At 38.8% G+C, this 144179-nt stretch overlaps 2 long non-coding RNA genes and 2 pseudogenes across 2 annotated transcripts; 1 reads left to right on the forward strand and 3 right to left on the reverse strand.

Moving 5' to 3' along the window:
* Window positions 1–5847: 5847 nt before the first annotated feature.
* LOC140593885 (uncharacterized) lies at window positions 5848–67811 on the reverse strand. The gene is made up of 4 exons (XR_011994252.1): window positions 67754–67811; window positions 57193–57259; window positions 51707–51738; window positions 5848–7724 (listed from the first exon to the last, which is right to left on the reverse strand). It is a non-coding gene; the product is annotated as an uncharacterized lncRNA (long non-coding RNA).
* On the forward strand, window positions 42953–43202 carry LOC140593884 (26S proteasome complex subunit SEM1 pseudogene; annotated as a pseudogene).
* A 10258-nt stretch (window positions 67812–78069) lies between the features above and the next one.
* On the reverse strand, window positions 78070–95324 carry LOC140593887 (uncharacterized). The gene is made up of 2 exons (XR_011994254.1): window positions 95145–95324; window positions 78070–81868 (listed from the first exon to the last, which is right to left on the reverse strand). It is a non-coding gene; the product is annotated as an uncharacterized lncRNA (long non-coding RNA).
* Window positions 93449–93573, reverse strand: LOC112918730 (U4 spliceosomal RNA; annotated as a pseudogene).
* Window positions 95325–144179: the final 48855 nt, after the last annotated feature.

Here is a 144179-nt window from a genome sequence, read left to right on the forward strand (position 1 = left end):
GCATAATATTCATTCATGAGAAAGAATAATGATAGTAAAAGCGAGCACTTTGAAATTGTTTACAGTGTCACCATGGCATGGCACTGTTCCAACAACGCTTTACATTAACAAACTGGTCACTGAGTTCCTTTGATCAATGAAACCATGTGAGGAAGGCCTTCACTTGTCTGCACTACATGGAGGAGGCCCATCACATTACCACCTGTGGAGTTACCTTGGTGGAAGATGACTACTGATGAGAGTTTCCATGAGGTTACTCCAAGTTTGTCTTCAAGATGTCTAAACAAATCCTGCCTGGAATGCTCTGACCCTGAGGTCTCATTCAAAGCAGCCGTATACATGTGGCTTTCAAAGCTTCACATGAGAACTACCAATGATGTTTCTCTTCCCCATAATATGACATCAAGGGCTTAGCTATACATATTTAGAAGCAAGATAACACTTGCCCTGTTATTAGCTGGAGAGAGGTGATTCGTTTTATTGATGTGCTTCATAATTTATATGTGTTAATTATCCTCATTTGTATGTATAAAAGAGTTCCTATAAAAGTAATAAGGCAACTATGTAGATCCAGGAGACATGACCTCAAACATTCCTTTCTTTCTTATTTGAGGGCAAAGGCATAAGAGCTCCAGAAAAATGACCTGCTTGTTCTGATTAATTTTATGTGTCAGCTTGACTGGGCTACGAGGCACCAACATTTGGTCAAACATTTTGATGTGTTTGAGTATGTTTCTAGATGAGATTAATATTTCAATTCACAGACCGAGTAAAGAAGATTGCTCTCCCCAGGTGAGTGGGTCCATCCAATCAAGGTCTGAATAGAACAGAAGGGCTGAGTAAAAGGCTTCTCATTCTATGTGACTGTTGAGTTTAGACATTGATCTTTTCCTGACTTTGGACTTACATGGAAACATGGATTCTTCTTAGGTCTTGAGTCTACTAGCCTTCAGAAGGCAACTATGCCATGAGCTCTCCAGATCTCCAGCTTGTTGTCTAAGATCTTGAGACTTAGCCTCCATAATCATGTGGAGCCAACTACTTATAATAAATCTAATCACACACACACACACACACACACACACACGCGCGCACGCACGCACGCACACCAGCTGGTTCTGTTTCTCTGAGGAACCCTGCTTAATATGCCTTCTTCCTCCCATTCCTCAAGGGAAGCTGACTTCTGAACATCCTCACATCCAGCATTCTGCAGATGTTCTGTTGCTCATACTTTTTTCTGCCCATGGATAACACATGTGGAACCTTCCCTTATAGTCCAAGCAGCTTTATTCTGCATAAGGGCACTCATAGCTATATGCTCATTCTGCTTCTCTCTTTCTCCTGAGATCACAGCCTGGCTAGAGCCCAAAGTCTTGCAGAGCCCAAGAGGGTAGGTTTTATAGCCTCAGCAGTGACTTGAAGGCTATGACAAAAATGGAACTAGAACTCCAGGATGGGCACAGAGCCCAGAGTGTGTGATTCTGGTACATGTGCAGCAATGTGTCTGTGCCCTGGGAAAGGGAAACCAAAGGGACTTGTGAACCACTTGATAATTTCTTCAGTAAAACCTTTTCTTTACAATTATAACAAAGGCATAAGGCATCAGGGGCCTAGGTATGCATAGATAGCAGTTAGATGACACACTTGTTATTAGCTGGGGGGGGGGGGGGATTCATCTTATTAATATGCTTCGCAGTATGTATGTGTTAGCTGTCCTCATTGGTGTATATTTGTATGCATCAGATTCTAAATAGGTATAATTAATATTAATGAAGCTTTAATGTCACATATGAGCTATATGTCAGACAGTGCCACTGGATTGACTGAACTTAAGTTCATGTAACCATGAATATAAACACTGGAATATACTGCATTCTGAAAGGTATATACTTAACAATTTATATTTTTATTATAGGTTTCCAAGCTAATTTTTTCACCTGGAATAAGGATTACCAACCAAACCCAATATATATTCCTTTTCATGGAATGTCAAGCACCACAGGGATGCGTTGGCAATACTTATTCTCTATCATCATCATCATCATCATCATCATCATCATCATCATCCATGATCAACATCATATTCAATATAACTGAGTGGTATAAACACAGAAATCGTACTTCCTGGGTTTGCATCCTGGCTCTGCCTCTTAAGGTTGACTGACAGTAAACTATGATTATACTTCATCTGAGTTTTCATATGTACAAAATGTGGGCATAAGTAATACCTCTGTCATAGGATGGTTGTGACAGGTAAACAGACACAGGATTTAAATGGATTAGCAGACTCTCTGGCATGTGATAAACATTTAATAAAGGGATCCCTGGGTGGCGCAGCGGTTTGGCGCCTGCCTTTGGCCCAGGGCGTGATCCTGGAGACCCGGGATCGAATCCCACATGGGGCTCCCGGTGCATGGAGCCTGCTTCTCCCTCTGCCTGTGTCTCTGCCTCTCTCTCTCTCTCTGTGTGACTATCATAAATAAATAAAAATTTTTAAAAAATTTAATAAATATTAGCTACTCTTTTCATCATTACTGAGTTTATATTTGCATAATGCTTCATAGTTTAATCCATTCACATTTAATGGTGTATTTAATTTCCATTTGTTCCATCTGCTCTTTGCTCTTCGGTTCCCTCTTTTCTGTCTTCTTTTGGGTATTTTTTAGTATTTTATTTTATCTCTTCTATTGAACTTCTAGATACAACTGTGTGCATTTGTTTGTTATTGTTTTTTCTAGGGACTACACTGTATAACATTAGCTTTTCACAGTCTATCTTCCAATACTCTATTTCACAAACAATGTAGAATCTCACAATAGTTTGATACCATTTTCTCTCTCCTGTCCTTGGTACTTTTTATTTTTCTTTGTTTACTTTTACATACACTCTAAAACTCAAGATACTTTATTTGTTTTACTATAAACTTTTAATAATCTCTTAAAAATACATGTCTGTATATATATGTGTGTGTGTGTGTGTGTGTGTGTGGTATGTGTATAAAGTTTTAAAAAGTTTTTAAAATTCTTACTTAACAACTTTCAAGCATTTTTTTCATGGTTTTCCTCATATTTACCATTTCTGATGTTCTGTATTTCTTCTGATAGATCTGTGTTTTCTTTTGGTGTCATTTTTCCTGTCCATAAAAACTTCTTTGGACATTTCTTCAGTGTAGTTTTATGGCAATGAATTTCTTATTTGTTTGTATGAGTGAAAATGTTTATTTTGACTCAGTTTTTAAATACAGTTTCATTGGATAAGGAATTCTTGGTTGCCAGGGTTTTTGTTTGGTTGGTTTTTAATTTCAGCATTTTAGAGATGCTCCACTGTCTTCAGGCCTCCACTGTTTTGAGAAATCAAGTTAAAATCTGATTTTTGGTCCTTTGAGGAGAATGATATTCTTTTTCTGACTGCTTTGAAGATATTTTCTTTATCTTTAATTCTCTGCATTTTAACTATAATGTGCCAAGGTGTGGTTTCCTTTTATTTGTCTTACTTTAGATTCACTGAACTTCTTGGATCTGTGGGTTTATGTCCCTTATCAGTATGGGGAAATTCTTGGCTATTTTCTCTTCAAAATTGTTTCATCCCATTTTCTCTCTCATCAACTTGTGGGACTCAAATTAATGTGTGATAGACCACGTGATATTGTCCCACATATCTCACATGCTCTATTCTTATTCTCTTATCTCTGTGTTTTGGTTTGAATTATTTTCATTCACCAAGTTACTAAAATTTACCTTTGCTCTACCAGTGTGTCATTAAGTCTGTAAAATTAATTCTACATTTATAATATACTTTTTTAGCATTTTTATTTAATACTTCCTCTCTGCTGAAATTACCTTCATTTCACTCAGCACGTTACCCTTTCCACTACATCTTATAACATTTTTGTTACAGTTATTTTGAGGTCCTGTCTGATAATAGCAACATATTGCCAATCTCTGAGTCTGCCTCTATTAACCATTTCCTCTCTTGACCACGGTTCACACTTTCTTTTTCTTTTTTATTTTTTCGGTTCACACTTTCTTGCTCCAATATGTGTCTTATATATATTTTTAAATTGTATATGGGACATTATTCATAATGCTTGTAAATGACATTTAGCCCCAGAAGAAGAGCAGGAAAAGTCCTGACATGTTACTAATGTGTAGTAAGAGGGATTCTGCAAGATCAATTTAATCTGTAGTTCAATTGGTTTTAGACTCTGCTGCAGCTGTAGTTGAATGTAATTTACCAAGCTTCAAATATTTTGAAGGCATAATCCAGACACTCTCTTCAGAAAGGCTTGCAATCTGAGTATTAGCCAGACTTTAGTAATCATTTTCTGCCCTCACAGCCCAAATTTCAGTTTTTTAAGCAGCTGGTAATTCTCTTTTCTCTCCTGCTCTCTGGACTTTGCAAAACCTTTCCTTGCTTTCTTGCTCTTGCCTTTAGAATGCCACTAAAGTATTCCTAATGAAGGTCTAGAATACCTGACAGGGCTTCTCTTTTGCCTTGCCCTTCCCTGAGCCTTTGACAAATACTCCCATTCACTCATTTTGAGTATGTGTGAAAACCCAATCTGTGGCTAGGGCTCCTTGGAATTTTAAACTTTATGCCATTTTGCATGCAGCCGTTAAAAGTTTGCTAAAGTCCCACCTGGCTTCTCTGTTTCTCTTTCTATGAGGATTCTTCTTTTTCTTGTCACTCTGCCAACATGGGAAGTAACCATGAATCTCTTTCCCTCTAGAGAAGTTTGTCACCTTACAGAATGTAGTTCATTTAGGTTTTTTTGTTTTTGTTTTTTCTTTTTATTATACTTAACTATCTGATTTTTTTTAGGTTCTGATTTTGTAAATAAACTGGCTCATTCTAGCTGCTCTCCTAATTTTTTAAATACCCACAATCTTCTTGTAGCTGTAAGGAGAATATTCCTCATATAAAAGACAAAGGCTTGCAATACTTTTTTGAATGAATGATGAATGAATGAATTAAATGAGTAAATAGATGAATTAAGTAAGGAGCACACTAGTTCCCCAAACTGAGAGTTTTAAAATAGAAGGTATGTTTCCATTGCAAGCTCTTCCTCTAAAATACAAGCAAAGTATTAAGCCTGCAAAGGTCACTCATCACTCTCTTACCCCACAGGACCGTCCTTCTGTCTGACTTGCCATTTTGTTTCTCCCAGATGCAAACTCTGAGCATGGAAGTATGCATTGGAAGGAAATATCTCAAATACAACATAAAAAATATTATGTAGTCAGCCCTAGGATATTTATGCATTAATTTAGTAAATGTGTGCTTGTGAACTAGGCTCATCTTTATACTTTTAATATACTCCAACAGCTCTATGATGTAGTGATTATTATCTCCACTCTATAAGGAGTAAAGTGGGATTTAGAGAGTTCACATAGCTAGTAAGATGCATAGCTGGGCTTTAAACCTTCGCTGTTTTTATTAAATCATGAATTCCAAGTTATTCTAAATTTATTTCCTTATATCTGGCTAATGCTGCCAGCATTTAAACAAGCACTGTCCAATTCAGCCTCATTGACAATCCTGTGAGATAGTTTAGAGCAGTATTAAGATTCTATCTTAGAGAAGAAGAGGCTAAGGTCACACTGATACTAAACAGTACATTCAGTCCAAGACCCTAGGAGTTCTGATCCAGAGTCAAGTCCTTCTAATATACCTCACTGCCCCTCATGTTCTCCTATTTAAGGCTTCGAATGATGACAGAGAGCTGGTAAATTTACCCTAACAAAAAATTCTGCTCTTTTTGATGAAGCAATGGAAGCTCTTTTAAGAAGCCAATTTTCATAGTCCAGAATCATTCTCCAATTAAAAATCTACACCATGATAAAAGTCGAATGGTCAAAATATAGTCTTTATTGTTATATTATTTAGCCAGAAGGAATCTCATTTTGTAGGGAGGGCAGCTTATTAACTTCAATGGTTTTTCTAAAAATTTGTTATTTTATCATGTGCAAGGTTGAAAAATGCCAAATGTCATATTAAGATAGCTGCAAGTATTTAGAATGCAAAGGTCACCATTCTTACTCAGATTTAGAGTGTGGTTCCAGCATTTTCCTCTTCTGTTTCACTGGGACTTTTATTCAGCACTGAAAAAGCCATTCATTTTGTAAAGGTTAATTCACAACTCTGGGTTTGATGAAGTGCTTTGCCTATATCATCTGCATTTTAACACTGCAAAGGTGTCAGTCAAACCCTCTTTCCTGATCAGAACTGGTCTCCCTGTGAGACAGGGAAAATCCACCTTTCCTTCCTTGGCTCTATCTTCCCACAGAATTTGACTAGGGATTATATCACATAGATTACATTCCTCTTTTTTTCCTAGTCAATGGGTAGACAGAACTGTTGCCTTTTATTTCATGAATTCACTTTTCCTTTTAGCATTTGCCTTTCAAAGTGTCACAAGTTAATGACTGATATAAAATAATTGTTAATCTTCTCTCTTCATATATCCTGGTGGACAAAAAAAAATCCATTTTCTTTCTTTCTCTTCTTTCTTTCCCTCCTTCCTTCCCTTCTTTCCTTTTCTTTTCTCTTCTTCTTTTGTCTTCTCTTCTCTTCTTCTCTTCTCTTCTCTTCTCTTCTCTTCTCTTCTCTTCTCTTTCTTCTGTTCCTCTTCTCTTTTCTCTTCTCTCTCCTCTCCCCTCTTCTTTCTTTCTTTCTTTCTTTCTTTCTTTCTTTCTTTCTTTTTCTTTCTTTTCTTTCTTCTCTCTTTCAACTGGACAATTTTAATTTGATTTCTCATACCAATAGGGAGCAGAAACATCTCAGGCATTGCAGGATCTCTCTTTTACTTAGTGTACCTATTTCTAAGTACCCAGGTTAGGACTTCAGTGGTGCTCATTCATGTACAAGGGTAGGGGAGACCCTGACTATTGCCACATTCCATTGCTGGCTTAGGTGTCTGCATTCTTATCCACTTCTCAGCAGTCTGTTGATGCAGGTCACTAGTGTTGCCTCCATGTCTCATTTTAAGGCCTCTCTATGGCCACCAGATCTTGGTGTCATATCCACGCTGTTTTTGGTTGTGCCAATAATGATGTTCCTCACTTCACATAAGGGTTTGTGTAGGGCCTTCAATATTGTCTCTGAGCTACTGGCCCAAGTTCAGCATGAAGATGTTTCTTCTGCCCTCGGGTTCATTGTCCAACAGCCTAGGGCTTACCATCTAAGTGGTATCATTTGAGCTGGGCTACCCCATCCCTAGCATGGGATAGAGAATATCTGCCATATTTTGCCTTTCTAGCATCTAAGCCTCTTTTGATTTGGGGAAAATCCTCCATTGCGTTCACCTCTGGAGAGCACTAATTCATTACTTTCCTTTACAGAAGATAAAAGAGTTAAGTAATCCCGCTCTATAGCTAACATAAGAGCACATGACACAACCTTTGTCATTTAAGTGTCCACCTTGTGGTTCCCACTGCCTTGTCTTTGCTGGTTTGGGCATGTAGATCTTTAAGTGTCCATTAATTCTATGAGCTACCTCTTTTTTCTGTTTGAATAACCAGAATCAGATTCTCTTTTTTTAGGGCAGGCTGAAAGATGCTTGCAGCCTGAGGTGCCCAAGCAGATGGACCAGAGACCGCCTCAGAGAGTTCTTGCATATGCGTGTTTGGGAAGCAGTAGAATATTTATGAAGCCAGACATTCTCAGCACAGGTTATTGGCATAAAGGGCCCTGATACTGGAACAGGGACCTGCCACCGTTGGTACCTGAAGATTAGACAAGAAAAAAGACCCATCAGAGGTTGGCAGTGTGTAGGTAGCAAGGACAACAGCTGCTAAGTAGACACTCCTCCCCATGTCTCATTATTATAGGCACCTTAGCACCTCATCCTCTAGATGCCAATCAAAAGGAAAAGCTTAATGAGTGATCTTGAAAGAATGTGGGCTTGAAATAGAAATTAAATTCGGTTATAACTTAATTAAGTTAAATTTCTTGTATAATGAACTTGGTACTAAATGACATATATACTAGAAAGAGTAAAGCCAACTCAATTCAGAGAAAAGAGAGGAGTTAGTTTATATACACTAATATACACTAACCTTTCGCCATTGCATTTATTTATAATTTCAGCCTGCCTACTTGCACAAGGGATTTGAGGCAGCTGAGCCTTGCTTGACATTCTAATGAGGAAGGAGCCCCATGAATCACCCCTGCCTGCCCACAGCACTGTTCATTAGAGGCTGAAGAGAGGCACTGGGGCTGCTCCAGGCAGAGAGAGGCTGACGCAACCATTAAGTAGCTCTGCAGTGACTCCCCCGACCCCGATCATTAGAGCCAGGCTGCAGCCACGGAAACAGAAACTGCTCACAACCTGGGAGTTTCATCTCCCAGGACCTTCTCTCCTCACGGCTTTATGTCAATAGAATGAAGTTCATTACCTTTCAAAAACACCGGCTTAGTCTGTTAGTGATAATAGGAGTTTTCAATCATCCAAGGGGGACGTGAAGGTACATCAAACAAGCTTTACATAAACAAAAGGATTTTACACAGGACTCCTTCCTATTATAGGGACTTCAGAACTCACTGGGAAAGGAAACCTGTTGGATGTGATATTGAGCGGTAGACCAAGATGGTATATGGTGTAGAAATGTATATGTGAACAGACTACTTTGTTTCAACAAACACAATAATAGTAATCATTTGTGGCTGACACTATACTAAAAACCTCACACTTGTCTCAGATGTCACATGGGCACTTAGTCTGCTTCTGAGCCTGCTTCTTCAGAACGGTAAGCCCCATGGCCTAAGTGTTGTCCACATCCTCCTAAGATTTTGGGAACTCATGTGGTATCATAGTCTCAGGGCCCCTATTGGATGTGGAGGAGTAAATAAATAGGTGGACAAGAACCTGACAGATACATGTTTTTAAATCCCATTTTGAGTCTTTTACAAAACAATACACCAAAGATGTTTAGATTTTCACTTTAAAAGTATCAGGAAGAGCTGATTTAAGAATAAGACAAAGATAAGCAATAAACATATACGTCTTAGGAGACAGGATCTGTGACAGTGGGTCACCCCAGGGATTCATGCAAGACATGTCATATTTTCCACTGCCATAAATGTTATGGAAGGAAAGCACACAGCAAAATCTTCAACCTTGCATTTGATGCTAATCCTTTAGGGTGAAATACTGAGTTCAAGGTAATGTCTAATAAAATCTCTCAAGGCTTTGAGAGGGCAAAAGCAAAACTTAAGTTGAAGTTACTTAGCAAAACATTTATTACTGAGCACCAGCACCAGCTGGGTGTGAAGTATCACTGTAATTGATTTGGGGCATTCCAAAATGAATGAGATGTGGTCTCTGGTCTCACAGAGAGTCTCAATCTGGGAATGGAAATAAATCTGAACATAAGGTATTCTGAGAATGAATGAAGAGTTAGGTAATGTTGTAGGGATCTAGAGAGGTTTGAGTGTAGACTGAGTTTAGAAAAAGCAAATATAAGGGTTCTGAAATGGGGTTTTAGTGCTGTAACCTGAAGGCACTGATTTAAGATCCTATCCTAGGTGGTCATTTCCTGAAAGAGAAGACTGTGGTAATAACCTACGTTTTTGGCTAACTTCCTAAGAAGTCCCTCTCATTCTTAGGAGCAACAGAAAGTTAAAAATTTTATTATGGTGATTTGCAATCTTGACATATATTATACTTACTTGGGTGTTAAAAAAATGGAGCATAGAACTTGGACCCATCTCCAGAGATTTTTATTTAATTGGCCTGAGGTGGGGCCTGCTTGGCACATAATATCTAATAATATTATAATAATTACACATTAATTCTAATGTCCTTCCCAAGTGAGTGTAAGAGTGAGGGATCAAGACCCCAGACTTTGGCTGATGACCAAGATATGAACTTGGTTTTGCCACCGAGAGGCTATGTGACCCTGGGAAATTGCCTCTCTGTGCTTCAGCTTCTTCCTCTGTAAAATGAAATAAAATGGTAATTAAATGTGTCTGACACCAAAACATATATCCCAAATTTGATCCTGCAAAAACATCAGACAGCCCAGGGCATGATTCTGGAGTCCCTGGATCAAGTCTTGCAGTCTTGCATCAGGCTCCTCACAGGGAACCTGCTTCTTCCTCTGCCTATGTCTCTGCTTCTCTCTCTGTCTCTCATGAATAAATAAATAAAATCTTTAAAAGAAAAAAAAAAATGGGGCAGCCAGGGTAGCTCAGCAGTTTAGCACTGCCTTTGGCTCAGGGCATGATCCTGGAGTCCAGGGATCGAGTCCCACGTCGGGCTCCCTGCAAGGAGCCTGCTTCTCCCTCTGCCTCTGTCTCTGCCTCTCTCTCTGTGCCTCTCATGGAAAAATAAATAAAATCTTAAAAAAACAACAACAGACAAATCCTACTAAATACCTGGTGTGCATTCTACATAAATGCCCATGGCATAAAATGAAAACACAAGATTTATAAAATATCCCAGGTTAAAGAGCGCTAAAAAGATTTGACAACTGAATGCAATACATGTTTTTGGATTTTCTTTTGCTTTAAAGACATGATTTTGGTAATTGGTGATGTCTAAGTAAGGTCCATATGCTAGGTACCAATATGTTAATCATGTTAATGTCATCATTTTGATCATTGTACTGTGGTTAAGTAACTGAGGATCTTGTTTTTGGGAAAGATATGTGAAAGAAGTTTAGTAGCCATGGCTCTTACAGTACTAAATGTTCTCTGAAGTCAGGAGTCTCAATCAAAATGATATCCCTTTAAGCTTAAAAAGTTTAGTTAAACTTTCCACGCTTCAGAATTCCCTCTTTTTGATGTGAGTATGACTGTGTGTGTGTGTGTGTGTGTGTGTGTCTGTGTCTGTGTGTATGTGTGTATTCAAGGAAAATTTAGAAATTACTATTTGAAAGCACAGACTTTGGGGCCAGACTATCAAAGTTTGAATCTTGGCTCTGGAGTGTACTAGGTGCATACTTTTCCCTCCATTTCCTTCTCCATAAAGCAGGCATAATAGCGCTTACCTTATGGGACAATTGTGAGCATTTGAGTTAATTTACATAAAGTCCTTAGAACAGTGTCTCACATGTACTAAATTCTTTAAAAATATTAACTCTAATACTCTCTACAGTGGTTATAGAGGTCAGACTTTGTTCTTGGGTTTCAGTATAGTAGAAAATGTGGTAATATAATATTGGATTTTGTTCTTTTAAAATTTTCATCCCAGTATAAAAAAACACACTGCTCACCCCCTTATTTTCAGAAAGTAGGGTTGGACAAAATCTTAGATAAGTCTGTGCAAAGAAGCCCTGCACCAGTAGGTATGTGTGTTTTGTTATTCTAGCAAGATAAAACACAAAACCTTTATTCTACCCACAAATTCACTATGACACATTCATTATTGAAGATATAATCCCCATTGGTTTATTGGAAACAAGTTATATGAGTTGTCATGCTTTGAGTACAAAGTAGGAGTTAATATGATACTGATTGGTGAGAATTTCTTTGACTTAACTCTCTTTTTCTATTTAGGATTATTTGCATTTCTTTGATTCTTCATTTCAAAGCAATATGGTGGCTTCTGATCATGTTTGTACTGATAAAAATATTTTCATCTGAAAGTTTATACAAAAGTGGAGATCCTGTGAGATCTCCAGAAAGCATAAGGCTCTTGTTGGCCAAGATGCCATTAGTGGAGGCCTGTGGAGAGAGTGGGCTTGCCCTCATTTTGGAGGGAGTTCTGCCCTCTGGTAGAACTCAACATGTGTTGAGCCCCTGAGAGAGAACTCAGAGAAATGATTATAAGAAGAAAGAAAAAAAAGAAAGGAAGAAAGAAAGGAAAAAAGAAAGAAGAAAGAAAGAAAGGAAGAAAGGAAGAAAGAAAGAAAGAAAGAAAGAAAGAAAGAAAGAAAGAAAGAAAGAAAGACTTTGAAAAAATTAAAAAAGAAAATGAGGATGAGATGGAGGGGGATTAAAAATCAGACAACAATGCACCCAGCTTTCCTTGGACAACAGGAGAGCTGAAAGAAGCAAGAGGAGGACGTGGATATTCAGCAGGAATATTTGGGAGACAGGAAGACACATGCAAAACTCTCAAAACAGAATGTGAGCCTCAGGAGGTCAAGTTTCTGTGCTTTGATGTGACCCTCTGTGGCCTCATCCATGATCTCTCTGTCTCTGGTGAGATTTCCGGCCCACCCTTGTAAATAGACTTTTTTTTAAAACTTAAGAAATATGGTAAATTTAAGTGAAATGTTTAAGGTGAGCCTTTGTTTTTCTTCCTAACATAAAAAATACATTTTATTGAAATCAAATGCAAATTTCACATAACCAAAAATACCTTTGATGGAATATTTTAATGAAGAAACCTTGGCAATTGCCTCTTTGCATGTATCAGCAGTGAATCTGAGTTGAAAATGTGTTTGCTAGGAAATGAGTTCTGTGAGCAGTCATCGCACATTAAAGTTGTTTCAGGATCAACAGTTTTCTTATAAAATGTCCTTAAATTTTATTCACCTCAAGGCAATTTAGACATCAAGCAGACTTGGGATCGAATCTTAGTTCCACCCCTTGTTGCCTGAGAAGGCTGTTAACCTCTCTAAGCCTCAGTTTACTTAACTATGTTAAAGGAACAGTAGTAACTTACAACATTATTAAAAGGATTTAGGGTAATTACCTGTGTAACATTTCTAGCACATAGTTGTGGTAAGTTTTAATTCTTGCACATGGTTACACAGTTACTTATGGATTGTGTAGTGTGGAGAAGGGGTACACATTTCAGGAGCTGAAATATTGAGAGAATGAATGCACAGAAATAATTCCTGGCACAATAGGCTAGAAATATCTGAGAAGAATGAACACTTTCTCTTTCCTCATTGAGTCAGAAGGGGGAGAGGCCTTCCTGGAGGAACATTGGACTCTCTGGTGTCACCTTGGGGAACCCATGATTCCACTGGGAGATAAGGAGGGATCTATTTAACTGAACAATTTACACCAAAAAGGGGGTTTTGTGTGGAGGGGGAGACAAGGAAGTAATGGAGTTCAGAGCTAAGCTGACTGAATAGTCAACACAAGGGTGAAGAATTTGGTTAGCTCAGGTTCAGATATGAATAATATCTGTTGAGGACCCCATGCAATCTGGAACTGAAGAGGAGGCTTTAGTGTGGCTCTTATGTAATTCTCCCATCTTGAAGTCATTGCCCAGTGTACTAATTAGAGAGTTGGGATCCAAACTTCACAGAAGAGAGAATATATTATTATTTTATTCATTTGCTCATTCAATCATACATTTACTCATTCTCAAAACATTCATAAGACAACTACTACTGTCACCAGGGACTGCCTAACAAGCCACAATAATCCCATTTTCTACCCCTGCTTCCGGGTGCAGCCTGCCTCCAGAATCTAAGGTGGGGTGTCAGAAGCCACAAGCTCCAAGTAAGCCTCTATGACCCACTTGTTGACAGGTTTGATCCAATTTGGACACCATGCTAACCCTCCAGATGACCTCAAGATCATTGCCATCTGACTATAATAAAACATACACCTACTAGCACCTTGACAGATCTGATCATGCATATTCATGAGAAGAAAAAGGTGGCACTCTGATTGCAGAAAGCCTCTTCCTCCGTCCCCATCAAAACTCCAAGTCTTCTTGCTTCTTGGCCCGTTAATTACCTTAACCCCATGAAACCGTGACCATGAGACCTAACTGGGGAGAAGGTACCTTTAGGGCAGGAGCTCCCTCTCCATTCCCTAGTCATTGAATAAATTACCTGCCTGCCATCAAATATTGTCTGTGGTTTGGCTGTTTGGTGAACAGTATTGAGTGGGAAAAGAACCTACTACTATGGTAACACTGCATGCTGAGCAAGTTGTTAAAGGGTGGGGCACAAGAATGTTCAGGACATTGTCCCTTCCCTCAAGGACCTACCATACAGGTAGAGGAGACCAACGCATATAACTATCTCAGTTTTCCATCATTCAAACTTGGGACTCTTTTGAGAAAATGTATCAGCTAGGCTGAAAGTTCACAAGTAAGCAAGTCAGAACCTTATTCCTCTTTCATGCAATAGTTGGAGGTAGACAATCCAGAGTTAAAATGACAGTTCCATTCTGTGAGTCCTCTAGAGAATGAGGATTCCTCTCTGTTGACATTCTACCATCACTTGAAGATTAAATTCTATCTACATTTTAAGCAGCAGGATGGACAAACAGGAAAGAAAATGCATATTGTTCTCCATCTAAGGACACATCTAGGAAGTTGTACACATTACTTATACTCACACCTCACTGACCATTGTTAATCCGAGGCTCATACCTGGCTACAAGTGAGGCTACAAAACATAGACACCATGTGCCCAACTACAGATCAGAGGTTCCATTATTGAACAAGAGAAAAGCAGCATCAGTCTCTTCAACTGGGAGTTGGTGGTGGTATGAATCCGGTTTTGACACCCTTCTAATTTGGATATCTCTACCCTTACCTTCCTCCATAACTTATTAGCACACTGTCTTCTGCCAGCCTTCTCTGAAGCTTTGGAGGAAAGACGACATATGGCAGCGAGTATGTTGAACTCCATGTTAAATCTGACTTTTCCTAAAGCCCAGTAAAAAATATCACCCAAGATTTTAAGCCCCTCCCTGGTTGGTTAAACATGCAACTTTTGATTTCAGGTCAGGTCATGATCTCAGGGTGATAAGATCAAGCCCTGAGATGGGCGTGGAACCTGCTAAAGAGGCATTAAAAAAAAAAAAAAGATTTTAAGCCCTTCTCAGATGCACTCCAGCTGCCAACCTTGTTCTACTGTCCCTGGAGTTCTCTCCTTACTCCATGAGGGCACTTGCCTTTACAAGCTTCTACAGAACAAATCATCTCCTGAACTTCTGGAAAGCCCTACTCCTTCATAAGAGTTGATTTGGTCATCTCATTGTCCTCCAGGCTTGTCACTCTCCCTTTACCTCCAGACAATGGAATACATTTTCTAATCTAAGAATCATATTTCTCCAAGTCTGAGTTATGGAGGTTGTAGATGAGGTGGTGCTCAAGACCTAGGATTGGAGTAGCCTTTGAAACACCTTGGGGGTACCCCTAACAAATTGAGTCTCCTGAGATCCACTGGTTTGCTCTCTTGCTCTCTCTTTCACTCTCTCTGTCCCTCTGTCTCTGTCTCTGCCCTTCCCCCTCCCACACACACTTCCTTCCAAGGGCAAACCTGAATTCTCAGAGATCAAACAGCTTAACCAGTAGATGCAAACTTGATTACTTCTTGAGGGAAGTACATGAATGAGTGAAGCATGTTAGATGGAGAATTTGGCCAAATGTGCCATATGTGCCCTGTCCTAATGAGGTGGCCCACATCTAGCTCCTAAGGATTCTGATCATATGGGTCAACATTTTCATCTCCTGTGTTTTGTTTTTGTTTTTGTACAAAGGACACTGGAAATCAACCTTTTTTTTTTTTTTTTCATATGACAATTCCAGGTTTTCAAAATCTTGGCACCGCATTAAAAAAATGTAACCATTGTATAACAGATCTACTGGGTTGGATCCCACTTAAATGCAACCAGGAGCCTCCAGTTTGAGACTTCTTTAGTGAGCACTGAAAGAAACATTTCCTTAGCTGGTTTTGGTAGCACCACAGATAGCATTCAAATTTTGGTGAGTGTCTAGCATTATCTTCCAGAGCAATGTGAGTTCCTTCTTTCATTTCTCTCTCTTTTCAAAATGTACCTACTTGAGCAAAACCAGTAATAAGGCAGGGAATAATTTCTAGCTATAGACTTATTATGACTATACCTTTAACTGCAAAGATCGTGGGAGAACTTGTGGACTTACCACCTGCAGGAGCCTGATTAAGTAAATGGACAGGATGTTACCCTACTCCTCAGTCTCTGTGTAGGAAGGGATCATTCTTTTTTCCCCTTTAGATCAGGTGATTACAATATGGTGTGGAAAACAGCTGGGGCAGCACTATCTCCACAGCCTTCTGTCTTGGTCCCTAGAAAACTCTTAGCTTCCCACTAGGACCTTCACCTTGCCTTTAACTTTGTGTTTTCTTTTTTTTCTTTCTTTTTTTTTTTTTGGATGTGCCTTAGAAGCCATGATACCCTATTCTGAGTTTGGCTTTATTCTAAGACAATAGGAAACAACATAAGATTTTTAAGTGGAGGAGTGATATAAACAAAAATGAATCTGGAAACTGTCTAAGTTGACCTGGGAAGGAGAGAAACTGGATTCAGGGAGACCAATTAGGAGTGCTTATAATAGGATTGGTGTTGAGACACTGAAGTGGATAAGTGGCAGTGGAAAAGGACAGAACAGAGCAGACGCAAAGATAATTTGGAGACAGAATCTAATTTTTTTGTAATCGTCTTTAGAAGTGAGACACAAATTTCAAGCCTGGGTGACTGGGAGGATGGCTGTCACAGAAACAAACCAAATTATTAGCAATATGTGTTTCTTGGCTTATTAAATTTTTATATTGATTTTTTCCTTTAAAAATAGCTTTCAGAACGATCAATTGATACTGACTCTATTTTCTATAGGTTTATAATTTTTGTTCTGCAGGATTCCAAGGACTTTATAAGCACTATCTCATTAATTCTCCTGAAAGCTTTGTGAGGTGGGTTACAAGACCCCATATACAGAAGATGGCTTTTTAAAAAAATTATTCTTGACTATCTCTCATTCTCACTATGATCTTTTAGAATCTCAATAGCAATGAGTAGAAATTATGCTTGGAGTATACTGTGTTCCCAATTATTATCAATAGAGTCTAATTGCAAACATGTGTTTATTTCAGCTGGGATTATTGTCTGGTTGATTACAATGGAGAATCTGAATGACAGCATCTGGCATAGTTCTTTTATATGACTCTTATATGAACATATTTTATATAACAGGAGAGTTATATGAGACCTCTCAGCCACATCATCCTTTATAACTACTTTTATTTAACACGTGACCCACTAGGATAGAAGGAAGTCTGTACCACAAATAGCAATGGCTCTAATATCTCTATGGGCTCATCAACACAAGCTGCATTGATAGTCAAACACCAGTTTCTTAAAGTAGCTAGCTAGTTCCAACTACCTATCTCTGTGTAACAAATCATCCCCAAATTTAGTGGTTTAAATTATTAATCTGCAATTTGGGCAGGGCTTAGACGGTATGGTTTGTATTTACTCCATGCAGTGTCAGCTGGGATGGCTTGGCTGTGGGTGGAGGATCCATTTTTAAAATGGCTCTCACACATGGCTGGCAAACAGGTTTTGACCGTCAGATGGAAGCTCAGCTGGGGCTCCTGGCTGAGGTCTTAGAGTCTCTTGGGTTTCCTTGAAATAAGAGCACTTGAGTCCAAAAGTAAAAATTCCAAGAGACAGAAAGTGGAAGCTGCCAGGACCTTGAGGCTTAGGCCTAGAAGTTGTCACTTGTCACTTCCCATTGTATTTTATTGGCCAAAGCAGTCATAGAGCCTGGTAAGACTCAAGGAAATGGGGCATAGGCTACACTTCTTCAAAGGAGGAGTGTCAAAGACTATGTGGCTAAATTTAATTTGCTGTAATGAAAATTACTTTAGACAGGTTGAATGAATGATAGTCTTGTTTGGCATCTCTGAATTCAAGGGTGATAAATTTCAATGGAGGCTAATAATTCTGTATTCCTATTTTTAAGATTTTATTTATTTATTTGAGAGAGAGAAAGCATGAGTCAGGGGCCACAGAAGGGCAGAGGAAGAGGGAGAAGCAGGCTTTCCACTGAGCAGGACCGGCTTGATCTCAGGACTCCAGGATCATGACCTGAGCCAAAGACAGACACTTAGCTGACTGAGCCACCCAGGTGCCCCTAATTCTGGATTCTAAGAATACACATTTTTTTTTCTTAGTCTCCATTCACCTTCTTCATATACTATCACTTATCTCTGGGTTCTTATATCTCCTCAAGTGCTTTTTTTTTTTTTTTTAACCTTTGGTTTATTGTATGTGCTTTCCCCACTTCTGCAGCCTAGCTACCAATTCTTCTGCAAAGTTCTCTTGAGTTTCCAAACTAAATGTCCCTTTCAGGTGCCTCCATAGTTTTTGGCTTCATCTTATCAACAGAATTATGATAGCACATTGGAGCCTCACTGGTGCTCTGGCTCCCTTATAGACTGTAGTTTTTCTGAGGGAAGGTGGTCCTTCTTGTTCATTCTGGTATCCCCAGCACAGAAGATTGTTCCTGGACAATAGATACTCAATACATATTTGCAGAATGGTTGATCCACATTCTGCCCTCAATATATGCATTCTTGGAATAATCTACAATTATCATGGACTTCGGCATGATATTTGATACTGTTAGAATTCACCCTCAACTTCCCCTTCTCTTAACTGGAGATACTAGGAGTTATGTGCTGTCAAATCTGAAAGAATGAAAGGAAATGTCATGTAAGTCCTATGAGAGGTGGTGATGAATGAAGCCAGATGAACAAAAGCACTATTATTTGTATTAAAGATTATTCTTTCCATGATGATTGTGTTAAGACTATATTTAGCAGGGTATTTCTCCACAGTTTTATATGTAAAGAGGAGCTATACAAAGCAGCAAGGACATTAACTATGCCTCATTCATCTCCATTGGCCCCTGGACAGTTTGAAGCAGGATATATACGCCACACTCCAAATTGATAACAGGTGTCTGATTCCAAATAAATGTCACCAGTCCTGCACTTAATGCATTGTAGCAGAACATGATGAAATATTAGCAGAGTGTAGTAGTGTGTATTGGAAAGCAGAATGAACATGGGATTTGGTAGCACTGTCTTAACAATTGAATATACAATGAATATTAATCTTGCTTATTAAGCACAGGAACAGATGAACCAATGAAATCTTGTATTAGAAGCTGTGGGTGAGGGGCACTTGGGTGGCTCAGTCAGATAAGCATCTGCCTTCAGTTCTGGTCATGATCTCAGGGCCCTAGGATCAAGCCCCAGGTCCCTGTTCAGCTGGGAGTCTTCTTCTCCCTCTCCTTATCCCCCTCCCTCCTTGATTGTACTCTCTCTCATGTGTGTGCATGCCTTCTCAAATAAATGAATGAAATCATAAATAAAAACAAAAACAAACAGAAACTGTGGATGTGGTATATTGTTTTCTATTTTAGACAGTTAAGAGTCATTGATCATTGATCACTCTGGGAGAGGCCCTTGCTCAGCAGTGAGAGAGCCTGACTGTGAAATTAGGCCTCTAGGGGATGATGATTTCATTTAACCTCAAAACACGCATTGAGCTGTAAAGATGCTAGTCAACTGTGCTAGGTGACACCTGGGCTACAAAGAAGAACACAACATTATGCCTCCCTTGAAGGATCTGTGGCCAGTGGACGGGTATGAAGGGAAGAGTCAAGAAAAAGGTGGAGAAAAGGAGTGTGGATAGCATCAGAGTCTGAAACAGGCGAGGTCTAGAAGCTGCATCTCTTTTCTCTAAGTTTTGGATGGGTTACTAAAACTCTGTGAGCCTCAGTTTCCTCATCTGTAAAAGGATGTTGATTACACAATACCTACTTCCAGAATATTATTACAAAACTGAAATAGAGAAGAGGAGTGAGGCAATAAACTGCATGAGTGTAGGAGCAAGAAACTCCCAGTCTGTTTCATTTTACCATTGTTATTTGCTGAACATATTACAGTGATTAGTGATTGTTTAGTCACTACACGTTGAATGAAAATGCTTAAGCACAGTTCTTGGCACATATTAAGAATTCAATAAATGTTCACCATTAAGCTAGATGGGAGTATTACATAGTCATGGTAACATAAGAGCTAAGTAATTGTAGCAGTGGTTGTTGCTGATAATAGTAATAACAATAGTGTCATTGGTCATGTTTAACTGTGGACACATAAAATGAATAGACAAATAGCAAGATATAAGGCTAAAATGATAAGTTAGCTATGTTCCTGGTGGGAGTGGAGGAGCTATAGTACCCCAGTGAGTAGTTAATCCTTCATTCACAAGGAAAGGCTACTTTTGAAAACTTCTAAGTAAGGAGGCACACTATGGCAACTGTGGGTAAGATGGACTACAGGGTGGAAATTTCACAGCTTGACTTGAGTTACAGAGGTCCAGGTAGGATTGGTGCTGCTAGACTAGAGGGAAGAGAGAGATGGAGAGGAGTGAAGAAGTAAGTGAGGGAATTCAGAGGTAGAATTGATAGCAGTGAGTTGTATAGAGGTACTATGAGAGAAGGAAGTACCAAATGACTTGAAACCTCAGGAACTGGAGTAGATACTCATATTGGGATGATTATTTTGGTTCAGCATATATTTGTGTTTGTACCACTGGTGGAATACCAAGTAAGAAAGGGGCCTTAGGCAATTGAAACTTCATCTGTAGAGCAGCAAAAGGAAGTTGGTATCAAAGTTGAAGAGTTGCTTTTTAAGGACAAGAGAACTAAAGTTCAGGTAGTAGATGAGGTTGCTATGAGAAAGAGGGTACCGGGGAGAGGATCACAGTGAAGACATCAGAGAAGAGCTAATCTGTGAATAAGGGAGGAACAGCTTGTGACGTAGAAGGAGGAGTGAGAGAGGTAGAAGAATGAAGAAGTCCATGACACCCCATTATGAGATAAGGTCTAGCCATTTTGGAAAATTGAGAACTGAAAGTTGTGTTCTGCACTGTAGAAGATGGCAAAGAGCAGTGATCTACTTTTAGAAACAAATGTCATCTCAACTGTGTTACTATTTGGTGGCCACCCTTTGAAGCTCTCTTGTTAATCCACAGCTTTTCCCAGCTCCACAGCTGACATCTCAGTGTAAATGTCCATTTCAATGCACTGAGTTACAAGTAAAAGAATATCACAATGAGAATGAATTAAATCATAAACCAATGAATTGCTTACTAAACAAGAAGCCCAGAGTTCCTGGTTCAGTAATGTTATCAGTGACTTTATCTTGCTGCCCTTCCATCCTCAGTGTGTCCTCTATGCTTCCCCTAGCCTCAAAATGTGCATTGTCTGTGCCTCCAAGAATCACATCCTCAAGCAGGAAAGAAAATTAAAGCACAAGAATTTTTTTAATGCCATTCATGCATCTTAATCAAAGAAGAAAAAACTTTCCTAAAAGCCCTAGCAGATTTTCCTTTACATTTTATTGTCCAGATCTAAGTCATATGGCAACCCCATACCAGCCTTTGGCAAGGGGAAAATAGATGGTCATGCCTGGCTGAGAGTTCAACCAATCACAATGGATTCTGGCCTGGGCACACTGTTGTCCAAATAGGATCAGGCCTGAATTAGTGAGGAAAAAGTGATATGAAAGTTGGACAGACACCAAACAGTGTCTATTTAAGAAGATGTAAAGTTAGAATTCCGTGTGTTGAGGAAAAAAAAGACATAGGTCTACCATGTATTGGAACCTGGCCAAATGCTCCATTCCAGCAGAAGATACTATAAACATAAAGATATACAAGGGTCTTTTGAAGACGACCTGGTTATATCTGAGAGGAAGAGCATTGCTTTATCTTTTATTAACATTATTCATTCTGCCTAATTAATAAGAATAATTTCCATATTTGCCTAACACTGCATATTACCCTCTTTCCAGCACTTAGAATCATATAACCTTAGCTTTGCCCCAGATAACTCCATGATGGGCATGCAGAAACCCAAATGAACACTATGACCTTACCAGTTCCACCTCCTGCACAAAGAACAGGACTTCCAAATCTATGGCATTGTTCACTCTATTTGGCTCTTTGCTCAGAATCAGAAAAGCATTACCTTTGTTCTATATGTCACCTTTGTTCTTCCCCCCCCCCCATCTTTCATCCTTCAGATTTTGCTTTGTCTAATACTAACAATATCAATTATTGGTATTGGCTCGTGGTTTTAAAATAGTAATAGGCAATACATCTAAATTGTCTCCCTATGGTTCCATCAAGCTTAAGAGATGCCAACCCACAGGTCACTGAGGTTGGTCTCTGGCCATAGACCTAATGTTTAAGTTTAGGTCCCAGTAGATCCAGATCCTGGCTTTGCCATAATGAAGCAGTGCTAGCAAGTATGGGACTATGTAGGCTGCCCCGCCCTAAGTTACAAGTGAAAAGAGAGTTAGAAATTAAAATGGAAAAAGAGAAACACATCTCCACAGATTTCAGCCCAGGTTATAGCTGAAGTCATTTATATAATGAATAACTGTTTTACAGTAATAAGAGTTAAAGCATGTTAAAACATAAGTAGCTGGGGAAAGCAGAATTTCACCCTTATTAGCCATTAATGCATTAGCATGAGTTAGTCTGTCAAATTATCAAGTTGATCATTTAGTTAGGGTAGAGAAAGAGAAGCTAAGAAAGAACAAAAGCTAATTCCATCATTTTACAGTTATGCCTGAGCATGTCCTTAGATTAGATTACACAGTGTTGGCAAAACCCCACTGAATTCTACCTTCCTGTGCTCTAGCCTAAAGATGTCCAAAGGTCATCCACCCCGAGGTCCAGATGAAAGGCCTCTTTACGATCACCTGTCCCCTCACTCAATACAGAAAATCTCTCTTCTGAAATTCCAGGAGACATTATTTACATCTTTCTCATGACATTTTTAACCATCTACTTTGCATGATGATTATTTGTTTATATTGTTTCTTTATATACATTATTATTTGCATATACAAACTATTATTTGTTTATATGTATTATGTGCTTGAGAGAATAACCACCACGAACAGAATCTGCATGTGATCCTTCTTCATCTTCATAATGTTTTGAACAGTCCCTTCATATGTGTGTGCTCAAAATACATTTATTGATTGACTAAATAAATTATATTTAGAGCTCTACTCACATGTCAATTTTAATTTCCTTGGCTTTATTCCTTTTATGATTTCTTTAGCAGTCCACTTTGAAGTCATACTCTAAAGGAGATTTAGATTGTGGGCAGGGCAAACAAAAAGATTATAAATTTTCTTTCCCATTCATTTCAAATTTTGATGTGTGAACACACATACACATTATGCAGTAAAAAAAAAAACCTTGAAAATGATCTTGGCTTCCTCTTCTTCATTTCTGAACACCTGTATTAATATCTATTCATGAAACAGAGGCAGCAGGTAGAAATTCATGTAGTGCCTCCCCCACCACACTGACTCACGGTGCAGATGCTGCGTGTTCCAAAGTCCCCATCTGTATTGCCTTTCAGGAAAAGCATATGTGGCTCTCCCTGTCATAAGACAGATGGTCTTTTTCCTTTCTTTCTATATTATAGTCTATGATTTCGGAACTGTAGAAGCTGATAAAATTCAGGAGGGGACTCTTCCGTTGAATGATAAGAATATTTCCTGTGTTAACTCAGAGACAAACCCCTCAAATCCTTTATGGGATTAAGATTTTAATTTCATTATTACACATGGGTTCTAAAGAATTTTATTCACTCTGGGTAGCATTCATTTTGCAATTCTGGTTCATCTTGAATTTGTTTTTAATGCGGTCTATGTCTCTCAGCCCTGTACTCTGAGGCAAACAGCAATGTCGTTTTGATGCTCCTCCAGGCCCTAATCCCTTCTGTGTAATGGGGCATTTGTTTCTCTTCAGTGAACAGTAAACCTGTAATTCCCTTTAATCCTGAGTGAGGTTGAGAGAGCAAGGATTTCAGTTATTCACTCTCCCACCTACTTCCATACGCGTTTCATTTTCACAGAAGACCCTTTAGAATTTTTACAAATCCCAGAGTATCGTCTAGTGTAGTCCCTAAAAAGATGCTACAAATGGAGTTCAAAGTCTAGGTCAATTGCATCATCTAGGAACTTCTGAACACATATTGGATTTGGCCTGGAATCTCTGATTGTCTGCTCCCTGCTCCCACTAGAGCCATTCCCAAAGCATTTAGTATTTGAAGTGATTAAATAAGTCTGAATACAATGAAATATATATAGATATGCATATAATGAATATATATGGAAGGAAAGCTTTTCTGGTAAAATGCCTTCCCCTCCTCTAAGCTGACGTAGAGGTCCTGATGTAATGAAATATGGAAATCTACCAACAGGTGAGATTGATTTTTTTTAGAATATCACAATAGTAGGGAAAAAAGAAGAAAAAGAAAGAAAACAAGTACTTAATGGTCCTTTGCACTTGGCAAACCTTATAAGCAAAATGTCACTCTGCTTTGAAATAGCATTTCTAGACCAAACACATTTTTAAAGTCTATTCCAAGAAAGTTTTAACTCAGGGCTAAGGAATTTTAATCCTAGAATAATCCAGTTTTCCATTCCTTGGCGGTCAAGAGACTTAGATATTTGAGAACCATGTGGTTTCCTTATCTAGTCAATCAAATAAAGACTTTTGTGTGACTTTTGATTTGGTCCCTGCACAAATTTGCCCTTCTGATGGTAATACTTGAGGAGCTAAATAATGTGTGAAATTTCCTCCCCAGTGATTTTATATTATAGATCTCAAATAATTCTTCCCTTGGGTTCTTTAATGCAGCAAGTGCTCCATTCTACTCAGAAGGTGATTCTTTGAAAGTAAAATTTTAGTCCAAAGTAATTCATTAGCAATGCCAGTGAAGGATTAAGAGGAAAATTTATTTTATCAATAATAAATTGCTCTCTTTTGCTTTTATAGATACGAATTAAATACTTATTGGTTGTAACTACTAAAATGTAATTTTAGCAAAGCACAATTCACAGATTGAGACAAGGAGTTATTAGAACTGGAGAAGATGACAGAGTTTGGTTTCAGACTGATCTTTCTAATTTCCTGCTCTAACCACTGATTGATTTCTCTTGGCACAGAACTAGACATGCAAGAGATTTCTACTTGGGTGTTAATTAGGATCTTTACCTTGAGTGTGCTTCTGACAGTGTTTGCATATAACCCTTTCCTAATAGAAAATATCTGGAAAATTTTAAGCACATAAAGGGGGGAAGGTAGGAAAGAGAGGATTTATGGACAAATGTCCAAGTGTAGGAGAAGGTATTATGGATAATTGGGAGGCAGGTGTTCTTGAATAGATCAAAAACAGTAGTTACGGTATAAAAGAAAAGAGAGGTCATTTCTAGTTCAAAATGAGAATCTGAACTTGTGATTTAATCACCCAGCTCTTACAAATGCCAACTGAAGTGCCAAAATAATAGAAGAGGAAAGAGGTGCAAATGACCCTGGCAACAATAAAAGAATGCCTCCCATACTCAGAGTCATTGAGAAATTTATTCAACATGTGGTGCAAGAAAGATGAAAGTGAGAGAAGGACCAATAGGCTGGCAATTTCATGCTTACAAGGGAATGACATGGGCATAGTGAAGGGAGTCTTACCCAAACTGTCCTAACAACTTTTGGTTGGAACAAAATGAGCTGGAGAGAAGAATGAACAAAGGAATAATATGAATTGGCACATATTGATCATAAAAGAGAAGACTGAGAAATGTGCTGGATGCTGAATCCCAACATGAAATTCAACAGCTATGTGTGGGGCACAGGTGTTAGTGTTTTATAGATATTAACTTAGTCATCACAACACATTTGCCATGTGAGTTTCTTAATTATCCACCTTTTAAGATTAGGAGAAACTGAGTCATAGGGATGTTAAATTATGATAGGTGAACAGGAGATGATATGATTGTCTTCCTGGACAAATAGTCAACCAAAGATTGTTAGAACTTAAGACAACTCTCAATATTAATGGATTGCCTATAATTAGCACCCTGTTAAAAAATATCACAGGAAAAGAGTTTCTTAACAATAAAAACTTAAATATAAAAGATGTAAGAATAAACTTAATAGGTAGGATGTATAATGAAATTATACAATTTTAGTGAAGCACATAAAGAAATTCATGAATGACTAGAGAAATAAAACATTCCTGAATAGAATCATCTAACATTGCAACAATATGTTTCTTATATCTAGTTAATCTACAAAATAAATTATTATTAATCAATATCTAATTAGGATTTTGAGGGGGAAGACAGTATATAATTAGAGTATTTATTTTGACTTTGTTTTTAACTACAGAAATAATGCATCAATATATAATCCCTTGGTTAAAAAAATCATTTTTTATAGAAGTTGGCATTACTCTTGGTCATCACAGTCACCCTCTTCTTGCCAAAGATAACCGTTAATGTATAGTGAATCCTTCCAGATCATTTTCTATGCTCATGAAGGTGATAGATGATAGATGATAGATAGATAGACAGACAGACAGATAGACAGATAGCTAGATAGATAGATAGACAGATAATAGATTTATGCTATGGATTTCCTCTCTTTTTCATAAATAATTTCTGCTGTACTTATTTATGATCACTTGATATTTTTACGTAATGTCTTTGAGAGGCTTCTACTTTGGTGTGTAAACCTCTCTTTCAATCTTTTTAATGTTTGTAATATATTCTATGGTAGGGATATAATGAGCTGTTTGGGGGATTTTTTTTGGTTTTGATCACTTCCCTATTGATAGGAGGTGATGATCAGAAATTGGATAATATTGAAAATAAGATTTTAGAGGTGCTACCATTATTGGTAATGATAAAATCTGGACTGTAGCCATGGAAATAGGTAGCTAAGTTAGAATGGAACACTAGGTGAGGGAAAATAAGACATTGAGAATCCAAAGCATAGATGGATTATCCCTATGGGTATTGAAATCTTCAAGAATGTGGAGAGGTAGAGTGACAGAAAGACAGTATTTGAGGTGCCAAAATCTTCACTGAATGAGGAAGAGTGGCTTGAGAATATTTGATGATTGTATCCAGGAAGTCATATAGGTAGGTGGTAGCATATGAATATATGGGCTTCCAAATTTCTGGGGTTTGTTCTAAGAAGGAGGTCTGAAAAAATGATTAAAAGTCTGCTGAAAGATTTGGAGTTATTTATCCCTAGCAGGAATGGAGGCTAGAGTATGGAAATATTATCCATATTTTATGCCATTTGGTGCTATTTGATTTCTTAACCATGTATTTCTGTTACTTGGATGAAAGTAAAATTAATTAAAATAAATTAAACATAAAAATAATAGCACTGGAGAAAAGATCCATTTGTCAACAAACAAAAGATCCAATTATGATAATGTTAGAATGAAAATACTCATGGATTATTCAGCGAATAGTGTTAGAATAAATGGCAAACCACTGAAGGAAACAAATTTAGATGTTTATTTCAGATCAACTTCCATAGATCATTTCACATTGACCAAAGATTTAAACAATAAACTAGAGGCAAATTTAGCTACATATTGACATGGTTTTGGAGTAAAAAAGGTCTTCTTCCACTTACTATAGGAAGGAACTCAAAAAAATAAAAATTGAAAAACAAATAATAAACTGAGGAAATCTCTTTGCAATACAGGACAGATAAATGCTATTCATAGTTTAAAAATTGTTATAAATTAACAAGAAAAATGAGAACAACTCCATTAAAAATGAGTAAAGCATATGAAAAGGCAATTCATATAGGCAGAAACAGCAATAACTAATAAGCTTATATTACAGGATTCAATTTCATTAGGATTCAAAGATATATCAATAAAAACTACTATATGATTTTCATCTATAAAATTTTCAGGTGTTTTCAAATAATATTTTTCTGTGCTGGTAAGTAAAAAATGGACATCTTGATATATTTCTGATCATAGTAATAGGCAGACTAAGAAAGGAATGGGCTATTTAGAGCCCATAACTACTATTTTTCAAGTACTTTTGCTCATTGGAAGAATGAATTAATTAAAGCATTTGTAAGGAATGTCTGAGGATAGAAATATTAATTTGAGTGTTATAAAAATTGATCTGTAACAAATCCATTGTATGAATGGGTATATAACATTCTGGATATATTTTGTGTAATCAATGTTATCAGAAGAGGATTTTCTTACCCTTTGGAATTCCTTTAAGGGAAAGTGTACTTTTAAAATTTTTATTTTATTTTGTTTTATTATATTCAAATACTAATATAACTTGCCATGAACTATGCTTACTAAATTCATCTGATGAGATATTCTCTCATTTTTAATTCTGAAGGGAACAACAAGCATAGAAACATGAGACAGAGATAAAGAAGAATTGGAAAGTGACCAGAGTCTGAGAGAGCTCTGCTAGTGTCAACCAAATTCATGGAATGATTAACATAAGAATATTTTTGTGCAAATAGGAAAATAACTGAGCTTCACATGAGGTGATACAAGAACACAGTATGTGGAAATGGGATCTGGAGGTGCAAGGATTGAAGACATGAGCTCCTGGTAATTCCCAGAAATTGTGGAAAGGAGTTTTGGATTTTAGAGTTTCTGGATGTCTATCCAGCTTTCCAAAGTCATCATAACTCAGATTGAGTTTTAGAATCCTAACATTTTTATTATTCCCATTTTTCTTTTGGGGTCCACTTTTATTTTGTATTAAGATAATACCTTTTATGTTAAAAAGTACAAGCCAAAAAGGGGAAAAAAGCCCCCCAGACAGCAATAAATCCTGCAGAACATTTTATATACTACTTCTATTACTAGATATATTTTTCGTTTTTCAATGTAAAATTTTAATTCAGCATCTTATGTTTACTTCCATTTCCTAGGATTTCTTACTATTTCACTGTATTTAATACTTGGCCTTTTGGTTCACTGGTAGTAGTGGTGGTTTGTTTTATTTTAACAAACTGAAGCCTAGGGGCTGCCTCTTAATACTTGCATTTGGGAGCCAAAGGTGGCCCCATAGCGTAGGGAGGAGTAGAGACTTTGCCTTTGACAAGCTGTATTTAGTTACCACCCCCACACCAATTGATTACTTCATGAGGATGTAAGCTCTGAGGTTAGATACCACTCACTTGGGAATAATTAACATTACAGACGATCAATTATCCATAACCTTCATTCATTGAGAGGATTTGAGAAACACCATTTGATTTCCCACAGGCTAATTCAGGCCCTTGATTCTTAAAATCCTTCATGGTTAGTTTGGAAATTAATCAGACTTTGAGGTCAGTTTCCATTTATCTTTGCTGATGCTATAGATTATTTGATTACTTGAAGATGATCAAACCTTAAAACACTTATGTATACAAGGGGAATAGAAGATGATTATAATGGCAATGAAGTTATAGTTTCTGCAGAAATAAAAAAAGGCACAGTCATACATTTTTGATAAGAAATTAAAATATTTTTTCTTAATTGAGAAAAAGAATGGCTATCAGAGAAAAATACTTAAAAGGAGCCAAGCCTGAATCAGCAGAGTAGTTTCTCAAGAAGACAATTGTTTACTTTATGTTTATAAAATAGAGTGTGCTCATCCCTTTTCTTTCAAGGCCATAGTCAATGCCTCTAAGATAAGGACCTTAAACTTCTGCACAGAATCACCAGCACCCAGGGACCTTTGTGTGTCTCTTTCCTTTTTGAGGCCAGAGTCCCTGTGAGCTCATAGAAGATGACAAGAAGTACCTGCCAAGAGAGCCTCGGGAGGTAGACCCTCACTCTTCATCTCACCTTTACCTGTTTGTAGGTGTGAAACCATAGTGGCAAGACAGTGTTTTATAAAATTTCACCTCAGGCTGTATTGATTATCTGAATAACATACATTGGCTTGATTATCTTTAAGTTATGGGTTTCAAGAGGTACATGAATTAACATGTATACTTGCATCTTACAGAGTGTAGATCTAGAAGCTGATGAACAAAGTATTGGAAATGGGACACAAATTGAACCAAACCTTGACTTCATTTTCTCTTTATACTGGCTTTTTTTTTTTTACTAGAATGATCCCTGATCCCTGTGTCCAAATAGGTCAAGAAAATTCTTCCTTCTGCTCCTTCAGATATAATCAAGCATGTCTGAATCTTAGGCATGAAGTCATTAACACTGTTATTTATGCATTTAGTTTTTTATTTGGTACTTCATGGCCTATTTATTGAGCACTTACTATGTGTGAGGCACCATGGAAGGTAACAGGAGACAAAGCTGAGATCAAAGAGGATAAGGTACTCACCCTGGCAGAGCTTACAGTTTGTGTAAGTGACAGACAGATAATTAAAAAGTGTGCAAATAAACAGGCAAAAATAATTAAGCTGTTAGTAAGAGAAAGGAAGGAAATAAAGAGTGTTCTAAGGTAAATAGCATTGTGGATAGGTGACAGGTCAGAAAAAGCCTCTTTGAAGAGATTACAGTAGAGCTGAAATCTGAAGGAAAAAAAAATAGCCACACTTTTCTAACAAATCTTAGCAGCAGAACCCTTTTTTTACAAATGAAATCATTAGTGGAATCTTTCTCAAAAGCAAGTAAACTAGACTTGCTCTGATAGAAGCTGTTGGGACCGCAGCTCTGCTCACTCAGCCTCTCTCCTAACCATCCTCCATCCCCAAAGGGACCTTCTCAAGCCTCCTCCTGGTACCAGGATCAGCCTTGCCTCAAAAAATGGTCCAAGGTTTTCTCTGTGGAACACAGTTTGAAAACCCACGCAGAGTGGAGCCAATAGGCAATTGCTTCATATTGTGTCACCCTATTAATCACACATAAAAATACACATCTTTTACTCATGGTTGAGCCTGTATTCAGTTCTCGCACATATTTCAACATTTTTTTCCAAGTTCTTTTTTCTGTTTATTTAAGTAATCTCTACATCCCATGTGGGGCTCAAACTCAGGACCCTGAGATTAAGAATCAAATGTTCCTCTCTCTGACTGAGCCAGCCAGGTGCCCCAGCTCTGACACGTATTTCAGATTCTCCTCTTTATGTCCCAAATTTCAGATACACAAATTTCAGTAAACTGTATGTCTGTTCTGTTCTTTGTCTAAAGCTTTGGTGATCTTTACCCTCGGTAGCAGGCTGTGCACACTTGAATTAACATTAGACCATTAATGATAATCATGAATGTCTCTTAGGTGTATTTAATGATAGTTAGCTTTGATTAAATACTGAGAGGCTAAGCATTCCACTTGGACATCTTATCTCAAGACGGCTTCCATTACCTCTGCCCTTGTCCATTCATTTCTATTCTGTACTGCATGGGATAAACATAGGCATTTTCTCCTTTTGAGTAGTCAACATATTTTTTTTTCTTATTTTAATTCTGTTGAAATAATTCAAAGAATAAGCTACTTCAAAAAAGCAAAGTACTTAATTAAGGTTGCTTGTAGTTGCTGTTGTTGTTAGTTATGTAGGGGTACCCAAGCATAATTGAGAAAATAATTTAATCAAATCGCTCCCACTATGGTGAGGGGAGCAGCATTTGCTTCTGTGAAATATCTAGCTGTTTATTATGCTATCATTTAAATAGTGACCTGCAGGACAAACTTCCAGATTTTTCTTATGGAATCCAGTCAAACTACATTTCATTTGTACTGAAAATTTTTGAAATTCATGAATGATTCAAGTCCATCAACTGCAAGATAACTAAGGATGCACAAATTTTCTCTTCAAGATCACTGGAATTTAAATAAGACAGAATACTTTGGTAAACCTATTATAGAAAGATCATAAAAGCATCATCTTTCAAATGTCATAAAGAGCTAATGTTCCCCTGGCGAAATCCAAATAAATGTAAGCTATTTCCAGTTTTGATCTGTGCTTTAATTTTACCAGAATTCCATTTTAACAGCCTGTGCCTAGCATTTTAAGGTCTAAGTTTCGAGTCACTATATCAAACATGCAGCATAAAAGAGAATGCAGTGAATTGAATACTATTCCACTTGATAAATACTCAAGGTCAGGTAGACTGGGGAAGGAAAATGAGGTTGGTAGAGAGCAATGGAAAAAAACATCCTACAGATTTTCAAGAAGCAGGAGATGCTAGGAATATAGATTTATCCCAGCTCATCTCTTGATTTATGTCATGTCTATCTCTAGTCAATTATATTCAGCAATTACAGAGAAGTAAGAGTGTCCAAGTTGCCATCCCGACTTATGGTTTGAAAGTTCTGTAACCTTGAGCAAATTTCCTTAATTCCTTTAAGCTTCAATTTTTATCAACCGTAAAATGGGAATTAGACAATATACTTCATACATTTCTGTGAGAATCAAATCACATAATTCTACAAATAGCATTTAACACCACAAATGGCTGGACTGGCAATATTCTCTTCCCTTTCAGATGGACTGCTGTATCTCGTAGCCTGAGTCTACTCTTCTCTAGACACATGTTCGTAGGAGTAGAACCTCACAGGAAGCAAGTTGAACACTTTCTCTTGACCTGGGTGTGGATTGATGTGGAAGACAAACTGACAGTTTTTCTCTTCTTCCTTTTTATATTCTCCTATTTCCTTCTAAAAAAGGTATTTCATAGGCTGAAATGGCCTTGGCCATTCTGGCAGTTATTACAGGATGGTTTTGAGCAGCTGGGGGGAATCTCCGAGTTTGGCTCACGCTTTACAGTGTAGAGTGAAAATTTCATGAAACACTTTCTCATAACATTCAGTAATTCTATATTACATATGATCAATGACCTGAATAGGTCCTAAGTCTAATTAATGTCATTCAAAACTTTTTTTGAATAAAAGAATACAATGTAAAAAAATTTTTTTAAAAAGGACCAAGTCTCCTTTTGGTCTTTTTACAACTTTCTGAAAAAGAGCCCATCCAATAAAGTTTTTCACTGCCTGGGCTATATTGTTGTCTCCTCTTAATAAATGATCCATAAAAAGAATTCAGATTAATTTTGATTGATTGTAGTTGGTGATTGTAGTTGGTGATTGTAGTTGGTGAAATGGAAGGTGATTGAGTGATGTCCAAAACTACTATCCTTTCCGTTGTATTATTATCCTGCCTTGTAAAACCCAGCAGTTCTGTGTATACTCTCCCAGGGGCTTCTGCTCTTCTGATCATTTCTGGCTATGACCTGGACTCCTGCAGGACATGGGAACTCACTCACACTTGACGTCTTGCAGCTTTCCCCTTTCTCTTTTTTATGCCAATGGAGACATGGAAATCCACCTTTTTCTTCTTTCCACTAACAAATTATTCACCCAACGTGAAGGGGATTAAGAGGTATAAATTTCCAGTTATTAAATAAATAAGTCACAGGAATGAAAAGTACAGCATAGGGAATATAGTCAATAATATTGTAATAACATTGTATGGTGACAGATGGTAACTACACTTATGGTGAGTACAGCATAATGTATAAGATTGTTGGGTCACTATGTTGTAAACCTAAAACTAAAATAACATTGTATATCAACTATACTTCCATAATAAAAAAAAGTTATTTTGTGTATAGCAGGTTTTACTAAAGATTTGGGCTGAAAATGTGGTTTGAGCTACAGAAATGTAACACACTAAAATTCCTGAATATAAGTCTTCTCTTTTTAAAATTATTTCTTGGCTCTTTAGAAAGAAATGGCCCCTAGACTGTGGCTATATTAGATCTCTCTCCTCCCTCCGCTCCCCCTCCTCTTTCTCTTCTCAGATCTCCTAAACCTAAAAAAAATAAGACTACTCATGCCACACATTATTCAGACAGATACCACTTTCTTAAGTCCTGTCAAGAACATAGTCTTTTGCCCTTTGTGTATTGAAGCCTCACTATTATGCTCTGCTAAACAACAGACTATACTGGGTAGGGAGAGGGCAATATGAAGATTTATTTCTCTTCTTATATGAAATATGTCACCCTCCCCTTTCAAAGTGGAAGCAGCTCTAGTCATCTTGAGTTTTTAATATTGCTTTTCCCCTTTTTAAAACAGTATTGAGTTGCTAATATTTTAATTTAATCTGAAACCTCAAAGAGTTAATTCATTTATAGATTTTATAATTGAGTGTCTATAGTATGGGATAGTTGAAAAAAAAAAAAACATGTGTCTATTCCCTAATAAGTATCATCTTAGTTCAGTGTTCTTTTTTTAGTAGACATACTAGAGCCAAATTCTAGATCCCCTACACACTGGATGTCTGACCTTGGATAAATTATCCTCCAGGAATTTTAGTTTCCTTATTAGTGATGAGGATGGCGATAGCCCACAGGGTGGTTTGAGGATTAAATGAAGTAACACAGCCAGGTGATATAGATGCTCAGCATATGAACAGATGAGGTACACACCTGTCTTCAGAGTTACGATCTAAATTATGCTGGTAGGGTAGCCTGGCTGCTAGCTCTTGATCTCTTTCAGTTTCCAAAACATCAATAGCTATACTAACAGCCTACATGTTAGCAAAAGAGCCTTAAGAGTCTTCTGGAAAATGACTCTCAGTCACTCAGCAAAGCTCACAAATCCCTTGTCCTAAAAAGAGATGCAATCATTAGTGGAACATTTAGTTCACTTCAGAGCAGCGTCCTTTTCAGAGATTTATGCTATCCCCAACCTTCAGAATATTTCTTATTAATTAGATTGCCTGAGAACCCCTCACATTGGCTCAATTCTTCAAAGGAACGAAACAAACAAAGACAAGGTTTCCCTGCCCTTCTTATCACATTCACCTCACTGGAGGGTGGAATGATCTTGTCTGAGGCACTATTCCTTTTTTGACCATTTTTCCCTGATTGCCAATCACCAGTGAGAAACCCATCACCCTCCTCATCAACCCCCAACTCAAATGTAGGTGGTATGTGTAATACTAAAGCTCCCTAAGGAACACTGGCAGGCTGGTCTTCAATACCCAGTGAGCATGTGTGGAGTGAGGACAGATATCCTATTAGGTCGAAGCTCAGAATCTAGCAAAACAGAATTACATAACCTTTCATTAATTTACTAGGAAAATGTATCAGCAGAGCTCATTAATTTCTAAAATTAAATTCACCAGGGAACAAATTTAAGTCACAGTTTTTCCATGAATTTCTAAATGCCCCTATTACTTATTTCAGCAGAGAAATTGGATCAGGTGGCAAGTAAGCATCTTTGTAGAAACAGCAGATTTGGCTATGGTTTTCTATTAAATTTAACTGGAAATCCCCAAGATAGAAAACTCCTAGAGCATAAGAAATGTCCCCCTTTATATTCCCTCTGTAGGAGGTTGACAAACACTTGACATATAACCTGCATACATGACTTTCCTTTTTTCATTTAAACAGTTCACATTTCTAAAGAAAAATATATCAGTCACACACTAGATGTAGAGAATCAGAAATATCTGACTTAGGTATGACTTTTTCATAATTCAGAATGTAAAGGGCTTGGATTTGAAAATGAAAGCTAAAGTCAAAGTTCTTGACCAGAAAGGGGTAAATGGTCAATGTGCTAAATTTCATCTCCAAGCATGAGAGGAAAATATACTTTCATTGCTTTGTGGGGACTTCAGTTAAATAAGTGAAATCATCGGGACTGTGAGGGTTTAAATGGGAAATTTGCAGAGTTCCCAAACTTGAGTGCCTTTTATTATAATATATTAGTAATTATCAATATCACTTGTTGAGCATTTACTATGCAATAAGTGCATAATGAAAACTATCTTTAATCCACACAATTGCCTTGCAAGATAGATCTGGCATTTGAACTATGAAATACTGTACCAGAGTTATAAAGCTCAATTTTTGAATCAAGTCTCTCTTGATTTCAAAATCCAAGATGTCTTTTAACTGGGGAACTCAGATCCTTAAAGCATATTCAGCACACTGACCTATCACATGTCTGTGGCTGAGAACTCTGACTTCAGTTTTCCTTTTGAAAAATGTTGAAGATAGGCATATGTTAGATTTTTTGCTTCTCTCTATTTAGTGCAATAGGTATTTTTTCTTTAAAATTCTGAATTGTTTAAATGAATAACAGAGAGTCATACAAATGAATCTTATGTCAAGAGTTTGTTAAACTCGTGCGAGAAGATCCAACCAGATCTTTCTAGACAAATTTTAAGCATTATCCTATTTTGCTATTATCCCTATATGTAAACAGAGAAACCACATGAACATTCTCATGTTCTCTTTCTCCTTCATCCTCTTAATTGTATTTAATTCATGACATTTTTGTGAGAATTAAATAGCTCAAGGATTCCTTTGTTGGAATGGCTTTTTTTGGAAGATGGCAAGTTGTGTCCCTGAACTTTGGCATTAGGTTCAGGAATGAGCTCCCCTGTGTAACAACTTAGAGTGTATTTACTCAGTGGGGAAGCAGTGGGAGTGAGGACAGACCAAACAGTCAGGAGACCAGAAAAAAGGCATGTTGACTGGGTCCTCTTGCCCTCAATCCCCAGATAAGTTCATTCATCAGCTTCTCTTGGATCTAGCTCCAGAATATATTCAGTCAGATCTAACTCTACTTATTCCATCAAAGTCAAAAGCAACATAAACAGTAGAAATAAAAAATAATAAAAGGTGACATGTCTCCAATAAGGGCCCAGAGGAAGAACAACAAAAGTTCCCTTCTAAAGGAATGACTACTAGAATTATAATGGGAACACCAGAGTGACCATTTATACAGTTGTACCCTGAATGATGACAAGCACTCATTCTCTGGGCTCCTGGCTGAACAGCCTCTGAGAAGGCATCCTTTCCCCTTTTATTCATATTTCTATACACTGTATTTCTACTTATCGGGAGACAGCCTGATGGTGCCTGTCTATGTCCTTTGTAACATGAAGGAACCCACTGAGTACGTGAATACTGTTCAGCTTTTCCAAGGCCCTGTTGCTATATAAATTATATTCAACGTCCCCAACAAAAAGTTGACAAAACATGAGCATATGTTATGACCCTCACTTATGACCATCATGCCTTGCAAAGCATGCAAGTGCATTCTTTAACTAAACAGAAACCCTCAAGGACACACACAAAGTGCAAAGGAAGAGGTAAAATTATTTTGTAGGTGATTGTTTGTTTTATCATTTTTGTTTTTGTGTGGTCACCTTTTGGTCCTTGCAGTCACCTTCAGATAGACCTGTGACCATCTTCTCTCTCTGGTCTCCCTTTGTTCTCCCTTAGCAGTGCTCTTGATCTTTCAAACTACTCTCCTGTTCTCAGGGCCCTAAATATTTGTGAACCAGTTCTTCTGAGTTTCCTAAAGGCCCTGGAAGGGCTCTGTTGTACTACTCAGGTCCCAAGAGTTGCTGGAAACCTACCAAAGAGAGATTTTTCTCCCATTGACACTTACTACTTACATGACACTGTATTATGCTAACAGGTCTCTTTTACCTCCTTTTGCCAATGACAGACAGGGGTGGGGTTAGAAAAGAAAGTGGAGAAAAAAATCCCATCCTGCCACACATATGTGAGAAGGCACTGCCATAATTACATTTTTTTCTAGGTCACAGTTAATAAACACTGACAAATTGCCTATGAGCATTTTATTCCTCTTATGTTGAGATATGAATATTGTATCTGAGTTTCTCCATTTTTAATGTTGGGAGGATTCTATATCCATCACAGGAGGCATAGAAGATGGAAACTGTGAATTAGAGGCATAGTGCCTATAATAGCTTACTCTGTAGGTTTAATAATGTATTTTTCCCCATACAGTATTTGTTTCCTGCACCTATACTAGACACCCAGAGAGTGACTATCTGACTTGCAAAATCTGTAGTGAAAGTGAATGGCACCTAAAAATTGGCAAGGTAGCCTAGACTCCAGAATTACCAGTAAAGTAAAAGGGCTTCACCAATATTTGTCATTACACATTGAGCCATCACTTCTGAGAAAGAATAAAATATCCAACACATTGTCATAATCACCAGAAGCAATTAACATTCTGTGAGGCTGTTTCTCTAACGCCTAAGTTCTCCTCGTTCACAAAGACCTCATTTGCTCTCTTCTAAAAAATCCTGCATTCTTTTTCAGGCCAGCTAATACAACTTGTACCTTTGTGCAGTGCCCTACAAAATCAGAGAGCAATAACCTACAGCCCCTGGGCTGGAAATAGAGCTCTTTAAACTGTAGATAATAAGTCTTAGTGGTTAGAGAGATGAGGAGAGATAGGACTGAACTTTAGCTGTGATTCTCCTGGTGTATTTTTGCAAAAGCTCTCTGGGGCCACTGTGTAAGGGTTTTATAGCAGCTGGAATTCACTGACATAGAAAGTTAGACCCTCAGAGCTTTCTATATTACCTTGTCCTTATGAAGTCATGCAAGGTACATGACAGTTAAACTACCCCTTTTTGAGAAGTTCAGAGTACCCCAGTGAAAGACCCTTACTTGTGAGTTATAGCCATTTTCTTATGCAAGTCCTTATAGGTCATTATGTTTGATGGTGTGTGACTCTGCCAAAGAAATGGATTGTACTCAGTTGGGTCCTTCACCACAAAACAAAATGTGTATACTGCAATTAGTCTGAATTCCGGAATATTATGATGTATCTACCCAACTGAATCTCCCTTGGATGATCTGAGGATGGTGGCTGGCCAACCTCATCATATCCTCTCTAAAGGGGTCTGAATGCAGAATGATAAAGAATGTAACAAAGAAAACAGATTTTTTAGACAAAGTAATATACACTGCTTTAATTTAAAAAATCCAACAACCTGGATCTCCTAAGCCAAGGACTTATTGGAAGGATAGAGAGCATCCCAGGATTGGTTGTAGGCAAGAGAACTGGGCTTGGAAAACAGGCAGGCAGGACCCAAGGATCTCTGAAAGACTGGACAGCAGGAGATGCAGAAGAGTCATACAACAGGAATGGAGAGTCTATGAGGCATTTGCTATAGCAACTATGAAATGGCCTCTAGTTATCACTTATATTTTTGAGTGGTTTGCTCTAAGATTCAAGGTCCCTAGCCTCAGGAACCGACTCTACGCCCAATGCTCACACTCTGGCTGCCTGAGTAGGGAGTTAGAAGGGGGCCCCAGTAGCCTTTGCAGTAGAAATTGACCACTACCTCCTTCAATGATCACTTGGAATGGAAGTAATGGAAGATTACTTCAAAAGGGAGATTGAGGTTTTCATTTGGAAGAGAGGATTAGAATACCAGTTATGTCAAATGTGGACTGCAGTCACTACTTTCTGCTGCCCAATATGTACATTCACACCCTTCTTCCCAAACCTATATAGAGATTAAAACACAAACAAATAAACAAAAAACACTGCTGCCTATATAATACCCACTATCCTCATATTTCAATAAATTTCTAATTTTTCCTTTAAGGGATCCCACTACATTCTCATGATTTACTGATTTTAGCTCAGACTTGAGGATCTCTGTCCATTTATTCACCCTTGAGAACCATCACAACCAACTCCATTATAATATTTACCTACATTTACTGTATCTAATAGGGTAAATGAAAAGTAAAGACAAGAGAAATTAGTTAAAATATGTAAATATATTCATTAAACATTGAGGAAGGGAGTATGGGTGGCAAATATTGTCCTCATTTCTGAAACTATTATGAGGTGTGCATATGACTTCCATCCTCCCCCACCATATTCACTTTGCATTTGACCAGAAACCCAGATGCCTCAAGGTTCTTTGAATTTTAAAATCCCAATTTAATTTCTGATGTATCTTGGCCTCAAATGGCCAAGAAGTATTCTCAACTTCTAATTCAAGAGTATTAATGCTGTTTCCTGGTTGAAGAATTCCTCATTTAGGTACAAAAACATCTAAACCAGTGAAGCCTAGTTTTTCATGCAGAGTAAAACTCAAAATGAGCTAGGCACTGTTGTTTTGAAAAATGGTATGTATTTGCAAAAGAGCAGAGCTTGTTCTAAAAGCACGGGTCTTCTACCATGATTTCTTTATGAAGGCCCACCATAGGCTCTACACATTATCACAATCTGGCACAAACACTTTAAATAACATTGAATCTAGTAGGTCACAAATGTTGAATATCATAGTCTAGACCAGCTCGGAATGTTATCTTGAAATTACTCACAGAGAAACTTATGTGTTAGCAGAAAATGGCTTGAGTATCAAACACAAATGTAGTTTATATTGCTTCTAAAATCCAAATAAGAAAAATAAAATAAAATAAAATAAAATAAAATCCAAATAAGTTGACCTAGTTTCTTGGTACGGAGCACAGGTTAGTTTTTTGAAGAGATTTTCCAAAATGTCCCAAGCTCTTAGAACACCACAAACTTCACTAAAAAAAAAAAAAAAAAAAAAATTGATCTTCTGCCTTATTGCCAAAGCACCTAGGAAACTAAAACTGTCTGCTTTCCAAGTCCTATTAGCATGGTGTCAACAAAATACTAGACTGGGAAGGCCAAGATTTCTATTGATTATATTGCAGAACTTAATTAGGAGGTTGAAATATCCCTGAGTTAAACATCTGTCAAATAAAAACAAACTTCTGTTGTTGCCTGCTTACTGGGACAAAAAAAATTTAAAAAGTATTATGATCAAAAGTTTATATCAAGTGTTCAACAAAGATGACACATTTGTGATGCCAGATCCATTGGAAGTATACCAGGGTAAGCTGTGCATTGTCATGCTGCAAGATCCCTCTATTTTGCACTATTAAAACTAGACAATTAAATGGAAATATGATTCTACATCACTGCATCTTTTTAATGTTTGATGATGCCCCTAATCTCTGTGATATCCTCAGGAATGTTGAAATGCTTTCTGGTTTACTATTTCAATAGAGATAGATAGCTCCAATGAACTTCCATTGGCCCTGTTGACAAAAGTCTTTAATCTTGGGTCAAGAGCCAATAAACTCACCTATCAATAATAAAAATACAAATGAGCCAATTAAAGAAACCTATATAAACATTTTCTCCATTGACAGTTATGCAAATGGTCAATAAGCACATGGGAAGATATTCAGCAACAGTAGTCATGAAGGAAATGCAAAACAAAACAAAAGGAAAAAACAATACACAATGAATGTTATTCTACTTCATACCTACTAACATGTCTTTATAATCAGAAAGATAGTCACAAACATTGGTAAGGCTGTGGAGAAATCAGAACCCTCATAGTAGTAGGTACAGCTACTTTAGAAGATCAAGTTTGACAGTTCCTTGAAAGTTAAACATACCATTTGACACAGTAATGTCACACATAGGAAGATATTTGAGTAATAAAACTAAATGTCAACACAAAACTTGTACACAAATGTTTATAGCAGTATTATTCATACTAGCCAAGAAGAAGAAACAACCTAGTGGTCATCAACTGATGATGGATAAGCAAATGTGGTGTATACACACAATGAAGTATTATTTGGCTGTAAAGAGGGGTGAATTACTAATAGATGCTACAGCATGAATGAACTTTGAAAATAATATGCCCTTAGCTTAAAGAAGCCAGACACAAAAGACCACATGTATGATTCAATTTATATGAAATGTCAATAGGCAGAAAGCAGATTAGTGGTTTCCTAGGGCTAGGGGTAATAGGAAGATTTGGGTATGAAAGATAAAAGGTATGGGCTCTTTTGGAGAGTGAGGAAGTGTTCTAAAATTGTGGTGATGGACACACAACTCTGTGAATATGAAAAACCATTGAATTATACAGTGTAAGTGAGTGAATTATATTTCCATAAAACTGTTCTTGGTAAGAATAAGCCAATGAGTCATCTTTTTGCTCCAGTTATGGGGGATAACTATATACTAGGTTGAAGAGTAATCACTGATAGGATTTGAAATCCCACTATGTTTTTCCCAAAGATTTTAGTTAAATTTTATCATGGCCCTATAAGCTCCACTTAGACAGGCAGCAAACAGTATGTTATGTTCTGGATCCCTGGAAATTAATATTTATTGACAATGCCCAAAGTTTCATATAATTTAAGATTTATCCCATTCTCTAGTGTATATATATATATATATATATATATATATATATATATATATTCCTTATATTCTTGTGGAAATCTAGAAGGAAAGTGTGATGTTGAGCAGATCAGAGTACCTTGCATGGTTATCACAAAGTCCTTGCTCAGAGGTACCGTCTCCCCTTCAGTTTAAAGATTTAATGTGTAAATTAATTCAGGTCAAGTTTTGCGTAAGAAGCTGTGAATCTCTGTTAGGGTGCTTCATTCAAGGATATTTTGTTTTTCCTTTTGTTTTACATATCAGGGAGAGCCTTAGAGGGCTAGCCATCTATGTCTCAGGGATCCCATGGTCAAGTAACCATCACCAAAACTCTTTTTGCCATCTCAGCTCTGCTGCCAATTATGGAAAACTTGAAGGTTGACTACAAAACCCCTTTCTCCTTGAAATCTTGCCACTGCCTTCTCACTCCCCTGCCATAGTTGGGAATCCCATTTCATTCAGCCAACAGAGAAGAGCACTTCTCAGACTCAAGTTTTTGGAAAAAGGAGAATTGCTTGGGAATATAGTTAGATGTTCACAATGGATTCCCTCCAGCATTCCTGGTTTCCAATGCTCTGCTTTTAATCAGGTCTTGTGAGAGATAATTCACACACAGTACCAGTCACTCTCTCTCTCTCTCTCTTTAAAGATATTTATTTATTTGAGAGAGAGAGTGGGGAGGGGTGACAGAGGGAGAGGGAGAGCGAGTCTTAAGCCGACTCCCCATTGAGCACAGAGCCCGACATAGGGCTCAATCTCACGACTCTGAGAGCACCACCTGCTGAAACCAAGAGCCAGCAGCTTAACTGACTGTGCCTCCCAGGTGCCCCAACAGTCACCCACTATAAATGTATAGTTTTATGATTTCTTAGAGCTGCCATAACAAAGTACCACAGACTAGGTGAGCTAAAATAACAAAAATTTATTATCTCCCAGTTTGGAGTCTAGAAGTCCAAAGCCAGGATGTTAGTGTGCTCTCTCCAAAGTCTCTAGAGCTAGTTCCTACCTTGCCTCTCCCAGCTTCTGGTAGCCCCAGGTGTCCCTGGCATGTGATAGCATAACGTCAATATCTGCTTCTATCTTCACATGGTAGTCCTCCCTGTGTGTCTGGGTCCAGTTTTCCTTTTATTATAAGGGCACCAGCTATTGGATTAGGGCCCATTTACTCTAGTATGACCTCATTTGAGGTCATAGTATGACTAATGACATCTACAATCACCCTATTTCTGAATAAAGTCATAATCAAAGAATGAAATTGCTGGGTCATAGACTAAATGTGTGATTAACTTTATAGGAAAGTGCCAGATGTATGTGTATAGATACATACATATATATATATGCATACATATGCTATATATACACATTATATATATATATATATATATATATATATATATATATATATATAATCAACGCAGAGCATCGCCATGTCAGAGAAGAAGCAGCCGGTAGATTTGGGTCTCCTGGAGGAAGATGACGAGTTCGAGGAGTTCCCTGCCAAAGACTGGGCTGGTTTAGATGAAGATGAAGATGCACATGTCTGGGAGGATAATTGGGATGATGACAATGTAGAGGATGACTTCTATAATCAGTTACGAGCTGAACTAGAGAAACATGGTTATAAGATGGAGACCTCATAGCATCCAGAAGTGTTGAAGCAATCTAAACTTGAACTGTTTATTAAATTCTAGGACAGAGAACCCAGAATGGAAGAGTTAAAAAATGTTTATTTCATTACCTGTTTGGATTTATTTTTGTTTTTGTAACAAAAAATATAAATGTTTTGATCTAAAAATATATATATATATATTATAATATATACTATATATTATATAGTCTAGAATGGACTTGATTAAACATTTATATTTCAAAGGCATTTTTCTTGGATATAGAATTATCAGTTGATAATCTTTCCATACTCAAAGAATGATACTCTATAATCTCCTGGCTAACATAGTTTCTGACGAGAAATCTGCTATAAATATTTTCTTTGTTTCTTTCTATCTGATGCCATATTTTTCTGGTTGCTTTAAATATTTTCTCTTTATCATTGTTTTCAACAATTTGATAATAATATGCCTTGATGTGGTTTTCTTAAGTTTCTTTTGTTCGGAGTTTATAAAACTCGTTATGTTGGGGTTGATATTGTCAGCAATATCAAATATTGTCAGCAAATTATATACATTTTATCTGTTATCTGCTATTTGTTTTATCTGTTATATGTTATCTGTTATTTTTTTCAAGGGTTTTACTGTCTCAACTTCTCTGTCTCTCCCTCTCATCTAAGTACACACTTGTTAGACTGACTGAGAGCGTCTCGCAGTTCATGGAGTCTGTTCATTTTTCTACTCTGCTGTTTTATTTTGGTTATTACTGTGTCCTCAAGTTCACTGATCATTTCTTTACAGTATCTAATAGGCAATTATTTGTAGTGTATTTTTCATTTATTGCAGTTTTAATCTCTAGACATTTCATTTGGGTCTTCTGAAAATCTTGTTTTTCTTAACATATTTATGTTTTCCTTATATCTTCGAGCATATTTATAATATTTATAAAAGGTATTAAAACCCTATCTGCTAATTACAACACTATCCTGTTTCTTTGTATTGCCTTTTTCCTCCCAATTGTAGTTTACATTCTCCTGCATTCTTTCCTTCATGATAATTTCTTTATGTTAGACATTGTGAAATTTGTGGGGTTTTTTTTGTGGTGAGTTTTGTTGTATTCCTTTAAACTGTGTTGTTTCTGGCATACAGCAGTTACCTGCAAGTAATTTTAATTTTTCAAGAATTTCTTGTATGTTTGCTACGATGGTCCAGATTAGTCTTTATTCTAGGTATAAGTTAGCTCAAGTATTAAGATGGGAGCTTTCTGAGAACTCCACCCCATGTAGTAGAAAGTCTTTCCAGTCTGGCTGTAGGGGGAAAAAACCTGTGTGAACTTGGGGAATTAGTCAACCTACCCCTTTTGGGGGCTTCTTTCTCCAGCCTTATGGAATTTCATCCCATGTGTCCTCAGACAAACTTTAACTCAAAGATTCAAAAATATCCCTTAAAGATCTTTATAGCTTTTCCTGTGTACTAGCATCCCTTTCTCCAATAGTTCCTGAATTCTAAACTGTCTCAACTCAGAAAGACCACTGGGCTCTGCTTGAGTTCCTTTTCCTACATTGCATCAGGGAAACTTGACTGTAAGTGACAATAATTGGCATTCCATCCTTCCATTTATTTACTTAATAAATATTCATTGAATGCTCACTCTGTGCCAGGCACTGCTTGATGCACTAAATATTTCCAGTGAACAAAGCAGAAAATTTTCCAGTATTTGTAGCTTTTACATTTTAATGTTTTATAAGAAAAAGGAATTTATTGGAAAGACATCTCTAGGAGGACAGAAAAAAAAAAGAGATATATAGGAAATGCAGAGTCAGGAAAATAAACAAGAGCCAAAGTCATGCACAAAAACAATATGTACTGCATATGCTACTACTGCTGAGATGAATAAGCCCTCTAACCACTTTCAAATTCCTCCATCATTTGCTCAAGATTTGAAATTTTAGAAGATATTATCACATTGGCAAAATTTAAATCAGTGCTTACTCCCCAGGTCCTCGAAGTCAGGGAAAGAGAAGAGTAGGACCCCCTAATTTCCACAATAGAAATGAGGCATGATCTCCACCAAGAAGGCACATAATCAAGAATTTCTTAGAAGAGAGATTTAAGATAATTAGGAAGGTGGATAGGGGTGGGATACTGGACAGTCAGAACCTGACAAAAATTCACTAAAGTTGCATAGAAAAGTCAAGACCCAGAGAGATGGCAATACTAAGAAACTAAAAGTAGAAGCTGAATTCAAGAGTTAGAAGTCAGTTATTTATTGGCAGAGAAGAAATAAGCAGCAGAGAGAGAAGAGCTGAGTTCTGAGCAACTAAAATGGCCATTAGGTCACCTGCACCATTGCAGGCTCTCTAGAGGTAGCTGTGTTCTGGGAAGCGATGACTCATGTTCCAGTTGCCCACGAGGACTGGGTTTATGCCAGATATGATATTTTTCTCTCCCTTTTTATTGCCATATCCATTTAAAATGAACTCATCAGTAGACAAAGACACCAGAATGTGTTCCTTTTTTAGCATCTGAAGGAACAGACCAAACCCTGCTCTGGTAAGTTAATGAGGAAGTTAGGCAAAGATGAGCGCAAATGCTGGAAGTTTTCCAAACTATGTGGAGTCCTTGGTCCCAGTGGTCAAAGGAATTTCATCCGTAATCTCACGTGGAATGTCCACATCTTCCCTTCCTACACTAGGATCACTACCCCAGGACCTCGTTTTAAGAGATGTGATGGAAGATAGTAACGGCTTGAGGATTGTTTCCACCAGTGATTCCCCAGCAGGCATGATTCGTCCAAAATAAGTCACTGGGCATGAAAGTGTCTACCCTAATATTTAGAGAAATTAAATGCCCCACTTTGATTTTTCAAAATGCAGACAACTTTTGCTGTCTCAGAGGGCTAGATGCACTGGAAGTTTTCTCCAAAAACAAACTTCCCCTTAAGCACCATCGGCTGTGAATCAGGAGTTGTAAAGTAGAGAGAACAATTAAAATCAGTGACAGCATTTAGTTTCCTGCCAAGAGTAGCTTGCCCAGTTAACAAACTGCACTGAGCTGTCTTCAGTGCACGGAGAACACCCTGGGCTAGCTGGTGCTCAGCTGGGGACATGCTAATTGCTTTTATTAATGAGGAGAGCTCTCTTTTCTCCACTGATGTCTCTTGAACTTCCATCTCATGCTTGGTTGGTGAAGCATCACTACTACAAGTGTGAACCACAGTTACAATATTTTTCTCCTAATTGAGATCAGCGGAGCATAATTTGAAGGAGGAAGTAGGGGGAAAAGTTATATTTGAATTCCTAATGATTCTTTTCAATCATGAGCATTTTAGAGTATAAAATGAAGTGATTATCAAATGAATTTTAAAAACTACATGTCCCTTCAAGTTCTACACATTAGTACGAGGGGGTTGGATGCTAGCATCAAAGTAAGGAGCACTGGATTTGGAGTCCAGAGACTAAGGTGCCTGTATCAGTTTCTCAGAGACATTTACAGTTCACTTGATATTACTGAACATTAACCTCTTACTTTCTTTGTGAAAAGGGGATAATCCAGGCTCTCTTATAGCCCTCACAATAAAAAACAAAACCAAGCCAAACCACAACAACAAAAATAAGCCCCAAAACTAGAATCTGAAATAGTGGGTGCTTACATACATTTACTATGCTTATCCTACCAGAAGAGGTTCAATTACCAATAATTGAGTACATATTCTCCTACCATATGCCCACATCATGCTGGCCAAAAGTAGTTAATTCATGTCCTTTTTCTTACCTTTGTCAACTGCTCATTATACAGAAAGAACAGCAGCTTGGTTAATAGAGCCATGGACAATTAGAGGAAGATGCTCACTTCTCCTGTTTCCAAGGACCAGCACAATCCCAGATTGAACAGATTTTTTTGTCTTGAGGGGGGATTATTGTTCTCTTGATAACATTTTCCCTTCAAAAGAAAATTGCTTCTCCCACCACTTGGATAATAATAGGAGAGAGGAAAGCATTGTGTCTGGGAAAACTTTGCAGCTACAGGAGGGAGTGAACAAGGAGGAAGTAGAATAATAGAATGAAGAGGAAAAATAGGTAAAGAAGGATTGAAGAGAGAGAAGGCCGGGGGGATGGAGAATAGGTGAGGAGCAACAAAGAAAATGACATTTCAGGAGAGAAACGCCAATTTAGCTAGAGAGATCAATGGACATTTGAAATCAACCTTAAAAACCACATTACAAAGATAATTTTTGGAATAAAGGTCAACCAATACACAGAGCTGTGCTAAATTTGTGTGTTGAGAGATGGTCTAGCTGAAACTCCTATTTATACAGCTTTAACGTGTAGACCTAGTGATTTAATGCCCTTGTAATTATGTATATAATTGACACTCTTAGAATATTTTATTTATTCTCCCAGGGTCATGTTTATTACAGACTGTCTCATTTTAGAGTAATTTATGTCCTTGTCTGTCTCCTTTACCACTGGGTAGAGTCTCCCAGGCCAGAGCCAGGTCTTATTCATTTCTGTATTATTCTTAGCACCTAGCACAGTATCTATCATGCAATAAAGGTTTAGTAAAAATCAAAATAGAAATGAATTATTTTAAGACTCTATTATGTCGTGTGTGTGCATGTGTGTGTATGTACACTAAATTGTTCTGGAAAATTGCATTTTAGTTTTAACTTCCCAAGTTAAAAATATAACAATAGTGCACTAAAATACCAGGAGGAAAATTCTGATAATCTGTTCACTAAACAATGGCTGGGGAATAATTATCTATTCTTGATGGGGTCAATCTGTCCTCAGACTTAGGAAGTAAGCAGAGGAAGTGCAAATTATGGAATTGATATAGAGGTAACTATCCTCCTGGCAGATAGAGCAGATCTGAGAGAAGCATTGTGTATAGAAAATAAATACTACACAAGCCACAATTGTTGCTCCTTACCAATGATAAAACCTACTTGAGAAGAAGAAAAAGACAACTGAAATAATTCAGCAACTATATGGTTGAAATAAGTCATAACATATATTTACATAATGGGAATATTTTGGCAATAAGTGATAGAAGGCATTACAATTGTTCTCCACAACAAGACTAGTTCAGCACCATCCTCAATTTTTCTTTAGTTGTTTAGACCAGAAGGCTTCTAGTCTAAGTCTTCTTGATTAGTTACCACCACCCTGTTAGTGCTTGAAAATGTCCTCTAGCTCCAGAACCAGGTGACATGGTAGACGCGGATAGGGCTATCAGCCAGTGGAGGTGGATCTGCCGAAAGCCCTTATGAATATACTGAAGTAGCATTTGAAAATAACTCATGGTCTCTCTTAATTGAGAGTAATGTACAAGTTCCTGACACAAACGATAAAACTGCTTCTCTCCTCTTTATCCATATGTGACAATTCTTCACTCAGACTGTGAATGTGTGTAAAGACCAGCGGGTGACACAATTGTGACTTTAGATGAATAGGTTGAAAGCTGAAAGACCAAGCTGGTCTAATGCACTTGGCATTTTGACTCCTGCTGTCTTTGCTTGCTCCAGCTCTTCAGGCTGAAGGCAGCTGTCATCTCCTCTTCGCTATAGAGAGTTTCAATTCTCATTATTTTTATGGTGATTTTTGTGTTTTAGACTTAAAAATATCAGAAATGATTTTCATTGGAGGGACAACAGTTGAGATAAGGGGAAAAAAAGGATTGCTTTACTGTATGAACAGAGAAAGCTGTTTACATGAGGCATTGAATCAGAGGCTTTTAAAGTTTTCTTTACTTTTCTAAATTCAAATGAGGGTAGTAAAGCATCTGAGGATAAAAGGAGAGAGTGTCATAACGTTAATGAGGAATTATCTGTTCAGTGATTACTTTAGTAAATTGACTGTGTTCATATTTGAAGTTGTTCATGGTTGTGCTTATACTACTAGACAAAATGACTGTCATGTCTAGGGCTTCATATTGAAAACTTGGGGGATGGGACATCTGGGTGGCTCAGAGGTTGAGTGCCTGCCTTCAGCTCAGGGCATGATCCTGTGATCCTGGGATGGAGTCCCACATCAGGCTCGCTGCATGGAGCCTGCCTCTCCCTCTGCCTCTGTCTCTGCCTGCCTCTCTCTCTGTATCTCTTATGAATAAATAAATAAAATCTTAAAAAAAAAAGAAACCTTGGGTGGCATAGTCCAGTTGTGTGAAGACTGTAAGGAAGATGGAAGGAAGGGAGAAGGAGAAAATAGAAGGGAGAGAGAGGAAAATAGCTGATTTTGCAATAAATAAGACTTTGGAATTCACATACTTTCTTTTTCAGTTTATTTAAATCTAGGAATGTAAATTTTGGGGAAAAAAACAATTAAATTCATACTGTCAACTACTTACATACAGACACCTTTGACATCTGGTTTTATTTTCTTCTCTGTCCCAAATCTTGCCATCATAACAGGAAACATGAGACACTAGAGACTATAGAGATAGAAGCTAAGAATAGGCTTTAGAACCAGCTTCATAGGTTTGAATATAATCATCCTCTTACCTCTTGGGTAAGTAAGGGAAAATTGCTAATCTGTGCCTATTACTTCATTGATGCCTCAATTTCCTTATCTATAAATCTGGAATGTAACATCAGTACCCCATTAGACTGTTGCAAAGATTAAGTGCATTAATACAGCTAAAGCATTTAGAACAGCCACTGGCATATAGCAGGTACTCAATAAATTAGACATCCCCATTTCAGGGTTCGCTGATGTCTCCTTTGACCTCCTATCCACCACTCCTTTCAACTTGAGCAACTTACTTCCTGAACCCTTGGTCTTCTATTGGATACAGAATGACTCTGTTCCTAAACATTTAACATCTAATATTACTGAATCCAACCATATCTATTATCCTCCCTTGTGTTTCAAGTTATCAACTCCCTCTGTGTTATACCTTCTTTCCTGGGCAGAATCAACAATATGGTGGATCACTTGGGCCACCTGCACATAAGCATTCCCCATTTCCTACATTTTTTTGAGAAGTTCACAATATGTTGAAAATAATTACCAACATGTGAAATTGCTAGAGAACACTGGGGTCCTGGAATTCCTTCATATCCTCCTTGGCTATACCTTTCTTAGCTCAGACCAACAATCTAACTTCTCTCTTACTAAGCATAGCTATTGAGAAAATAATCACCACAGTGTTGATTTGTTATGGTCCTTCAACGGTCTTGCTAATTTGTACAGTTCTTAATCCATCTTTGACCTGTCTCTGCATGTATTGGGTGATATCCTTCACTCCTGAGGTTTTTCTTACTATCTAAACACTTTGCTTCTCAAATGTGTAACTCTCGTCAGATCTATACCATCAACTTCCAGTGAGATTCCAGCTTTTCTATTGAGTTTCTCTGTCTAATTATGTTAAACTGAACACACTGTTTCACCCAACAAAAGAAAGGGCATGGTTGAGGTCAGAACTAATAATCTATGAATGGAAGTTGTAAAGATGGAGAATGAGGGATCCCTGGGTGGCCCAGCAGTTTAGTGCCTGCCTTTGACCCCAGGTGTGATCCTGGAGTCCTGCATCGGGCTCCTGGCATGGAGCCTGCTTCTCCCTCTGCCTCCCTCTCTCTCTGTATCTCTCATGAATAAATAAATAAAATCTTAAAAAAAAAAGATGGAGAATGAGTAGAGAGCTAGGGCTGATCACTTCAATTCATCTGGGATGGCCTCAAAATTTTGACACTCGTCTTTTTGAGAGTTGGGGGTCTACGGCCCCTATTCTTGAATATGCACAGATTTTATGACTGCTTTGACCAATTAAATTTGGCAAATCTTAACACTGTGCCACATTCTGAGCCTAAACCTTAAATCATTGTCAACTTCTACTTCCTGAGTCTTAACCCTGTCTCTGTGAGTGTTGGCTCCACATAAGAAGTCTACCATTCTATGACTACCATGCTGGAGAGGCCACGTATATGTGATCCACTTGCCAGTTTTAGCTGAACCCAATCTCCTAACTATCCCCCTTGGGGTGCCAGACCTGTGAATGAAACCATCTTGGGCCCTTCTGAGGAGCCAGCCCATCCACCAATAGATCTGAGGGACCTCAGCCAGTGCTGTGTGGAGCAAAAGAATCAAGCATTGACCCACTAAACTGTGAAATGTAACAAATGACTTCAAGGCACTAAGTTTTGGAATTTGTTATATAACAATAAATAACTGACAACGTCATCCTCAGAGCTATTTAAAGGGCCTCTTGAGCTTGGACATAGTTTTCACCCATGAAACATTTTCCAGTTATCATAGCTCTTTCAAAAATAATCATAAGGGTGCCTGGGTAGCCCATTTGGTTAAGCAGTTGCCTCTTGATTTCAGCTCAGGTCATGATCTCAGAGTCCTGAGATTGAGTTCCGTGTTGGGCTCTGTGCTCAGTGGGGAGTCTGCTTGGGATTCTCTTTCTCCTCTCCCTATACACCTCCCCCCTCTCTGTTCTCTCTCTCTCTCTCAAATACATAAATAAATCCTAAAAAAAATAATAAACTCCATAATTGTTTTTAAAAAAACACAACACATAATTATATAAAATAAAAATTGAAGACTCTACCTTTATTTCTTACCTCCATTCCATTTCCCATCACAAAGTTAAGCACTGTAAAAAAAAAAAAAAAAAAGTTAACCACGTTCCTAATAATGGATGTTAAGATTATTTCTAGATTTTTGTTAAATAAGATAGTGTTGGAATAGCTCTGGGCTTGTGTGAGTAGTCTCTGTAACTTTTAGATTCATAGAAGTTAAATTGTGAGGTCAATAGTATATGTAATTAAACCTGTGGCTCATAATATCAAATTGCCCTCTAAAAAAAATAATAAAAGCCTTTACTCATTTATATTGTCACCAATAGTTACAGCTGTATCCATTTCTACAAACATCAGCCACTAATGGATATTGTCAATCATTTAAATTTTGCCACTATGAAAGTGGTAGAAGTGGTAACTCATTGTTTTGATATTTTTCTGCTTTTTTGTAAAGTTTGTAGCATTTTTTTGTGTGATTATTACTACTTGGATTTCTTCAGTGTTTTTACTATTTACAATCATTTTAAAAATTGTTCTATTAGGTTGTCTTTTTGCATTTATTGTTAATACTCTGAATATTAATTTGTAGTCTGTTTATGTGCTGCAAATATTTTTTTTCTAGATTATGGCTTGCCTTTTATTTATTACTTTATTTATTCAAGAAATATTCATTGAACACTTAGTACCAGACATTTTTCTAGATATTAGGAATACAGCTATGAGTAAGACAAAGTTCTAATCTCTTGGAATTAGTATTTTTGTGTGGAAGATATACAAGGAATGAATAGCATATAGGTATAATGCTATATAAATGTCATAAAGAAAAATGTATTAGGGTAAGGGATGTAGAATGATATAGTGTGCTATTTTAGATAGAGAAGTCAGGAAGGTCATACAAGGACTGATATAAGCTAATATCTGGATTAAAAGCATTCCAGTCGGGCAGCCCTGGTGGCTCAGAGGTTAGTGCCGCCTTCAGCCCAGGGCCTGATCCTGGAGACCCGGGATCGAGTCCCACATTGGGCTCCCTGCATGGAGCCTGCTTCTCCCTCTGCCTGTGTCTCTGCCTCTCTCTCTCTGTGTCTCTCATGAAAAAATAAATAAATCTTAAAAAAAAAAATCTACTCTGAGGAAATAGAATGTGCAAAGGCCAGGGCATGTGCATCAGGCAGGAGCATGATGGGAGTGCTCCAGAGACTATAAGAAGACCAATGTGGCTAGAGGATGTAAAGAAGAAGGAAGATAAGACACCAACCTATAGAGACAGCCAGGGTTTAGAAAATTTAGGCCTTGTAAACTATGGACTATAGATTTCATTTTATTGGGGAGAACAGAAACAATTCAGGGTCTGTTTTATAAGGCAGAGATGTAATCTGTGGTGAACAGACTCGTGTGTGTGTGTGTGTGTGTGTGTGTGTGTGTGTGTGTGTGTGTATGAAAGAGGGTGTTGGGAAGAGTGATAGAAAGGTCATGTGGTTGTTTATCATAACACGCAGTAGTTAATTTTCATTGTCCAGGCAAGAGGTGACTAAACCAGGGTTTTGGCATCAAGGGTAAAGAGAAGTCACCAGATTAAGGATATATTTTGAATGCAAAGCTGAAAAGAGCAGCTGATGGTTCAGATGTGGGATATGAAGACAAAAGGGAAAAGACAACTCCAAGGTACTTAGCCTAACCACTAGGTGAATGATGGAGCCCTTTGTTGAGATGGAGAAGTCTAGAGGGGAAAGCAAGGAATCACTTTTTACATGGTAGGTTTGAGAAGACTATTCAATATCTCACTGCTATATATAGCAGTGGGGTGGAATCTGGAGTTTACGGGGGAGGTGGTTGGAGGTGGCATGAGCCTATGAGTCATCAGGGTGTGATGGTATTTAAAGCCATGGAACTCTGTGGAAGTCAGTGTGGGCAGGGAAGTGAGGCTGTCCAAGACCAAGCCATAAGCCTCCAATATCCATGGGGAAGAGATTGGAGGAGGACCTATCCTGGGAGCCTGAGAAGTGACCAGTGAGGTGTGAGAAAATCCAGGAGCTGCAGAGTCCCAGAAGACAGGGGAAGCACCTAGAACAGTGCCTAGTGCATAGTACATTCTACATAACAATTAGCTGCTATATTATTTCTCTTTTTGAAACGCCATGATTGATCCCCAAGTGGTCTTCTGAGCTCAATTTCAAATAGGGCTGCATTCCGTGACAGCTTTTTTCAATAGATTATGACAGGACATGTTAGACTCCATGATCAGATCATAAGAGATAGAGAAATAGAATAAGTTAGGATTTAGGAGAAACTGTATTTGGCAAAGTAAAGGTCTTTGCTGACTTTGAGAAAAGAGATTTTAGTGGAGAGACAAAATTCTAAATGGATTGGACTCTGAAGAGAATAGGAGAAGGAGAAAAGTGTGCCAACTCCACTGTTGAGGAATTTTGCTCTAAAGAGGAACAGAGAAAGGGGCATTGTCAGAGGAAGATACAGGATCAAGGGAAGGTTGTTTTATTTTTATAAAACGGGAGATACTTTCCTAGGATGATTTCATGCTATGGCAATGAGCCAATAGAGAGTCTAAATTAGGAAGTAGGAGAGAGAGGACAATTCTAGAAATACAGTCCTTGGGTGGGTATGAAGCTACATTATACAGTGCCCAAATCTTACGTAAGACTCTGGCCTTAGGTAAGAGCACAGATCATTCGTCCATCTTTAGCAAGGTGCAGCAAAGCAAACTCGTTTGCAGAATGGGTAGGCTAGTAGATACTTTAATGGGAGAACAAGGCAGTTTGATTCTGATTGATTTCTTTTTCTCAGAGATATAGGAAGACCATTAGTTAAAAATGAGAAGGAAGGAATAGATATTGGAGATTTCTAAGTATAAAAAAATAAGTGAACTACTTGGCTTGGGCAATATGGCTTCAGTATGATACTTTCCAGTGCAGCCCAAAAGGGTCACTGGAGGTATGTGGTCATGTTAACATCAGTCTGGTGTTTTTTATTCAGCCATTGTTATGTGTTTTTCTTCACCTATAGTGTTTACGTTGTCTTTGTTATCTTTGATCATCTTTAAGGTGTTTTATTTTCTCTTTGTGTAAGCACCTCAAATTTTCTAATTTTTTTCTCTATAAATTCTGAGATTTGTATTTTTTTAAAAGATTTTTTTTTTTTTTACTTATTTCAGAGAGAGAGACAGAGAGGAGAGAGAAGGAGAGAGAGCGATCACCAGCAGAGGGAAAGACAGAGGGAGGGAGAGAAACAGATTCCCTACAGAGCAAAGAGCCCAGTTTGGGGCTCAATCTCTGGACTCTGGGATCATGACCTGAGCTGAAGGCAGACTCTGAGCCACCCAGGCACCCCAAATTCTGAGATTTGTATATTCTTTTTAAAAATATATTCCTGAGAAGGCTCTATGTCTACCCTAAAATTTTAATTCTTCACTATTTCTTCTAATATTTTCATGATAACTAATAGCATTTTCTTCTAGGTAGGTGTTTTGCATGCACATAACTGTCGTACTTCATTTTTCTCAAAATGGATAAGATATCCCAACATCATTTTGCAAACATCTATTTTTTTCCTCTTAAATGCCATATTTGTTCATATGCATGCATCTATTTTTGGACTTTCATTGTTGTTTTATTTATCACTTGCCCACTCCTGCCTTATTACCACATTGCTTTAATCGCTATAGTATTTTTAAATATCTGATTGTAAAAGTCACCATTCAATTTCTTTCAAAAATTTCATGGCATACCTTGGGAATTTTTTCTTCCAGATAAAAATTATCTTCCAGGTGAATCTAATTTGATACAATAATCATCTTGTAAAACATTATTTAAAATCCTGAAGGGGTTTAGATTGGAATTAAATTGAATTTAAAGATTAATTTGGAGAGAATTAACATTTACAATCTGAGGACTTTTCACAGGGAAACCCATGATTCTCGATATTTATTTATTTATTTATTTATTTATTTATTTATTTAATTTTTTTTTTTATGTTCTTCAGGATGGTTTAATGAAGAAACTCTGTGGTATCTTAAAGGCATTTTCTGGCTCTGATACCATAAAAGAAAACTCATCTATTGTCTTCTACATGGCACCTTGAGCAAATTAGTCTCTTTATGCCATGCTTTCCTTATCTGTTAAGAAAGAATTGTTCTGGGAATAAAAGAGTTAGTAACTATGAAGGACTTAAAATATGCCTGGTGCTGCCATATTGAAGTCCTATAATTCCAAGTAGTCCTTTGTGCCCTGGCTACATCACACCTTTGCCTTTCCACAAAGGAGTGTATGTGAGCTTTTGCACACATTGTTCCATGGTGTCTGAAGAATATAGTTTCCAGCTTCTTTAACACACAGGAGAGAGCTTAGTAGGTCAGGATACTGCTTTCAGAGAAATGAGAAAGATTTCTTACAGAAACACACACAAAAAAAGTGTTAAAAAATTAATTTGAAACTGCTTTACAGTTGGCTGTTTGTGTTTGGTACCATTGTTTTTTAGATAATATTTAAAAATCTACATGTAAAAAACACAAATTTTAAAATATTTTAAAGGCAGAGGGGTCTTTACAATAGATGAGTTGTCTGAATATCACTATATTTATATACCTAACCAATGAAGTACATCCTTTGAACCAGCCATGCAAACACCTGACTTTAATTTCATATTTAACAACTGAAATTTATACCATATTGTGTTATTTTTGCATTCGAAATCACTGCTTTCACACAAATAACAGAGATATCTGTTCATCACTGAGAAGAGGAAACCATGCCAAAACTACTTGGGATCGGTATATTTTTTACCTAACGGTTTTATTACCAGAACCAAAAGAACTGTGAGACTCTTCATCTGTTAAAATATGTTTTTCTAGGAAGTATTAAATGTTAGTATCAGAGGTCTCTCACAGAAGCCTTTAATAAATGGATGCATATATGTTACATGAAAAGTCTTCCCATATATTTTCTTTAAAATCCAGAGTTTTAGACAAAAGTTTCAGAACATTCTAGGCTGGGCTGAGAGAGGTGACACTCACTCTTACAAAGTGGCCACTGATTGGGGAGGAAGTGAAAAGAGGACAAAAAAAGGAAACCTACCTCTATTCCCCTGTCTCTGTTTTTCTTTCTCTCTCCCCACTGAATTAGGAAATATATTTAATTATAGAACCCATGGGTTCTCCTTCATGTAAGTACCAGCATAGTAGCCCAAGGGGGGCAGTACCAGAGTGTTTCAAACCACTGACTTTGAGAGACCGGGGATAATTTTTGTTGGCATGTTCTAACTTGCAGGAGTTCAACACATACTACCTGGCTAACTGTGCTAAGTGCTGAAAAGAGAGCCTTGGTCTCCGGAGAATGTCTTTAGAACATGGTAACTAGGGTACTAGGTCACTACAAAGCTACTCCTCAAAGTAAGTAAAACAGACAGAAGGGAAAATAGCCCATGTAATATTAATGCATATTGCACTGAGGAAAGAAATATGCTCCAGTTGCAGTGTCTCTATGACCTGCTGCCCTAAATTTACATGCTTTTGGACTTACACACTTCCAAGGCATCAGGCTCTGCTTTCTGCTCCTCTCTGGTGTTTATTTCTTAAAATAGTTGAACCTTTTGAAAGAGCAGAATCAACAAGATATATGAGAGTAAAAAACAAAACAAAGTCAAGTCTAAGGGCAGAATCTACTCTGATGGTTGTCTAGAAGATGGCCAACACCAGAAATTACAATGGGGGGACGGAAAGCACTTCCCTGACCTTCCTTCTGGGTTCTCCAGGGTCTCAGGCATCAGAGGAGTCCTCATCCTTACCCCAGGCAGTGAATCATTACACACTAGAAGTGTGGTCTTTGAGGATTCTCAAAGAGCAGACTGTGATGAAGAAAGAAACAGCACTGCCATACTTCCATCCCAACAGGGATCCAGAGCTCAGGCACAGTATGTAAATGTCTGGTACATTTACCTTTAAGCAAAATTAAATGTATTTGTCAAACTGAAAACTTATTATTGACTTAACTATTGTGAACAGCTTAAGCACCAACCTATGAATGATGATTTAAGGTAAAAATATAGTTGAGGAGACTCCAAAACGCATAATACTGCACCATGTAATAATGCAATACCCCATAAAGCCCAAACCGGGCATATGCTGCTCCAGAAAACTGGTGGGACTCTGAAAAGTGGAACTTACCAAGAAAAAATATTCCATTGAAATTGTCGTTTGACTGATGGTAGTGTACACCATTTTCTTTCAGCCTCGGTAATTTCCCTGTCGTTTAGTTTCTGAGAGAGCAGTACCTGGCAAATTTTGACAACTGTTCTAGTCGGCTAGAGAATGACCATCAAGGTCACATTTCCACTGCTGGCTGTTTTTGGGTAGGACCTGGTCCTAGAACCTTCCCCGGTAGGGTGCTACATGGACAGAGCAGAGGAGCAATGGCTTCTTAGGGAGAAAAAGCATGTCTAAGACAGAGCTCATCATTATAGAAATTAAACTGGTTTAGGGTTTATACTTCATGTGAATCTAGTCCTAAAACATAATCCACACAATTTTAGATCAAATTTACCCTCTAGTTTGCAAGGAATGAAAATATAAGTTATATAACAGGTCATCTGCTTGCTCAAAGATGCCATCAGTTACTACTCTATTGTTTTCCTTTTTAGTTAAACTAATGAAGTTGAACGGTAAGCAACAGTGCCTACAAGAACTGGCACTTGACAAATAGTTGATTGCTTGGCAGGAATAAGAGGAGGTCCACAGAGAAACTATGTACACAATGAAAACATTGATTAAAACCATATAGTCAGCCTGGAGTTTGTGGCTTACTTAACAAGTGAATGCACCCCCTAAAATCAATTTCACTATATGGAAAATGTGGGTAAACATAAAGCAGTCGAAAATAAGGATCTATACAATTATGGACAGAGAACCAATTCGAGAGAAATTGAAAGGTTAATGAGGGAAATGGGAAAAGATAAAGAAATGTGAGCAAAATATGACCTAGGAAGCTCCAAGGAATGGAGTGGTGCATGAGAAAAATGAGGTCTGAGGCAGAGAGTAGTTTTCCAGGTCAGCACTTGCTCTCTTCCTAAGGGTACCATTTTCATTCTGGAAAGGTCTCTTGGATGAGGTGAGTTTTTAAATGAAGGATTTGGAGAAAATCGTGAGACTGGCTGTCAGAGCAGAATATCATTCTCAGCAGCAGGGGAGAAAGGCTGCATGCTAAAAAGAAACACAGGGTGACTGAGAGAGGAGCCTGTGCATTAGGCTGGAAGGAAGCGATGAAGGAGATGCGAGGGGGATGCTCTGTGGCAGTTAAAACACAGCCGCCTCCGGGGAGGCAGGCCTAACAATAACCACGTCGAAACACAATTCAGTATCGAGAGGGAAAGATGTTGTGAGGAATTTAAATCAAATAAAAATAAAGATCATCAAAGCATAGAGAGAATAAGGATGTTAAAATAAGAAAGGGTGTCCTAACTCTACCTCCTGCACTGTATCATCATTTGTACTCTAAACACATTGTGACCAAGGGGACCACCCACAACTTTCGTGTTTCCAGAAATAGCAGCAGGTGATGCAACTTCCCCATCAGGACTAGATATTTTTATCTTTCTGTCATCCTTAAGGAAAAAATAAAAATAATCATGGCTTGTGTTGTCAAGTGCCTCCTATTTGGCAGGCACTGTTCTGAGCCCTTCACGCATGAACTTCTGCTATCCTCGGAACAGCTTTGTGCTATATATAATTATCCCCATTTTTTGGTTGAGGAAAAGGAGGAACAGAAAAGTAACTCTCCCAGAGTCACACAATTAGTAAGCAAAGAAGCCTGGATGCAAACCCAGGTAACTGATTCTAGAGTCTACGTTCATGAGCCATGCATGCTGTTATCTCCTGAGAATACCAGCACCATAGCTGAATGTGACCTTGGACAAGCTTGCACTGCCTTCCAAAGACCACACAGACAGGACACATAGATGCAGCTGGAGTTGTTTCTATGAGGTACACAATGTAGACACAGGAATGAACATGCTTGTTCCCAGGACCTCGGAGGAATCTAGCTTATGTGTTGTTCATATTTGGTTCATTTATGAGAACTCTAACCTATTCCTAGTTCTCAGAGAAATCTTTATTGTCATCTCATGTCTTTTTCCAAATGTGAGTACCTGGTAGGCTCTTTATGAATCCTAGTTGGCTATCAGATTTAACTTTTAAAATAAGACCATCTCTCAGATTCCTAAGATAGCTTACCCAAGTGATCAGGGATATGTACTCTTGTCTGTGAGGGTTAGACCTTAAACTTATCTGGGTTTTTTAATTATTGTCATTTTTCCCCCTAAAGCATGATATTGGGTTTCTGGATCTGCAAATTTGTGGAATGTGTTCCTCTGTGTTTGTCCTTTTCTGAGCAATGCCATCTATTGCTGATTTACAAGGGTCATATTCATCTCAGAGTATTGGCAGTAAAATAGACGAGGGTTATAAAGGTGGTAGAGGGGAAGAATAATAGGATTTGTGCGAACTGAAAAAAATACATAAATACGTTTTTGGAATAGAGAAATTATATCTGAGTAAATCAGTTATGAAAGATCCTACTCTTTCACAAGAGGGAAAAATGCTGATGCTGAGAGGGATGCATTTTCTTTTAATAATTTGGTAGAGGTCTTCCTGCTGAAGGCAATATGCACTGCTGAGTGGCGTTTCCTATTTTCCAGCCCTCAATCCATCCTCGTTGTGATGATTTTGGAATACAATGTAGCATCTTTTTACTTGGCTCCAATAAATTGCAGTGTTTGCTGCTAATCGTCTTTAACAAGAGTCCTTATCCTTTTATAAAAACGGACTTCTGAGTATAATAGGCCGTCTAAGCCCCTAAAGTTATATCTTGGGTTGAAGAAAGAGAAAGACTTACAGATGAGGCAATAAAAAATAAATTACACAACATTAAATTTACTAAGTAAGCAAGATAATAGAGTCTGAAAGCCAAAGGTGCTGAGTGAGCAAGCTTCCACTCCATTCAGATCTCAGCTTCGATGTGACCTGCATGCTAATCCCACTGCGTGGAAGATGCATTGTTGAGATGGCCTTCATTATTGGTATTAGTTATTTAGTTTGTATGATATTTTTCATTACTAACCTTATTTTTTCCAAAGTCTATAACCGAGTGGTAAAAATTTATATCTTCCGTTATTTTTAAAGGACCAAATTTGGCATACAAGTCCTAGGGCTTAAAATGGAATTTTATTTGAGGAGAAAATTGGGCTGCATTTGAGTGAAACTCTATTAAATATTGCACAAGGTTACTAGCTTAACTGTTAAATCTGAGGATAAGAAAAACAGTTACTACCATGGAGAATAGTATTTTTATTTCTGTGTGCACAATACAAACAGACTGGCAACTATGTAAAAATACTGATCTGGCAATTTGGGAGCCCCAGAAGATTCAATTCCTTTTTGGGCACTCAGGGAAGATATTTATGGGGATAAGGGATCTTGAGTAAAGCCTTATAGTATATTCTTCATGTTAAAAAAAAAAAAAGCCAGTAGCCTTATAAATGTGAACAGCCTCTAAGCAAAAAAAGAGATGAGATAGATCTCATGACTTGATTGGTACCTAAAGATTTAGGTCAGTGCAGGTATGTTCATTGCTCATGTGCTTCCAGGGGACAAACTTGTGTGGTGTGGCCTCTCCGCAGGCTGCTGAGGCTCTTGATGTCATTACTGAACATCAGGTCATTGACTGAAGATAGCATTTCTCAACATTTTAAAGCTCATGCCCCCTTTAGGTACACTTGACAATCTTGTCATTCCCCCAGGACTCTTGTTTCCCTCACAGTGCTCTGGGTTGAGTCATGTTAAAATGGAAATACAATGGCCACACCAACACAAGACTTCTCATGTAGTTACTTTTTAAGGAAGTAGTGGGTGCCTGTCCACCCCCTTGCTCGTGCTTTCTCTCTCTCTCTCTCTCTCTCTCTCTCTCTCTTTCTCTCTTTGTCTCTCTCTCAAATAACAAAAGAAAACCTTAAGAAAAGGAATTCTTGCTAATTCGGGGTACCTGGGTGGCACAATCCATTAAGTATCCAGTCTTAATTTTGGCTCAGGGCATAATCTCAGGGTTGTGAGATTGAGTCCCATGTCAGGCTCTGTACTGGGTGTGGAGCATGGAGACTGCTTAAGATTCTCTCTCTCTCCCTCTTCCTTCACCCCAGCTCTTCCACCCACCCACTCATATGTGCTCTCTTTTTCTAAAAACAAACAAACAAACAAACAAACAAACAAACAAACAAAGGATTCTGGACAATTGGGAAAGATTTCAATAGAAGGCCATTTTCTTCATTTCTTCGTGTGATCTTACTTAGATCGCAAGCACTTAAGTGTAAATCTGTTAATGAACAACTTTCATTATTAAAAGCTTGCTACATCTAAAATCTTAAGCTATCTAGATGTCTATGACCTATTCACACAAAAAGCCCCACTTTGGATTCCTTGCTCAGTGGGGACTCTGCTCCTCTCTCTCCCTTTGCTCCTTCCCCAGCTTGTGCTCTGCTTTCTCTCACTCCCTCTCTCAAATAAATAAATAAAATCTAAAAGAAAAAAAAAGATCTCAAATAGAACGGACTACCCCCAACCATACAGTGATCCACACTCAACCAGCTCCACTTGATTTCCCCATATTAGTTTTGGTATCATTAATTGGCCATATCAGGTCTTCAAACTGAGCCAGTTTTGATTCTGGTTCTCCCATGCCCCATGTCATAAAATCTCTAGGATGAATTCATTTTACTCAAGAAATATCAAACTGACCCATCTCCTCAGCTTCTTCTCCATGTCAAATCCACATCAGCTTTTTCTGGAACCAGGCATGATAGACTGTACTACTAGTCACTTCTTAGTAAGGAGTAGGTAACATGTTTTCAGCCTCTTGCTGTACTGGATGCCCCTCTGTGGAGGCCATGGTATACCTGGGCTGTACCGTTATGGTGCCCCCAACCTGCCCTGCACTGATCATGCCCCTGCCTTGCTCCTCTGTTCTGTTCTGGGTTGCAGTGGGGGTAGGAGGGGTTCTATTTACAGGTGTTTACTATGCTTGTCACCTGAAAATCCTTCCCTTGTGCCTTAAGGCAGCCCCTGAGCTGCCTTTTCATGTGGCAAATTTGTATTCATTACTCTAGTCCGTGTTAAATGCTATGATTTTCTTGCTTCTCTTACCCATATATTGAATAGAACACAGCACAGTGAATTATAAGAAGTTACTTGAACAATTTGAACACAGTAGGATACAAACAGAAAGTTAACTCGATTTTTTGGTCATTACTGTCTTTTAAGCTTGTACTTTTGGATAGGCTGTTATCCTCTGTTCCTTTGTGTAGTCTTGGGGAGTTCCTATAGCTTTTCCACCTCTTCTCAGTATTAACAAATGACACACTTGCAGAAACTAAAAGTGTAGACAAATCTACTCTCAATAATTGTGTCGCATGGGGGATTGGAATTGTGTAGCAAGGACATGGGTGATTGGTTTCTTTTCTCTTCTTTGTTTTTCCTTCTCTTTTACTTGCTAACTACTGATTTTGGCGTAGGGAACACGTGGTAATGCAGGTGACAGTAGTGAATTCAGAAAGAAGTTCCAGTTTACATGGCTAATGTGGTTGTATTCTGGGGTCAAGGTCAATCGTGCACGTCCAATGACCAAATGTTGTCTCTGTCTTATATGGGGATTTGGTAGAGTCTTCAGAAAACTCCCTTGCCCTTACTCTGTGACCCAGGCCACCTCATTATCATTTCCTGAATGAGCTAAGCTTCTTTCCAGCTGGCTCTGAATGGCTCCCTTTCATTCCCACCTTCTGGCCATCCAAGCAGCAGGACCTTACACTGATGATCACCTCGCTTCACAAATGATCAACTCAACAGAATTTATTTTTAAAACAAAATTTTAATTTTAGAGTGGTTCTAGTTTTACAGAAAAGTTGCCAAGATAATACAGAGTTCCCATATATCTCACTTCTGGTTTCCCCTGTGTTAACCTCTTGCATTAGAATGATACATTTGATACAACTAATGGACCAGTATTTATATTTTAATGTTAACTAAAAGCTGTACTTTATTCAGAGTTCCTTATTTTTAGAAATCTAATGTCCTTTTCCTATTCCAGGATCTCACCCAGGATACCTTTTACTTTTGTTTCTGCCTCCTTCGGCCTCTCTTAGCTGTGACAGTTTCTCAGACTTTTCTTGGTTTTGACAAGCTTGACAGATTTTGACAAGTATTGGTCAGGTATTTTGTAGAATGTCCTTAATTTAGATTTGTCTGATGTTCCTTTAAACTTATACTGGAATTATGGGCTTGGGGGAGGGAGACTGCCAAGGTAAATTGCCATTCTTATCACATTATATCCAGAGTGCATACTACTAACAGGACACTACTATTGATGTTGACCTTGATCACCTGGTTGCAGTAGTGTTTGTCAGGTTTTTGCATTAGAAAGTTACTTTTTATGTTTCCCCCTTTCCACACCGTCCTCTTTGGAAGGAAGTCACTATTCGCAGACCATACTGAAGGAGTGGGGCTTGAAGGGTCATGTTCCATTACCTTGAGGACAGAGTAGCTACAGAAACTATTTGAAATTCTTCTGCCTGGGGGATTTGTCTAGTCTCATTATTTGTTTATGTATCCAATCATTTATTTATATCACTATGGACTTGTGAATAATTATTTTATATTTGGGGTTGCAATCCAACAGACTTATTTTAAGACAACTCCAGTGTAGGAGACTTTTCCAAGTTCATTTGATCCAGAAGAAAACACTCATCTTTGCCCCAGTAAGCCATGGAAATGTAGGCCATCCCAAAATAGGCTTTTACTTCTGTTTGGGCTTCTCTAGCCAACCTTGCACATTTCACTTCTCAGGTATATGTCAGGGCATCAGTTTCTACTTCTCCCATCTCCGGGAGACATCTATCAAGTAAATTCTTGAAATCTCCCTCATTTGGCCAATGTTCTCAGATGATTCTAAAGCAACTCTTGTTATTGGCTTCTCTGATCCATTCCCTAGCCTAAATTTAAACAGTCTTAAAGGGACAGGAGAGCTGAGAATTATCAGAGCAATTTTTATATATGCTTAGCCTCTTCAGTGTAAGGGGTCAGTTATTTATCATTCTCCAAATTTGGAGCCTTTGCCCCCAAAACTGTAGGAGTACTCGTATTTTGTATCCTGTTACACTGTCAGAGTTTAATGCTTCTCAGTATGGCCCTGGACCAGCAGAATCAGCATTACCGGGGAATTATTTGGAAATGCAAATTCTTAGACCCCATCCAAGACCCACTGGATCAAAAATTCTGGGGCTGAGGCCCGGCAATCTGGGTTTTATCAAATCTGACATCTGATGCTGATGCAAGCTGAAGTTTGAGGATCACTGTGGCCATGTGTTCTCACCCCCAAGTTGATCATAAGCTCTCTTAGGACCACCAACCAGTGAAGCACATAACTTGACACAGGGCAGGAACTCAAACGATGAGCTACAATTTTGTTTTACATTTTTTTCTGTTATTAAAATTGTGTCATCTTATTTTCTGAGGGTATTATTAGCTCTTTGCTGTTGCTAGGCTGGGCTCTGGTACCTCCCCATCCCCTAGGAGTACCCTCAATTCTGCCCATAACTTTTATTAAAATATTTTTATTATAATATTAAAATGAGGTGCGCCATCTGTTTCCTGTCAGAATGCTGATGGATACCATGCCTTAAGAGCATATTCATTTTGTACCACAAAAGGAATGCTTATTACAAAGAAGAAAACTGCTGATGGTATATTTTTAAGGCTTTGGTTATTTGAGGGTAAAGAACTTCCTGATGCCATTCTAAAGAAATAGCTGCGTTTATTTTCTATGTTCTGTGTGCCAGAACTCTCCCAGGCCATTATGCCTTGCCTATCTAATTCTCACAATAATAATCATGAGGTTTTATTATTTCCATTTTACTGGAAATCTAAGCTCAGAGCAGTTGTGACTTGTATCTGATCCCAAAGCTGGAAGGTAGAAGAGCAGGGACTGGATCATCTGTCTGATGATCAAGTCAGTGTCATTAAGCCCCCGTAGACCCCAAGCATTATCCCTTTGTACATGTGACCCCACAAACACTACACAGGAATGGGGTTGCTGGTTGGGCCAGTCAGGAGGCAGAAGACAAAACACTGGAGATTCCTTGAAGGTAGCTTCGCAGACAATAGAAGAGAACTCTGGGGGGTCTGACAGGGTCACAGTGAAGGATGGGGCAGGAGAGACATAAGAACTCAAGGTGAAAGGCATAGGTATCACAAAAAGTGTGTGGCTTGCAAAGATTAGGCCATGAAACCAGAAGAAAATTGTACGGTATTGATAGATGAAGAAAAAGGGCAAAAATAGATCATATTGCAACTAAATGTCACTGAGAAGAGGCAGTTAGGGGAGACAAAGACAAGGATGGTACAGGTTAACATTTCGAGAGTGAGTGAGATTAAGCTGACTTGTCAACTCTCCTTGCTAGGGGCTCTTCTGGCCTTTTTACCGTTGGGTAGAAGGTGGCAGTCACTGGAATATGGCTCAACAGCATGTCCAGGGAAGCAATGCTTTAACCATTATTATGCTAACTATGACACTTCCCCTGGGTATAAATGACAACCCTCCAAATGGGCACAGTGGATCTCAAATCAAAGTCTACACTGAATGCAACAAGCCTTTGCCTTCTGTGAACAGTATCAATAAGAATATGCCTGGCAAAGTGCCTATTCCTGAGTGGTTCATCTAGTCATCATAAATAATGCCTATTGAATAAACGGGAATGTGAACTGTGGCTAGAATGAGATGTCCCCTTCCTCAGCACAAGAGCCAGAAATGGTGACAGTTCACCTTAACTGTGTGCTCTGCGCCGGGCATGCCATGGTACATAAACCCAGTGGAGCTTATCACACTCTGCAGCAGAGGGGTCAAACAATATAGAAGCAAACTTCCCAACTGTGGTAAGTGCCATAAAAAAACTAAACAAGATAGGATAGAAAATAATATGGTGGTCAAAGCCCCCTGAAGAAGAAACATTTGAGCACAGGCCTAAAGGTTTCCAAGACAAAGACAAAATTCAACATTCAAAATACACAAGCAAAGCTTTTCAGGTGGAGAGCTCAGTCAGGGCATAGACCTTAAGTTGGGACTGCTCTTGGTACCTTCCGGTGTGTGTGCCAGGCACAGAGTGCATGAGGGGAAGGGCAGGAAATGACTACCTGCCTTTAACTGGACAGAAGTGTCAGCTTGAGACCCTGTATGAGTCTGTGGAGCCCTAGATCTCTCAACTCCACGATTATATGATTCCATCCAAACTGTGGGTCTCTAAAAAAGAAAAAAAAATGAAGGTGGATGCCACTTTCCTTTCTTTGCCGAGAATCAGTTCCCTCATGCTCCTGGCAGGCTGTCCAGAGCCTTGGCAGGTGCAGGTTCCCTTGACTTTATAAATGGGCAGCCTGTAGTCAAGAATTTCCAAATGTGATTAAAATGAAACTGCCATTGAAATCAGGTTTGGCTGCCTGTCTCTCTGGTACTCAGAAAGAAGGGCCCCTCCTGGACCTGGCAGGCAAACTTAGTGACATTGTTTGGAATACATTTAGGAAGGGCTGCCAGGTAGACAGCAGATTTCAATAACCGTGCAGCCAAATTAGTAATTAGAGGGACTGGGGACTGGGGATGCACCGTGGAAAACCCTATGACCTCTCGATAGTTGAAGTCATTGAGATAAATGAGCTCCAAAAACAGTGCTTCATTTTCGAAAGCAGACATACTTTATGATTAACTCCTTATGAGGCTGGCTGAACACTGTTCATTGAAATCAGAAAATAATAAGTTCTTAATAGTTCTTTTGGCCAGTTTATCCCTTGAACAGTTCAAGGGAGGAAGGATCAGACCCAGATGTTCTATATCAGTAGAGAACTACAGATAAAATACATTTTCCTGGATGGTTTCAGTTTGAATCCAAGGCCAGCAGACCAAATCTCTACAATTTCCTCTCTCCATGGTTACTCGCCTCATGGAAGAGATGGTTCCAGAACGATAAACAAAAGTAATGCTTTAAGTAAACGGACTGTACCTGCTTGTGAGAGTAATGAGGATCCACAGCCAACACGGCAGCAGCACTCTTCCTCTGTGGCTTGTTTTAATTGAAACTGATGGAGCTGGGGAGCTGACTGGGTTTTGCATAAATCATCATTGGTAATACACTTTCAAGGGTAATCACAACATTAATATACCAAGCAGGAAGTGAAATAATTAAAATTTAGCACATTGCAGTATTGAAGTTTCCAAAATTAATCTAAAGCACCTTTCCTTAGTACAAATGAGCAATCGCTTCAATCCACAGAAAGGGACATTCAAAGAAATACTACATTACATACACCATCAGCAACAAAAAAAAATTCCACTTTTCTTCCTACATTGCAATCATCTGCATATATTTTAATTGCTTTTCCTGACTTCTCTGGTGGTGCTAGGCATTTTAAAAAATTCGTTCTACCTGCCTTTAAGCTAAATATGTGGCATAAAGCCATATAAAATAAAAATCCTATAAATGCGGGGGTGTTGGAGAGAAAAATTGTTCCCATATGACTCTTAGGAAGGTAATTCCAGCCCTGAGAGTGAATGTGGATATGTACGGTGGGGAGAAACCTGTGGTGATGAGCATCTCATTTCAATATATCTCTATAAAAGGTAATAAAATACCCAGGCTGGATACCATAGTAAGCCACAGGGGTAAGCTACTCAGTGGCACTAAATGACTCACTTGTCCTGATAAAGCAAGTATCTTTAATACCTCATGTCTGACAAGAGAAAATCAGCATGAAAGCTCCCTGTTGTATTTTCTCACATGCAGACAGCTGGAGAAAGCAATATTTTGCAGGGGGACCACACGCCAGGGTTCTCAGACTAGGAGTACCCTGACCTAGTACAGGTACAAGAACAGCAGCCATGGCACGTCCTTTCACCAGGATGTTGGGAAGGGGCTTCCTCCCATGGGCAAGATTACTGGTACTCAGACAGCATCTCAGGAAAAAGCTACCCCACCCCCAAACTGCAAAGTAGGTAAAGTTGGTTTTGGGGTCTCCCAAGTCACTTCGATGTTATTCTTTTCTCCTCAATATCACACCTTCCACAGGGAGTTAGCAATTTCCCAGTGTCCAGAGAGAAGAAGAGGTAATGAGTTACCATCACCATTGCAGGGATTACTTGAGCAGGGAATTTCATCTAGACTTTGTTGATGAGAGGAGCTCCAACAGTGACTTTTGTTGTTTGTTGTTCTACCTGGTAGTTCAGCCTTTTCCGAGCAAAACTTGGATTGTTCTTTTCCAAAACCCTTGTATCACACCTGCCATGCCCTTGTACATTCCTCCTAGCGAATAGTCTGTGGCCTCTTGGCATTAAGTACCCAGAAGCACTTAGGGTTATCTGCACTGAAGACTTACTTTTACCTCTTCTTCCAGATCATCTATGAGAGTTGAATTATGTTGGTCCTTACATCTTTCCCGGACAGACTTCACTCTGACACTTACGCATCCCGAGAAGCCTTGGTGTGTTCTTAGTAAAGTTCATCTTAGAGGTCAGGTTCAAAGAGAAAGAGGAATTTTGAATGGCAGCATTTTGGACGCTAGAGAAGGGGAATTGGCAGCGAGGGATGGGATAGCGTCTCCAATGTCTCTTACATCAAATTATTTAAATTGTGCTTCCAATGCTGCCTGTCTGGTGAAGCCAGTTCTGACGACTTACCATTTGAAGCAGACACTGCCATCTTCTACATTGCGAAATCCTCTGGTGGCTTTGGTTACCTTCAAGTGATGGGATACATGAAGATACAAGCAGAGTAAGGAGATCTGTCAGGTAAAGTCAGGATCTAAGGATCACCTGGCCAATGAGAATTCCCAGTAAACCATGACCAAAATGCTCCATTTGGAAAATAAGAGCCCCATCAGATTATCTTACTGCTTCTTTGAATGGATACTCTTGCATGTTCTAAGTGCAACTCTTTCTGTTCCTACCAGAGAACCCAAATGCAAACAAGTCCCACTGAAATTCTGTTGGCACAATCTAAGCACACATGGATGCTGGTATTCTTGATAGAAACTTCAGCATCTTTAAATATCTCTCTGAGTCTTACCTGGTACATATCCAAAAGCTTTTGCTACTGTTAAATCTCCTGCCTCAACTTCCTGGGATTTTCAGGGAGGAGAAAAATTGAGGTAACATAGGTGCCATCAATTCACATCAAGTCAACATATATTGATTAAATGTCTACTAAGAGGGGAAAATGAAAAGGGGAAAGCAGAGAAGAAAGAGGTGAAAGGGAAGCACGGAAGAGAGGAAGAAGAGAAATAGAAACACAAGCAAAAGTAGGAGGAGGGGAAAGAGGAGGGTAAGAGGGCAGAGGAAGGAGGAGCAGAGCAGAGAGAGGGGGAAGGGCAAGAACAGGAAGGAGAAGAAAACAAAGTCAAAACTATGCTCTGCTTCACTAGGCAACATCACTGTAACCATCTTCCCTGTCACCCTCACACACTTGCCTGTCACCACTCACCCTCCACTCCTATAGTGATGCCTCTTCATCACACTCATGAACACATTAGAGAAGCTATGGTATTTCTAAAACTTGCATCATTTGGTCCCAAAGTGGCCAACTATCAGAGTGGTTTTAAGCAAGGGTCTGGTCACTGCTCCTCCAGGAAATGTGCAAAGTGTCCTGTTTGTAAATTGCCATGATAATATAGCAAGAGTCATTTTCTTCCAGATTTTATTTTGGTTTTGAACACATTGAATTTTGATAACTTTGTCATCAAGCATAATTTTAAAAATAACATAATTATGGAGTACATAGCACAGGTGAAATGTAATTATTTGGACTCCCAGGAAATGAGCTCTTATGAGCAAAGTAGCAACTTGAAGGAGGTTGAGAAAACCATGTGTCATCCTCCTCTGATTGAGGGGTGCTGCCATCTGTACTGAGCTGAATCCAAGCAAACAACCAGCCAGCCAGAGGCTAAAGGCAGGATTAATGAGTTGCAACCCCTAGGAACATCTGGTTCCTTGATGTTAGCCATAGTGATTCCATAAATGGTTAGAGCCAAAATGTCTTCAGAGAAATCACAAAAAATGGAAAGTTTAATATTTCCTCCTGCCAGCTGACCTTCCCTACTTTGGCCCTCTCTCACAAGAAAATATAACCATGGCCTAACAATAAAATAGTTGCTATAGGCTGTGTTACCCCACCAAATTTATGTGTTGAAACCTAATCTCCAATGTGATAGAATTTGGAGGTGGGTATGGGGAGGTGAGTGGGTTACTGGAGCAGATATCTCATAAATGGAACTAGTGCCCTTATAAGAGAGACCTGAGAGAGCTCCCTTGACTCTTTCTCCAGGTGAGGACAGAGCCCTGTGCAAACACCAAGTCTGATGGCATCTTGACTTTGACCTCCTACTTCCAGAACTGTGAGAAAGAACTTGTTGCTAAGCCCCTCAGTCTATGATGTTTTGATCACTGAGACTAAGGCAATAATAATTTGGGAAGTAAAGTTCTCTAGGAGACGATGTATAACTCCAAGAACATGAACTGGCACAACGCATGGCACAAAGCAAGTGTTCAATTAAATAAATTACCTGTTAATTCTGGACCAGCTTGGGAATGGAATGGAGACTAACCCTAAACTAGGTCCAACCCAGAGATGACAAATAGTTCTGAGTTTTCCCTCTCCTAAAGCCAGGGAATTTGAGAAGTTGGTTCAGAGACCTCATCCTCAGGGGATAGCTCCGAACTAGGTGGCTGGACAAAGATGGGATGAGTGGGATCTCAGTATGTGTTTGCCAGCTGATAAAATTAACATTTGTGCCTGAATTTTAAGTTGGAACTTGTTTTGGTTTATGCAGACAGCAGAAGTACAAGGGATATGGAAAAAGAACAAACAAAGTGCTAGTATCTTTAGAGCATTACTGAAGTCTTCTCATGTATGATGCAAATTCAGTTTTCCTTTGGGCTTTGATCTTAGTTTCACCTAAAAAAATAAAATGCTTTTTTTATTTGGCTAGTTTGCAATTTTTAAAACTTATTTTGTAAATATTTTATAATATTTAAAATAGTATATAATGAGGACTCTATGCCTCTTGCAGCAGAAAATAATTAATAATACTTGGCACTTAATGACACTTTTCATCATTAAATCTCTTTGTAGACATTAATTAAAGGAAAGATACTTCATCTTTTTAAAGTTGCTGTTAGGCTCCCATCATTGCATTTCATGAATATCCAGTTGCAATGGGAAGTGAAATATGTAGAATTCAAAAATCTGCCAGAGGTTTATCTGATAGGCAAAAATACGCCTTTATGTGCTTTCTATTGTACTGTGTGTCCCTTCACTTAACTTTGTAAATAACTTTTATTCATGGCTCTATCTTAAAATCTATTTCTTTCTTTTATTACAATACTGTGATAATGTATTAAAAACCAAATATTTTGTAAAGTATTTTGAATTACTCAAATGTAAAACCTTCATGAATAAAAGCACCCAAAGCACTCCTACTTGTGAAGAGATAATTCAGTTGGCAAAGTTGGAGTAGCCCTCTGCTTCTCTATCCTGAAAGTAGGAGGTTTATTTGGTGATATCTTTCATCTTCCCCCGCCAAAGGTATAAAATTTATTCACTTCGGGGGCCAAACTGAACAGCCTTATTTCAATGGTCCTCTTCATAAGTCTTCTCCCATTGGTTTTTGATGTCTGGATTTTTTTTAAAGATAATCCTTTTATTTTGTAATTTGACATAATAAATCTTGTCTCCTACTTCTCATGTAAAATAGCTACCAGCAGGCCGAGCTCCAACTTCTTCCCACATTTCCACCCTTGCTTGTATTTACCTCCTTCACTTCTGTCTTGGAGACTCACTCCTGTCTACCCAAGCTCATTCCCCTCTCTCAACACTTGAAACTTCTCTTTCACTCATCCAGCAATCAAGATGTAAAACCTTACCTTTAACTTCTCCCTCCTTACTGACTGACTCCTTGCTGGAATTCTTTATAGGCAAACTATGTCAGTTGTATGCATCCCCTCTAGGTACTATCTTGTCCTCTTCGTGTTGGGCTTCTTACAAGAGTAGCCATCTATATGAATGGTCTACATCAATGTCTCTGTTTGTACTCCTCCCATTAATTCTTCAAATGAGATCAACTGCTTTCTATCCTCACAACCCCCTGAACGGTGGCCTTGGCGCCCTGTGAAGGAAACCCACCATCAACTAACTGCCAGTTCCAGTAGATTCCTTCCACTCAACACCTCCTCCTTTCATATCCTTCTCTCCTGGTTCCCCACATACCTGTTGAATGCTCCTTTTCTGTGTTTTATAGGATTCTTATCTATCTGAATGTTAGTGTTACCATGATTCTGCCCTATGAGTTGTAATCATTGCCTCCCACTCCCCGAGGGGCTTCTTCAAGCCTAGACTGTAACCACTACCTGCAGCCACAGTCTGAACATGTTATGACCCATTCTGCAATTTCAGCACCCTGTTTCTTCTGCCTGGGGTGTCATTCAGCCTGGTTAACTTCTTATTAGTCTTCAAGACCAGGTTCAAGAAGAATTCTCAAATGTCCTCTTTTTCTTTTCTCCAGTCCCCACTTCTCTTAACCCTGACAGCAGTGCTTGTCCCCTCCCCACCCCAGCACTCCGTAGCTTCTCATATGTGTGTGTGTGTATGCATAGATAGATGTGAGTGTGTGTGTGTGTGTGTGTGTGTGTGTGTGATAACTATACTTAAAGGTTTCTCAAGGAAAGGGACTCCAGCTTAGTTATCTTTGCATTCTTGGCACATAGAACAGTTGGAATAAGTCAGGCCAAGATGACTATTTCATATTAGGGAATGAGAGAGAATAATAATGTCAATTTGTTTAAAGGTTATTTTTTCTTTGTTTTACTCTCAAAGCAGCTAATGAACAAAGCAATGGTTATAAATCAGACAAAAATGCTGGGAGACAATGTAGCTCCCCATAGCTTTTCTTTGTATCTCACAGTGGTATGCCCAAGTTTTGGTGGTATGGGCAGGCCACGCAAGGTGAGGCATTGGCCATGTCAGGGAAACTGAGAGCATGAGTTTGTTTTCTTTTGTATTCACAGCCATGTCAGAACCCAGAAATATTTTTTCCCACTATGTAAGAAAACAAATTTGCAACTCAGTAAGTGAGCAACCCCTAGCTTAATAGCAAGTTCCTAGCCTCCAAATGCTTACCTCACCAGTACTGGATCAAACTGCCCTTACCTATACTTATACTTTAGGACTGAGGAATTTTTACATCTCCATTTATCTGTTTTTTGGTGGTCAGGCAAGACCAAGTTTATATGAGTTTCATAAATATTAAATGAATTAGTTAGCAAATGTAAATGACCACCTGGTCAAAGTAATGCATTGCCTGGGTAATCCACTGCCCTGTCACCCACTGAGAGTGCAGATAACTCAGACATGCTGGATATGAATAGAAACAGCTTCTCAGGATGCCTGGATGGCTCAGTGGTTGAGCGTCTGCCTTTGGCTCAGGTCGAGATCCTGGGATCCAGTCCCACATCGGACTCCCTACAGTAAGCCTGCTTCTCCCTCTGCCTGTGTCTCTGCCTCTCTCTATATATCTATCATGAATAAATAAATAAAATCTTTAAAAATAAAAAGAAAGAAAGAGGTTCTTATCATGGGTTACTTAAGATAAACAGCTATCTGACAACCAGGAGCCACCAGACTAGTTGAGTTTGAGGAATGGAATTTCCTCTTGTCTATCTCTCACTATAATTCCAATATTATATTCTATCTTCCTATTTCTTCCCATTTCATTGTAGAAGGCCAACTCACCTATGGTAATGTGAACTATGATTTATTATGATTCCATTAAGAAAGCCCTTTGTGAAGGATTTAAGAACAGAATGGATGAATATGTATGTTTATGTGTTTATGTAAGTTCACTCATATAAACGAAAAATTCATTCTGTTTAAATTGAACTTATTGTCCTAAGAAGTCTATTCTATGTAGTATCCTTTTTGCATACGAAGTAGTAGTATAGCTACTGATAACTTTAGCATGTCTTTAATAACAACTTGCCAAATGTCTCTAGAGATACAAGCGAAATATAGTTACCTAAAAAACAAATCTCTTTTAGAGAGCCTTCTACGTACCACGGACTATGAAAGACCAGTCTTTGGATTCAAGGACCTTACAAATGTGTTGATAAGGCAAAATGTATCCACATGAAACATTAAGGAAAAGTATATTTAATCCTATGTTAAATTATGTGATTCAGATGAAATGCTATAGACAGAATGGTGTGGGAGCATATCATCAGCCAGCACATTATTGGGAGGGGCGGGCAGCAGTTCTTTTGAAGTCAGGCAGTTCTGGGGTGAAATTCTGTACCTGCCAGGTAATTTTTAACCTAGGACAATGCTTAACTCATCCCTTTAAGTGTAGGTTTCTTTAACTGTGGGGGTAACTCATCTCTCGTACTGACTTGCTAGTTCTGCACCCCAGGTTTCCTTCCACACAATGTTGCCATCAGAATAAGTGAGGCAATGTGAATACATTAGTATTTTACTTGTTTATGATGATTATGACCAAATCAGAGAAAAATGCACACCATCTCTTCCCAGAAGATGCTTTGCCCTAAGCCTCAACCCAACTCTCACACAAAATCCCATCACCCTCTTTACAACCTGCTGCTACAACACTCCTCCTAGACCTGTCTCTCTGCCTTCTTCCAATGGTGGAGCCAATGTGGCCATACATTATTGCTCTTTGATTACTGTTAATTTTTCATCTGCAAATGTAAAATTATAGCCATTATGTAGAGCCAGTCCTGTAAGAACAGGAAAAGTCTTTCCTAGTAGGAAGAAATAGTAAGTTCAAAACTTTGAGGTAGAAACAGTGCAATGTATGCAAGGGGAGAGTAAAAAGATCAGTATATCTGGGACACAGAGGGTGAGGGAGGCAGCGGGGGGGGGGGGGGGGGGCGGGGAGTGGGGCTGTGAGAGACAGGCAACAATCAAATCAGGCAGAAAAGTTAGGAAATACGGATTTCTTCTAAGAACAATGCAAAGCCATGGGAGGTTTAGGCAGGGAGGTGACATGATTAGATTCAAGGCTCATTCTTACTGTTAAATCTTTGTAAGGTAGTGAGAGTGAAAACATATAGACCAGTGAGGAGAGTGTTTATATACTCTGAGCTGGAGGCAATGGTGTTTAGGCTAATGGCAATGGACTATAAACAAAATGAAAGATCTCAAGATACCTTAAGTATACATTTCCAACAAACGTAACTCATTTGAGGAGTAGAAAAGCCAGTGTCAACTGGGAAGTGAGCAAGAAGAGTGATAGGAGGGTGAGGTCTGAGAGGCAAACAGGAATCATATCAAACAGACTAAGTTAGGAAACTTGAGGCTATATTTGGCAGAATCTGTTGTCAAATTGGATGTGGGAGTCAAAGGGAAAGAGATGAACTAGAGATGACTTGTTTCTAGGTCTGTGGCCAGAGCAGCTGAGTTGTTAGTGGTATCATTTACGGAGAAGACAAAGTCCTAGGGAAGAATAGATTTTGGGAGGTGGAATCCAGAGGTCTGTTTTAGACATGACAAGATGAATAATAGCAACTGCCTTGTATGATAGTTGGAGCAATTGAATAACTGAATGTGTATAAAAACATTTGGAAAAAAAAAAACTTGGCCAATGGGATTTAGACACAGTAAGAACTCAAAAATTATTTATTGTTACTTTCATTATCGAGATTATTATGCATATAACTATCTTCACCAGCTGGAAAGTTTACTAAAAGCAGCTCCATTTTTCCATGACTTCACTATCCTGTCATTTATGGACATGAGCAATGCATGCTGCATTTTGTAGAAATGTTAGGTTGGCTTCTCTCCCTTATGTGCATGCAATCAATTTTTTGTGAATGAAGGGAAGTGAAGCCGAGAGAAATGAAACTTACAAAGCCCCTATGCATCTGATTCCTTTTTTTTCCCCTGAAGATTAAGGGGTTTTCACAAGTGTATTACATTCTTTCCATCATTAGTTAAGCCCATCTTAGTGCAAATTCTACTCAGGAAAATATCTGAGAAAGGCAGATCAATTTGACTATGCAAAGAAATCTACTTCTTATAAAGTCAGAGTATTTCAAAGGAATTAGAGGTAGAAGAGATGAACCAGGGATTTCCCACCTCCCTCCACGTCTGCTCCCACATCTGCCCCCATATCTGCTCCCACCACCACCTCCAGATGATAAACAGTCACCCTCTTGACACATCCATATGTTGAGAATGGAACGGCAACACAGAAAATAATTGCTACACATAACGACACATAACTTTCACTTGCCTTCAGGATGTAAAAGGCTCCAGGATACCCTCTGTGAGTTGGCTGAGGGGAAGCAATTATTTAGATCCACCCTCTCTATCAACATCCCTGAAGCCCGAAAGCAAAATGAATAACCAGAAAATGGATATTACTTCTAGGCAACATGCCTCTAAAAATAAAAGCTAAAAAGGACAAACATTTATCCTGAATGTGGGTTTGTCTGGGGAGTGGGTAGGCAAACATGGATATAGTTGTCCATTTTTCCCAAGAGCCAGGAAGGAAGGACAAACTAGGGAAATGTTGCTGCAACTTTCTTAAGGCCAATGGCTCTTCAGAATGCCTGAGTGCCACATGCAAGATGTCAGATGTTCCTCTGGATGACCCTCAGTTCACAGGAATTGTCAGAGGAATTTTTCAGGATGACTCTGATCTCTTCCAAATCTTAGAACCTTATATAGTTCACACTAGCTGATTACTTGTCTGCCTTGCAAGAGGCAAAATTTGTCATTTTTAATTGACAAGAAAAGTCTGAAATCAGTCAAAGCTAAATGTAAGAAGAGCTGAGAGTCATTGAAAATGCTACTAGGAAAAAGTCTGTTCCCCAAAAGGGCATTTTGCTCTTAAGGAAGCACAGATGAGGCAGGCATGTTTGGGAGCATGTTTCTTTCTGCGGACGTGCCTATTTCCCACATCACCCGTACATCATGTAAAGTAACATTTCCTCTGGTAATCACACATTTTCTTTCAGCAACAGAGGAAATGTTCATGTGTAAGGCAGATGATTGTCAGCCCATGAAATAGTGCTTTTCAGGAAGCTTAATCCAGGACCCCCAGGGTCCAAATTTGTTTCCTAAATGTCACATGTTTTTCTTCTTCAGATGATAATGCATATCCCAAGTATAGCACTCTGTTAGTTGAATCTTAAAAGCTCCAAAACGCAAGTATTGAATATTTAAAACTGGGGTATCAAAGTAACCATTAGCAAAAGAGAACAGGCAATCCATCCACAAGGCTCTGCACATCTTAGTCACAACAGGACAATAAAGGGGCAGGGATAATTTGCATATTTAATATATATGCTCTGAATACACACATGAGAACAGACTCAAAGATGTAAGGTTGAATACATCGGCAAGGTGGAGCCGAAGACAAGAACGTACACTGAAAAATCATTGTTCCTTTCTTTTTTTTTAATTAGGGAAAAAATTATTCATATTAAAGTGTTAACCTAGATCAAGCCTTTTTCCAGGGAGTTAACTATGCCAATCCTCTTAATTATAATCACACCAATGTGGTGTGATAAAATCTCCAGAAAGCCTGCTTAGGCATTGTTCAGTTAAGGAAAATGTGTTATGTATGCTTCAGTGTCCTGAACTGAAGGTTTATTTAAGGCTGTAAATAGTTTCAATTTCATATTATCACTTTTTTTTACAGATTTTATTTATTCATTCATGAGAGACACAGAATGAGAGTCAGAGACACAGGTAGAAGGAGAAGCTGGCTCCTCCCCACTGGGAGCTGGACAGAGAACTCAGTCCCAGAACCCCAGGATCATGACCCAAGCCAAAGGCAGAAACGCTCAACCACTGAGCCACCCAGGCATCCCTCTTATTATCACTTTAAAGAAAGAGAGGAAATTTATCTAATAAGCTTCCTGCCTCCAACCTCCTGTAGTGGTACCTCCCAAAGATTTGTGAACACTGCTCTCCTTTTAAGTTCCAAAATTTTATTTCAGGATCTTCCTTTTTGTCAAGATGGAATCTGTGACAGTAAATGGCACCAGGAATCAAGAAAGGAGAAATATTAAAAAAATGGCCATAATGATTCCTCTAGCTTCTTTCTGGCCAGTGATAGTCACTGTTCAGACTACAATGCAGAACCTGCGTGTGTGGAAAGAAACCACATGGTTCCAGAATCTCCCAGTTGTTGAATGTTACAATTTTCTCAAGTTCTTTTAGTTCACAAGGGCAATGGCTGCATAGACAAAGGCAAAGAATGTGTACCCTCTGTGAGTATTTATATGGGCCTGGGCTCTGCTCATTATAAACTAAGGCCCATGAGACTCCTATCTTTACCCACTTGGGAGGAATAGGAAAGTGGGATCCTATATTCCTGCTCCCATACACCAACACTATCTCTTGGAGATGCAGGGAGATAGGGAGCTACTGTATTGTTTTATAATCAAAGTCACATGTTTCTCTGCCATATGCTTGCCCTGATCTCTTTATTAGCCCCAAAGATCCTGTCAGGTGTACTTGGTAGAAGGGGATTAGCAGACTGGAGCTGACATACTCTATTCCAGAACCAGAGAGACTTTCACAGTTTCCTCTAACCTATCTGTCTGCTTTTTAGGAAGGGCCTTGGGATGTTACCTGCATGGTATCCTTAAAATAGGGAAAGTAGTTCTAGGTTATGACTGGTGGCTTTTAACTCACACACTCAGTTTTCAGCGGTGGGAACTCATTGAGCACAAAATCTTGCTCTGTGGTGCTGAAAGTGACCAGGACTAATGTTGGCTTCAAGTCAGTTCTCAGATATGTTTTGCATCAAGCCACCAAGATCTTGAGTAACCAGTTTCAGGAAAGAACCCACATCCTGAATCAGTTTCTGTTTTGGGAACACGTTTTAGATGTTGCAAGAAAAACTACAGGGAATTGTGTATTGAACCAAGTGGTTTGGATTTATTCAACTTCCTAGAATTGAGGGAATTGCTTGGCTTAAATCATCTGGTGTCAGCAAAATGGAGAGTCTTAATGAAACTGGTCTTTGAGATACTGGATTTTAATGACCAAACTAAAATGTCACTTTTAAAAGTTAATATTTCAAATCCATATGGTTTTTGTGGCTATTCATGTCTCCGCTAAAAGTTAAAACAAAATAACATGTAAAGACCAACAGGGGGCGGATGGGAGCCAACTGCCAAGGGTGAGACTCCGCCTGCTTGCCAGTTGGAGAGGCCACAGGAAGCAAACAGCCCTGACAGAGGTTCTATTCTAGACAAGCTGACAGACCACTTCCGAAAGCTTCTACCATACCTCACTCCATCTAGTCCAGATCATCAGGGTGAAGCTGCAACTATCAGGAGAGGGACCAGTCTCTCCCAAGAAGCCTGAAGGGACCAGGAACACATAGGATCCTCCCTACTTGGGCCACTGCTGCTATAGCTAGAGAGAAGAGGGGAGATAGGGTGATGGGGAGAGACTACTTCAGAAACTAAGTGGTCATAGGGCATTACCATGGAGCAACATGGAGGCTATCAGATAGCAATGCCCAGCCTAAGAGGGATAAGGTCAAGGAGGCCTTTATGCACAGATCAAGCTGCCTGGCCTAGAACCTTTCTATAAAGAGGGCAGAACGTGCCAATAGGTCAAAGGCCCTCTTGTGCTGTTTTGTTTGTTTGTTTGTTTGTTTGTGTTTTGTTTTTTCCTCTCGATTGCACAACCATGCAAAGACCCAGAAGTTGCTATAGAGACCATAGCAAAAAGGTTCAAGAAAATTTCATATTCTACTTCCCCTTTCTTCTCCAGCCCTAATCCCAGCCCATAGACACTTTTCTCTTCTTTGAAGGAGCAAAAAGCATTCAGCTGGAAATATTTACCTCTTACACCTTATACATTTTACACTTGCACAGATAAAGGAACTATAAAAACTAGGGCACACAGGCTTAACCCCTGTGTTCAAGTGTGTTCACTGGGAACTTCAAACTCATCTTTGTCTTTTTGTGTAAACCCATTGGAGAGCAGCCCTTGGCTTGCACCAAAGGTTATGAAGAAGTGCCCCAGAGGGATGTGCACCCTAGAGTACCATGAATCTTGGGCAGTGAGGCACCTCAAGGATTGTTTTAACCAAACCAGAACAGGCTATACCCTGGAAGGCCTGGGAAAGTTCCTCCTTAAATTTGGTCACAAAATATGGAGCACAGGTGAGTTGCATTCTACAAGTCAAGTGTGGTTTTGTTGCACTTACTGATTCCCAGTGTGATTCATTTGTTTCAGCAGTTGGATATCTGTGTCCACAAAATAGAGGGCATCCAGCCAAGTGTGCGAACCTTCTGATGAAGTTTGGAATTTGTGTGCAACATTTTCCATGCTTGGCCGAATTTCTGGTGGAAAGCAAGGGGCTGCTTAATAAAAAGCATCCCAGAGAGAAGCATAGGATATATTTTCTGGGGATTACTAGTGACTAAGCAGTTTACTTTTACCAATTATCATGGCTGAAAAGATAAAGAGGTGACATTACATAAGTTGTATTAGTGCCTTACTTTGTAATTATTTTTTTTATTTTAAGCCTCCCAGAGCCCCTTTTTCTACTTCCTCATTTTGCCTTTACAACTTCCTGGTAAAAGTGAAGGCTGGTATTACATAACGTTCAATGGAGAACTATCACACATAAATAGGTTAAAAGACTTCCTTTAGGGTTCCATAACTCCAACTGATTGTGTATCAGAGGGCTTGTGGCAGGAAATTTGGATAATTCAAAGAAAATTTAACAAAGTGAATTATTACAAAGGCATGGGCAAAGGTAGAGAAATAACTGGAGATAGTGCAAAAGGCTGGAGCTGTAAGGGCTTGATGAAGGATGAAGATGAGGAAGCAAATACCCAGAAGTCCCTAATAGGAGGATGAACTTCAGTCAAGGGTTGCAACCAGCCCAAAGCAAGTCTGAGTGGCAAAATCCAGGAAAATAAATATCAATCCAACTCTCCTCCATATCTCCTCTGGCATGCTGCTTGTGTCTTCCTCTCCCCAACCATTGACCGGATCCAGCCGAAAGCCAAAAGGCAAAGAAATCTATTAGTGGAGTCCAAAGAGTGGAGCCTTCAGGGAGCACTCCTAGGAAGGGAGACTCTACAAAGAAAAAAAAATGGCCTGTTGAGTCAGCCTCATAAAAAGTTAAGCCTTCTGATTGCTAGTTCCACGGTCCCTCAATGCCATTCACTGTTGTTTCCCTGAGAATGAAGGACAGGTGTGTGATAACCAAGGTTATAATCACACTTGCTGGTGACCAAGTGATTACATTCCCTGGAGGAAGCCTGGCAAAGACCGGCTTCTGCTTTCAGTTCAATTTAATTCAGAAAGCATGTTTGAGTCTTGTAATGTGAACTACATGTTAGGCTAAAGTCTTATGAGAGATCGCCAATTAATACAATTACTCCCCACCCCCCTTACTGTTCTCCAAAGCACTTTCTATGTCTGGTCTTTTTTTTAAATTATTATTTTATTTATTTGAAGTAGAGGAAGCGCGAGAGAGAAAGCACAGGAGTGTGAGGAGGGGCAGAGGAAGGGGGAGAAGCAGGCTCTCCCCTGAGCAGGGAGCCCGACGTGGGGCTTGATTGCAGGACCCCGGGATCATGACTTGAGCTGAAGGAAGACACTCAACCAACTGAGCCACCCAGGCACCCCTCTATGTCTGGTCTTATCTCTGCTCCTTGCACACACACACTCATGGAGCAAAGCACATGTACTCAACAGTTCACATAGAAGATAGGAATGAAGCACAGCTTGTGTTTCTGGCTCAGATGCTACAAAGTTAATTTTAGTTGGAAAACTCCTTAACAGACTTCCAGGAAAATACCACCCCAAACAGCAGAGCTCTTCTTAACATCTGTCTGTTGTTTGCTCAGCGACATTCAATGCCAATCTCTAAGTCCAGATCCTCAAATCTTTCTCTGAAATTAGTCACTGTGATGAGGCTCATGATGATATAAAAGCAATTGTTACCGAAAGGAATTGTTACACATTTGGTAGTTAAGGTGCAAATAAGTAAATGTAAGCATACATGAATGGATGGATGAATGGATGAATGGATGGATGGATGGATGGATGGATGGATGGCTAGAGGGGTGGATGCATGGAGAGGTGAGTGGGTAGATAAATGGTATTAGCTGGAAGATGGAAGAATTAATATGGAAGAAGGATCTAACTCTCTTCACTGTTCCTGATGAAAATGAGAGTGAGGTCCTTCAAAATCCTGGGAAGAAGAATTAAGAAAACAGGCTCTGGAGTCAGAGTCTTGGTTTTAAATTCTGAGCCAATCTCCATTTATAAGCTGAGGGATCTTCTGTGTGCCTCTGCAAGAAACTGTCCCTCCCACCGCACAGCTGGCCTGCTCTTTTGCTAGTGGAACAGGAATTCAGTGGCAGTGACAATTACCTTAGGGCAACACAGGAATAAAGATCACCCGTGACCCTTATGTCATAGCCCTCTATTAAAATCAACCTTTTCACCAAAGGAATGAAATCATGCCTGGACCCAAATTTCTCAGAAAAAAAAAATTGAAGTAGGAATTGCACTTAAGTTGGTTAGAAAGTAAAATAATGTCTCAAAGAATTTATCACATATTAATGATGCATATAGAAAGCAGCAAGGTGTATTGAGAAACTGGAAGTTAGAAACCTAGCTCAGGCATTTACTTAACTTCTCTGTCTCTACTGATAGTGATTGTAAACTGGTATTCTCTCTGGCCAAAACTGTCTAGCAGATGTGATCCCCTTGGATCACACATTGTTTTAAACACATGTGAATCAAGACTTTAGAGTTGGGAGATTGCACCAAAACATCTAGATTTCTATTTTCATTTGTAAAGTAAGAAGATTGAACAACACTGGGCTCATATTCCTACACAGCATCCACTAGGTTGCCCCCTTAAGACTGAGTATCTCTTCTCCAGGTTTCCAGAGCCCCTAAAACTTCCCTACCGGCCACCTTCTTTTATTGGAGGTAACCCCTGCCTACCAAAGCCCTGGGAATTGCAATCTCTGCTCTCATCTATAAAAAGAAAATTGGTATCTAAACTGAGATTGTTGTGAAGAATACATAATATCAAGTGAGTGAAGGGCCCAGTGTATATCTGACGTATTATAGTCACAGGACACAGCTCACTCTCTTTTCTAACCTGGGTATTCATTCATTCATTCATTCATTCATTCATTCATTCATTCAATAAACACTACATGTTCACTATATGCCAGATACTGTGCTAAGTGCTAGGAATAAGGAGATAAATATGACACATGGCCTACCCTCAAAAAGCTTTCCTTCCTGTAAAGAGAAGTAGATTTGTAAGCGAATATAACAGCCATCTGAGCAATCTGTTCCTTCTTACCAACCTGCAATGCTTCCCTGAGGGCATCTGAAAGTAAAGAAAACTTTGGAGAATATATAAATGATTCCTTAAAAAATATTGCTCAAGATAGCAAGGGATGCTCTAAGCCTGGAGTAAGGAAGTCTCCATGGGGAGTTTTCCAAATCTGTTAGTTTTACCAGATTAGACATGTTCTTATAAAGTTTATTTACATTTTATGCTTGAATGGGAAATTGCAAGGTCTTATATTGTAATATCAGAAAATTCTGAAGGAATGCTTCAATCCTGCTCTCTACCTATTCCTCCTGACTTCAGAAAGATGAAAATAAAAACTTTCTCCCAGTCTGATGGAGGCAGTGAATGGAAAATGGAATCATAAAATTCCCAAATACTAATTGCACCTCAGTCTCAATTCTAATGTCAAGCAGCCCTGGATTTGGGCTTGTAGAAATCCGCCTTCCTGCACCATGTAAGCTGGAAACCCTAGAGAACCACACAGCCTGCTGTATGTCTGGAAGTATATGTGTAACCTGCTATGGAGCAGTCACAAGACATGCAGTAATAATGCAAATGCTGAAGTCATAATGTGCCCTGGGCACCCTATCTCTCTGTCCCACAGCTTTCTTCTGCTCACTTTACTCCATGCTCAGGCTTCCATTCTTCTCAAAATCAGCTATTTAGTCAATTTCATCCCTTTTCTATAGACTGCTGAAACCAGTTTGTAGACATTTACAGTTGACCCCAATAAAAAAAGGAAGACTTCTATATTCACCAGATTTCCAGGAAATGAAGGTCAGCCCCTGGATCTTATGTCCAAAAAACATATTCTTTCTTGAAAAAAAAAATCATTACGGTATAGAAGAAAGAATATGTATCTTTAAGATCTGGTAGACACAAGTATAAATCCTTATTCTCCCAATTATTAGTTCAGTAACCTTGGACACATGACTCAACCTCTCTAAGCAAAGTGTTCCCAACTCTTAACATATGTGTAAAGACAATGAGTAAATTACATTAGACCACCAGAGGGCCTGACAGAGAGCAGGCACCTGGAAGTGTACTGGTCTATTACCATTCAACTATAAAGTATGATTACTGGTTCTACATTGTAATAGTAATATAGCTCTTCCTCATATACTGCTAAGATGTGCAGGCAATCAGCTAGATGATTTCACATACACTTACTAATATTTGTAAGAAACTATTTGTCATTTGAGAAACCTTTGCTCAGAGATTAAATCAATGCTTCATGTGAATTAACCTATTCCATTCTCGTAACAACTTATTATTATTATCCTTACTTGATAAATGAAGAGAGTAAAGCACAAAGAGGTCCGGTAACTGGCTCAAGGTCACAGATAGTAAGTGGTGGAAATGGCATTCAATACAATTGGTTCTATAGGCACCCTCTTAACTGCAAGATTACGAGCAAGGGAGCAGATAGCCAAGTCAGGACTACCTCTCGCACACATGCATACAGAGTCTCCCCAGTGCATCGGGGCAAGTGTGATACAGCTCAATGCAAGCAGTGTGAATCCCATACTTGGTGAGTCTGCAGGAATAATGGTTTAAGGCTCTTTGGAGTACCCACTAGGACCACCACATGAAGCCTAAGACTTTATGTAGAACTGACCAAAATCCTGGAATACTGCTAAGGGTGAACAGAATTCCTAGATCCCAACACATAAAATGGAAGGAATATGTGCCATATATAGATATTTTTTATTCTCTCCCCCTCCTCTTGATAAGCTTTCTATTTGTTCACATTTTAGGAGAACAAACTTTAAAATAAAACACTCAACCTTATAAATTGTGTTGCATCTCTGTCAGCTTGGTAATTCACTGGTATTCACCACACACCAGTAAGTAGGTCCTAGGATGGCACTAGATGTCCTGGAGTCCCAGTGGAATTTGAGGTAGTGTGGAACTTAGGAAGATGTCACTCTGAGAGGAGAGAAACTGTCTGCCTTGGAGTTCTGAGGAACCAGAACAGGTGGCAGCAGAGGAGGAGGATGTGGATAGTAAAGAGGATGGGAATGTTGGAAACATCTCTTCTCACTGATCGTCACTAATTTCAGTAGCCCTTTAGCTCAAGCACACTATCCCCTGATAGCAACAGAGCACACTCATCTGCTCCAGATGATCTGAGGAATTCCAAAAACATGCACCCACTCACCGTCACCCTGTTTCATAAGGTCTTTGAACCGGGATACCTGCCAGTACCCCTGAGGTGAGACGTGCTAGTAGCAGCTTACGCACCCACTGTCCTCCCTGCTCCAGGCTGGTCTTGACTCTCCTGGTCCCTCAGGGTGCTCCTTCCACTTGTTTGAGTGACTACATAAATTAGGCGGTACTTCCACTCTGGACCCATTCTCCCCCAGCTTTCGGTCCTTCCTCCAGAAACATCAACACAGAATTATTTGTGTGAAGCATATCAGAAGACATATTGTGCTACCATTCCCGCTAAAACATTATTGCAAGGTTGCTTGCCAGATTAGCATCAGGAATCGAAGGGGGATGGCAGGGTAGTGAGAAGTGGGAGAAGGGAATTCACTCCGACAGGCCTGGCTTGGGAGTGGTGCCTCAGCATGTATGAGGGAGCACAGCCACGGAAGGAAAGCCATGGGAGGGAGGAAGGGGAGGCAGCGAGCTGGCCAGGGCCCAGGGGACACTTCTCTGCTCTTGAATCCGAGGAGAAAACTGGCCCATCTACCTTGATCAGACTTTGGCTAACTACCCCAAACTGCAGATAACTGCTGAATTGACTTCAGTTGACCTCATCATAATTCTAGGCACCATACCAGAAATTACTTGTATTTTATTTTGTTTTGTTTTGTTTTGGGAAGCAAGCTATATATTGTATGAGAACATATTGGCCTCTTTGCTTCCTGCACTGTGAGCCCAGAGATGTCACCCAAGATCTCGAAGTCTGACATCACAGGACTGGCTGGCTCCGTCTGATGCCGTAGCAGGTTGCTCTAAAGCAAGGCTGTTTTCTGCCAACTCGGTGTCTGGGCATGGACACGAGGAGTTGGGAATGTGATTAATAATCAGCAGTCTGCTTGTCAGTTGATTCTCTGTTCATCCTGGGAAGGAGCTGAGGAGAGAGGTGTGAGGGCTGCCGAGGGAAAGGGCGTGTGAGCAGGGCCTGGGGCTCCTCCACGGGATGCTGCCCGCCTGCCATCTGCTCTCAGAGCCCCGAGCTGTGCCAGCCGCAGTGTGCTGGAACACAGAAGCAGTGCTGTCTAGGGTTATTTTCATCCCCCCTCCCTCCTCCACCACTTATCCTGACCTGCTTTTCTGAATTCAGCTGGGAGGGTGTACGAAAACATCGGGTAAGCACTGGGGCTTGAGTTCTCTTGGGAGACTGCCAGGGCCAGGTAAAGCCTGCAGAGTGCCTTCTGTCTAGAAGTCAAGCAGCCACAGAGGCCCTACTTTCCCTTCTCCACCTCAAGCCCCCATAGCAAAGTTTTCCAAATCCAGAACATTCAAACTTTCATCAGTGGACTAACAGCCTCCAGGTCACCTGGGAACTTGATAGAAATACAAGAGCTCAGACCCCATCCACATCTGCTGAAACAGAATGTGCATTTTACAGGATCCTCAAGTGATTCAAATGCACATTACATTTGAGAAGCGCCAGTTCTGGATGATCTCCTGATATAAACAAGAAAGTTCTTATCATGAGGTTCAAAGAACTTCAAGAATGCCAATCCACCCCCAACCGTGTCCCAAAGTATCTTTCTCATTTGACTTGAAATGTCATGGAAATTCGTTCTTATAGGCTCTCCTCTTTCATCTAAGCAGTGCCATTTTTATACACGTTCAAACACTGCCTGGGTGGGAGAGTACATAGGATCCCCCACTTCTTAGTCAAAAAATTAAAAAATTTGGGGTGCCGGGGTGGTTCAGCCAATTGGACTCTTGATTATAGATCAGGTCATGATGTCAGGGTCCCGAGATCAAGCCCAGCTTGTGGCTCTGCACAGAGTAGAGAGTCTGCTTGGGATTCTCTCCTTCTCCCTCTACCCTTCCCCTCTGCATGCATGCCTGTGCATACACATGTTCTCTTTCTCTCCAGAATAAATAATCTTTAAAAAATTAAGAAATTTTTTATTGAGCCTGTATTATGTGTGACACATAATACCAGATGCTAGGCATAAGTAAGAGTAGTGTAAATTAATCATTTTTCCTGGAGATAAGATAGCTGGTCATTCAGAGAATAGCAGGATTCTTTCTGGAAGGAAGGATTATTCAAGGTACAGAAGAGTGGGCACTCACTCCTAGGGCAAGTGTGACCCTTAGCTCTGTCTTGATTTGACCCAACTTGCAACTCAGAGCTCATCAAGTTGTTGAAATGATGCTTCTATTTCCATTCAAAATCATCCTTTATCATTTCAACTTAATGGAAAAACCCAATGGCATTTTGAAGACAAAATGTCCAGATGCATATTTATTTTTAGAAGGAAATGGACCACACCACATCCAGTCTGCAGAAAAAAGAATAAGCCATGACTGTGCATAATGAAGCAATGAGCAGTACCTCAGAGGTGGACAGATCAGACTCTCCAATGAATAGGCAGTGGCCCCAATTTATTTATTCTCTCCCAGATAACAAGCAGCTAGAGTATTATATGTGCAGAATTAGTGCCAACACCAAATATACTGGCAGGAAAAACAAAACCTCCTCTCAAGGTGTCTGACTTGGTTTGAACATCTATAAATAAAGAACATATATTTGGATTTTTGAAACATGTGAGATGCATGATGATTTGTTTGCTTTCTCCTTTTTTGATTAGTAACTGAACAAAGTCATCTTTTAAGGAAGTAGAATCCTCTTTGTGACCTAATAACAGTAACAATCACAGTTCTTGAGTACTAATTCTCTGCCAGATGTTTTTTTTTTAAGGTTTTATTTATTCATTCATTCAGAGAGAGCGAAGAGAGAGGCAGAGACACAGGCAGAGGGAGAAGCAGGCTCCATGCAGGAAGCCCGATGTGGGACTCGATCCCGGGTCTCCAGGATCACACCCCAGGCTGCAGGCGGCACTAAACCGCTGGGCCACCGGGGCTGCCCTCTGCCAGATGTTTTTATAAGTGCTTTACAAGTTCTAAGTCAAGTCTTCTTGGGGCATTCACGTTGCTACATGACTTTCAGGCAGAGGCACTGGCTGTTTCAGATTATTTTTCAAGATATTTGTCTAGCAAACAGCTTCGGAACCTGGATATACTGTCTCCTTCCAGAGCAAAGAGCATCCATGCTTACTGTCCAACATAATAACAATAATGTCTCCCTTTGAAACAACTACTAAGCATGCTATTGCCCATCCTAAAAAGATTCAGACTCTCTAAGCTCAGAGCTCTTCTAGAAGGCAGCCCACTGTATGTGTACAGGTGTTTTTGTATGGAAACTGGTCTTGGAAACCAGCATAAGAGAATGCTGCTACTCTGACTACTGCTTTTTCTAGGAGTCATAAAATACTTTGTCTCTGACCCCAGAGTCTCACATCTTCTACCAGCATCTATGAAACTGTGGCAGGGTAATTCCTCAGATTACGTGTAGGGTAAAATCTGACTTCCCAGTTCCTGACGGAAGTAACATCTCATTTAATCCTCTGAACAACGTTGAGAAGGTACTATTATGGCCAATATTTCCTTATTTCATAAATAAGGAAACTGACTTAGTATGTATTCTCCTGGGTCACGTGTAATTGCTAAACTATATTGACATGTCCACAAGGTATCTTAAGATTGAAATGCTATCCTGAGAGAAACCTTGCTTTCTAGGAAATACTATCTTTTGTACTGTTGAGAAGGGCAGTATACTAAGTTAATTCCTATTCCCAGCACCATGTTATGAATTAGACGTAGCCTCAGAAGTTAGATGCTGAAAGGGAATAGAGATATACCAAAAGGAAAGATGGAAGGCACACTTATGCTTCCTTATTTTTGACTAGCAGGCCCAGTAAATGCCCAATTCTCTCCCTCATGGACAGGAGAAAGAGTTTGAGAAGTACACAGATAGAGTCCCTCAGCAGGTTTACAGCGGTGAGAGTATGGCTGAGAAGGCGTTTGAGCTACCTCTCCCTGGGAGCAGCTGTGCACTCGGCCATTCTGTTACCATGTTTCATAGTGCAAAGATGACATGTCACTCCATCTGTGACACCTAAAGGCCAAAATCCCTGTAGGTGTTGACATAAATAGGGATCTCCCAGGAAGACATACAATCGGCCACTACTTGTCTGAAACAACCTAGGTAATTCAATGCACTTCTAAAATTCAGTACATGAACATTTTTGCATAGGTGCAGGTAGGCAAGGCATGATGGTAGACTTAAATATATACAATGTCATTTCCAAACTAGAATCATAGGGCTGAAGTTTTAAGGCCCTACATTTATTCATTTGTTCACCAAATATCTCTACCAAGTACTGTGGTATGGAGTTCACCAGGGGATGCAGAGATGAAGACATAGAGCCCACCTGAACATTTACAATTTAACACAAAATTAAGACAAGTACTCAAATAATGAAACATCATAGGCCAGGGACTATTTAGCATAAAATAGACAAAAAAAAAAGCCTTATCAGAACTCAGAACAGCAAGTATTGGAGTCTTCCTTAGAGAATGGGTCAGGTTTCTGCAGGCAAGAATGAGGAGACAGGGCACTCTGTGTTGAGGGGACGATTTCAGCAAGTGGTGAGGACCGGGCTGGGGGTTGGGGAGAAGCAAGTGTCCTAAGCCGGCCTGTGTATAAAGTGGAGGCAGGTGATCAGTGAGAGAAGAGGCTGGAAAGGAGGTTGGGGTCAGATGGAGGAGAGCCATGATTGCTGGATGGAAGCTTCAAGGCTGTATTCCAGTGATCCAGGACCCACTGAGGTAGGTTGACCAAGAGTAGAATGTACTCAGATGTTATAGAAACTTTAAGGCTCATAAGAAGAAGAGGTTTGCATCTGTAAAACCAAAGCCTAAAAAGAGGGCAGACATCAAAAAAACAAAGAATTCTTATTGGCTAAGCAGAATAAGATAGGCTACTTTTTTGAGGTGGGGGAGAGGGGGTGACTTTAGCTTTTGGTGTCATTCACTTGGAATTTGCCCATTCTCTTAGTGTTCAGTTTCAAATGACATTAACCAAGCATCTGTTATGTTCTTATGAGTTTTTGGCCTCTTCACAGAAGAATTAATAGTCCTTCAATTAACCACCATGTAACAGTGCCAGGCACAAAGTAGGTGCTCACTAAATATTTTAGTAAGTTATAAATTTTATTTCCAAAGAGTCAAGACCAGATGCTAATGTTTGCAACAAGTATAAAAATTTAGCAATACCATTCATTCTGTTTCTGGTTGAATGTCTTTATCCCAAGCTAATTATTTTATTTTTTTTAAGATTCTATTTATTTATTTGAGAGAGAGAGAGAGAGAGCACAAGCAGGAGGAGTAGCAGAGGGAGAGGGAGAAGTAGGCTCTCCCCTGAGCAGGGATCCCAATGAGGGGCTTGATCCCAGGATGCTGGGATCACAACCTGAGCCAAAGACAGACACTTAACCTACTCAGCCACCCAGGCGCCCCCAGAGCTAATTATTTTAACAGTCTGGTGATAAATGCAATTTTTTCCCCCAACGAATGTATGTGACTTTTAACATTACAAATTTTAATACCAGAAAACCAAGCTTACTTAACACTTCCATGTGCCTGAGACAACCATGGCAGGTAGAGGACCCTATTTAAACAAACAATAATTAACTTGTCACTAAATGTAGCAAAAAGAACTAAATTTAAACAATCTGATCATTTTTCTCTCCCTGCTGCTATGCATTTTAGTATGTATTTCTTGGTAATCAAGAACATATATCTCTATGTAGGTATTATAACCTCCAGAAATAGATATGTAATACGGTTGTAAAGAAACCAAGGAAATTGTTAAGTCATACACAAGATCATGAATCTATAGCATCCTTCATCATACTGATTAGTGCAGAAATATCAAGAGTTGCATGTCTCTGAATGCTGGAACTTGTGTCAATAAAATAATGAAACTGTTAAATCTTTGCAGACAGGTCGAAAATGTGATTCCTAAAGTAGTGTCTGTTGAAATTTTAAATAGTTTAATGAACTTAAAGGAAAGCAAAGATTCATTCTCAAGAGCACTTAAGTTATTTTATCTGCTGTGGAGATTTAATTAACGACTTACCTAATTTCCCCAAACTTGTAAAATTGATGTTTTCACCACTGGCTCCAGTGGCAGCTGACCTTGTCACCTGCAGCAGGCAGACTCCTGGGGTCTACCACTTGACAGCAAGTCAGGCCCCCACTCCATGGCTCACAGCAAGGCTATCAAAGACTAAGGTAACCCACAGGCATCTTTGGATATCTTACGGTGTAGTTTGGAGGGCAAGGAATCCCAGGATGGACTATAAATCTCTAGTGTCTAGGGACAAATAATCCCTATGAGAACATAGAGGAAGAGGAAGAGGCAGGCCCTTACATAATAATTAGCAATAATTCTCCTAGCACCTGCAGAGTGACAATCAGGATGGTCAGTAGACAGGTCTTCTGGGCCAGAAAAATCTGGGATTAAATCTTGCTCCTCAGCAGTGTGTCTGTAAATAAGGAACCCTGAATTTCAGTTTTGCCATCTGTGAAATGGAGAGAATGAAGAGGCATATGTGGTATATGTGTTGTTCTGGGGTGCAAAACCCCATGATCTCAAAGCTGGTGCATTGTAGAGAACACAGCTTGGATCTGGATCTTTATGACAGGCAGTAGCAGCAAGTCCTAGGAAGCTCGCAAGTCAGAGCCATAAGCTGAATTACAAGCTGAATTTCAGTTGGTTAATGCAGAAAATCCAGACCTTCATTTTTACCACTAGTTGTGCTCACACCTCTATTTGCTACCTTTGGAAAACATTTGATGGTGGAAGGAGACAAAGCACAGATCAGAAAAGGAGAAAGAGGGCCATGTGAAGGAAAGGCACAAACCATAAAAACCCACTTGTCTTCCTACATGAGCTTAATTTGCTCTTCTTTTCAAGGATGTTTATTTCAGGTACATGAGTTATATGGATTAGAAATGTCATAAACAAGAATGCACTGGTGATTTAAATATTTTATATGAATGCTTATCCATGCACTTCTTTGCAGATGAACTGGCAGGTCCTTCAAAGTCTAGATGAGTAAAGCATAATGCTTTTCATTGAAGTAACTGTCATTTGCACTGATATTTGCTTAAGTGAAAAAAGCCTTTATCAATAATTTTTATTCCATCATTTCAATATTTTGATTATATATTTCTTTAAAATTTTCCAGAATAGTATATTAACAAAATTATATTTTAAAAGGGCTGCTTTATCTGAGCACCATGTAAGAATTCTGATAAACCATCATACATCTAGGGTACTTTAGTTTTCAATTAGCAATAATCGCACTTCGGATAAACCTCATTGGCTACGATACTGCCACTGTGCAAAGCTACATCTGGGGTACTTTAAGTGAACTTTTAGGACTGCAGTTTTCACTATATTAGATTTGATAGAACTCCTTTTTATTAGAAGCTCAATAAACAAGAGTTACTCCCTGCTGAGGGCTCTGTGGCTGCATGCAGACATAGTGGTATGAGGATGTGCCTGTGCTTTGAGGGTGTGGGTGGGGGCTTCCCAGAGCAGGGAATGAAAAGGCATTGCTGTGCCAGGCACCAAAACTACAAAGGCCTATGCTGCTGCCATTCGGTGATCCTTGGCAGTCAGAAGCTGGGTGAAAACCACCTTTAAATACCACTTTTAGTAACACTGAATGTGTACACTTTAAAGCGGCTGAGATGGTAAACTTTATGTGTATTTTACTGCAGTAAAAATAATTGAAAAAAAAAAAAAGAAAAAGTCCCAGCCTCACTCAGGTATGTAGTTGGAAAAGGGAGGAGTATTTTAATAGCTTTTTTGAACAACTATGGATATCCTGTCCACTGAACCCAAACTCAACAACTGATTTCCTAAAGGTTAGTTGCAAAGTAGAATCTGAAACCTTATCAATAAAGGTTTTGTATCCTATTACATTAAAAAAAATCTCTTATATTGCTCATAAAGGACAGATAAACTTGTGCTGCCCCATGTGGTAGCCACCAACCCTATCTGGCCTTTGAGCCCCCCAAAGGTGTCCAGGGAGACTGAAGAAGAATTGAATTTTAAGCATTATTTCATTTTAATGTATTTAAATAAGTTATTCAAAAATTTTTTTCAAGTTTCTCTAAAGGAACAGCTAAAGGATACCTTATTCAGGTGATTCTTAATTGAAGTAAAGAATCTCCCCAGAAGTCTCTAATTTGTATTTTACCCAGAAAAGAGAGGAACAAGAATCATTCCCATTGGAAAAATGAATCACTAGAGGGTGCACAGCCTTTTGGGTCTAGACGTCTACCTCTCAAGAGATAAATTAGCAATGATCACCCTCAACAGTAAGGGTAGGGGTAGAAATAACAGCATCAAAAATAAGATGTCCATTTTAAAAATGCTCTGCAGATATTAACTCATTTTGCATTGTTACAATACTGCGTTATAGAAAGATAATCTCCATTTTACTGTTGAGAGACAATAATTAAAGTAATAAAAAAGCCCCGCCATCCATATGTGTGTCCATATATATACATATATAGATCATAATATATATATGACAATATATATGTTGTATCAGAGCCTTAGGCAGAGCTCGGAAGTTTCTCCATTCTGGTTTCTTATTTGTTTGTTAAATCTGTTTATGTATGGTTTTGCTAATAATCTGGCAATCAGGTGAATTTGAGCAATCTCTATAGCCAAACTGACGATCTATGTCACAATAAACATTCTAAGGCCCAAATGGCCAGCCTTTCTGCACAGATTTATTTTAAAAATCAGGGTTTCTAGACATCTATTCACTTTTACATTATAGACAGAGCCGTATTCACGAGGGTGTTTTCCTCAAAGCTGATGTTACTAAGCCACATGCAGCCAATGCCCAATGATCACTTGCTCACACAGAAATCATAGGTGAAATCCACAGATAATCCGCAAACCTTCTGATCTGCAGATTGTCACTTCGGCCAATGACTTTGGTTTCTTCCCGCAGCAGATCTCCCGTGAAAGCTGCGAAGAGGCTGATTGCAACTTTACATCCCGTCCACTCCGTGGACGCGGCGGCCGCAGCGCGGCGCGCGGGGCAGGAGGGCGAGGGGCAAGGGCGTGCGGCCCTCGGGCGCGGTCACCGCGCCCCGCCGCGCCCCGCCCCGCCCCGCCGCGCCCCGCCGCGCCCCGCCGCGCCCCGCCGCGCCCCGCCCCGCCGCGCCCCGCCTGCGTGCTACACCCTCCCCTGCAAACCCAGCAAACAGCTTGAAGCCTCGGTGCCGCGCGCTTATTCCGAAATTGCTCCACAGACTGTATCGGGAGCTTAAATCAAAGCCTGATTTGCCCTCCTGCCAGTCAGGTTCCCCTGGCAGCGTTAGATACCTTTAAAACATATTTCCATGGCAACTAGTTTAAAAACATACTTGACTAGATAGACAGCCTCTGCCCTTAAGAGGGCTGGAAAAGCCCTGGCGGCCTCTCGTCAGAGATCTTGTCAGCCAAGAGAGCAGCTCTGAAGCCAGTGAGAGAGGGAGGCCCCCAGGCGCGGGGCACTCCTGGAGCGCGGGGGCCTGTGCCCCACCTCTTCCAGGTTGCTGGCCAGCTTAGCTGGTTGGCTTCGCCACAGTCGCCTTTTCTTTGCATGAGGCCAACCTCCTCCACTATCTTCCTGAGCTTTTCCAACCCCAGCCCTGCGGCTGGAAATCCCACCTCCTCCCCTCTGTCTTTCTCCACTGTGCCCTGGATGCTAAGGCGAGTCAGAATGTGATTGTTTCAGAGATGAGGCGCAAACCTCTGTTTGCTCTATGGAGAAAAGGAGGGACAAATTTCACAGGTAACCCTGTATTTCACAATTGTCTGGCCTTTTCATAATTTCCATGATGGTTTGGTTTGAGGCCTAATCCAGGGACTCTGGCACTCCTGAATTCTTAAACTTTTATTAAGAGAAACTGTGATTTTCTATAGAGGTGGTGGTTAAGACAAGACCCATAGCGGTCCTCCCTCGGGGCCAAGGTGACACAATATTGATTCTGAGCTAGTTCTTCACTTCCAAGAAATTCAGCACATTCCCAGGTATTCTCTGTAATTTCCCCAGGATGTAGACCTAAGTAAGTATCATTAAGTCTAGTTTTCTCAGATTGGGGTAGAGGTGGAAAACAACTTGTAAACTCTGGACCACAGAGAGGTCTCTCATGGATTACACCAATACACTGGGTGTGTATGTGTGGTTTGGAGGCAGCAATAGGCACCACCTACCCAAATGCATCATCTTCCCTACCACTGAGATGCTACAGATTCCCACTCCTTCAGTTTGGGACATCATCTACTAAATGAGATGTGTATCTGCAATCATCAGACCTTTTCCAAATTAAGGCAAGATAGGTATAAGACCACTGATGAGGGGATCCCTGGGTGGCGCAGCGGTTTGGCGCCTGCCTTTGGCCCAGGGCGCCATCCTGGAGACCCGGGATCGAATCCCACGTCGGGCTCCCGGTGCATGGAGCCTGCTTCTCCCTCTGCCTGTGTCTCTGCCTCTCTCTCTCTCTCTCTCTCTCTCTCTCTGTATGACTATCATAAATAAATAAAAAAAATTTAAAAAAAAAAAAAAGACCACTGATGAAAACGATACTCAAAAGAATGAAAAATATCCATCAGTAGATCAGGAAGCTTAACTTGGAAGTCAGATGTAGGCCTTAAGATGCTGGGCAAGAGCATTTTACTGAAAGGGAAGTGGGGGATAACATGATCTATAATTTGAAAGAACTGGTCCAGGTTGGATCCTACAGCAGGATATATCAGGTTGGGAGGGAGACTCCACAATGCTCTTCTAAAAGGAAGAAATTTTATCTCAAATCCTCTGCCCAGGACAGGGTCTGCCTGGGTTTTCAGTATACTCTCTGATTTAGGCCACATCAATATGTGGCAGGTGTCCATTTCAGCTATCTTCATGATGAATATTGATCACCATCATAGATCACTCATTCCTTCAGCAATCCTCATTAATCATTAAATGGCTGGAATTAATAGATTAGCCAATCAAAGGTTTATTCATTTAATGCATAGGCATGAACAGTGAGTCTATGGGGAACCTAAGTGTTGGATTTCCCACTATTGCATAGTGCCTCATGACTCCTAGTGAGTATTTTTATATGTGATTGTATATACTTCTGTGTTCATATATATTAAAACTGAAATATAGGGTATCCAAAAACACTTTCATTAATTTAAATATCAATCTGGAAATTTATGTGACTCAGAAGGAGCCACAGTGAAACCTAATTTTGAATTACCTATAAAGCCTTTATTAATTGTATAAACAGAATATTCAGGGAGAATGTTTAAAATGCCTGATAGGAGGAAAACAGTCTTAAGTAATTCAAGATTCCAATTTCAAATGATTGATATACCAATTAAAAAGCATTCCCTCTTTTTCAAACAAACTTTTCCTATTAATTTATCAAAATAAGTCTCCTAAAAACATTTACTAAATACACTTGCCCATCTGGATTCTAGTCTAATGTGTCCTTGGATAATGGGAAACCTGGCTTAATGTTCATTAAAGTCCACTACTTGGACTGGGAACTGTGGACACCGGGCCAGTACTTATAAAACTTATAAAACTGTTAAGGACATGGAAAATAAGGAGGGACTGAGGAACTGCCATAGACCAGAGGAGAACAAGAAAACATGACAAGTAAATGCAACATAGTATCCTGGTTTGGATCAGGGAACAGAAAAAAAATGTCATCAGTGGAAAAACTGGTGAAATCTAGATTTTTTTTAAGAGTAATGCACAATGATGGTTGCTTAGTTTTGACAAATATATCACAATAATGTGAAATGATTACATTAAGGTAAAGTAGACCTAAGTAAAAGGTATATGGGACCTCTCTGCACTATCTTTGTAGTATTTATATACATTTAAAATTGTTCAAAATAAAAAGTTTATTAATATTTTGTCTATAATTATAATAAATAAAAATAAAACATTCTCTTCAGAAAAATGTTTAATAACTAGGATTTTATTTTTAATTCAAACATTAAAATAAAATTTCAATAAATGTACATTTACTGTTTTTTAATAAATAAATTTCTCTTTCTCTCAGAGAGAGGAGATGTAGCATTCTGAAAAGATGATGGTGATAGTATTGTTTTCAATCTCTCAGAATCACCACATAAAAAAAGACAAAGTAGCTAATAGCAAAACAAACACCCATGACAAAATTCACAACAAATCTAGTTGATGTGATATCTCCATGAACTCTAAAATACCAGCAGGTGGAGATGAACAACCAACAGTCACCAGCATTGCATATAACATAATCTGTGCAGAAGGAAGCAGAGGGAAGCATCAGATGGATCTCAAGGTAGAACCCCAAAAGAGCCAACAAATGTTTACAGGAGCTCATGACCCACAAATGTGAGAAAAGCACCTGAAACTGGGTGAAGTTGTGCCCAATATAATAGTGGGTATGAGGACCCCTCAGTAAGGTATAAAGGATTTGGAGCATCAGTGTCCCTAGGAATGTCCCAGACAGACATACACCAGGGCTCCTTTCCATGGCAAGACCATTTAGTGAGGAAATACTGCTACAATTGAAATTAAATTTGAGCAATTAGGGACATAAAGACGAAAGAAAAAGAAGATCCAGATAAAAGCAGGAAGAGAGAATAGAGCCAGGAAATCTCAAAAAACAAGCTACTCTATTTTTTAATACTATGTGATAGCATCAACAACAAAACCAAGAGAGTATTTTAAGAAATTCAAAGTTATTTTGTTCCAGAAATTCCTTTAAAACTGCAAAAAATTATTTCCCAAAAGTGAGCAACAGAAAGCAATCAAAATCAAATCCCAAACTGAGCTATTAGGAGAGAAAGAAGAAGGAACAGAATAACATCCATCTGGACCTACCAGAAAGTCATGCTGACCAAACAGATAAAATCTGTATCTACTATTTGGAAATAAATTAAAAGACTAAGTAACTGACATAAGATATGAAAGAGTAGTATAAATTAAAATTACAAAAATTCTGAATTGAAGTGACAAAACTCAATAAAGAATTAGAGATAAAAGAAAAAATCATTTCAGACTATTAGACTTGTGATTATATCAGATTACTAGAAAGACTACAACTGGAAATAAGGACAACAAATAATATCTGAAGAGAAACAGAAGGGGAAAAGAAGAAAGTATTTAAAAATCAGAAAAAAATACAGTGAAAACAATTTTAAGAGAAAGTGACAAATATTAACAATAAGGAAAAAAACAAAACAAAACAAAAAGGATAATAGAAATCCCTGTAAAAGGGATGCCTGGGTGGTTTAGTAGTTGGGCATCTGCCTTCGGCCCAGGGTGTGATCCTGGAGTCCTGGGATCCAGTCCCACATTGGGCTCCCTGATGGAGCCTGCTTCTCTCTCTGCCTATGTCTCTGCTTCTCTCTCTCTGTGTCTCTCATGAATAAATAAATAAAATCTTAAAAAAAGAAATCCCTGAAGAAGAAAATGGAAATGAAGAAATACTAAAAATTAGAATTCAAGAAAACTGAAAATAAAAATATATTAAAGTACATATCGAATGAGGCTATTATGCACCTGATATCCACTCAGAATGCTCAGGAAGACATATTCTTGTACAATTACCAATAAAACATATTCTTGTACAATTACCAGACTATGAAAAAAAGAAGGTGCTTTGGACATCTAGTCAGACAGAATAAATGACTTATAAGGGAAATTAGACTGTCATCAGACTTTTCACAGTGATCTTTTATACCAGAAGAAAATGGAGGAACATACTGAATACATTCAAAGAAAAAAAATGTGAATGTTTTATATCTAGCTGAACTGACTTCCAGATATAAATTGTGCAATGCCTTATAAACAAGAGATCTTTCTGAAGAGTCTTTTAGATAGCAAGCTGAACATGATGAAGATGTCTTGAGACATGGACATAAAGACTGGAAGATAAGTATATAGTTACATAATAATTAAGATTAAATGAGGGCTAAGAAGAAGACACTGTCTAATGGCTATATGCTTTGACAGCTATCCTATAATTATAAAAATATGAGAGGGAGGAAATTGGGACAGAAAAGGCAAAAAAGATAATTGCTTTCAGTAATTTTACTGATAAGAGTAATATTGGTGTTTTTATTCTGTATTGTTGTGTGTGGGTAACTTGAGATGAGGCAGATGAGTATTTCACAGTATGCTCTAACATTCTCTAGTCCTTGGGAAGCAGAATTCTTTGTAGTAGACAGTAAAAACCCTGTAGCTTAAATTTTAAAAAGGCATAGAAAAATAACAAACCCAGTAGCAATGGAACATCTCCTGGCATATAGATTGTGATTCTGAAATACTATTTCTCACTAAAAGAATCCAGGCATATTTGGAGAATGGATGATTGAAGAACGATCCTAAAACATCTTTTCATAGATGATATCAAGGAAATTACCAAAAACTCTATGATTTGTCTAAAGCATCCAGGCACTAACTTAAATAGGCTTACACTGGACAAATAGGAGACAATTTGTGTTTAAAAATAATAATATTAATTGGAATGGATTGAGCCTGTCCAGTATCCGTAAACTTATAAGTCCATAATAATACAAAAAAGTTTGCCTTTGAAGAATGGTAAGAAATAAGTTCATTTTCTTGAAAACTGGTAAATAAAGGCATAGTATCAACCATTTACCCTCCCTTTCCTTTACAAACTGTACTGATGGGCAACTAAATCATAGATGAAGTGTCTCTTCATAGATTATTCCAGCTGTTAAAATTAAATGAAAAATCTGAAAAATCACTATTTTGCAACCTTCAAAGAATTAGTGGATTCATTAATAGACATTGAGCATCATCAAAAGAGGGATGAACAGTTATTTTGTGCTTCAGGATGAAAGAATATACCATCTATAATCTTGATAACAATTGTTGAAATTGGGCTGTGTGTAGACAGAATAATGGCCCCCAAAGATTCACCTCTTTAAAAATATTTTATTTATTGATTGATTTGAGAGAGGGATAGAGAAACCTGGAGCAGGGGAAGGAGCAGAGGGTGAAGAAAAAGTAGACTCTGCGCTCAGCCCAGGGCCTGACTCTGGGCTCAATCCCATGACCCTGAGATCATGACCTGAGCCAAAATCAACAATCAGGCTTAACCAACTGAGCCACCCAGGTGCCCAAACAGATTCACCTTCTAATTCCTAGAATCTGTGAATGTGTTACCTTTATATGGCAAAAGAGACTTTGCATTTGCCAATAAGTTAAGGATATTGAGATGCTGAAAAGATAAAACAAGATAAAACGTTGTCAGAGATAGAAATGCCTGAAATTCGGATTATAAAGAATCACAATCTACCTACCAAACTGGAATGCCCTAGAATTTGTGATCACTAAACTAGTTGTGCAAGAAATACTAAAGAGAGAGCTCAAAAGTAATGTAAATCAGAAAGGAACAAAGACAATATACAGAAACAGTGACTTTACAGGTAATATAATGGCACTAAATTTATATCTTTCAATAGTTACTCTGAATGTAAATGGGCTAAATGCCCCCAATTAAAAGACACAGGTTATCAGATTAGATTAAAAAAAAAACAAGACCCATTGATATGCTATCTGCAGGAGACTCATTTTAGACCCAATGACACCTCCAGATTGAAAGTGAGGGGGTGGAAAATCATTTATCATGCTAATGGACATCAAAGGGAAGCTGGGGTAGCAATCTTTATATCAGACAAATTAGATTTTAAACCAAAGACAGTAATAAGAGATGAAGAAGAACACTATATCATAATTAAAAGCCTATCCAATAAGAATATCTAATAATTGTAAATATTTATGACCCTAACATGGGAGCAGACAATTATATAAAGCAATTAATAATAAAATTAAAGAAACCCACCAATCTAAATACAATAATAGTAGAGGATTTTAATTCCCTACTCATTGCAATGGACAGATCATCTAAGCAGAAGATCAACAAGGAAACAAGGGCTTTAAATGAGACACTGGACTAGATGGACTTCACAGATATATTCAGAGCATTCCATCCTAAAGCAATAGAATACACATCCTTCTCAAATGCACATGGAACATTCTGCAGAATAGATCACATACTGGGTCACAAATCAGGTCTCAGCCAGTACCAAAAGATTGGGATCATTCTCACAATGTTTTGAAACTTGAACTCAATCATAAGAGGAGATTTGGAAGTAACTCAAACACTTGGAGGTTAAAGAGCATCCCACTACAGAATGAATGGGTCAACTAGGAAATTAAAGAAGAATTTTAAAAATTCATGGAGACAAATGAAAATGAAAATACAACTGTTCAAAATCTTTGGGATGCAGCAAAGGCAGTCCTAAGACGGAAGTATGTAACAATACAAGCCTTTCTCAAGAAACAAGAAGGATCTCAAATACACAAACTAACCTTACACCTAAAGGAGCTAGAGAAAGAACAGCAAATATGGCCTAAACCCAGCAGGAGAAGAGAATTAATAAAGAGTAGAGCAGAAATCAATGAAATAGAATTAGTCGCTGATTCTTTAAAAGAATAAGATTGATAAACTCCTGGCCAGACTTATCAAAAAGAAAAAAGACCCAAATAAATAAAATCATGAATGAAAGAGAAGAGATCACAACCAACACCAAAAAAACACAATTATAAGAACATGTTATGAGCAACTATATGCCAACAAATCAGGCAATCTGGAAGAAATGGATACATTCCTAGAAATGTATAAATTACCAAAACTGAAACAGGAAGAAATAGAAAACCTGAACAGATCCATAACCAGCAAGGAAATTGAAGCAGTAATAAAAAGTCTCCCAACAAACAAGAGTCCAGGGCCAGATGGCTTCCCAGGGGAATTCTACCAAACATTTAAAGAAGAATTATTACCTATTCTTCTGAAGCTGTTTCAAAAAACAGAAATGGAAGGAAAACTTCCAAACTCTTTCTATGAGGCTAGAATTATCTTGATCCTGAAACTAGATAAAGATCACACTTAATTCTCAAAACAAGAATTATGGAATATCCCCAATGAACATAGATGCAAAAATTCTCATGAAGATACTAGCCAATTGCATCCAATGGTACATTAAAAGGATTATTCACCATGACCAAGTGGGATTTATTCCTGAGCTGCAAAGGTGGTTCAACATCTGCAAATCAATGTGATACATACACTATGTTATAAAAGAAAAGACAAGAACCATTTAATTCTCTCAATTGATGCATAAAAAGCATTTGACAAAGTACAGCATCCTTTCTCAATTAAACTTCACAGTGTAGGAAAAAGGGAACATACCTCAATATTATAAAAACCATGTATGAAATTCCCACAGCAAATATAATTCTCAGTGGGTGAAAAACTGAGAGCTTTTTCCCTAAGGATAGGAACACAACAGGGATATCCACTCTCACCACTGTTGTTCAACATAGTACAAGAAGTCCTAGCCTCAGCAATCAGACAACAAAATGAAATAAAAGGCAACTAAATGGGCAAAGAAGTCAAACTCTCTCCGCAAATGACATGGTACTCTATGTGGAAAACCCAAAAGACTCCACCCTGAAATTGCTAGAACTCATGCTAGAATTCAGCAAAGTGGCAGGATATAAAATCGATGAACAGAAGTCAGTCTCATTTCTATACATTAACAATGAAACAAAAGACAGAGAAATTAAGTAGGAGATCCCATGTACAATTGCACCAAAACCCATAAGATACATTGGAATAAATCTAACCAAACTGGTAAAGGATTTGTACTCAGAAAACTATAGAAAACTCATGAAAGAAATTGAGGAAGACACAAAGAAATGGAAAAATGCCCCATGCTCATGGATTGGAAGAATAAATATTGTTAAAATGTCTATGTTACCTAGAGCAGTCTATATATTTAGTGTAATCCCTATCAAAATACCATCAACTTTTTTCACAGAGCTGGAACAAATAATCCTAAAATTTGTATGGAATCAGAAAAGACCCCAAATAGCCAAAGGAATGTTGAAAATAAAATCAAAGCTGGTGGTATCACAATTCCAGACTTTAAGCTCTATTACAAACCTGTAATCATCAAAACAGTATGGTACTGGCACAAAAACAGACACACAGTTCAGTAAAACAGAATAGGGAATCCATAAATGGACCCTCAATCTTATGGTCAACTCATCTTTGACAAAGCAGGAAAGAATATCCAATGGAAAAAATACAGTCTCTTCAACAATTTGTGTTGGGAAAATTGGACAGCCACATGCCAAAGAATGAAACTGGACCATTTCTTATACCACATACAAAAATAGACTCAAAGTGGATGAAAGGCTAAATGTGAGACAGGAATCCATCAAAATCCTAGAGGAGAACACAGGCAGCAATCTCTGTTATATCAGCTGTAGCAACTTCTTACAAGACATGTCTCCAAAGGCAAGGGAAACAAAGGCAAAAATGAACTACTGGAATTATCAGGTTAAAAAGCTTATGCATGGCAAAGGAAACAGTCAACAAAACCAAAAGACAACTGACAAAATGGGAGGAGATATTTGCAAATGACATATCAGATAAAGGGCTAGTATCCAAAATCTATAAAAAACTTATCAAACTCACCACCTAAAGAACAAATAATCTAATCAAGAAATGGGCAGAAGACCTGAACAGACATTTCTCCAAAGAAGACATACAAATGGCCAACTGACGCATGAAAAAATGCTCCACATCATTGGCATCAGGGAAGTACAAATCAAAACCACAATGAGATACCACCTCACGCCAGTCAGAGTGGCTAAAATTAACAAGTCAAGAAATGACAGTTGTTGGTGAGAGTGCAGAGAAAGGGGAACCCTCTTACACTGTTGGTGGAAATGCAAGCTGGTGCAGCCACTCTGGAAAACGGTATGGAGGTTCCTCAAAAGAGTTGAACATAGAGCTACCCTACAACCCAGCAATTTGCACTACTGGTTATTTACCCCAAAGATACAAATGTAGTGATCTGAAGGGGCACCTGCACCCCCAATGTTTATAGCACAATGTCCACAATAGCCAAACTATGGAAAGAGCCCCAATGTCCAACAGATAGATGGATGGATAAAGAAGATGTGGTATGTAAGCAGTGGAATATTACTCAGCCATCAAAAAAGAAATCTTGCCATTTGCAAAGATATGCAAAGTCTAGCCTAGACTAGAGGGCATTATGCTAAGTGAAATAAGTCAATCATAGAAAGACAATTATCATATGATCTCACTCATCTGTGGAATTTAAGAAACAAGACAGGATCATGGGAGAAGGGAGGATAAAAACAAAACAAGATGATAAACCATAAACCTCTTAATCATAGAAAACAAACTGAGGGTTGCTGGAGGGGAGGGGGTAAGGGGAATGCGGTAATTGGGTGATGGGCATTGGGGGGGGCACATGATGTAATGAGCACGGTGTATTATATAAGACTGATGAGTCAGTGAACTTTACCTCTGAAACTAATAATACCTTAAATATTTTGAATTTAAATTTAAAAAATTATATTTAAATTAAAATTTTAAAAAAGAATCATAATCATTGGTTTTCTCTTTCAGTCTGGGTTCCCTAAGAAGCTTTAATACCCTCAGATACCCAAAATATGTGACGCATTCACTTCACTCCTATAAACCTGGAATGGTATTAGTTATGTAAGTTTTATAGAACATATTCTCTCAAATCATGCATAGCATTCTGTGAATCAAACAAGGAAACTCTTGAACAAGGCTGGAGGTATGGTCATGGGAATAATTATCTGACGTAGAGGACAAGATTACTAAAAAAGTTCAAAGAATAGAGGGACCAGGGTATTGATATGATCATCTATATGTATATTGAATTACAAAGAATTAAGACAAGAATAGTACTGGAGCTGAAATTTTTGAAAAGAAGAGAAAGGGGAACCAGGAGTAGATAGATAATAACAGTGAAAGGTAGATGATGGTGCAATTTCATAATGGGAGTACAAAATGGGTTTTTAGGGAGAAGGGAAAGGTAATAAACAGAATGTCCGCACAAGGAGATAATAGGAGATTGAGCCTCCTCCTCCTCCAGGCCCAGAGACATGAGAATTCTGAAAGATAAGCAGCCACCATGTAAGGGGCTACAGGAAAGCAAGGTCCTCAGGGGTGGGGGAAAGTCGACCCTTTAGCCAAAGGGTGGAGTAAACATTCAGAAAATAGAGGAAATAGAGCCTATTTTGCTGACAATGGACCCTGATTTCCCAAGAGCACAGTGGGAGGGATCAAGAATTGAGGAGGGGTGGGAGAAGAAAGCAGTGTAAAGCAGATCCAGAGTCTTAACAGGGATTACAGTTTGGGAGATGCAGGGTGAGCTGACAGACACAGGAATAGAGGGCTTGGTAAAATGATGCAAGTGGATTCAAGGCAATTAGGGAGGGCGAGTGTTGGGGAGGAAGGACAGGTGGGTTTCAAAGGCCTCTGATTTCAAGAAGGCCGAGGTGGTCTTGGATCCAGTCCATATCAGCAGCCGACGTAATTAGAGCTTTAAATTAATAAGATCCATGAATCTTATGAAAACAGTAGATCATCTATTTGGGAAAATGTAGATAAACTCAAATCATGAATGGAGTTTCCAGGTAGAGTTTTCAGACCTAAATACATCCATATATCTGTCTCACCGTTCCCATTTTGCATCTGTGAATTCAAGTTACGAAGAGATGATGTAGACTGCTTTTTTCTGTGACATGGCTAAATGGCATATGCTATATTTAAAGGAAGAATACTTAGACCTCCTGGGAAACTTATTTGCATTTGAACACAGACATGCTAAAGACGAAAGTGACTCCCAAGGCACTGTGTTGGGGCAGGAAGGCAGCTGGGCTGACGGATGAGGAGGGTCCCTTAAAATCCCCCGGGGAGGCGGCGACGCGCATTGTTCCCACCGAGGCATAGCCCGTGGGGGTAGAGGGCGCTTTCTAAGACCCCTGCAAAGCCGCAGAAACAAGCACGGGGCCAGCCCTTGAGAAGTGGAGATCTCAAGACCCGGGTGTCAGCCTGAATATGCGCCTTCTGGTTGTGGGGCTGGCGAGACTGGGGGCCCCAACACCGCCAACCCGAGGCCCGCCACCTGCCGGTAACGCCGCCCCGCCGCGTCTTCCCGCCAACACCGCCGCGCCGCCTACCCTAACTTCCCTGACTTAGCTTAGGAAACCCGTAACCCTTGCCCTAACTGGAAGAAAAAGAAAAAAAAAAAAAAAAAAAAGACCTGGAAAAGACCAAGAACCCGGAAAACACCACCAAATAGGGAAACCTCACCCCATGTTCCCTCCCAACCCTCTCACCAAAAACCCCTTATAAGCCCTCCTGCGGCCCGCCTGCGACGTCCCCTGCCGGGGGCCGCCCGAGAGCACGTCCCCTTAAAAGCCTGTTTCACCAACTTTTGCCTGGCCTCTCCGTTCCATTTCACTACCGATCGGATTAAACCTGACATTTGGTGCCGAAACCCAGGAGGGGATCGAGGCCCCACGCTGCTGGGGAGCCTCTCTCTTCTCACCACCAGGCTCAGTGGCCCCCTGGGGGTACTTTGGACTAAACCTGACACTGGTGTTGCCTCTGCCTCTCCATTATGATCTTGCTCACTTAATCTCTATTTCGGTTTTAGGAGCTGTAAAATACGATCATAGTATCTGCCTACAGGAAATTCAGGGAAAGGGGTTATCTTGGAGATGTTAGTGTAAATTCCAATCAAGGTGGCTTATTAAGGAAGCACCTGTTTTCTTTCCTAAACACCTTGGCTGAACACAAGAGCATGGAGAACAAAGCCTGTAATGGGAAGAGAGTCACAGAAAATCACTGGTGCCCCAAATCACATTTAACTGAGGAAAGGATATGAGGAAGGAGCTTCTCTCCTGTGGAACTCACTCTAGCTGGGCTTAACAATTCAGAAGATATACTCCACGCACGGGAAGTTGAGAGCCAGGAAAGCCAGTTCACCTGTTTTAAAGGTCAGTGTTGTTGTAGCAATTTGTGAAATGAAATGTTACATATAAATAAGAAATGGAGTAGTTCCTGGGAATGGAGGAAGCTAGGGTAAGATATCTTAAAAAGTGCTAGCTTTTATTTCATTGAAATTAAATGGGCATTCTGTATTTTAAGAGTTATTTACACACTTTGGAATCCAAGCAAAAGATTCAAAATGCTTTCTCTAAAATGGAATGTGCAATTTATTCAGATCCTCAATTAATATTTGGATTGTTTGAATAAAAAAATTACAACATCTGGGATACCTGGGTGGCTCAGCAGTTGGGCATCTGCCTTTGGCCCAGGAAGTGATCCTGGAGTCCTGGGATGGAGTCATGCATCGGGCTCCCTGTATGGAGCCTGTTTCTCTCTCTGCCTGTCTCTGCCTCTCTCTCTCTCTCTGTGTGTCTCTCATGAATAAATAAAATCTTTGAAAAAATTACAACATCTACTCATACTAATTTTGCTCTTTTAATATCAAATTAGATCATATTTTAATTCTATAAGCTCCAAACAGATGCAGAATTCAAACTTCACTAGATATCTCACCTAATTTTTAAATGACATGATTGATAGTTGTTTTCCAATTTGGAAAAATACGATTTGCATTTCTTCTTAAGCGTCAAGGTTGGAGAGGCCTTTTATTTGTCAGAATGATAAACTTTGTATGCAAAAGGTTACAAAGGAAGAAGCAAATTGGTAGATTGACATTTTCATCTAATTTAGCACAAACATAATTGCAGGTATAAAAATCTGAAATGGAAATAAATTAGAATTATGCTCCTGCCATTTTGTATTGTCTTTCCGTGGGCTAAAAAAAAAAAAAAAATACATTAAAAATTAACCCATTGACTTGAAAGAGCAGATATAATTGGGCTTGGAGGCCAATAAATGAAGAGCAAGCTTTGAGACTTATCTGTATGTGTTTTTATTAATATATCTAGATGCAGACTTTCTGATTCTTGCAAGCTAGTTGATTTGGCATAAAAAAACACAACAAACCAAAACCTTTTGTCTTCTTTCTGGATTTTCTTCTTTAATTGGATTCTTTGTTTTTCAAAAGGCTCATATTCACATAGATGGAATTTGTTGGCCTTTGGCACTGACAATCTGTCATGTAGATTCCAGATCAACCTAGGAAATTTGTCATTGAAGGTATGGGGGATTGCTACTGAATGGTTATCTCTCCTTTTGACATCTGAGTATCTTTTTAGAAGGGTGGAATTTTTATTTCAAGGTCAGAGATCATACATTTCCTCAAATCAAATTTTCAAAAATCATAATACTTTTAAGCTCCTACAAAGTAGAAGAGCAATATTCAAAGAGTTTGTAATTTAGTTGGGTAGAAAAGGCATGCATGAGTGCTGAGCTAAATAATAATACAAGACGATAGTTCAACAGATGTTATATTTCGAGAACTATTTAGTGAGTATCTATCTGCAAGGCATAACTTACAGAAACTATGGGTGACACAATACAGAAAAAATAAATAGCATAATCTGTACTCCAAAAAGTCAGACTGGTGAAGGGTATGAACATGTATATGAATATTTCGAGTCTAAGAGAGACTCTGGGGAGTGCTAAAATAGAAGCTACTGCTAAATGCAATAGGAGCGGTAAGACTCTTGAGGACAAGAGAAGCATATGTCAAAGAGAGAGGAGTGTTTGGGAAAGATGAAAGAATGCAAAAAAGGGCACAGAAACAGGATGCCCAGGGCAGATTGGGACTTCTCCATGAGAGAAGGGCATGGGGGAAAATAATATTAAAGACAAATTGAGTTGCCATGACAATGGCTGGCTCTATGCAACAGGCTGAGGAGGGCTGACATGACTCAGAATGAAGTAGGAAATCATTGAAGATTTTTAATAAGAACAAGGGTGTAATCAGAATGTTTGTGGGAGTGTAGCTCAAGTGCAGGGTGTAGCAAAGAAGACTAAAAATATGAGTCAGAACATTTGAGTTCTGGCTTGGATTGAACATTCTCATTCAAACCCTAGCTCCAATCTCTCTAAACCTCAAAATGGGGTAATATTCCCTGCCTTCCTCCCAGGGTTCTTGTGAACATAGACTCGGAATGAGGTGGGATATGAGCGTTATGAGGGCCACTTGGTGGTGGGAGATACTGCAGGCAGAGGGACCCCTGAAGACCCTATTTACCAAATCCAGACAAGCAATGAGAATTCAGGCTGAGCCAAGCAGAATAACATACGATGTTAAACGACTGGGTTGGTGTTTTTTCTTTTTCTTCTTCCTTTTCTCCCTATTCTCAGATAACTTATTCATGTGTATGTTTTTGTATTTACCCAGTCTCAGAGTTATCTGTTTGGAAGGTGTTAACATTGCTTTAGGAATGGCATGTTTGTATCACTTTCCACCATTTCCTTATATCTTTGTGAACTACTGTGATGTGAAAACAGATAACACTTAAATAGTTTTATGCTAAGTTCCCTTCCAGCACTTCCATTAGAAATCAAAGTATTTTCACTTTTGAAAAATAAGAATAGGGCCACCTGGGTGGCTCAGTCAGTTGAGCATCTGACTCTTGGTTTTGGATCAGGTCATGATCTCAGGGTCATAGGATGGCATCCTGTGAGGGGCTCCCTGCTCACCAGGGTGTCTGCTTCCCCCCCTTCTCCCTCTGTTCCTTCCCGGTCTCACACACCTACTCTCTCTAAAATAAATAAATAAATCTTTTTTAAAAATGAGGATAAATATAATTAAATTTTTCATATTGTGCAATACTGTTATTTGAATTTTTATCCTGAATCTCTCTATACAGAAAAATATATACATATATAAAAATATATATATTATATGACTATATATATATATAAATACACATAAACTATACAAGCACTGGTGTTTTTATATATTCTACTTTTTTATATTGCTGAAATTTTGAACTCAATTTCTTTGGACTCCTTTCTATCAGTTGGGCAAACTGTCTACTTCCTATTAGGATGCACAGAAATAATAATAAAAAAAAAAGATGCACAGAAGTCCTTCAGCACCTCTATTTTCTCTCTCTTAGACCCTGCCACAGACCTTTATTAATGGTCCTTCAGAGAGGAATCCATCTCTAGTAGCAAGCTCTGGATCTCACACACAATGCTGGTCTGTGCTTCTTGCATATGCGAACAAACAAGTCCTTTCTTCCCAGTGGAATCTGTTACAGATACATACATCTCCTAAGCGTAAATAAGAAGCTGGCTTTATAAGCTGAGGCTGTAGATTTCTAGGTGACTATTTTATAGTGATCCTATTCTTACTCCAAAAGGCTAGGGCTTGTCCTGTGTCACCTGACTAATTGTAGAACAACCCACCAACCACAATCTTTAGGCAGCCTATCTCAGGGTTTCTAAGCTTCCTGTAAAGCACATTTGAGCATGTCTTCTTCCACATATTGGGGGGAAAAGAAATACTCTGGACTACTTTTGCCTAGAATATATGCAAAAACAAAAGACTCCTCAGGCTTTTGACAACTTAAATCAACAAAGGCTTTATGGCTTTTAAAATGTAGAGTTTGAAAATATTAACAAATGTTATCAGCAGAGATACAGCCTTCATTTTCAAATCTCTGTACGTTACTTTATTACAATGTAAATTGGAAGCTGATTATTACCACTTTATTACTCAGATCACATACAAGTTGGCAGCTAATTATTGTGTGAGTTCCTGGGGTATGGGGAGAGGAAGCCTAGCATATAATCCCAATGCAATTTGCATCCCCATCCTTGACCCCACTCATTCCTTTATCTAGCTCCATTTAATCTCCCATCTGCACAGCAAACACTATCACACACAGGGATGCAGGCCTGAGCACATAGAAAAACAAGTTGGAAATGGTACCCTCCTGGAGATTAAGAAAAGTGCTCTGAAACTCCCAACCGTCAGTCCTTTCTCTGCAAGCAATAGAAACTTGGACCAGGCAAGGTGAAGAGGTTTGCTGAATTTTAGTTCAAGATCTTATGTTGGGAAAGTCATATCTCCCCGCACAACATCATCCCTCAATTGTGTGATGCAGTGAGGAAGAAGAGTGTCTGTACATGGAAATGTACCAATCAATACTTCCTTCAATCAATACTTTCTTTGTCAATATCAAATACGAAACTCATCTTTTCTATTCTCAAAAACTGATCATAATCAGTTTCTTATGGAATCTCTGATGGTCTTCAGAAATTGTTCTTATTCTCTAGATTCTAGACTCGAACGCAGCATTATTTTTTCCTGTTCACTGAACAGTCACTACCCATGTTGTCACTTCAGACATTTTTCATAATTATTAAATTGGCCAGAAGAAACTTTGGTTCCTGACTAACAAAAAACAGGTGAAGTATAGATCTTTCCAATTTTGCAGAAGGTTATGTTTTCCAATAGAATCAACTTGACCAACCCTACCAGAATGTACACCTCTACCTGATTAAAACTCTACTTATCTTCCAAGTCTATTTATTTATTTATTTATTTATTTTTTTATTTATTTATAATGCAAAACCAATTTATTTCCATGTATGACAATGAAGATTGGGATACTACTAAAAGTAAAGCAGTCTTCTGTCAAATAGAGATCCAGATTTTTAAGTAGCTGCTTTTGGGAACTACTACGATGGAAGACTTGCTGTGTTGCCTTCAGATGTTAAGCCTGTCTGCCTGATGCTTCACCAAACTGTTCTGAGATGCCTTCCTTCGAAGTCAGCCTTTCTAATTCCTTCTGATAGCTATGCTGGTATTCCAGATATTTTATGTTCCTCTTCTGTTTAGCCATGAACCTTTTCAGGAATTCTAAGAGATCAGTTTCATTCTTCTGAGAAGCCAAGTTCTGCAGGTCTTGCAGGAGCTTGTGTAACCCGTTTTCCAACTCCAGAGCCATCAGTATAGCTTGCACGTTCGTTCCCCAGTAATCTTTGTCAAGCCTCTTAACCACTGGAAGGCAGACTTTACTCTTACCCTATTACAGGTATCTTATGACCTCATCTTCACACCTGGACATTGTTAAGCAACACCATTTATACTTCTCAAATGTCTTGTGTACCTGTCCCATTTTTCATATTCCAGTGCCTATTCAAAGCCTTTGTGGTGTAGCCTAATTAAAGAAATAATCTCTGACTTGTTCCAATATCTCCAGGCTTTCCAGTCCTACCCACAAAACACCAAGACCTATCTTTCTGAAGTACAATTTTGACTTCCCCTTTATTTGTTTCCCAAATAACTCTATAGAGCCCAAACCTGAATTTATCCTTTAAGTATTTACATGAAATATAGACCAAAAATGTGAACAGTGCAGGTCTCCTGTGGTTATTAAGATCTTTAATTTTTTCTTTTTTGTGTATTTCCAGATTTTTCACATTTTTTATAACTAATATGCATTATTTTGTAGGCAATTGTCTAAGTCAGTTGGGCTGCCATAACAAAATACTATAGACCTGATCCAAAAAGCCATGGCAAGGGTAGAAAGACCACATGGTGATTTGTATGCATGAAACTGTTTCAGAAGAGTGTTATTGGTGTCCCAGTTATTCCCCCAGGACTGGATAGAGAAATCACCCTGTGTGGTCTGGCCAATATGCTATCCTAATATAAATGCTACCTTATTCCACAAATATTTACTGAGTGCATTTATTATGTTGCCTGAATTTTGCTAGCTCCTGGGAATATGGTGATAAATAGGTCAAAGTTCTTTCCTTATAAGAGTTCTCACTTTTGAGGTGGGAGATACACAAATTAAAATAAAAAAAATGATTCATCTTGAAATATTAGTGAACACTAGTGATAAGGTGCCCTGGAGACCCACAGGTCAGAATGATTAAGGGAAGTGTTACTGAAATCATCACAGAGCAGGCAACAAAATAATTGGCCTTTAAGAAATAAATAGTCTTCACCAGGTGGAGAAGAGAATTTCAGGAGAAGGGAACAGAATGAGCATTAAGTTACACATGCAAAAGCATATGGTTGTTGGGGAACAAAGAGTATATCAGGGGAATACCTGTATACCAGTACAACAGGGATATAAAGTTATGGAGAGTGATGAAGAAAAGACAGTAATGTAGTTCAGGCTCCAAAAAATCTAGATTTTTGTCTTGTAGCTGCAATCTTTTCCACTGGAAATAAATTATTTCTCTGAATCCCTTTGCAGATCTTATGGTACTGGCTATATTGGAGGTAGGAAGTCATTTACTGGTCTTATCTATTCTAAAGAATAAAAGGAAGAATCTATTGATTATTTTCTGTATCTTTATTGTATTTAGCACAGTGCTATAAATATAACAGATAGTAAAGAATTAGGTATGTCAAATAATTGTTTTTCTTGCTTCTGTATTATAGCGATAGTGTCTTGATAATTCCCCTAGATTACCTGTGACCTCAGCTGTTTATTCTAAGGAAAATAAGAAAGTTCCAACTTATTAGTTCAAGATGGCACTGCAGACAAAGGCCAAAGAGGAATGGAGCCATGTCTCAAAAATGCTGACCCATGATTAGAGTTATCAAGCATTCTCCCCTTTTATTGAATCCTGTAAGAAATCTGAAGTTTCTAGCAGTTACAAATATCCATCTTACTGAGAGAAATAATTTTTTTTTGCCTTAAAAGTTTACTGAGAAGAATAAGGTTAAATATAACCATAACGAAACCTAAATGTGGTTTAGAAATACACATGCAAAAATAGCACTAAGTCAACAATAGAATAATACCACCGCTGACTCTTACGTAATGCTGACAAACGCAGCAGCTGACATTGAATGTTAGAACTGATGGCAGCAGAAGATGCTGAACTTGTAAGCCCTACCACATCACAGGGGAAATGACTGTATGCTGGAGGTGTGCTCTTTTAGGGGAAGTATTTTCAAGTTTCAGTTCACCTAGGCCATTTGAGGCAATCAAGGTCTTGCCATTAAAGTGAAAAACATAGCCAAATTCAGAACAATGAGGAGTAAGTCATGAGGTGCTTCCTGGGTGACTGGATAACTCACCCCCAAGCTATTTTTTAATAAAAGGCAGATAAACCTTCAAATCTTTGTCTCCATGGTTCAGTCATTGAGATGCTTTTGGACATGCTCAATGACATGCTTTTGGAGCCTTCCTTCTTCATCTACTTTTGGCATGTTTTTCCAGTTCTTGGCCAGTCATTCTAGTGACAAGGAAAAAAGAAAGCATCTGAGTTTTTAATTAAGATTTTTCCATTTCTAGCTCAACAATTATGGCCATTATTTTAATCCAATTATGTTATCCTGGTAACGAAAAACTGACTTTACTCTGTTTTTCTTTACATATTTCTTTCTTTCCTTCCTTCCTTCTTCCTTCCTTCCTTCCTTCCTTCCTTCCTTCCTTCCTTCCTACCTTCCTTCCTTCCTTCTTTCCCTTTCTTCCTTCCCTCCTTCCTTCCTTCTTTCTTTTCTTTCTTGTAACTTTTTCATTAACAGGTGTTCCAGCTGACCTTAAAACGACAACATCTGAAGATAAAACAAGAAACAAAAAAATAACATTCTTTGCCTTTATTATCATTTAATATTTAATTTGTGCCAGTAACAAATAAGGTTTGAGCACTGGTCTCACAAAGCAAGGCTATGCTGTGTATGACATCCTCTTATAATGGGCATGTTATTTTCTTGAAATATCAGATCAGCCACCATGAACTAGTTTTACCTTTTAAACATCAGTGACCAGCATCTTACTTTACTTCCATGGCACCAAAAATGATATCCGTTCTTTTTTCAAAATACTTTCTTCTTTTGACTTTTCTTCTGTTCTTGGCTAAATCTACCTTTGGGGACTTGTCTTCTTCCATCAAACTCTAAATGCTGAGGTTCTCAGAAAGTGCTCTTTGACACTCTTTAAGTAAAATAGAGGATCTCACCTTACTCCTAAGATTCGAATTATCATCATGTAATATATACTTCTAAATTTTTATTTCTAGATTAAGCCTTTCTTTTAGATATGTAAATGCGACTTTTATGTTTCTTGTTTCCTCATAGCTGTCTCACATATATTCCGATTTAACCTATCTGAGTCTAAATGTTCTGGACTTTTGTCTTCAGATCTGCTTCAGTTCCACGGTTTCCTATGTCCTTTTTTTTTTAAATTTTTATTTATTTATGATAGTCACACACACACACACACACACACACACACAGAGAGAGAGAGAGAGAGAGAGAGAGAGAGAGGGAGAGGGAGAGGGAGAGGCAGAGACACAGGCAGAGGGAGAAGCAGGCTCCATGCACCGGGAGCCCGACGTGGGATTCGATCCCGGGTCTTCAGGATCGCGCCCTGAGCCAAAGGCAGGCGCCAAACCGCTGCACCACCCAGGGATCCCGGTTTTCTGTGTCCTTTAACAATACCTTCTGCCCTGCTGCTCCTGACAGATGTCAAGGTGTGACACCCACTCCACTCAGCCCAGATATGATCAAGTACCAGGTTCCCAATTTACAAAGACTTCGAAAATGATCAGAGGTTATTTTTCTCACTTAAAACATCTGGTGATAGGCACTGTTGGCATTGGATCAATAGCTTGACAATATCAGAACCCCTTTTTTGTTTTTTGTTACTTTTTTGTTGCAAGATAGTTTTCCATAGGGTGAGCAGGAATAAGAGGGAAATACAAAATTTATAATATACAGTGTATAAAATATATTTGTTAAAAGCCAGAATAAAAGGGAATGACATCACTACCCTATCTGTAATTTTTATCAGGAAAGTGAAACTTTTCCCAGAACTTTCACCATAGCCTTCTGCTAACATTCTCCCAGCCAGAACTTATCACATCCCTCCTTCCTTGAAGTTGTAAGGGTGCCACAGGTAAGCAGTAAAGGAAAAAGTATGGTCATCCAAACCTGATACACAGATGAGGAAGCAATGGAGCAGATGTCAGGTTTGCACAATGAGGTAACAATTTGCAAATAATGTGTTTAATTTTCTTGGTTTTAGATATCTTTCAGCTGTGCAGGATATTCTCCATTTGCCTTCCAGATCCACTCTCCACCCTCCTCTGCTCTCAGCCCCCAGAGTCTGACCTTGGGGTTTATAAGGATAGGGAGATGGGAACCAGTAAGATTTCTTGGAGCAGCAGAAACAAGGGATTTAGCTTGATGTGGGAAGCCACAAGCCAGAAAGTGTGGCTGAACTGCTATTCCTTTCTAAAGAGCAAATAAACATCTTGAATGTGTGTGCATGGAGTGAGTATTCCTTTGGGAGCACACACTTTTCAATATTTCCAAAGTCTTTAGGACATTCCTTTTAACTCCTCCCTGTCCTGTCTCTACTAATGGGTTGTCTCCAAAATTTGGTTCCTTTCTTCTTCATACCTCCTGGGGGAACAAGGGGGGGTGGAGGGTTGATTCTTGGAGTTCAGATATGAATGTGCTAGAAATAGGGGAGACTAGGAATACTGATCTATCTGCATAGATTATTTTTTTCTACACAGACTACTCTTGCCAGCTATTAATTATATCTAGATTTTCTGTTTTCTTTTTTTCCCTCATGTTTGTATGTTATTGTTAATGCCTGCATTTAATGGGAATAAATAACAAGTTCTTTTCTGGAACTTCAATGCCTCATCCTCTGGCTACTATAAACCAGCCCCTCCCATTTCTTATATGTTCCTCTTTCTCAGCCGCAGTTTTAGACTCTAGTGTAAAAGTCTGTGTCTCTGGATTATCCCCGATATACTTGTAGATAGGGTGTTTTTGGAGAGGAAGGAGGAATAAAATAATTCCTTGGGAATAATAGAAATGCTATGATGAGAATTTAAAAAAAACAAATATCATGAAAAATTTTCATTGTTTTCTCTGCCAACGAATAAATAAATCATATTTCTTTAAGGCATTTATTAGTATGCTGATGAAAATTTTAGGGAACAATCCTGACAATCACAATAATGAAATACATGAGATCAATTATATTGTAACAAGCTTCCAGTATCTGAGATTTAATTTAAATGACTTATAAAGTAGAAAAACTAATATACTGGTATGATAAAGCACAGTTTTTAAAAATGGAGGCACTTTAGTAGGATAGTTTAACCTTTACTGGTGAATAAAGCAGGGCTATCTTTTAATTACAATAGTCCATGATCAGGGAGGAGTTGACTTTTCTGACCTATAACTTTCCCCATGATTTATTTGTCAGTGAGTATGACAGATAAGGAAGGCAAGAACTCTGTGGAAATGGAAGAAATAGTCAGGTACACCTAACCAACCCTCTCATTTATGATGAAGAAAGTAGGACTGGGGAGGTCAATGGTTTGACTCAGGTCACACATTTTGTTGGGACCAAAACCTGGGACAGTTTTGTTCAAAGTCTAGTCCAAAGCTTATTTGTGCTAGGCAAGCTTTGTGTATTGGATAAAATGCAGATTCCTAGGACCTACGGCAGACCTACCTAATAATAAGAGCTTCTAGGATAGCATCCAGAAATCTGCAGTTTTTAAAAACTTCCCTAGGGTGAGTCTTATTTACATTGATGTTTCAGAATCAACTTCTTCAGTCAGGGGTTCTTCTCTTCCAGTTGTATTTCCCATGTACCTTAGGGATTAGGGTGGCGGTAGAGAGAAGTCACCCATGGGGTTAAGGGGTATGAGACAAGGGGACAAAAGCCATAAAATGAACCAGGACCTCAACCCACAAGATCCATATTTCTTGAAGATTTGAGAGAAATTTTACTTTTATATTAAATGTTACATAAGTGAAAGCAAAATCTACAGAAACTTTTAACCAAGACTTCCAAGAAATTTGGAGTTAAATTCATAGCTTCACCTTCCAGCCAGAACACAATGTTTTACCTGCCTCTGGCTTAGAAGTGCTTCAGTGTCATTTTTTTACGTTGAATTTCTCAATCAGCTATTTCTCAGTCATTGTCATAATGTGATGTTTGTAGAGTATTTCCTGCATTAAAATTGACTTAATGGGGCAGCCCTGGTGGCTTAGCAGTTTAGCCTTCAGCCCAGGGTGTGATCCTGGAGACCCAGGATCAAGTCCCACATTGGGCTCCCTGCATGGAGCCTGCTTCTCCCTCTGCCTCTCTCTCTCTCTCTCTCTCTCTCTCTCTGTCTCTAATAAATATATAAAAAATCTTTTAAAAAATTGACTTAATGTTTTTCTTTAAAGTAAGTTACTCTTTCTATATAACCTGATACTAATAATCTTCTAATGTATATGCTCTGACACCAGTTCTCTGACACCAGCTGAGTGTCCTATGATTCATTTAAATTCTAACACTAATTACCCAAATTTAGTGCAGACCCTACAAATAAAGGAGCTAAATTCCACAAAACTTCAATGTCAGACAGAAGTCCTGGGTGTCCTTAAGCATCTGCATTTCTGCTCAACCAGCTAAAATTCAAGGCTTCTCACAAACCCCTCTAGTTTGATAATTGACTAAAACAGCTCAGACGACTCAGAAAAGTATAATACTTATGATTACAGTTTCATTATAAAGGATGAAGTTCAGGAATAGACACATGGAAGTAGATATATAGGGCAAGGTCTTGAGCGGGTGAGGTGCAAGAGCTCTGTCCCTATGGAATTGGGATGTGCTGTCTGCCCAGTACATCTACATGTTCACCAACAAGGAAACTTCCAAGCTTCGTTCAAGGTATTTTTACTTAGGCATGATTGATGAAATTATTGGCTAGGAGATAAATTCAATCTTTAGCCCCTTCCCCCTTTTTAAAAGTTGGTGGATGAGAGTTAAGAATCCCAACCTTCTAATCCTGTGGTCGGTTTTTGTGGTGACCAGGCTTCAACCTCAAACATTAGCATACTCGGGTATAGGGGTTCCTAATGAATGACAAAAGACACTCCTATTATTCAGGAAATTCCAAGAGTTTTTGAAACTCTGTGCCAGGGACCAAGGACAAAGAATAAATACATATATTTATTGCATAATATATACTTATATATCATATAAGTTAATATTATATATTTGTTGTTATATTAAATATAATCATTATGTCACAATGTGGTAATTATATAGTCTTTCTTCTAATGAATCTTTAAGTATGAAAATATTGAAAATAGCACTGTGCCTCTGTCTGTGTCCTTTTTGGCTGAACAGTGGTAGATAAATCTACTACACATGGGCAAATCCTGCTTCATCAAATTGCCATAAATACTTGAAACTAAAATTTGAAGTTTAATGAATTTGTTTTAAGGTTTTACAATCTAAATTTCTATGTCTTACCAGTATGGGGCCCAACCTCTATTGAAATGTTGATTGGGCTTAAGAATTGTATTAGTCAGAGTTCTTCAGAGAAACAGAGACTGAGGAGTCCCATGATGTATATAAGCTTGACTGTGTATACTTATCTATCTATCTATCTATCTATCTATCTATCTATCTATCTATCTAGACTATATATCTATAAACAGGACACCAAAGAAAGCCAACAGCATAGTTCAAAAGACTGAGAGCCAGAGAATAAATGTAAATTCCAGTCCAAGTCTGAAGGATGGAAAACCAGGGTGCTGAGGACAGAAGATAGATGTCAGCTCAAGTAGTCAGACAGAGAAAGAGAATCCTACCTTCCACCTCCTTTTTGTTTGTGCCCAGTTAATTAGATGATGACCACCCACATTAGGAAGGACAATCCACTTTACTCAGTCTACCCATTCAAATGCTAATCTCTTCCAGGAACTCCCTCACAGACACACCAGAATTCCAGCTAAATTGACACATAAAATTAATTAACACAAGAATCAAGGATCATTTTTTTATAAGTTAGGATATCAGTATTTCTTGAGCATGGACAATAACTAATCACTAAGATTTACACTTACAATTCTGAAATTAAATGTCCAGCACACCCGCTAGCCTATGTGATCTTTGAAAGTAAGGGCTATATTTTATTTTTAATTCTTCAGAATCTGAGTGAATGCCTGGCACATATTGAATGTATAATTACTAATTTTCTGAAAATATATATCAGTCTATTAATTTAGAAACTCAATATAAACAATTACTTTACTTGGGTACTTGGATATATAGCTAAATTAAAACTACTAAAACAAAATGATAATTGGTCCTCACACGTACAGCACTTAGCTCTTCAAAGGTTAATTGAATTAAACTTGAATAACTAAGTGTTGAACTTTAGATTTTGAATAATAATAATTATTGTTATTACATCCACATTTGACAACAAATTAACAGGTGTTATGACATCTTAAATGATAATCACATTTTCAAATCTACCATTCAATAACTTGAACTTCTACTAGCGACCTGAACTATTAGGAACATTTTTCTCTACCTTGGTTTCATTTGTTATATAATATTATCTTGTTTTGGATATGTAAAATTATCGACCACACAGTTTAAATATTTTACAACAAATTTGAAAACACCTTGTTGACCCTGCAAGGGAATGCCCATATTTCAACTTAATGATTTGATCTTTCCAAGTATCTCTCTTCTAAAATAATTTCTGAAGAATCTATGTGACATAAGCCAATTTGTTACAGTACTAAAAGGTCGCAAAGTGTATCTTAAATTGATTTATTGTTTGAGATGGAAACTTGAATGGGACAGCAAACAACACAATTTAATTAATTAATTTGTTTATTTACTTATTTATTTTTATTAAGATTTTTAAAATTTATTCATGAGAGGCACACAGAAAGACAGAGACACAGATAGAGGGAGAAGCAGGTTCCCCACAGGGAGCCTGATGTGGAATTGGATCCCAGTATCCCAGGATCATGCCCTAAGCGGAATGTGGACTCTCAACTGCTGAGAGCCACCCAGGCATTCCAAACAACACAATTTTAAATGAGAATGTTATCTGTTTTCCCCCTTGAATGATATGATATATAACCAAAAAGTATGTAGTTAATATAAAATAATAACAACAGTAAAAACAAAATCAATTTGAATTTTAGTTACTATTTATTGAATGGTTACTATATGTCAGGTAATGGTGTAAGAGCTGTATGTGCATTATCTCATTCTGACAACTGAACTATATGAATTAGGGCACCAAGTTACCCTTATTTTGGCTGAGTCTTGAGAAACCTAACAGCCCATCCAAGGTCATTCAGCCTTAAAATGATATAATCAGAAATATTAAATGGAATTTACAGGTTGAATAACCTCAGACAGAAGCACAGGGCTGCAGAAAGGAATGAAAAACATTTAAAATGGTAATTAGGTAGGTTCATCTAAGTGAATCTTGACTATAAAATAACAGCATTAGTTAAGTTTTATATACACAATATTAAAATGAACAATAATAATGCTAAATAGAAAAAGGAGATAAATGGAGTTAAAGTGTTTTCAGAGCCTTGTATTGTCCAGGAAAATGTAAAATTATACATCTATGTGAAGTTTTAAATACCAAGCTTGGAGAGCCTTGGTGGTGGGATCAGTTCCAACTGTTGGTTTTGGCTCAGGTTATGATTATAGGTTGTTGGATTGAGCCTCGTGTTGGTCTCTGTGCTCAGAGAGTCGGCTTGGGGCTCTTTCTCCCTTTTCTTCTGCCCCTCCCCCCCAAAATATTTAAATAAATAAATAAATGAATCTGAAAACAAAGAAAAACAAAACCAAGCATGCATATTTTAATCTCATTGCAAGTAAAAGAAGAATAGATTGTGTAATTAGAATACTAACAGTAGTGAAATTACCTTATTAAGGACAAAACAACATGTGAAACAAAAATAAAAGATAAGTGGTATATTTAATGCCCATATAGAAGTAATTACATTAAATATAAACTGACTAGTTTTTTTAGTTGATGATTGTCAGATGGAATTGAAAACAAAACAAAACTTTTATATTGCTTACAAGACACATATCTTAACTATTAGAGCAGATAAAGGATGCAGGAGCACTGCATTCAGTGTGAGTCTGCTTGGAGAAGAACAAATAAAGTTATGTCATGCAAAAATGAATCAAATGAATCCTACTATAGCTATACTAATACAAAAAAAAAAAACCAGACTTCTGGTCAATAAGTAGAAAATATAATAAAGTGTGCAAATTTTTAATAATGAAAGGAAATTGTAAACAAAGAAAAAGAGGAAATTGTAATACTTTAAAATTTATATGCTATTATTTACATAATTCCAGAATATACTATAAAATTGTTGGCAGAATATAGAGGAAAAAGACAAATTGAAAATTACAGTGGGCAATTTTGATATATTTCTTTCCATAATTAAAAAGAACAAAGAAAATATTACTAAGGATGGAGAAGATTTAGGCCATAATTGTCAAGTCTAATCTCAATTTATTTTGCATTCCCCACCTACAGATTTCATATTCATTTGGAGTACACATCTAGTATTTAAAGAAATAAACCATAAGTTGGGCCCAAATCACGAAACTTAAGTACTGAAATCATACAAAAAAATCTCTGAACCCACTGGAATTAAGTCAGAAACCAATTTATAAAGAGATTCTAAGTGGAAAACTAATAAATGTTTCAAAACTAAGCAATTCATTTCTGAATGACTCATTCAGGTTCAAAGGAAAAAAATACTTTGACCTAAGTAGTACTGAAGATGCAGTGTAACAAAATTAGTGGGCTACATCTAAAGCCATACTTAGAGGAAATCTTATAGCCTCAAGTGTATCTATTAGAAAAGAAGACAAGTTGAAAATTCATGACCTAAGTGTCTACCATAAGATGTGAGAAAAAAGATGACAAATTAACTCAAAGAAAGTTGAGCAGTGAAATGAAGATAATGGCAACCATTAACAAATTAGAAGGAAAATACAATAGTAATATTAATAATAACAATAATAAACAATGAAGCCAAGTCAATTTTTTTTTTAAAAATTAATAAAATAGGTTGATTTCTAGCAAGATTGAACAGGAAAAAAAAAGAGGGCAAAATTTATCAATAATATGAATGAAAAGAGGTGTATTAATAGAGATTGTGTATTCTTTGACAGAATAACAAAAGGGTACTATACAAAATTTTATGTCAACAAACTTGAAAATTTAGATGAAATAGACAAATTAATTGAAAAATACAATTAAATAACTGAATCAAGAAAAAAATGAAAATTTGACTAATTCTCTATTTGTCAAATAAATTGAATACTTAATTTAAAATCTTTACCTCCATCCCACCAAAACAAAATTTTTTAAGCTCTAGGCTTAGATAGTTTTACTGAGGAATTTTGCCAAATATTTAATGAAAAACAGTTCAAAATAACACAAATTTCTCCAAAGAATAAGGAGAAAGGAATATTTTTCAATCCATTATGCCAGCATAACCTTGATATCAAACTCACCAAAAAAAAGTTCAAACTCAAACTCAAAAAAAAAAAAAAAAAGTTCAAACTCATATCACTCATGAACAAAATTGCAAAAAATATTGAATGAGCTAGATAACAGCAAATCAAATTCAATTTTATGTAAAAAGGAGGGGCACCTGGGTGGCTCAGTTGATTAAGTATCTGACTCTTGGTTTCAGCTCAGTCCCTCATCATGAGTCATGAGATTGAGCCCCAAGTCAGGTTCTGCATTCAGTGTGAGTCTGCTTGGATATTCTTTTCCTGTGTCCCTTCCCTTACTTCCTTTCTCTATATCCCTCTCAAATAAATAAATATATTTTTTAGAAAGTATAGTACATCATAATCTAGTAAGATTTATTCTAATAATGCAAAGTTGGCTTAATATTATAAAATCAATCAATATAATTCATTATATGATTGTACCAAATGAGAAAAATAAAATCATCTCAATATATGGAGGTAAGTCGTTTGATAAAATTTAGTCCCTTTTCAATACAAAATCTTCCATCAAAGAACAGAGGAGGAATTTCTTAATTTGATCAATGATATCTTAAAAAACCCTACATCTAACTTCAGTATAGGGATGAAGTATTGACTGCTTCTTCCCTGAAATCAGCAACAAAATAATTACATCAACATTGTACTTGAGTATCTAGCCAGTGCAGGAAAGTAAGAAAAAGAAATCAACATTATAGAGATTGGAAAGGTGAGGAAAAGTCATTATTCTCTGAAGACATGATGTATGTAAAGAAAATTTCATGTATGTAAAAAAAAATTCAAAGTATTCTATAAACTATAAAAATAATAAGCAAATTAACAAAATCTCAGGACACATCAAATACAAAATCAACCATATTCTACAAAAGGCATTATGTAATTGGGGGCAAGAAGCAACAAATAGATGAATAAAACAGAAAAAGACCTACATATATAGAGTCTCTTGATATATACCAATGCTCTGCTACAATTCAATAAAGAATGACCTTTTCAATAATTGGTACTGGGTCACTTGGACATCTATGTGGAAAAAAATAAATCATAAATCCTACCTCACATTATATACAAAAATTAGTTTGAAGTAGATAATAGACCTAAAAGAAAAACAGTAAAATTTCTAGAAGAAAATGAAAGAGCATATTCAAGACTTCACGATAGGCAAAAATTTCTGACATAAGACACAAAAATAGTAACAATAAAGAAAAAAATTTATAAGATGGACTTCATTAAAATTAAGAACTTTTGTTCATTGAGAAAGAAACATTAAAATAGTAAAAAGGCAGATCACAGAATGGGAAACATTATTTATAATAAATATATCCAATGAAGGACTCATATCTAGAATATATAAAGATCTCCAAAAAAGAATGAACCAACTTTTTTTTAATGTGCAGGAGAGGTATCAGTCACTTCATAAAAGAAGATATCAAATGATTCATAAATATGTGAAAAGATGTTCAATATCATTAGTCTTTAGGAAAATGCAAATTAAAACCAATATACATTACCAGAATGGCTAACATTAATAACATATTTAGGAGGAAGTTGTGGAGCATCAGGCACTTTATACATTGCTTTTGGGAGTGTACATAGGTACTTTGGAAAACATTTTGCTAATAGCTACTAAAGCTAAACATTAATATCTCTTATGATCCAGCAATTCTACTCTTTGGTATTTACCCAAGAAAATTAGAGCTGATGGTTACAAAAATGACATATATATCAATTTTCATAGCTGTGTAAATATTCTCACTTCAGGTCATTTCTCCTTCCATACAAAGGATATGACCAGATGCACTGCTCACCTTTCAGTCCATTGGGAAGAGTTTCCCTCCCTTTTGCCTTTCTGGAACCATCTATTTTGGGCTTGCATCTATGCATAAGCCAGCTTGAGATTTTTCCTCCTCTTCTGTTAGTTATATAGGATTTGTCATTTAGCTATAGATGCAAGGCTGAGATACGTGCATGTGTGCAACCATGGTGAATAACATGCAGCCTTACTCATGCCTTCTGGTCCTTCTCAGGCTCACCCAAATGTGTCTTTTCCATATCATGATGGAATGCAAGTTAGCCCACAACTTTATGACACGATAGATAATTTGGTAAACTCCACCTCAGGCCAAAATGTTTAATCCTGATTCAGAATGAATCAAAATGCGACCCTTTACACCATGGTTGAACATACCACCCCTAACAGGGCCCAGGAATACACCAGGAGCTGTTTCTAGAAAGACTTAGGATGCCTGCAGTGGGCTGCTGGTGGCATGGCCTTGCTGATTATGTGACTGAGAACTGCAATGAGATAAACTCCATAATTCATCTTTTCCCACTATGGACTCCTCCATAGTGTCTGTTGGATCATAAGACACAACCTGCTACATAGTATTTTTCTGCTCTGAACCCAAAGTTGACAGCCGGAGGAATCAACAGATATATAGGCTTGATCAATATTTCTTAGAATGAAATGTGTTGTTACAAGAACCTGAGCAGTCCCATCAGATATCCTATTTTGTAGTAGAGGACTCAAGATGCAGCCATTTGACCTTTACTTTGGATCCCTACGAACTTTACGAAAATGGTACGTCCCTGAATCTTTCTAGGATTTATTTTCCACCTTCTGAACTCACATGTCCTACTATAACTTCAAGCCATCTCTTGCTGGTTCTGCCAGATTAACATGATGTCATTAATCTAATGACCATATGATTATATTCAGGATGCTCACATGGTTTAGATCTCTTCAGATTGCATTATGATACAGGGAGAGTTAAAATAGCTCTAGAGCTAAACTCCAAATGAATGTCTAATCCAAGAAGGTAAACACTGTTTCTAAAGGAGAAGGTGTTCTAGTCTGTGCACATTCACTAATGCACATATCCACTAAACAACACATTCATTCACTAAATCAATGGCTCCTTATCATGTACTATTACTATTAATCTAACTTAACAGCAATACCATCTAGCATGGCATCCATGATCAGTGCCTGCTAGTTGGTTGAACTTGCAGTTCTCCAAGATCCATCTTTTTCTGCAGTGGGTAGATGGCATGAATTAAATGAAGATGGTAATGACCCTTATATCTTTTAGACTTTAATGGGAAGGCTCATCACCATCATTCACACTGGGATGCCATATTGACTTTTATTTGCCATCTTGACTAGGGTTTGGGAAAGTTTCAGAGGCTCCCATTTTGTTTTCACCAATATGACAGTACCTAACCCACAAAACAAAGAGCTACCCAATATCAGGGTATATAGTGCCCAGGGTATATACTATCAAGTATATCAATCACAATTATTACTTGGGGATTGAGGAAATTATAGTTAGTGGATTTGTGGACCTAATAGTCCCATCGTAAGTCAAACATCAGCTGGGATTCCACTTTTTACCTGGCCACTATATGCTTTCACTTTTTCAAGGGGCCACAATGACACACCACATCTCTGGGTATCAATGTCAATTCATACCCTTTGTGCACTAGTCCCTGAAATATCTGGGTATCCTCCTCTACCAGTGTATAATCACCCAAGTAAATGGGCACAGTTACCTTTGGGAGAGAACTGCAGGCATCATCACAATATATATTTACTATGCAATGGCAGTGTCCTTCCTCCTGGGGACCTGAGCATCCCTTAAGTCAATGGGTTCCAGACCTTCTTCCTCTCCAGTATTTCTTCTGATTATAGATGTGAAGCAGATTTCTCAATAGCTTCCCATTTCCTTTGCCTCTAGAAACACAATTATTTTAACCATTGCCATAACTCCCCACAGTTAGTGCTTCATAGGTAGTGCCTCCAATCTTGCCAGTCATTGCAGTCATTATGGCTCTCTGGGTTCTGGTTTTTCTATTGCTTCGGGGTCCAATCATCCCTATGGATGGTGCTAAGCCCAGCTCTGTGATTACCTGTCTTATTGCCTACAGAGGGAAATCTCCACTCAACATTTTAGAGATGCTGGTGTCCCTCTCATTCATGCATTCGTGATGGCCTTGGTGAATAGTATGTCCTCTGGGTCTTTTCATAGAAGTAGTCCTCTGGTCTTTCAGCCTTATGTATCCCCTTAATGTATTCTAGTGTTCCAACAGCCCTGAGCTTTTTATCCCTTTCGATGTCATCTACCATGGCACTCAGGCATTTCATCTACATCAGCAAAGGCCCTCCTATGCTTCTTAAACCCACTCTAGCATTAAATCTTTCCTATCCTCTCAGTTCCTTGCCAGAATGTTAAATCCTGTGTCTCAAAAGAGTGCCCCTGAGTCAAAGAATTTTTGCTTATTAGATCTTATTCTCCAGTACTCTTGGTCAAGCACCCTCAAAATATAGGCCCAAGAGTACTCTTCCTGGTTTCTGCTCCTCCCATCCTAGCTAACTCTTTCTCCTCCTTTGGGACATAATATCCTTCTTCCCTTTTCATGTCTAGCACATCCCAGCAGGTTACCCTGGGGATTTAACCCTGCTTTTTGGCTGACATCTAGCCAGGACAGATGGTGGGACAATTTCTGAGGTGGGGTGGGGAGCCATCCTGTTGTCTTATTGAGAGGCTTCTGCAGTGCCTTCCCACACTAAGAGAGTGCCCAAACCATATTTCAGAGTCTCAAGTTTTGTAGCCAATAACCTGGCCTTCATGTGACACAACTCTAATTAGGTCCTATGCTTGCTTCTTAGCTATGTTTACTCTTCTACTTTAGGACATGAGGGCCTCTTCATAAACTATCAAGTTCTCACATATCCTTCAACTTTTCATAAACTCCCTCAGCTCATTATCCCTCTATAAGCCATCAATACAACTTAGTAATAACCAGCCAAATCTACTGTCCTATTGCATTTTCCCCTCAACATCTTACAAATGTTGGAATCACTGAAGTAGTAAGGGTATTCCCTTCCACCAGGGTGTTTCCCCAGATTTCTACCAGTGAAAGCCTTAAGAGTTGGCTTACCACCTTGCATCAGGAACTCTTTCTGTCCCACATAACAGTCACAATGGGGCCTCCACTGAGCCTCTTCCTTACAAGCCAGATAATTAGTGATCTGGTCCTCAAACTCTATCTTTCTATCTCCTTTCCTGGTACCAACTGTCTTCATTAGAGTCTTCTGGGAAGGAGACACCATGATAGAATTGTAAGTGTGAGAGACTTATTAGAGAAATTCCTATGAAGGTAAAGGAGGGAGGGAGCAAAAGTAGGTGGAAGAGCCTCACAACCTGTGAAGAGAGAGAGGCACAGATGACAATTTCATTGGAAGAGCCTCAGACTACAGTTCAGCTCTGAGAAGATCTTGGCCAAACATGTGGGGGGTCCCAGAGTACAGACTGGCCATGGAAGGAGTCCTGGATTGTTCAGGAATGGACTGGTCTAGGGTTTGGGCCTTGTGTGATCATTGGTTGGGGACAGCAGAAGGAGAGATTTTCCTTGGCATGGATGCTGTGGTAGATTGTTAGAAGTATGGCAGCTGGAGACTGTTGACAGCTCCACTCCTCCTAATGAGTGCTCCTGAAGGGGATCTGAGTGAATAGAGCATTTGGGTGCTTAGAATAGTCTATATTCTGGCCTAGGAGATGGTGACATAGGTGTGTGTACTTTGTGATAATTAGTCATGTACATAGAACTTGAGTATCTTTCTAGGTGCATTTTATACAAGTATGTATGTTATACGAATAAATTTACTGTAAAGATGTCAAGTAAAGAATTGGAGCTACCATTCTGAATAATTCTACCTTGATATTCTAGAAACAACCTCGCCCCTAGAAACAACCAGCCATTGAATTATGAGTAGCTTTGTTTTTATGTGTGTTATTTAGAGAATTGCCTCATTTCTACCATAACACTGTATAATCTCAAAATAATGAGCTATCTCTGCATGTTTTATAGTAACTGAAGACAAGGGCTTCCTTTTTGAACTACAATATTCTTAGAACATCTAAACTTCTGAAATACCAATTTTCTTCATGCAAGATTTTAGTTTATATTGAAGTACCAGATTTAATGCATTTTTTTAGAGTTTCTGCGCAGGCCTAAGGTCTGTTTGCTGCTGGGATGGAGAGTAGCTGAAATTTGAAATCCTGTTGTGCAAAATCTATAGCTGTTCAAATGCCATAGACAGAATTTGGATCAGTATCCTGGAATATTGGCCAAGGTAATGTTCCTAGTCCTCTGACATAGTCTCATTCTCTGCCTGCTCTGACAGCCACAACACTGTCACTGGTTTTTTTTTGAGAGTCTTTATCTCAAAAAAAAAAAATCATAGTAATAAATGGAAACATGAATAGCATAGTGTAAATTCAGTGCGAGTGGGAAAGCAGTTACTATATTTGGAAGTAGGATCCTTTAGTTTTACCACTTTGGCATTAGGACCTCTATTTTAGGTCTCAGAAGACACTCTATTGTTCTGGTCACCACCACCTCTCCAAAAGCAAAATCAAGACATACTCTCAAAAGCAAGAATGTTTTTCCCTTTCCAAAAAAAAAAGGTGAATGTTTTAGAAGAATAAAATGTAGAAAACCTAGGTAGAATCAGAATAAATGTCTTTTTTAGTCCTATTGGATATTCCATCATTTTATTTTTCAAATTTCACAAATGCCTTATGAGTATCTTGTTATTACAGAGTCAAAAGTAAGGCAGAATTAAACTTGTTCAATCTGAAAAATGACCCTGAAATCTTATAAAATGAAATTATAAGTAAAGAATCACCCCCTCTAAAGTGTGTTTTGATGGAACTATTTTTCAAAATGCAATTAGAAAGTTATAGCTAACTTAATAGTTATGACATAAATTCAACACAAGATTTTTAGTAGGATATTTTTTCTTTCTAACAAAGCCACATTATTTAAGATTAATATGACAAAAATGTGCTCTATTTCTGTCCTGCCTCTGTCAGCAAGAAGTTTTAAAGCTGGCTGCAATGGGTTTCTAAGATAGATGTCAGATGCATGTTTTGAGGCATTTGTTAAATAAAGCCGCGTGTCATGATCTAGCCCCAGTAGAAAGTGATGTAAGGGGACTTTTTGCAGTTGACAGGAGAAGAAAAATTTGGAAGAAAATTTGTAATATCCTAAGAGAAATTTCATACATCACTGGAAACAAAGGAGAGTAAAGCTAAAATAGATTGGGTTTGAGCTCTTTTTTTAATCATGTCAATCCAAAGCGTTCCAGCCAGTAGTCTGAACACACCACAGATGAGGGCAGATTTAACACTTGACTTCACTGAATAACAATCTCAAAGCTTAAAGGAATCTTTGTAAAAGGGAAATAGTGAAGCTTAATGCATTCTGATTTTTTTTTCTAAAGGCAGTATGTTGCTTAAACATGAATTCTCAGAATGTAAAATGTAAAGATAAAGACTATCTTGAATATACAATGAATTTGGAAACAGGAAAAAAAATCTGAAATAATACCTGAAAAAGCCATAGAGTCTTTCTACAATAAGAACGCAGAATGAAAGAAATGCCTGGGGCTTTGGCCTGAAGCTATGTCTATATAACAAGACTGATTCAATTATTCTGTGGCTGTTTTCTTTTTTGTTTAAAATAATCCAATAGCTGCAAAATCAATCAGAGAACTTCATGGTTTATGTGATCCAGTTTTCAATATAGAAAAAGAAATAACCAAACTGCATTTGCTGATAAACCATATCTACAACCAAAATTTCTATGATTAAGGTAAGTGGGGAAATATTTGTTGTTGTTCTTGTTTAAACTCTTTTTCTATCAAATATACCTAGAGTACGTGTGAACCAAGTTAATAAACAAATGATATTCACTTCTGTTTTAAGGCACTGTTCTAGGGAAACTGTCATCTTTGATGGACAGCTGTAAAGCTAACTATTTCCTGGGCCTGGTGCCTCATTTTCGATGAACACTTGTAGGATAATCTATATAGAAGAAGAATTAAATAAGTAAGTTGTATTTCTTCCTTTTAAGGGAGAATATCAGTTTCATATAATCTGGGAGGGTGGAGGAGAAGGGTGTTTGTAGGACAGAGAATCAACCATAGATGAAAGGGCTTCTGAAAATAGAGTAGGTATTTCCAGCTAACATATAACCTGGCTGTTCATCTTTCCCCAGTCAAGAATAGGGAAGGCTAGGAGAATCTTCCTCCAGCAGACATGAGAAATACAGATATTTTAGCTGAAAGCACCAGCCCAGCTATTATGCAATGAAGAAGGCCCACTCTCCCCAGTGTTTCTGCCATGTATTCAATCATGGAGATTATTAATTAAAAATAGGAGCAATGCAAATGAAAGGTAGTTATGAGATTTGCATGATATGTGGCAAGACAGGAAGTTCTTGTATGGAGGAATTAAGTTTAAGCAATCATAGAAAGAAGTCTTTGTATTAGTATATGAGCTCCAAGCCTTGAAATTGGTCAACACATCAAGGATCATCACGGCATGTAGATTAATGTGGAAGCAAAGAAGTATCAAACAGAACCTGGGACTACCAAGGAACAAGGAATCAGATGAGAGTTGCTAATCAAGTCACTGGGAACATAGAGTTTTATCAATAGCCAATTGAGAAGAGGCCATTGCATTTACACTCACAGGGTATTTACAATTCCTGTGAAGATGTATAAACTTGAGTGTCCATATGCCACCCTCTTTTGCTGCTCAAATTACAGTCTCAGCAACAACTGTAATAAAATGTAACCAGCTCAAAGTCCCCACCAACATAATTATGTCGCTCCTGTCACTCGTGTCCCCAGTTGATTTTAGGAATTCCCAAGCATGCTCACTGTCTTACCTTCTGGTCTCATCATTCAAGCTGCTGAACGCAGGTTTTGTGAGTTAGTCACCTCTGCTCCACTGCTGTTGCTATATTCTATAAAAATGAATTCCAGCAGATATGACTGGCACCTCCACCTTTGAAGACCTTCCAGATTGTGGTCACAGTTATGCATTCTACACAGAAATGGAAGGAACATTTTTTTTTCCCTAAACTCTGTGTAAGACTGTGTTACCTGGGTCTAAATATAGTATTGTGTGTGCCAGAAGTTATTCTAGGTTTCTTGTCAAATCATCCCTGTAGCCTTTCAGGAGTCAAGTTTCATTTTGTGAGCCAGATGAGGAATGGAATTAGCCTTGCCCTCACCTTCTCATTCAGCATCTCTTTCTGCTCCCTCACCTTTGCCCTGTCTCCCCACCCTCAAATACTTTTTTCAGCCAAAATGAAAAAAAAGAAACAAAAACAAAAACAAAACACCAGCCAAAGCCATCATACATGGCAAGGGCAATTCATGAGGAGGGATGAGAGGGACCAGTGGCCTGCTACATACAAAGCCTACATGGTTGTTTATGCTGTGATGTGCTATAAGAAATTGCCCTGAAAAAGATGATTCCTGCTGGGAATTAGTCTCAGAAAGGCAAAGTACCCATCCACAAGGAACACACCCATTGCATGTTTACAGACACTTCTATGGGCTTTTCCCTCAGGAATAAGGGCCTTCAAAGAGGAAGAGGTCAGCATTGCTGCTTCTTTTCAGAGATATGAGCAGGCTTAACATGAACCCTGATGAATTTACCTGAAGTCACCTGATTCAGAGATGTCTGGAAGATACCCAACTGGAAATCTCCAGGAAGCTGACTTCTTTAATTGCTATATTTAAACACATATTAGTTAATAAGACACATATCTGATAAAACCTTGAGATTATGATGTGAAATAAGCAGACCAGGGGAGAGCAAGAGCTCTGGAGACACACAACCCTGGTTGTGAACCCTGGCACCACCATTTAGTAACTATGATTTTGGATAATTTGCTTAACTGGCCTATCCAAGCCTCAGTTTCCTTGTCTATAAAATGGAGATAAAATAATAGAGTTGTCAGTGAGGGCTAAGTGAAAATATGCTTTTGAGGGGTTTTCCTTAAGTACAATAGGCAGTTAATAACTGGTTGGCTACTGTTACCCATACCATAGACATAAACACAGTCAAGTGTGGAGCTGACACACACAAGTGTTAATGTCTCCTTTAGAGAATTTGTTCCCTAAATGTTGCCTTCAAATGAAAGTAGAAGCAGACAATAAATACTGACCTACAAATACAAAGAGGGAAAGATAATGCCATAGGCATACCCAAGGGCTGAGGATTATGATAGGAGGAACCTGTAAGGGCTGGACCTCAACCGTAGCTAGAGCAGTTGATGTGGAAGACACTAGAATTTGATGAAGGCACTCTTCCAAACAGTCTTTTATGAAGTTTGGCTTAATGTGAAAGCAGTAAGAAGGCATCTAGTTACACCTATAAGGCATAAACAGGTTTGATTTTTTTTTTAAATTTATTTACTCATGAGAGACACAGAGAGACAGAGAGAGAGAGAGGCAGAGACACAGGCAGAGGGAGAAGCAGGCTCCATGCAGGGAGCCCAATGTGGGACTAGATCCCGGGTCTCCAGGATTACACCCCAGGCTGCAGGCGGCGCTAAACTGCTAAGCCACCGGGGCTGCCCTCTATTATATTTCTTGACTTAAAATCAAACCTGCTGGCTCAGCAGTTTAGCGCAGCCTTCAGCCTGGGGCGTGATCCTGGAGACCCGGGATCTAGTCCCACATTGGGCTCCCTGCATGGAGCCTGCTTCTCCCTCTGCCTGTGTCTCTGCCTCTCTCTCTCTCTCTCTCTGTCTCTAATAAATAAATAAAATCTTAAAAAAAAAAAAAGAAAGAAATAGAGTGATACAAAACACAAGGGGAGATACTAGTGGTGGGTAGTTCTGTGCTGATGTGCCTGAAGGGAGAAAACAATTCATTGATGATAAAAGACTCTTTGATATATAACTTCTTGGCTCAGCTGGACCCACTTCATGTCCAAAGATGATTAGGAGGGAATGAACAGGAATGTGGAACAAACACAGAGACAGTTCCACAGTTTCACTGAGTATCCTGAGGGAGCTCCCTGATGAAACACTACCTGCCTTCCTAGGGGCAATCCAGCATTGGATGGGCACTCTGGTAGCCCAAGGACGCCAAAGTCAGTTTGGTTGCTCATAAGGTCCACTGAACTTTATAAACCAACACTCTAGTATCTCTAGAAATTTTGATTCCTTGTGTAAGTAGAAAGTGGATGGTGAGGGACACAAGAAGTTGATACCCAGAGCCTTTTCCAAAACAGAGGGCAAATGGAATAAAGTTGAATGGAAATCAAGTGTCAGATTTAGAGTTTTCATTTTCTTTGGGTAAATACCCAGTATGGAATTACTGGATCATATGGCACTTCTCTTTTTAGTGTTTGTGAGTATAATGTATAATAGACTTGTCAAATCACTATGTTGTACATCTGAAACTAATGTAACATTGTGTGTCAACTATACTCAAATTTTTTATGATAAGTGTCATTATCTCCATTTTGTAAATTATAAGCTATGAATGGGTTACCAATAATGAAAAATAATAATAGAGACAGAAATAATGGGGTCATATTTTGAAAATAAGTAATGAGAAGTTTTCTTTTGCCTTTCTGAGTTCATATTCTTCACCCAGGTTGGCCCAAGACAACCATCTGGATGGGAAATTAAAATTTGTTCCAGAAATAATGAACAGGGAAAGACTGAGATTATACTTGCCTCCTGACACTCAAGATATGAACTTTCAGCAACAGAGTGCCTTACTGATACTCTAAATCCCTTTGTTCTTTATACTGGAGGACTGTACTCATTTTCTTCTGCAGTGGTATAAAGAAAATAATCCTTTTAGCTAAGTCCTGATCAGGTAGCAAGTCAACAAGGCTTACAGTTCTATGGCAGACTAAAGACATTACACAGGAAATGAGAGATAGGACCCCAGAGGATAAAAGTGACCAGAGAAGAAGAAAATGAGAAAGGGAAGGCCCTTACATGGTTTGACTATTACATTGTGTGATACGCATTGTCTATCCTTTCATGGCTTCAGCCTGGATTGGGTGTGTATTTCAGATATCACATCACTGACTGGATGTTCAGGCTGAGGGCAGATGGTAGCTACTGGGACTGCAGAAGCATGTTTCTTATAGCTGTCCTCTACCAGCCTTGTTTGCAGCCACATCAAAATCATCTTGGTTGTTTGGTAGAGTTAGGCAGAGGCAAGCCTAAGGTTTAGCTTCCCTGGACCACCCTGGCTTCCAAGTGACATGGACAGGACTTAGGTATACCTGAGAATCTGGACATGACAGAGAGCAACACCCTCCTCAGGACCAAGCAGCTTTGTAGCAAGGACCATGGAGGATGTGGCCCAGACAGGAGCCAAGTTGGAGCTCTCCTCAGAACTCACAAGGCTTCATAGCACCCATGGGAGAGGATCTGGGGACTTGGTCATGTACAGAATACAACAGACACTGACCAGGAAGAGAGAAGAAACAGCTGGTAGAATGCAACCACAAAGGTACACAGGACAAGAAACATCACTCCAAAAGTCAGGGAGCCAAGGGACATCACATCCAAGGACTCTGATTTTGCCTCCATCATGAGATTTTGTAAGTCCCATTCCCACCATTCCCACCACATACCCAGGTGACTTCTTGAAATGAAGCTAGGTGCTAAGCAGATGACTGATAAAAAGTTAATGAGAAATAATTTGTATGTTTCTTTTCCCTCTAAAAGATTGAGTTCAAAGTGCATTCTAAGTTTGTAAATCAGATTATGTTTGAACCAAAGTACTAGTATCAGTTGTCAATTGTTTCAGTTTGTTTGTTCCCAGGTGATCAATGGCAGGAAAGCCAGACTGGCTGTAGAAAAAATAAAAGAGCTATATGTTCTCTGTACATCTAGCTGAAATGTGAGTGAGATTTGCAGTCCTATTCTGTAGCCAGATAGATTGTAAGAGAACTGGGACAGGATGGACAAACACTCAGAAAGACTGGGCATTTTTTTGCCTCACCAAGATGAACCCCTGAATGGAGTGATTCATGACAATGATGATGAATGACAATGTTGAATCTGTTCCAATGTGCATTTTTTGAAAGGATACATGAAAATGGAATGAATGTCACTAATTAGCTCACTCTAAAGAGGCAAAGCCAATAGCACTAATAAATTGCTCATGCTGAAGTCCTAGTTGGTGACTAAGCAGTAAATATATTTACTTCCTGAATCATGGGCTCAAATCAGGAAGTGACATTTATTAGGGTTTCTCAGTATTTAGTCATATCTAGGCTCCTGCATCAGCTCTCTTATAGCTGTGTAACTAAGATTGGCAGGTTAAAATAAAAAGCAATTTTTATCTTACAGTTTCTGAGGGTCAGGAATCCCAGAATAGCTTAGTTGAGTAGCTGGGAGGTCTAGCTCAGAGTCTCCATGACATGGCAATTTAAGCGTTTGGGCGTGGTCTGCAGTCATCTAAAGGCTGGGGCTAGAGGATCCACCTTCAAGATGATGCACTCCATGGCTTCCGTCAGAAGGCCTTAGTTCTTTATCATGGAAGTCTCTCCATAGGACGGACCACCAGAGGGTCTTCCTGACATGACAGTTGGCTTTCCCAGAGTGAGTGATCTGAGAGAGAGAGAAAGAAAGAGAGAGAGACAAAGAGAGACAGAGACAGAGAGAGAGAAGCAGAAGCCAACGGTGTATTTTATGGCTTGACCTCAGAATTGATCTACCATCAATTCTGCAATGTTCTATTAGTCCCACAGACCAACAGTAACACAATTAGGGAGTTGATCACACAGGATGTGAGTACTAGAGGCTGGGATCATTGGGACCACCTTGGAGGCTGCATACCATGACTCCCTTAAAAGGAAAAATAAATTCAACAGACATCCAGTGTTGTATAAATTATTTGTGTTACTTGAACTTGCAAAAACATGAAACTAAGTAGAGGCCACTTTGACGTAAATAAGTTGTGCAAACACAGGCTATAACTTTTTAAAGTTTTCTGTCTTTCTTAGTTCAGAAAAATTAGGCCTCATAAAGTCCCAAACTTTGTCAATATTTAATACAAATATTTAATAAGTTGTCCCTTGATAACTCTACAGTGATCTTATTTATTTGCTTGAAGATAAGTTTCACATTGCAGTGTCATTGAAACCTGCATTAAGGGGATATCTAATCCACTTACTGCTAGAATCAACAGAAAATTCTGCATGGCTTTTTTTTACTGCTATGCTTTTTGCTGATGAATGGCTGCAAGTTTGCCTGTGCAAAAATGCAATCTGCATAATACATCTGCTCCCAACATAAATATGGTACTGGCTGCTACAGCACAAATTCTTTGAATTTTCACGTGCCTATATTCTATAGGTCCCAAAATGATTCATTTTTCCTACCCCCTTGCTGATTTGAACCACTGTATAATCTTCCTTTTCAGGATGCTATGATATCATTTGCCTTCACTCAGCAAATGAGAGAGATCATAAATGAAAGTGCAAAGTAGTCACTGAAATCATGGGCCAATAAATAATCAGTTTCCCAGGCAAACCTCAAGATGGTACATGACATGCTTATGGCAATTATTTATAATCACAGAAATAAAAAAGTGACCACAACTTGTGACAACTCTTGACACATAGCTGCATCTTACAGTCTCAGTTTTTGCTGAGATGGCCAGTCAAATGAAAAAGTACCAGTGTTCATGTATGGACACAAGAGGTATGTTACCCTGAGAGAGAGGCACAAAAGGTTCTCACTGGAGAGCATTGCTGTGTCTCCACCTCCAGTACACGTCTCCATTAGTCCTGCAGGTGGGAGGACCTTGCCTAGACCCAGAGGCCTTCTGTTCTCATGTTTGAGGTGAGAACATTCTCATTCATGAGGCATGAGGCATTTTCATGTTTGTCCTGCTGTCTAGACTGAGGCTCCCAGTTCCAGCCAGATGGCAAGTCAGCATATCAAAGACATAACTGAAGGGGCACAACAACAGTAGATATTAGGAATCTGCTGCCACCATAAAGTTGGCTGGCATTGGAAAACAGTATCCATATGTTTGAAGAGATTTTTGAACCACTTGGCATTTCATTTCTTTCCACCACCCAGAAAATATACCCTCCGGGCCTGAGGGCATCTTAACAAAGGATTCCCTGGCTTTGACACTCAGTGTGGCTTTTAAGGATGATGCAGAGCCTCTGACCCAGACATCTGGACTGTCAGCTCCAGTCTGTTCTGTTCTCATAGCCTATCAGAACTCTTTGCCCACCTGGGCAGATATAGAAGAATCCTCACAAAACGGCTTCCTCTGGGTGCAGAAGGCTCCTTGGCTGTCACCTCACATAAACCCAGGAGAAGGAGTCCTGGCATTCACTTCTCCAGCTCTCTCTGCTGAGTTTATTGCAATTGACACTAATGCCAGACCGGAGAGACACAGCACATGGGGCCCTCCTGCTCGTCCCCTCTCCTATCTGCTGTTAGGAGGTGAATGGCCACTTATTCATTGAAAGGGACAAATAAATAAAATCTCTCACACACACTACTGAATGTACATCCACTTTTGGCATCTGTCAAAGTGCTGCAGTAGATGGAGAGAGCCCCTCCCTGCTCTGCTCTCTGGCTAATCAGGATGTGGCCTGGGGGTACTTTTCACAACGATGAGTGGTGTGGAGCAGCGTATGCAACCTGTGGGTGTTGACTTAGCTCCCGTGCCTCTGCTTTTTAAAAACATACTTTCAACACCCTAAAGACATTTAGGGCATAAATTACTGGAGACAAAGAGAAACTGCTTTGTTAAGAAATCCTTTGGGATGATTTTCTGACATACTCAGGGTTCAGTTTGGGTGCAGAAGTTCCCAGAGATCTATCTGACTGACGGTCATGTTCATTCTGTGCTGTGGAAATGCTGCAGGGAATCTGCACTAAAGCATAGCAAGGAGATTGAGGAAAGCCTCCCAGCAGCTGAGCCACACTGAGGGCGCTCACAGCAAAAGCCGATCTGCCAGCAATAACCTTGGGTCCCCTGGGCAAAAATCCCATGCAGCTCAGTGACAGACTCCCCTCTCATTGCTAATGCAAATACATCCTATGGGTATCACTGGAAGGGATCATTAAAAGTTAGCCGTAGCACTCACTTCAGCGGCTTGCCGCCCGGGCTGGGAGGAGCTGGCGGTGTCTAGAATCTCATTAGACTTGCAGCCAGGAAGTAGTTTAGAGGATTACATCATAAGGTTGTCAAGGTAACTGGCCAGGCTGCCTCTCTGGCATCCTGTGGTCCATGATGACATGTTCTCTAGACCAAGTGAGGAGTAGAGGAGTGGCCTGCAGCCTGAAGCATGACAGCTAACAGCCCACGCTCAGAAAGGTGACCTTTATACTAGGATGTTGCTTTTAGGCTGGATCACAAGACAGGGCTCAGCAGTCTTGCAGCTCTTCCTATCCACTGTGTGACTGGAAGGACTCTCCTTGGTGTTACCTACTGCCCAGAGCTCCAGAAGAGTGCTTCCTGACCATCATCAGCCTAACATCTGAAAGAGGCTACAGAGCTCAATGAGGACACCATGAAGGGCATTCTCAGGGAGCTCAGGCCCCGGCTTCCTGTTGCCTCTAGAACAGGACCCTGCATTAGTTCTACTGGTTCCCTAGGCCTTAGAGCAAAATGCCACACCTGAGTGTCCTTAAACAACAAAAATGTATTCTCTCCTAGATCTGGAGGCTTGAAGTTTGAGATTAAGTTTATTGGCAGTGCCATGCTTCCTCTGGAGCCTCCAGGGCAGGATCCTCCCTTGCTGCTTGCAGCTTCCCAGGGCGCTAGCAGCAGCCTCCACCCTCACTGGGCTGCCTTCCCACTGCGTATCTGTGTCTACACGATGTTCTCTCCTCCTTGTGTCTGTCTCATTTCCCTTTTATAAGGACACCAGTCATATTGAATTGATCTTGGTTAGATGGCATATTCAAAGACCCTATTTCTAAATAAGGTCACATTCAAAAGTACTAGGGGTGAAGCCTTCAACATGTCTTTTTGAAGAATACAATTCAATCCATGACAGGCCCACTCTACTTTGCACAAAGACAGGTACACACAGCACATTCCCAGGCCTGTGGTAGGCCAGGCCCACATCTGGCTGCCTAAAAAAATCACTAAACTCCAGGTAGAAAGTCAAGCTGTTAAAATGGAACCATTGAGGGGCACCTGGGTGGCTCAGTGGGTTAAGTGTCTGCCTTCAGCTCAGGTCATCTTCCCAAGGTCCTGGGATCCAACCCCCCCATCCTCCCTACTTAGCAGGGAGTCTGTTTCTCCCTTTCTGTCTGCCACTCGGCCTATCTGCGCTCTCTCTCTCTCTCTCTGTTGAATAAATAAATAAATAATTAAAAAAAAAGACTAGAACCATTGAAGAAATGAAGAACACTGTGGCCTTGAAAATCAAGGTCATTTCATGATTCTGAACTTGCTAACAGCTTCCATACATAGTTGCTCCTATCTCCCTTCCTGTGGCTTAAAGGGAAAGTGTTTGGGACAAGGAGCTCTCAAAATCAGCTGGAAAAGCCTCCCTTCTTGTAATCACCAGAAAAGCATACAGGATGTTATCTTGGCTTTCTGTTCAGTAAGTAATACTTTCCAAGACCTCTAGACTGGGCAAAGTTTCCTCAACCCTATGAATCACTCATCCTTAGCAATCCAGAGAAAGCATTTCTGGGGAGACATGCCTGTCTCTTCTCTCTTGATAGAGGCCATTCTTTTAAGATCAGCAAAGTGCTTTTGCATTGTCTTAATGTCAGAAGCCTGCCAGAACTCTTCAGAAAGGTGGTTTTCTCCTGAACGGAAGCAACAGGGTGGAGAATTCCATTCCCAGAAGCATAAAAGACCTGGAGACTATGTCTCTCAGCTCATGTGCTTTTTCCAACGCATACAGGGAGGGAGGCTCCCAAGATTTTCAGCAGAAGCTAATATTGTGTTGTTTGAAACAGCATCCTTAACAATTGGATTAAGGCCACAGATGGAAAGAGCAATTTTCTTTCCACAAATTAAGGATGTGGTTAACTTCAGGTGAGCAAAGGATAATGGGCAAATGTAGCAGAGTTAGAACATCCTTCTCACAGCCAAGGGAAGGACAAAGATATGCAGAGAGATTTGGTGTTCATCCCAAAGTTCTTTCCCATATTTTGGAATTATTTTCCCTGCATCCTAAAGTCAGCTTGTTCCTAGGAAAATTGTGATTATCATTTCATCACTTGCTGGGCACTTTGCATATGTTATCTCACAGACCCTTAAGGAGGTGGTATAGCATAATGGCAAATAACTCAGGCCCCAGAGTCCAATGGTTAGACTCAAGTACATACCCCTGCCTTTCACTTCCCCCTCGATGACCATAGGCAAGTCAGTGAGTCTCTTTGTGCTAAGAAATGGGAGGTCCAAATTCTGACATCAGAGAGTGGTTGTAAAGGTTAAAAGAGATAACCTATAGAAGCATTCAATAAATGTTGGTTTCTATTATTGGTTAGTATAATTATTCCCACTTTATATATTATATCTCATTTACAAAAGAAACCTGGGATTCAGAATAGGTTTCAGTCTAAGCTTTGGCCAACTGAAGCCTCCCCCCGCCCCCCCCCCCCCATAGCACTGACTGTTATGCACAATCGTCTGTCTAACAATTTGGAGCAAACTTGTTTTGGGGGTGCCTGACTACTTTCATTTTCAGTTCAGACTTCTGCCTTTCAGTTTTCTTCTGGGAATGTAGTACCCTCCTAGGTTTCCCTTCTGCCCAGAGCCTCAGAGCTCCCCTTTAAAATTCATCTTCCCCAGAGTGCAAAACATAGTTCAGACCAAATCCCTTCCCTCAGCTCCACCCCTGGCTGTCTAATGCAATGGTGGCCACCCCATCGGCTCAAATATCAACCGCTGATGGTGGCTTAATTCCTTGTCTTTCTTTTATTCAACAATAGCATAAAAGATAAGCTTTTAAGCACTGTGGCCCAAGCACTGTGTTGGCACCGCTGATACAACTCAAGCTTATGGCCCCAGTCCTCACAAAGTCTCTGATCTGGAAACAAAGGAAGATATATAGATAATTAACTCTTACACTCCAGGGAAAGTGGTCATGAAGTGGGCTACTGTTGAATTAGCCATGACATGTAGGAGTGCTAAGGTTGAGCTGCTTTAGCTGGTTCTGAAAGATTGAATCTGATTTTGCCAAAAGGACATCCTGGCAAAGAAGAAAGAATCGACAATGATGGAATTAGTATAAACCTAAGTAACCGTAAGGCGTTGGGCAAGGGCGGCTGGAGTTTGCTGAGCCTGAGAGAAAATGATAGGATGTGGCTGGAAATGGAGGTAGAGCCCAGATGGGGTGGTTTTGAATGCCTACTCACCTAGTGCTTTGGTTTTTCTCCTGCATGCTACAGATTCTCAAACTTTACCCTCCATAAAAATCACCAGAGTGCTTGATAAATGCAGATTTCTGCCCACCCTACAAAACGTTTTGATTCAGTACATTTGGGATGGGACCTGCACATTTACATTTCTAGCATTCTCAGGTAACACTGAGTCTGCCACTTCTAAGACCATGCTTTGAAAGTTATTGCAGCAGACAGTAGGCTAATGGAGAACTATCTGGAAATACTTGCATTTTAAGTGGAGGCACCTTGGTTTTTCCTAGGGAAAGCTATTCAGGAACCAGTGGGCATGCCTAGCTCCTCCTTCCTGTCTACAGTCTTCTCTTCCTCTGCCTAGGGCTGGGACGCAATAGACATTAGGCTATGCTCTGGATTGGGGTGCCAGCACAGCACCCCACTTTGCCCAGCAGCAATGCATTGAGAAAGCCAGAGTCATTTCTGGTGGTTTTTTTCCCTGAGAAATTATGTTCCAGCCCATGCCCTAATGCCACTTGCTGGCTGAGGGTCACTGGCTCCCCCTGCTGTCCCACTCCTACCCCAAAGTGGTTACTAA

This window comes from Vulpes vulpes, chromosome 9 (genome assembly GCF_048418805.1).
Source record: "Vulpes vulpes isolate BD-2025 chromosome 9, VulVul3, whole genome shotgun sequence".
Lineage (NCBI taxonomy): Eukaryota > Metazoa > Chordata > Mammalia > Carnivora > Canidae > Vulpes > Vulpes vulpes.